Genomic DNA, 144,179 nt, shown 5'->3' with positions numbered 1-144,179 from the left:
TATGGGGTCATAAAGAGTCAGACAGGACTGAGCACACACATTTGTCATTCATCATTTGAGTTGTTAATGGGTGCTGTGTGAAAGATGTTTATAGTCGAATAAGGTTAGGGACCTATAACATGTTAATGTATTTTATGAATCTTCCAAGGGGAAGATAAGAATAAGAAGTGTTTTCCAAACTGATTTGACCACAGAGACATTTATTTTGCAAAACATCTATTAGTAACTTGAGAAACTTTATTGCTCCTTGGAAGCTAGTTTGGGAAATACTGGAGCAGACCCTTGGCTTTTGTAAGTTTATTATTAATGTTAGCTATTTGTCAGAAGACATTTCATTGCTGTAATAATTTGTGGTTCTGCTGGAGTGAGTTTCCATTCCCAGGAAGTGAGTCACTCAGCTAATGAATGAACCTGACCACTGCCCATAATCCATACCCTAATTTGCTTAGCTGCTCATCACTCAGTAGCTTTTGTAGTAATAAAAATTTGTTTGCTTTGTGAAAATGACCCTGAGAAAAAAAGTCAGCTATTGGTTTTGGTGGAAGAGAAAAAAAAAGGATTTGGTAGTGTTGGAAGTTATATTAAAAAGGGTGTCTTAGCAATGAAATAGAAGTTTGGGGATAAATTTTAAAGGCCATCTCCTAAATTTGTCAGGGACTTGGCTCTGTATGCAAATAAGCTCATCCGGTAACCTACTCGGAAACCAACAAGAATGATTCATGAATCTCTTTAGTGAGAGACAAAACCTAGCAAGATAAGATGTTACACAAGCAATTGCTGACTGAAGTATAATTCAAGAGAAAGCCAAAAAGCCTGGGCAGGTGTTTCTGTGAAGCCGCAGGAGGTGAAGACACTCATACATAATGAAGTTGGCTTCTAGATTCTAAAGAGAATTTTGTTTTGGTATATTATACTGTCAATAAGGGAGATATGACCTTAGCTGACTATATCTCAAGGAAATGGAATATGTTTCATCCTATGCTAAAGACCTTACAGAAGCCTGAGAAATAAATTTCATGCCTCAGGACATAAAGAAAGTTATAGAGGGAAAAAAATGCTGCTAATCACAATGGTTCTTTTAAAAGAACTTAAATTCATGTTCCTCTTACCCCTTTCATACTCTACTTAGGGCTTTTCTCGGTTAACTTAACGAGTGTTACCAGTATTTATTAAGGACCAGGGGTATGATAGTTATAGGAGTTCAAAGTGTAAAGAAACCAGCGCCCTGCCTACAGGGACCTCAAGGGTGAGGGATGTTTGAATTACTGCAGCCTGACTGATCCACCACAGTTGTGTTCCCACAGGGTCCCTCACTAAAATGTCAACTCTGTAAGGGCAGATATTTGATCCGTCATTGTATTTGTGGAATATACTTTAATTGATTAAATAAATATGCCTTATAATAAAGCTTAAAAACAACTTAGGTATTTCAATATAGAGAATTGAGTCAAGCAAAGAGTTAACACAATGAAATACTAGGCAGTAATAAAAATAAGAAATAGTGTCAGAGGGGAAAAACAAATAGGATAGAGTTATACCAATGAGTTATTAAAGTATCCTGCCTTGTCTAGGTTTATGCTCCAGCTCTCCCCTGCCCACATCTGTAGATGCCCTACCTCTTTAAGGCTCAGCTGAAGCACCACATCCCCTCTCAGGTAGCAAGACTCCTGCATCCCTCCACCCTCAGAATTAGCCTCCTAGAAGATGCTGGCGATCCTTACCCACACACCTAGTGTTTTACCTTCAGTGCTAACAAGTGGATTTCCGACTGCAAGTAGCAGTGTGTCTTTGGTTGAGAAACCTTCTCCAAACCTGGCGAATGCTGCTGTGTCCACTTGCTTGGCGGGCCAGAATGCTGAAGAAGTAACTGCTCCCCATCTGGGCCCCTGTGTTCCTGTATTGTAATGTGTCTCACATTATGCACTTTACTGTGAGGTTTTGTGACTGTCTTGGCTCTTGTAACCTGCAAAATTATTTGAGAACAGACACCTTTAAATACTGTATCTCCCAGAGGCTAACAAAGTATCTTGCATACAGAAAGTGTTTTTAAAAAACTAGATTAATTACATTAATCAAATTGAGTATTTCTAGAAGACAAGCACTGTAGATATCTAATACCTAAATAGTTCACAGCATTCTCTGTGGTATTTAATCAATGAAACTACTTAAGCAAGTTTTTATGAATCACGGTTATTGATTTTAAAATCTTATAATAAAAGTCTTATAATCATTGTTTCAAGTTCAAAGTTGGGCTTTGAGTTTTATATTGAGTATATTTTAACATTTCCTGATTGAAAAAACTCAGCATCCATTGAGGGAAATAGAGGGGATAAGATCTGAATTGAGTCTGTACTTTTTTTTTTTTTGGCCGTACCATACGGCTATGGGACCTTAATTCCCTGACCGGGGATATAGCCCTGAACTCCCTGCAGTGGAAGCTTGGAGTCCTAACCACTGGACAACCAGGAAATCTCTGTATTGCTTAACACAGCATCCAGAAACCCACATGGTCCAACCCCCACTGTCTTTCTCAATTTTATCTTCCATACTCTGGCCACCTTTCCTATGTATACAGCTGTGGAATCTTCATGCAAAAGATTTGTAGTTCATATTTATCTTTGCTTGTTAACCACACTGTGTCATTGTTAATGCACAGATAACAACAATGCAGTGTTCTACAACAATGCAGTGTTCTTATAAAGTGATATGTTCTTATGAAGACATCACTTCATAAGAAAAACTATCATTTGAAAAATGGCAATGAAAGATATGACACATGGCAATGAAAAATGGCAATGACAGTGTGATATGAGGACAAAAAAAAACTCCACATGATAATCCTTCTTGAGATCCCACTTTTGCTTCCCTATCATTATTATATTGTCTTTGAGTCTTTACTAACAAATGTTCAAGTATCTAGGAATTTGATAACATGACCTAAATTTGAATAATGATTTACATGCCTTTCAAAGTTATTTCCCAGGTCTAATCCAGTGGCCAGTATCCTGAAGACGCATATCTACAGGACACAAAAAGGATACCACCTCTATGTCACATATAATCAAAAGAACATAAACAATAAGCATCATTCTTTTAAGAAAAAACACAAGATATACTCATCCTTGGTAGAAATATCAGGTAATATAGAGAAATGAAAAGGCAGTAAAAACACAGTAATATTTCTGATCAAAGCAAAATACTACTAAAATTTTAGTGCATACCACTCCCAACTTTTTTGGTATGGTATTTTTAACATAGATATTTAAAGGGCTCATGGTATGTGCATGTTTTTTTCTCCTCTTTGCACTCAGTCATGTAACACGCCGAACCAGGCACCACACACAGGCTCACTTGACACCCACTCAAGTTCGAACACAGCTTTCCATCCTCCAGAGACTACTAGTAGTAGTAGTGTTAGTCACTCAGTCATGTCAGACTATGTGTGAACCCATGGACTGTAGCCCACCAGGCTCCTCTGTCCATGGGATTCTCCAGGCAAGAATACTGGAGTGGGTAGCCATTCCCTTCTCCAGAGGATCCCTACCCAAGGATCAAACCTGGGTCTCCCACATTGCAGGCAGATTCTTTACCACTGTACCACCTGAGAAGCCCAAAGGCTAGAAAGCCAAACATTTTCAAGACTCCCTTGCAGCCTGGCTTCCACAAATAATTGAGTTTCCACCAAGCCCAGATGGAAGATACATTCCCTGAGCCAGATTTGGAAGGCAAGTGAGTGACATGAAGTGATGATCATGATCAGGGATGGCAGATCTACTGGTAACCGAGACAGAATGCTTACTCTCAGTCTCTAGGATAATAGCCATTGAGAGGTGAGCATGGGCAGACATGGCGTCTCCTTTCACACTGCGCTGTACTGGGCTCAGCTATTGTTCTGGGCTCTATAGCAACACTTGCATCCCTGCTCCTCTCAGAAATTCTGTGGTCTGCAACTAAGAACCCTAATGAATACCTGTGAACGCCTTTTCATGTCAAAAAATACAAGTCAAGAAATATTATATAATTGCCACTAGTAGAATCAGAGAATTCTAGAGCTCAGTGGGAACCAAGCAATCAATTAGACTTAGGAAAATATGCTCAAAGAAGTTAAATAACTCACCCGTTTCCCCAGATGGAGACTGGTGAAGGCAAGACCACATGTAAATCTCCTTATCCCCACTCCATATAAGGAATTTACTCCATGCTTGCGTCCCAGTGAGAAGATGGACAAAATTGGCAGTGCTCCAAGTTAAACTTCAGTGTTTTGTGTTGCATAACACACTCATCCATCATTGGGGAGACGTTAGCCCAAGAAAAGCCACAGTGTGATGTCTTTTTAATGTGTTGCCTCTTCTTTCCATCCACCTCCATACCCCAGCACAGGTCCATCCCCAGAGCTGCTCCCCTGAGTGAAGACCTGCTGACTTAGTCAGGGTGCCATGACCAAACACTGTATCCTCCACTCCAGTTGGCTATGGGGTGGAGCATCTCCTCAGGCTACAGAAGTTTCTGTTTGGTTTGTATGAATGAAGACTTGCTCCCAGGGAGCTAGCGGTCTGTAATGCTCTCAAAGAGGGATACTTCTTTTCGCTCTTCTCTTATGACAGCAAAGATTCATTGTCAAAAGCCTTTGGATCCAAACTGGATCTGAATCCCAGCTCTTCCACTTACTAGCTATGTGACTGTGGGAAAAGTTATTCAATTTCCACAAGTCTCTCACTTTACTTCTTCGTAAAGTGGAAAGAAAGATAATGGCTTTTACAAGGCTGTTCTTTGGACCAGAAGACATATTTCTGTAATGTTTGACATGTAAGGGACATTTTCAGGTGGCTCAGTGGTTAAGAATCCACCTGCCAATGCAGGAGACTTGAGTTCAATCCCTGGGTTGGGAAGATCCCCTGGAGGAGGAAATGGCAAACCACTCCAGTATTCTTGCCTGAAAAATCCCAGGGACAGAGGAGCCTGGCGAGGTCACAGAGAGTTGGACACAAATACTGAGCACACACAATAAATAGTTCTTTTTATTGGGTTGCAATATATGCTGTTAACCTGAAGAGCAGCCAATGGAGTATATATTGACCCTTCCCCATTTATGATTTTATAGCTGAATTTGAGCAGAAGAGTAAGATCACTCCAGGGTAGCCCACTGCCATTTTACAAAGGGTTTAGACGGTTTCTTGAGTCCATATAAACATACATATCTGAGCTCATACCCAGCCATTAACAGGTCACAGGAGTTTGTTTCTGCTGCAGCCCTACAAGTCTTCCACCAAGTGAACATAGGGGCAAATAAATCAAAGCTTGGGTCTTTGAACATACGACATTATTTAAGAATTAGGTATGGAAATTAGGTATTCCCACAATCTCTGGAATGGTGTGAGTCAATAATATTTAAAGTAAAAGCTAAGTCAGCTTTCCCTATAGACATATAAATATACAATTTATAGGAGTTGGGGTGTTTCTAGGTATTAACCTTTTTTCTATAGCTCAACATTTTTCTTATGAGGTGAGAGCTGCAGGACATGACAATTTTTATTTTGTTTTGCAAGAAAAGGTTCATTTTACAAATGACGTTTAATCCCACATGGGAAGAAGATTACACAAAAGTCCTGGCAGGCATATGCCGTAAGTAAGTAATTAAGTGCTGGTCAATTATAGCATTGTGCATTGTTTCCAAAATCAGGTTAACTTTCCTTACATCATTTCCCAGAGAAGCATTACATATATACATATATATATATGATGTTTTAACTGGAAATTTTTATGAGGCTTTCTCTGAAGTTTTGTTCAATGATAAAAATACATATGGAAATCTTGTTTAACAATATTTGAAATGAAATATATACCCAAATGCTGATTCTTAAATCCCAAACTAGACTAATTTTCTAGTCTTTTTCCGAACAGAAGGGAAAAAGTCAAAATACTTTGATAAGCACTACTGCAGATTCTAAAATTTTTTCTTGAAATTTACTGGATAAATATACACTTTTATACAATCTGTAGCAAGGGAAAACTATATGAAAGTTAGAATATATATATATATATATATATATATACACATTTTATTTTCCTGAAATTATCTAGTGTTTCTTATCAAGCATGAGATAATTCTTTGGGGGGGGGGGGTAGAAATAGGTTTCCCAAGTGGTTGTGGCTTTGAGAATTCATTCCCATTTCTCACCAAAACAGTCTTAAGACAGAAGTTAGCATTTGTGTGAAACTTTAGAACTGTGACCTTTCTTAGAAAATTCCATTCTGTGAGTGTACACACAATCACATATTCATTCAACATTGTCTCATAACCAAGAGGTCAAGTAGGGTGAGCCTTGGAAGATGGTAACTGGTTTGGTAATCAGGGCCTCTCCGTGACCACAGGGAGAGGCTCAGGGTCTCTCGGGCGGGTGATGTCAAAGCTGCAGCAAGCACTGGAGTCATTTCGAGCTTGACAGACTATAGAATCTCCTTCCAAGCTCACTCATGTTTTTGTTGGCAACAGGCTTTGACTCCTTGGAGTCTATCAGCTGCAGGCCTCTGTTCTGCACCACGTGGGCCCTCCACGGGCTGCTTGCGTGTCCTCCTGACATGGCTGCTGGCTTCCCCAGAGCCAAGATCCATCCAACAGAGACAGAGATGCAGAGAGAGAGGGATGGGAGTGCAGGACACAGGAGGAAATCACAATGCCTTTTAGGATGTAGGCTGAGAATTATAGACTTTATGCTATTTTCTGGAAGTGAGTCACTAAAACCACCACACACTCAAGGAGAGGAAAATTAAATGCCACCTAATGAAAAATCTAGACAGCATATTAAAAAGCAGAGACATTACTTTGCCAACAAAGGTCTGTCTAGTCAAGGCTATGGTTTTTCCAGTGGTCATGTATGGATATGAGAGTTGGACTGTGAAGAAAGCTGAGCGCCGAAAGATTGATGCTTTTGAACTATGGTGTTGGAGAAGACTCTTGAGAGTCCCTTGGACTGCAAGGAGATCCAACCAGTCCATCCTAAAGGAGATCAGTCCTGGGTGTTCATTGGAAGGACTGATGCTGAAGCTGAAACTCCAATATTTTGGCCACCTCATGCAAAGAGTTGGAAAAGACCCTGATGCTGGGAGGGATTGGGGGCAGGAGGAGAAGGGGACAACAGAGGATGAGATGGCTGGATGGCATCACCGACTCGATGGGCATGAGTTTGAGTAAGCTCCGGGAGTTTGTGATGGACAGGGAGGCCTGGCGTGCTGCAATTCATGGGGTCGCAAAGAGTCGGACACGACTGAGCGACTGAACTGAACTGAACTGAATGAAAAATTAAAGAATTTGTGGACATAGTTTTAAATCACCACAATCAGTTGAGAGTCCTAACTGCAAGTTACAGAAATCCCACCTCAAAATGAAATAAACATCAATGAGAATTCATTTGTTCTTAAAATGAAAAGACCCTGCAAAGTAGACAAACTTTGTGCATCGTTTGTTCAGAGCTCTGGCTCTATTTCTCCGATTCTCTGTGTGTTGAATCATCCTCAGGCTGGTTTCCTACCAGCAAAATATGACTGTAGAAACTCTGGGCCCCATGTATGTGCATAGAGCTTTCCAGACTGAAGAGCACTGGCATCCTCTCAACATCCCAACAGAGTTCAGAGACTCCCCCTGCCGGGACGGGCTTAGGTCGCGTGACTCGCCATGCAAACCAGGGGTTGGAAGGCCTAGATTGGCTCCAGAGCACCCCAAGTCAGGGCTGTGGCAGCTGTTCCCTGAAAGCACATGGACCTCCAAACAGAAACATGGGCCTCTGGGAAAAGGGGAACGGATGCTAGTGAGACAGCCACCAAAACCTACTACAAAACTCAGGGAAGTTTCTGCCAACTTTTAAAAATATGGGGTAGAGAGCATTTTTGTAATTATTGATAGAAAGGGAAGGAAGCAGTAGAAATAGAGAAATTGAAGCGCAAAGTAATATAAGCATGCCAAAGAATGAAAAACACAGGCAGAATGGATATTCTTGGTAAGATGGGAGAAGCCCTGTTCCTCTGTAAACATGGGAGAAAATATGGTGATTCAAGGCAAAGTGGAGGAAGCTCAGGCAGTGTTGGCTGGTGAATGGGAATTAGAATGAGGGAGAAAGTGATGTCACCACCTGAAATAGAACAGTATATGGGGCATTTAAGGGGTTAAGATGGTTGAAATGGACAGACTCAAAGGCTAAAGTTAATGGTATTTTTCATACTAGAAGAGCTAGAAAAACTCTGCTGCAGTAAGAAAAGTCTAAACCAGAGGAGCCTGGTGAACTACAGTCCATGGAGTCGCAAAGAGTCAGACCTGACTGAGCGCGCACACACACACACACACACACACACACACACAAGCAGAGCTGTTATAGAAAAGAAAACCTAAATAATGCTGTAATGAAAGGTAATAGCACTGAAGGGAAATACCGTAGTATTCAATAAGGGAAAGGTTAAGAAATAACCAAATTAAAGAAAGTGGGAGTTTGAAGCAAGTTTAAAAAAAAGCAAATATGGTAAATGTCAAAAATGATATTTTAATCTACCTTTCAGATTTTAAGCATATAAAACTTACATTATTCAGTCTCTGCCAGACAGTGCCTCACAGAGTACTGGGGTAATTTTTGAGTATGGGTGATTTTTAATTCTTACCATGGCTTCTAAATCTTGGCAACAAAATGAGGTGGGAACATCTGCTTCTTTTTCATTTTTAAGCATGTAGATAAGCAAAATGAGAGAATGTATTTTTTTTTCCCCTTTATTTAACAAATACTAAAAGATTCCTTTCCACCTAGCTGGCTTCTGGGAAGGAATCCTGGCCTTAAAATAAAATAAAGAAGCTTTATGTTTATACTCATACACTCATCTGGCTCAGAGTTTTGTTAAGAAAAAGTAGCATGAAATAAAAAGAATAAAAATATTTGAAAAATCCAACCTTGAAGCACAAGGTCATGAAGAAAGGCAACCTTGGTTCAACTTGCCTTAGGACAGCGACCTTGATAAAGGACTTTGATTCAAAATTGGCTAATGGGTTCCAGAGACTGAAGGAGCTGTTATACAAGTATAATGTGCCTTTCTTGGGAAAAAGAAACACCCTTCTGGATACATTTAACCTTCAATTTTGCCTCTTATAATAAGGTGGAAGGAATCAAGCAGACTAGGACCATATGGAAATTAAGAAAGGCCTATTCTTCTCCATGAGGGCACATTTCTCCCACTAGCTCTTTCCCAGGCTGACAATTTACTTTCTACTGGCAGTCTCTTAATCGTTTTGGGAAATACTTCATACTTTCTTACTACCAAACCCTTCATGGGCAACATAAGATGAACTATCAGCAAAGCCTGGCTTCTATTTCTTTCTCAAGGCAGAAGAGGACATCAAGATATCCTTGTTTCACATAACTATCATCATTTACTGAGTGTTCACCAGGTGCCACATGCTGTACTTGGCATTTTACATACGTCATCTGATGTAACTCTCCCAACAATGCTACAAGGTGTGTGCTATCGTCATGTGACAGGTAAAGAAACGGATACAGAGAAGACAAGTATTCAGTCAAGCTCACAGGGTTAGTAGGTGTCAGAGCTGTATGTTGAAACCACATGTGTCTGAAGCTCACACTCTTTCCTTTGTGCCACTCTGTCTAAATAAATGGAGAGAATTTCCCAACATTTATATTGAAAAGAGTCAACAGTTTAAGGAAATGTTTAATTTAAGAGAAATAAAATAGTTTTTAAATGTGGATAGTTCAGTACAAATATAGATTAAAAATCAAATGTACTTTACCCCCAAACTCACTGTAAAATACACTCAGACAAATACACGGAGAGATAGCAGAAATACTTTTTAAGCTCAGAAGCAAAGTGAAAGTCGCTCAGTCATGTTCAACTCTTTGCAGCCTCATGGACTATACAGTCCGTGGAATTCTCCAGGCCAGAATACTGCAGTGGGTAGCCTTTCCCTTCTCCAGGGGAGCTTCCCAACATGGAGCCCAGGTCTCCGGCATTGCGGGTGGATTCTTTACCAGCTGAGCTATCAGAGAAGCCCCCAACTTCAAATGCTAGGAGGTAACTGACAAGTTTAGGGATGACATGAGCATATCAGAAAGCTCAGGCCTGGAGATAACAGAACCCAAAGTAACTGAGAAAGGACAACTAAATTGAAACTGAAAACCAGTGTGGCATCAAAATTCACTGATGGCTTCCTTCAGTTGGAAACACAACATAAACCAGTGCAAGAAAAAATAAATAGTGTAAGCAGCAGAGCTAAAGGGAATATAGAATCTGAAAAACAGATTTTTCATGTTGGCCCCCGGAGTCAAGTCACTCTTACATTAGATGATGTCATGAAAATAGGGGCTGACCATATTTAGCAACACTCACAGCAGGCAGGAATATTTTCAGACTCCCAAGACAATATCAGGAGATGTCAATCACCACTATGTCTTTTTGCACAGTGCTGGGTGGACAGAGAATAACGGCTGCTGTTTTAATGGGTTTATCCTGGATTGGTCCCAGCATATAAAATAAAACAATAATAATACTATAAGCCACTTCTGCACTTTGTCATGAGGATATATACCAGGGTGGTGTTCTCAACCAATGTCCTCTGCCCCCTCCCCAGGAGGGCATTTACCACTGTCTGGAGACTTTTTGATTATTACAGTGTGGAAGGAGGGGTGTTATTGGCATATCGGTGGAGACATTCTACAATGTGCAGCAAGCCCCCACAGCTAAGAACCATGCAACCCCAAATGTCTACAGTGGGGAGCTGGAGAAGCTTTGCACTAGAGGAGACTATTGCATTTGTGACCTGAGGGAAAGCCTTGGTCACTGCCTCTTGGAGTTCTCCACTTTCCCAAACGCCAACTCTCAGGGATCATCGCTGCTGGCACAGGTGACTAGCAGGCCTAGAACTGTGAACAAGGTAGAGATGCCACTGTTTATTTTTCTTTCCACCGGAAACAATAAAGCTGACTGGGGGTCAGGTATCAGGTCGCCTCGGTTGTCACTGCCGTCCCTGGGGTTCCCTGGGGTTTTCCGACACCGACACGGCAGGGTCCTTTGGCGCCCGGGGTTTCTGGCTGGATTTGCCCCCCCCCCCCCCCCCCCGCCTCTCCACCCCCGCAGCACAGTGTGCAACCGTGCCCCAACGGTGGGAAAAGCAAAACACTTGGGTAATGAGGCGTTTTCTGTAACGTCATTTATTTAGTCTAGATGAGAAATTTTGCTCTTTAAGAACAGGAAGGCTGCGCGAATTCCCAGAAGCTGGAAATCGGGCCAGAGGATACTTATCCATTGGGGAAGTTGATCACTTTGAGTTTATTTATAAGGATAAGGCAAGGGAGGCGGTGGTGGAAACCCCCGATCTGGCCGATTTCCTACTGCTGGAAACTCTTCCACCTTGGAGTGCTCCGTCCTGAAGGAGAACTGGCGCCCGCGGTAGGAAGGGCACGTCGCAGAGCTGTTTTCCCAAGGGGACCGTCCCTCCGTCCGGCCTCGCGGCAGGGTGAGGCGGTCTCCTTTCCCAGTTCCTCTAGAAACCGCGGGCTTCAGCGGCTAGGGAGAGAAGGAAACCGGCGGGAGCGGGCCCGGTACGGTGGGGGACGCCGGGCGCGCGGGAAGCAGCAGGAAGAGGCGGGATTCTGCCTTTGTCTCTCCGGCCTCACCCCGGAGCCCCGCCGCGCGCGGCGCTCCCGCCAGACGCCCCCAGTCCTAGCAGCCGGCCCGGGAGGCCGCCCGGCGCGGCGGGGCGGGGCCGGGGCGCACATAGGCCACGCCCAAGGGGCTTAAAAACGTGCCCGGCGGGGCGGGGGCGCCGCTATTGGGGGCGGGGCGTTCAGAGGCCACGCCCACGGAGCTTTAAAAGGTACCGGCGCTCCCGACCCTCCTGCCAGACTCCCGCCGCCGTTTCTGCGACCTGTTTTCGATCGCTTAGCGTGGTCCTCCTTCCGATTCGAGTGAGTAACCGGAGTGAGTAAGGCGATGGGGGTGTCCCGCCGATCCAAGGGGTGGGGGTTCCCCTCAGCCCCCCCGGATCCTCAGGCCACCCTGCGGGCGCCCCCTCCCATCTCTTCCGATGTTACCATCGCGATCCCCATTTGGTACCCCCGCCACCCTCCTCACTTATGCGCCCCGATCTCCGCCATCCCTCTCCACACACCTGCCCTGGTCCCCGCGGCCACCCGAGCCCTGCTCTCGGATCCCGGGTCCCCTGGGCAGAGAAATAATGGTGCGTGATCTCCATACCGGTTTTTCCTCGAGGGAGAGGTAGGGTCGAGAGTTTCGCGTGGCTGCTAATCCGCCTTTTAGTAGCCTTGGGCCCGCTCGTCCAGTGGCGCATTCTCTCTCCGCGGAGGGGAGGGCGGAATCCGAGTCCTGGGGTCTCCTGTGCCCCGAATGTGCTATGCGCCGAGGGCGACCTTCCCAGGGGCTGGTTCGGAGCCCTGGGGGTGAGCAGGGGGCTTCCATAGCCGGTTGAACCCAGAATGCGTCCTCTGTTGCGGTACAGAGCTCCTGGTAGCCCCGTTGTTCGGTGGCCTCTGCCCACCGAGCACCGAACCTTAAATGTTGGAGGAACGGGAGTGAAACGTCATATCGATCAGTCCCAGCTTTTTCCGGAACTTTCTACGATTCAGGTACAAACCGGGAAAGCAAGAATGCTTGGTTGTAAATTCTGCAACAGGTTCTGAAAATCACAACTGCGGTTCCAAAACTCCACGTAGGCAGCCCCCAGGGGGCAGGGGGGAGGGGGCTTTTCTGAGTCAGGAGACACCCACGTCTGCCCCACCCCCACCCGCACCGCCCAGCCTGCACATTTGTAGAACGGTATCTGTTTAAATGGTTACTCAAAATGTTTAAGCTGCTTTATTCGCGGTCCAGAGACCAGACTTATTTTTCATTTTCATTTTATAAATACTTTTTATTTTGGGTAATTTTTTAACTCGGGCAGTAAAAATGGCCTCTATAATTCTTAACTTTTCTAATTAACCTGTTTTAAAGCTCTACTTAAAAAATGCCAAGAATTCAAATAGGACAGCCCCAGAGTTGGCTATAATTTGACTCAGATTTTCAGGAAAGAGCTGGGCAATAGATTCTAAAAGGGTAAATTTCACATACTCTGTGTGTGTGTGTGAGAGAGAGAAAGAGGTTTATTGTTACTTGTAGCAAAGAAGGAGAATACTTTCCCAAAGCAGTGTCTCCCCAACAGCAAAACCGGGGAAGTTTTAACCTAAGGGCACATGCGTATTCATGAGGGGGCTTGAGCAAAGGAGAATTCAACATAGAATTGGGACAGAGGTCAACAGAGTCCAAGCCTTAGTTTATTGAAGTTGGGGGCAGGGGTGTGTCAATATCATTATTCCATCCTCTACCTGGGTGGGAGGGCCTTAGTTCCTGGTCTCAGGACTTAATGAAACCCAGGTTCTTGATGCCTCATCTCAGAATTCACTGAGAAAGTATTAGGTAAGAAGTGGAGTATTTAGAGAGAAACACACTCCACAGACTGTCTGAGAAGGTGACAGACTGACGTACTTTAAAACTGTATATATTCAAGACATACTTTAAAAACTGCATACCAAACTAGAACAAATTTTATCAAGTTCTCTGTGGTCTCCCCCCACTATCTCATTGGTCATTGCCCTCTAAAATTGATTGCCTCTGATACTTTACCAGTATTTCTCAAGGTTCTTTCTACTCTGAATTCTAGTTTCCTTTTCTCTTTCAGAGTGAAGTTAGGTAGAGACAGGGTCTGCATCTCACAAGTCTTTGAAATTCACAGAACTTTGCTTGGGTATCTTAAACACTGTTGGACCAGAACCAGTACTGGGTAACTGAACGAATGAATGAAAGTTTCAGTAAGATTGCAATTACAGAAAACAAAGATTTAATTGGACTCAAACTACGTAAGTATTAGCAGATTGGAGCCACAGTTTCTATCTTGAATTTTTTAATGGATTCCTCTAAATGTATTCACAAATACTGATTGATACTGGTATGTGCCAAATACTGAAGTGAAAAGCCATACTCTTCGGAGGTCTGTCCTGATGAAACCGCCAACTCACTTGGATTTTGAGGAAACTCTATTTTACACTAAAACAGCAAGAATGATGGCATAGAATAAAGGTTGGCAGTAATAAATGAGCTTGAGAAACCTCAATGCCACTGAATGTGGAGATCTGGGCCTCTAATTTTTCTTCTCTGTCAAAAATCAGGTAAATCAGATGAGCGGGGTCAGCACGCCCGCTGCAGGAGAGGAGGCATATAGCATGGTGAGAAGGACAGGACTGACTGGCTGGGCCCAAATGTACATCCCAGCTTCAGCACTCACTGCTTTGATGACCTTAGGCAAGTTAGTTTACTCTTGGGTCTGTTACGTCATCTTATAAAATGGGTGTAATAGCACTTACCTTGCAGGGGTTCTCGAAGGCACGCTGTTCCTTGTACTACCCTGTACTTTGTTGAACACAGGGGTAAATGGCTATCCATGAAAGCCTCCTCTGGGAGAGTGCTGCCTTGGACAGTGTTGCCTGGGCCTTGCTTGGAGGCCAGCTTTCTTCCCTTTTGCAAGTTTCTTCAACTGTGTCATTTCCTGGGCTGGTATCGCCGGGCATCCCTTGTGTTCTCTTGGATGGGGTTCCCTGCACCTGGGGTCTCGATTACTCAGGATGGCACTACCTAACTAACTTTTTCGTGTCACGGAACTGTTTGGCAGTCTGGTGAAGCCTCTGGACCCCTTCTCAAACTTTTTAAGTACATAAAGTAAAGTTCATGGTACCAAGTTCACCGATCCCCAGAATTTCAGGGAATCTGTGGACCTCAGGTTAAGAACCTTGACTTAGGGGGAGTTTTCTCAAAATGGATTGTGGAGGAGCCAGGCACAAGTTCTGATTGTTGAACATTTTAATGTAAGTCTTAGAGGAAGAACCAAAAGATGTGTATTGTAAACATTTTGCAAAGGCCATCAGGTTCCTTTGTTGCTCATCTCATTGTGCCCACACTACTACTAATTGTCCTTGACTAACAGGAAGACGACACATACCGTTGAATACATTTTGGCCGGATGTCTTCCCAGTAAGGTTTCGTCGTGGCTGCTTTTCCAGAAGAGAAAAACAGCATCGAACCCTCACCCCTCCCACAGCAGGACAGAAAATACCCAATTTAAAAAGAACTTGTTGAGAGTGTAGCATTGACATAGATATACTACCACGTATCAAACAGATAGCTAGTGGGAACCTGCCACATAGCACAGGGAGCGCAGATGGGTGCTCTGTGATGACCAAGAGAGGTGGGAGGAGGGAGGTATAGCTATATGTACACATCTGTGACTAATTCACTTTGTTCTACAGCAGAAAGTAATACAACACTGTAAGTGTCCTCTCTGCTAACCTCACACCCAGACTGCTGCTCTCAACCGAAAAGTACTGTACACTCCTCTGTGCTCCCCCAAGTCCATCCTCCTACTGAGGGAAACCTCCCTTCTGCCCAACAGGCACCCCTGTGTTCACCTCACCCTCACCATTCACTGCTAATTCTATATCCTGTTGCCACGCATGTCTTCACCTCGGAGGACAGCAAAATCCCTGACACAGCTTTGGAGACTAGCTGTCAGATCACCCATTAGAATACGACTACGCTCTCAACTCGGTCACTGACCTCCGTCTGCCAGCCACAGCAATCCAGAATCTGTGCAAATGACAAGATATTTACTCAGACAATTTAATGTTTGTATGGTTTTTACATACAGTCACACTGAGATTGATCTGCCACAACTACTGTTTATTTGCCAAAAGGTCTTAGGTTGGTTATCTGATCCGCTTATTTTCTCATTTTAAAAATGGAGATACTGCTTATTTATATCATAAGGCAGTTTTGAGATTGGATGATATTTGTAAAGCACTTAGAATAATGTCTGCCATGTGATAAGTAGCAATAATTAGAAATAGTTATGTAAAGGGGCTTCCCAGGTGGTAAAGAACCCTCCTGCCAGTGCAGAAGATGCAGGAAACACGGGTTCAGCCCCTGGGTGGGGAAGATCCCCTGGAGAAGGGAATGGCTACCCACTCCAGTATTCTTGCCTGGGAAATCCCATGGACAGAGGAGTCTAGTGGGCTACAGTCCATGGGGTCACAAAGAGTTGGACACGACTAAGAAAAATCAATCAACGGTAAAGCTTACTATACTTATGTTAAGTAGTTTACTTATATTAACTTACTTAATCCTCATGACAGCTGAGGATTATCATTATCATTACACTGTATGAGTGGGAAAGCTGAGGTGTAGATTATTAAGTGACTCATAACTGTGAAACCAAAAATTACCAATTCAACCTAAAAATACCAATGAAATTCAAATAGACTATATTGAATTTATTTGACTGATGTTTCACTAAAACTAAACCACTGCTGGCTGGATGGTTGAAGACACCAGAATGGAAGGCATTCCTGGGTGTAAGTTATAGTTCATGCTCCAGTGATCTGAATGTTCTCCACCCTTAAATCAGATACGAGAGTTTGGGGGACAGCTTGTGGTTCTGGAGTCAGACATGAGTGGTTGAACCTATATTTGCATCTCTGGAGGTCACTGATCTGAGCAGGTCAGTTAACCCCGAACGTTTGGTAACCATATTTCAGGCCCACTGGCACTCCTGAAGGAAAAGGAGGCCCACGTTTGTGGAGCACAGGCTCTCTGCCAGGAACTTTACGGATGTTATTAATACCTCGTTAGATCCTTAACAGTCGTCCTATGAGAAAGAGACCGCTCATCCAATTCCAAGTTGTAGCTGAAGACACAGAGGCTCAGGGGGTCAGGAACTTGGTTAAGGTAGCAGAGCTGATCACTGACTTACAAGCTTACAAGTGACTGATTCTGAGTCCCACACTTTATCTTACTCCAGGAATGACTTAAGAGGCGGTGTGTGCACTGCAGTTTCTATAGCAGACATTAAATAATAATCTTGAATTCAGAACCTTGACTGATCTCTGGAATCTTTTTTTGGCATAGTTGCAGGAACTCGTATCAGTGAACAAGGTGAAACTGTCCCGGCATCCCTCTGTCGATAGACTTCCCAAACCCTTTCTCCATGCGCCTGGGATTTGGGTTATGTTAATTTGCTGTTACTTGTTTACATACTTCTACCACCAAAGTAGGACTCCCTGAGAAACTGACACTCTTCCTTTACCCTTTGATCCTCAGCTCCCGACCCAGGATATGGCTTGTAAGATGCTGAGCTAATAGATTTGTAGGAGAGCTTCATAAACGGCACAGCATTACAGTGTTTATTAGCTGCTCCTATGCTGGAAGAATTACTTGAGATTCAGAAATGAAGTCAGGAGTTAACTGGATGAGTGAGGGAAGTCAGTTTTCCTGATGTTAGAGGGATTATGGGTATATTGGAGGAATGCATGGACTCTGAGATGGGTAGAAGATGAGTATTGATAACAAAGACTGAACCTGGCTAAATACCAACGGTAAAGGCTACCAATCATTCGAGGCTGACTAGAAGGACATTTTCTCATCTGATTCTCTTAACAATTCTATATGAAAGGCATTTTGCATATGAGGGAAGTGAGTTTGTTGACTCCAAAATCCGTTTTCTTAGTTCACCTTGAGTCTGAGCTCTCCTGAAGGCCAGCTTGAGGGTCTGGCTTTGGTAGAAGGAGCCCAGTGGAACATGGAGAGCATCATTCAGATTCAGTCTCACTCAGATAAGGGAAGTAGACTAATAAGAAGGTAGTTTGGGTTGAAGAAGAAAATTTTAGAATGGGCATTCATACATGAATGCTCGTGAAGCTTAATTTCCAATTATTTACAGCTCTCAAACTCTAGCCTCTTTAAAAACCACTGTAATTGGGGACAGTTACATATTCTTTAACAAGTGACCCCATCTGGATGTGGCTCAAAATGAAACTGGTTTATAGTAGATTCTCCTCTTGGGAAGTTAGGTTATAGTATAATAACAAAGATTCTTGTATAATAACAAAGACCTGCATGTAGTCGTAAAATGGCAGATCTTCTGGAAGCATTTAGAACCTAGGTGTATGAACGATTCACTCGGCATCAGAGCAATTAACTTAAATTGCAGGTGGTGACATGGAGACTTGAAATTCATGGATGTGCGTCATTCAGATCCTAAAAGAAGGCAGTTAGCGCAGCACAGGTGGGGAGGATGATCCCTGTGGCCGCTGGCCATCTAGAGAATGAGCTAGCTTTACCACACGGTGACTCAGAAGATTTAGACGACAGTAAGTTTCTTCTTGGGCTAAGTCTTATGAATTCTGGGTGTGGTGCCTTTAAACTAGCGAGAAGCAGCAAAGAGAAACTGCACATAGGTGTTTGGATGAAAATCAGGTTTTTTCATCCAGCACAGTGGATAAATCCTAGTGCTGGAACTCTTTCCGGTAAGGAGAACCAAAGAACAAGACGAAAAACCTGAATTAGCCCAAGTATGGCCTCTTCTACAAGGGATGTGTAACGTGGGGTTTTCTTACCATTCTGTAAATTAACGCCACAGGATCAGGGAAAGGTATGCAGACTGCTCAGTGCAAATCCAGTCTGCTGTGATTCATGTCAGCTGCTGTGGGGTAGTGCAGCCGGGGGCTTGTAGGAAGAATGAAGCTTTGGGCTTGTGTGTGTGTGTTTTAACATATGCATAGCAGTGCCAAGAGCGACAGAAACGGAAGATGGCCCCATTTCCCTCTGCCAAATTTAGCAAATGTGCAGAGGGGCACACCCAAACGGTGTGAATCCGAACTTCATCTCATAGTCCCCACAAGCGCCAACTGTACTTGTGGTGCATTGCAGTGTCCCAGAAGAAGGTTTATGAGTGACTGATCAGGTAACTTTTCTCTTTACGGGCTGTTGCTCTGAGCTGTGTCCTGTGGGTGCTGGTCCGGGGGTTTCCTCTAGGAAGACTACTGGCAGGGTGGACAGTATAAGACGCTCCCCCCATCCTCAAGCTGCCAGTTACTGGATATCTGCCAAGAAATTTATGTATTTGTGTTTTATCTTCACAATATCTCTGTGAGGTAGAGAGGGCTACCTTCCCCCCCTCTTTTGCAGATAAGAAAGCCAAAGATTGCACAACCATTAAAATAGTGAAATTAACCCAGGTCTGTCTAAATCAATGTTTTCCTTCATCTCTCCCGTCCTTCTTTTCCCTCCTTCTTTCCTTCCATTACAAAATATTTCAGACGAAACAGAGAATAACGTAAGAAACACCCAGCTACCCACTGTCCGGCTTAACCAATAAACATAAACCCAACTGAATCTCTCTGAGGATGCCCTATGAGCTTGGCCCACAGGGAGCGTAATTCAGAAACCTTGAGCAAAGCCTTTAAGCGGAGTGCAACTTTTAAAAAGTTAATGATTTGGAAATTGTGCTGAGAATCCAAGAACGTGACGGAGAAAAGTAGGACAGTGCCACCACTGTCTTCATAAGATCGAATTGGGAAGTGTACAAACATTGAAAATGGAAGGATTCTTTGAAAACAATAGAAATTACATATTTTAACATGTGCCAAATACTCTGGTAGATGGTGGGGAGGAGACAGAACTGTGGTCCCCACCCCCAAAGGAAGAAGTTCTTAAAATGCTAAGCTGAACAGATATTGGATAGGTATTTCCCCAAAAGATTTGACTGGCATGCTGTGTACGGTAGGAATCAGACTTGACTTACAAGAAGTGAATTTAAGTAACCCTGAACTGCATAAGAAAAGGGAGGATATTCTTCCTTTTTCTTTTTTTTTTCCTAGACAACAGCATCATCCTTTATTTTTAAGGAGAAGTCTGTATATTATAAATACAAACAGTCCTGAGTTGCTCTACAGTAGAGAGAAACATAGAGTGATGAGTTAGTTTTGATGTATTTTTAAATGCTATTCAAAGAAAATCCAGGACAGTTTTAGTCTTGATAGAAGTCTGACTCCTTACAGGTGATTGCTCCAAAGTAAATATAATACAGGTTGGCGTTTCCATGACACTTTCGAATGTGATGAAAAGTGCCTTGACGATGATGTATTTTAAAAGCCAGCTAGGCTGTTGATGTTTGGGATCCGATTTTAAGTCGCTACAGCATCGTTACCTACAAGTCTGGCTTTGGTGTTTGGATTCCTCAGAATCACGGGGTTACTTCCAACAGATGTCTGTTGTATCTGTGAGCGTTCCAGAACACAGGTAACTTTGGAGCCACGGGGCAAGGTCGTTACATTAATTCAGCTCCAAGCTCAAGCCAGGGCAGGCTGTTGGAGCCAAGTTCTGTGTCGAGTTCTGCAGCCGGGTTCAGGTTTCACTGTGGATTTAAACACTGGATTTAAGCACCTGTCTCCAGGGATGGGAATGAGAGATTTATGCCACTACTGAAGGACAGCGTGCAGATATACTTCATTGGTGCTGGGTATCGATCCTATATGACGCCTTCACAGGAGCCTGGTAACATGTGGACCCCAGGAACTACTCTGTTCCTGTCTGAACAAGGGAAATAGGCTTTCTGCAAGTTGAGGCCAACAGTATAGTGATAACTGGTCTCATCAGTCAGGCCTTGGTGTGTCTCTTTGTGTGTTGCTGTTGTTTATTTCTGGGACCAGGGGCTCTATCTCCCAAAGGGAATTTATTGGCTCATATAACTGAAGAGCAAGGGATACAACGAGGTGAAGCTGAAAAGCATCTGGTTTCTCTGTTTTCCTCTATGCTGGGTTCCTTCTCAAGTTTCCTTGCAGACAGCTGCTAGCAACTCCCCTCCTGCATTCGCCCAGTTCTAAACCAAAGACCAGGTTTCACTTCCATTGAACTGGCCTGGGGTCCTGTGCCTGGTCCTAAACCAATCACCATGGGGGATGCAGTGATCTGACTGGCGTGACGAGTTGCATGTCTGGCCTTGGAGTGGAGGGTAGAGGCAAACACCTCTAACCCAGTGCTTCTCAGACCATCTGTGGTGAAGGACTGTTCTCTTTAATTCCCAAATAGAGACTGACTGTCCGACTGGCCTCTGTCCGACAAGATGAGTCCACTGATCATGCTCTTGACCGTTGTGGCATAAAATTGGGGAAAGGTTTCTAAACACTTACCTGAATGTTGTCTTGAATTGGTAGCAAGCACTGTGAACTGTCACCAGGAAACTGCATCTTAGTAAGTCAGTCTCTTAGACCATGTGTGCCAAGAAAGAGATGGTTGCTTCCCTGGAGAGAATCTGGGGAAACTATTCCCAGAAGAGGAGCCAGGGAAGGCTGGGTACCAGCAGGGTGCCCAAAACGGTGACTAATTCTGTCAGGCTTTCCTGTGGAAAAGACCTCATCTCAGTGTTCAGGAAGCCTTACGTTCTGGATGGTCTAAACGGTGTAGGATGGTAAGTGGGATGGGCATTTTCTCCACCCTCCTTTTTATCTTAAGACTGAAGATTCTTCAGCTTTTTGCTTAGAGGCTGTCCCCTGTCCCTTCTTTTTCTAGCCAGATTTGAGTTAGTCAGGACATCCCAGCTTTCTTAGCAAGCTATGAATACTTCTATAGAGGCCAGCCGCTCATCCAAGGGGATGCAACAGACAAGGGCTGCAAACGCCCGTGACTGAAGGGAAGTCTGGAAATGATGGTGGAAGCCAAAGGGATTCTTGTACTTTGTTTTTAGATACTGTGTTGTCGCTACGGCGGGGCTGACATAACATGCTGTCTTTACAGGAGAACTCTTAACTGGCAAAGGCACTCGAGCAGGTTGGCCATTCAGAACTAGGCATTTTAAACGGTCCAGGGAGACCAACTCATTGAGAAAGAGATGAGACCACGCTGCCCTACATCATAGCAAGACAGCCGAGGATTTTGACTTCCAGCTGCTCCACCCAGCTCCCAGGGCACACTGCATGCGTGATCAGTCGCTCAGTCATGTCCGACTCTTGCGTTGCTATGGACTGTAGCCCCCAGGCTCCTCTGTCCATGGGACTGCCTAGGCAAGAATACTGGAGTGGGTTGCCATTTCCTCCTCCAGGGGATCTTCCTGACCCAGGGATCAAACCCACATCTCCTGAGTCTCTTGCTTTGGCAGGTGGATTCCTTACCACTGAGTCACCTGGGAAGCCCCATCAGGCCACACTGCTTAGGTTATTCTGACGCTCAATGAACAATTCACTTCACCAGGAAGGGACTAGGTAACATGTTTTGTATGGATGGACAGGCCCATCAGAGAGGGACAGCCAGCTGTTGGCTGGACTGGAGGACCCTGGGATTAGTGAGGCACAGAAGCTTCCGTGGTCATCTGGATGGAGGTCTCCTGTGGTTACAGCCAGGCTCCACCCACGCAGTTGTGCTTAGTCAGATAAACAACTGTTTACGCCGTGACCTCCCAGAACTTTACAGTAGATATCCAACTTAATGTTACCGGCCATCCAGCACTTCCTTCCTAGAGAGTGTGTCATAGCTTGTGTATGTTAAGTGGTTAAGAGTTTGGCGGTGTTACGATGACGTAAACGTGTAACAAAAAGCTCTCCCCTTGAGCTGAGTTTTCAGAGCTCATCACAGCCGCTGCGGCTGGCGGCAGCGTTGGCCCTTCCACTCCTACACTGCTTTCTTAAACCCTGTGGGTGCGGGGCGGTTTGGTTTGTGCCTGGCGACGAGCACGGCTGTATTGTCCTTTGTCCTGCAGCAGAAAAAAAACCTGTGCTTGACCACCCGGCTTCCTAGTGGAAGAGCTGTAATTTGGGAGGCGAGATGAGGTTATGCTGGAGGACCCGCCCGTCTTTGAAAGATGTGGTCGGGGCAGGTGATAGAGAAATGAACGCGGTCCCCGGGTCTCAGCAGCCCTCCGGAGACCCTGTGCGGCATCGCGTCGGGTGGGGGCCCGTCCTAACGAGGCTGTCTTCCGCAGGATGCCTGTCTGGGGAGGCGGCAACAAGTGCGGGGCCTGCGGGAGGACCGTGTACCACGCCGAGGAGGTGCAGTGTGACGGCCGGAGCTTCCACCGCTGCTGCTTTCTGTGCAGTGAGTCTCCTGAGATCCCCCATCCACCTGCTTCAGGCAGAAGATGCTGTTAACAAAGCCGACACCCCGGTCCCTGTGGCTTCTGCCTGCCTGTCCTCCTGGACGGTGCATGCGCCCAGCCTCCCAGCGAGGACGGCGACCCAGACACCCAGCCTTGCGTCCCCACGGCACCTCCCCTCCATTAGGCTCCAGTGCACGTTGTCATGTTGTCTCCCCCGCTGCGCCCAGAGCGCGCCGGTGTCTGTGGTTTGGCGCCCCGCACAGTCCCTGGCGCATCCCCGGGGCTTGGCTGCGATCCCCGGATGAACGGCTCACTCCCCGTCCGCCCGGGCTTTCTCGTCCTGGCTGAGCTGCTCCTCCTTGAAACCTACTGGCCGGTTTCTCAGCATGTCATTCGTTGAAATTCACATGTCTAGAAGCTCAGATCCTAACTTCTCTGACAGTGAATGTTTACAGTTCTTTCTTGTTATTGATGTCCTAAATTTGAGGGAAAGGAACTAAGGAAATGAGAATACCATAGAATTTGTGGGGAATTCCTGTTGTTTCTGGATGGAGAATGAGCAGTGTCTGATGGAGACAGGAAGTAGCCCATTAAACCGCACATGCCCGTCTGCTCCAAGGACGAGCAGTACCTGATAAGGAGAGAGAGAGGATAGGACAGAAGCCCCCTCACCCACCAGGCTGCAGACTCCTCCTGAGGACAGCCAGGTCTTCAGTCTTCAAACAGGAGAGTAGCTGCTTCAGAAAGCTCGACGTTAATCAGCTTCTGATTCAAACGACATTTTCTTTAATGAAGGATTTGTCACATGAGGAACCCAACCATCGGTGCAGCTATCTGCCATCTCTAGAGTGCCGTGCAGTGAAAACTACTGTTAGGAGTTCTGTATGTTTAAAAAAAAAATTAGTTACACTAAGGAATAATCAGAAAGAGCGTCCCTCACAAATTTTAGTCATCCTTTTCCTTCTAGGCACCAGCACTGAAGGCGTCTGGACCTTTTTATACAGCAACTGCTTTGCAGGCGATCAGAAACATGAAAGTTGCAGTTACAAAGAATACAAACACAACATAGGAATGTCTGCTCTGTAGCCTCCGTAACAGCTAGCACGTCTCAGATTTGGTTTAACCATTTCTTCTTATAAGTTAATTTTCTTTTAAAGGAATCTAATTTTTCCACAGCTTTGTACCAAGAGAGTGTAAGAACAGAGAGGAAATGCAGATACTTGAAAAATTGTTCTTAGTCTCCTCTAGGTTAAGCCATGATGTCTACACCATAATCAAGCCAGTGTTTATTCAATGTCAAGGTCATTACTGGTCATTTTTATTACTCTTTCCTAATATTTGCCTCTGCTGACTAAAGCCTTTTAATTTTTTTCTCCTAAAGCCTTTTAAGGAAATAGTTTGTAGACCTAGAATTTTACTGCATAGAATACAGATGAGGCCTTAGGGGGAGGGGGTGGTTCTGTAGTAAAAATTTCACATATTTAAACTTGTTCTGGTTCATAGATACGTGTTAACAGTTAGTTTTCTGTGCATTCTGTGAAGGGTGTTTGTTCTTTAGCAGTGTACAATTTTAGGTTAACTCTGTCTTTAGGCAGACATCCGTATGTCAGTATTTGAGCCTCAGCATCAAGGTTCAAAGATGATGATGTCATTCTGTTCTACCAGAGAGGACTTCAGTCTAAGATAACAGAAACTTCATCGAGCTCTGCTCTGAAGCAGCCTTTCCCTGCTCTTCTTTCTGTCTTTCCTCTATTCATTTCTCCCTCTTTAAGAAAAAGGGGGGCGGAAAACCCCCTCTCCTGCTGCACTAATGTGGGGTTTCCTGCAGCCCAACTGTGCCACCAGTGAGCTTTCTGACAATTCTTTTTCCCTGCAGCTTAATTGAAGTTTTAGAAAGTGAAATAATGTCTGGATAAAACTTGATGACATTTGGCAGTTTTATGAAGTGGGATACGTGGAAATGTCTTGTGGTAAGAAATCCATCAAGAAAGAATGTGTTCCCCTTTGGGACTGAAGGGAGACTTGAAACCACTTGAAATCAGACTTGAAACCACTTGACGATTTTCAGACGTACTTATCACTGCCGGAGAAGCCGCTGGTGAGATGAGGGAAGACTGTTTTTTTCCCCTTCCAGACTAGTGATGACAACTAGAATTCTGGATTTAAAACTGTGTGCATCCCAGGAGGTGCTTTTGGGGGAGGAGAAGCTGCTGCAGAGGCAGCCCCGCCCCCTGCCCAGGCTCTCCTGCCCTTTTGTTCCTTAACAATGCTTGGATGAAGGGAATGAAAAGGCTGGGTGTTTAGGGCTGGGAGCAAAAGCCTGGGCACAAAGTGCTAGCTTCCTTGCTTTGTGCAGGTTATCAGTCATCTCTGAAACTTCTCTCACTCCCGCCTGGGGGGCAGATCCTGCCACCAAGTCTGAGGCTTCAGGATGTTCACATTCTAATGTACTTTTTTTTTTCATTTATTTTTATTATTTGGAGGCTAATTACTTTACAATATTGTAGTGGTTTTTGTCATACATTGACATGAATCAGCCATGGATTTACATGTGTTCCCCATCCCGATCCCCCCTCCCACCTCCCTCTCCACCTGATCCCTCTGGGTCTTCCCAGTGCACCAGGCCCGAGCACTTGTCTCATGCATCCAACCTGGGCTGGTGATCTGTTTCACCCTAGATAATATACATGTTTCGATGCTGTTCTCTCAAAATATCCCACCCTCGCCTTCTCCCACAGAGTCCAAAAGTCTGTTCTGTACATCTGTGTCTCTTTTTCTGATTTGCACATTCTAATGCAAACCATCATATAGGTGGGGGAAGGCAGAGCGTTCGTGGGGCTTTTGGGAACCAGAGAATACAGCAGGACTGAGCGCCTCTGCCTTTCCCGTTTCTAAGTTTTGTGTCAGCGTTATCTTTGTTCTAAGGAAAAAGGCATCTTTGGCACATTCTTAAAGTCTAACTTTTTCCCCCTCAGTGGTCTGCAGGAAGAATTTAGATAGCACAACAGTGGCAATTCATGATGAAGAGATCTACTGCAAATCCTGCTACGGAAAGAAGTACGGGCCAAAAGGCTATGGGTACGGCCAGGGCGCAGGCACGCTCAACATGGACCGGGGCGAGCGGCTGGGCATCAAGCCCGAGAGGTGAGTCAGGACTCTGACCGGCAGGGAGGAGCAGTGGCGATTCACGTGGCTTGAGCAATGGGGGAATCTTGGTGTTTCCAGGTTTTTAGCTTGAAATAATCAAAGACAATGACTCAGATTTACTGCTGTTCTTTAAGCTTGAAATAATGGACAGTTTTAGACCTGGCAAAGTTCTTATTGATTATTCTAGTGATTTCCAGTCCTGGTTTATAGCATTCTGAGGTGTATCAAGGAGTCATGATATTCTCAAAAGCAAGTGCCACTTTCACAGCACTTCAAAGACGTCAGATGCAGTGTCGGAATCCAGAGATGCATTTCTCCTGTGCAGTCACGCAGTCGCCGACAATTCCTCAGTCACTCCCTCCTTGCCAGAATGCTTCCTCACCAAGACATGACTTTTCTTTAGCTTACTTAAAACTGGAAATTATTTCCTGTATTTGATTCTATGAGATGAGTTGCTATTAAAGGTGTCAGTACGCAAGTAAGCCAAATGCTAATAAATCTGCTAAATTTTAGTGATTCATGTTGACGCTAATTTCTTCACGTGAAACTTAATTTCTATTGTTGACCCAATAATTCTCTCATTAGAACTTCATATTTTTCACATCCATTTTTATACTGAAGAAGCCAAAAGTAGTATAATAATCCTGTAAGATGGCCTTTCTCTTGGATAAGGCCATTAATTGTGCCCTTACTCTAGACTAGACACCATGCAATAATATATGGTAACTCATATAGTTCTCGCAGTCCTATAAAGTAGGGTTTCCCATCTTACTCAGGAACAAAGAAAGACAGAATTAAGTGATTTGCCTAAAGTCACACTGCTAGTTAACTGTAGAGCCTGGAACAATGTAACTCCAAAGTTTATAATCTTAAATACAAAGCACTATGGTATGCCTGAAATAATGTGTGCTGAACATTTATGTTCATTCTGTGTAATCTTCATAGTAACTCTGAGTTTAGGTACTCTGTCCCTGCAGGACACTAAGGCTCAGCTCACACAGGTAAGGAGCAGAGCCAGGATGTGAACGTTTGTCCTCTTGGCCCCAAACCTGTGCTCCTTTCTGCGTCGAAGCCCACCTCTCGTTTCTTCTCCTCTCTGAGCCACAGGGCCTTGCTGGGCGTCAGTTGTACCAGGACTGACTCATTCCCTGCTGCATGCCATCACTTGCAGGAAGGCCAGCTTACCTCTGACTTGGTTAAAGTTCACTGTTCTTGTTCTGCTCTTCTTTCCCAACCTGTTAAAATCCATTCTTGTTTCCCAAGATTTTATTTCAAACACAGATCTGTCCAGCTTCCCCCCTAAACTAAGCTCATCCATGACCCCAAAAGTGTCACCAGGACCCGTGGCCCGTCCTTATCTGCTCTTCACATTCTCCAGTAACTGGCCAGTGTTCCAGGCTGGCCTGTGTTGATCTGTGCCCTCACCTCATCCTTGCGTCAGCCTGGCCCTGTGCCACGCACCCAGCAGGACCAGGTGAGGTTTCCTTTTCTGGACGCCTCTCCGTGACTGCCCCCTGGGAGCACCTGTGGTCGGGATGGCCCTCACAGTGCGTGGTCAGAGCGCCAGGCGTGGGGGGCACACAGCTCCGGGAGACTTTCTTGACGAGGCCACACTGAGGGGGCAGGAACATCTTCACTGGGGCAGACCTGCATTTTTTTAGTTCAGGCTCACCAATTTACTAAAGCTCTAGCCTTTCAGCAGGTTATTCAACACATTAGCCCATGTTTCCTCATCTGACATTCAAGGTAACTATTAACCATACCTTCTGAGGTTGTTAGTTCCCTAGTGACTCTGAGGGTAAAAACAAAACACAAAAAAACTGCCTGCCATGTGGGAGAGCCAGGTTTGATCCCTGAGTCGGGAAGATCCCCTGGAGAAGGGCATGGCAGCCCAGTCCAGTACTCTTGCCTGGAGAATCCCATGGACAGAGCTGGGTCACAGTCCATGGGTTTGCAAAGAGTCGGACACGACTAAGTGACTTTCCCTTCCGAGGTTGTTGGAAGGAAGGTGGAAGATAATCCATACGAAGTTCTTCTCAATATAACTAGCAGATCTGGAAATTTTTCTTGGAGAACACGTAACTACAAGTGTTGGATATTGTGAATAGCTTTTAAAGATCACAAAGCAGGTGCAAGTATCCTTTGGTACCTGCAGGGATTGGTTCCAGCACCCTTACAGATACCAAAACCCGAGAATGCTCAGATCTTATACAGAATGGTGTAGTATTTGCATGTCACCTACACACACTCTCCCAGGTACTTTTAAATCACCTCTGAATGACTCATAAGACCTATTACAATGTAAGTGCTATATAAATGGTTGCTGGTATGTGGTAAATTCAGGTTTTGCTTTTTGGAACTTCCTGGAATTTTTTTCTTGAATATTTTCAGTCTGAGGCTGGATCAATCTGTGGATGCACAACTTGTGGATCAAGAAGGCGAACTATATATATATATATATACAGTGGGTTGTGGAGTTTTAAAAATATGCCTATTTACGGACAGTTCAATCCTGTGAATTAGTACTGTGAATTGGTATTTGTTGCTTAGAATAAAATTTCCAGTGGCACGTCAAACATGATTCAAGAAATGCTGTGCATGAGACAATTTAGGTAGGTGGAAATGTAGGAAACTTGGAGATGAAGATATTAATGATACATGTGAAGTTTGAATAAACTGTCTTATGAAAAGGTGGTATTTCTCAGTAAACATTTCATTTAAAATATATATGTAAGTTACTTAATAAAATATAACTAGGACAAGATTGTTTTCCTAGGTGGAAAAACTGACACTTAGCTGCCCTTTGCTGAATGCTAACTGTTGCTGTCTTATCTGCTCAGCCCATGTGTAAGGTTTTAGAGGAGCCTTTCAATCTGTTCAGAGCCCAGAATGGTGTTCTGTGCAGGTGCATCTATATAATGAGTGGAGAGAAATTGCAGAACAAGGAAATAAGGTTTTATCTAGTGACAAACACAGCACTCTATACAGAGAAAAAGTAAAAGATAGGCAGATCACATAGTAATAGGAAAACTTTCTGAAATATTTTCCCATGAAGAAAGTAATTATAAATAAATTATACTTTATTTATACTTTGCCCCAATATATTGGGGAATTAAATCATCTGTAAAACATACTTTTCATAATTCTGCCTATATGCAGAAACTTAACTGTCTAAACTACCACTGGTTTTTTTCTTTTTTTTGTGGAGAAGCTAGCTGTTAATTCCAGTGTTATATGAACAATAATATGAATGTGGGATGCACATAGGTGCTGTGGTAGGTTTAGTGCTGAGGATTCCATGAATTCTGATGAGTTTAGACTCAGAGGGACAGATACTTAAGTCTGGAGCCTTGTCTGACTTGGTAACAATAATGAGCCCATAAATAGATTAAGATAATAACTGGCTAGCCCCTGAGATTTCTTTCTCCTTTGCCCTGGCCTGGCCTGTGGAGGCCTCCAGCCAAGGACAGTAGAGCAGTTACATCCCAGAGTTCTGCTGGGTCTGCCTTGTGGCTTCCGAGAGCCTTTTGGGAAGTCTTACCTAGTTCCTTTTTTCCCCTTTCCTCAAGTGTTCAACCTCACAGGCCGACAACAAACCCAAACACTTCTAAATTTGCTCAGAAATACGGAGGTGCCGAGAAGTGTTCCAGATGTGGGGATTCCGTATACGCTGCCGAGAAGATCATTGGAGCGGGAAAGGTGAGGTGCTGAGTTAGTTACCTGCTCTCTGCTCCCTCCACCCAGGTCCCTTCAGGGTCCACTCAGGCGCTGTACCTTATACGTCAATGCCTTGAATTAAACTTTTTCTTAATCAGATTTCCATCTGAATCAGTAATTTTTTGAAGTGATCCTCTTGTTTGACAGATCACATCTATACATCTATGTTTAACAGAAACTTGTTTTCATAGGGGGCACTTAGGAAGGTGTTAACGAATAAGGCCAGACTTTTTTTTTTACCAGAGTTCTAGGACTTTTAATTTGTCCCAAAATTGCTGAAGCAAAAATCATGATAAAACATTCGGCTTTCCTTTACACCCGCCAAGGCAAAAAAAAAACAACAACAACTCCGTAGTGTTACCTGATCAATGACAGAGCCTTCTGAGGACATTCCAAGACAGTATACAGCCCTGTGGTCTACTTGGAAATCCGTATAGATAACATTTCAAGGGAGATAACCCTGTTGGTGTTGACTGGATATTCGTATAAACTTTTTAAAGGCCAGACTTTTAACAAACCTGGACTCCACAGGTTTTTCAGTGTGGTGAAAGGGAAAAAAAAAAAGGAAGGAAGCAGTGACTTAGTCAGGGCCCCTGATACACTTCCCCTCTTTAAGCTGCAGTGTTCTCAACCACAGAGGAGGCAGTCTTTAAAGGGAGCACTGCGCTTGAGGCGCGCTTGTGGACAACTCCGGGAAACGGCCCTTGTGTGGCACAGCGCCTGCTCCGTGTTCTGTGGATGAAGATAGAACTGAGCACCTCTGCGGGTAGAGGGTCTGGCTTCAGCCTTCTGGTCGGGGCTCGCCCACAGCAGTCAGGAGCCCGTGGGGGCTTGATCTTTCAGCTCCTAAACTTACTCATTCTTCTCTTCCAGCCCTGGCACAAAAACTGTTTCCGATGTGCCAAGTGCGGGAAGAGTCTTGAGTCAACAACTCTGACTGAGAAAGAAGGTGAAATCTATTGTAAAGGTATAATTTAACTTCAGTTATTGCTGTCCATATGAATATCCCATATTGGCTACTAGTGAAGAAAATGTCACCAGCAGGGGGGGAAAAGACTCTGAAAATGGGGGAAAGGTGGGGGATAGTGCCACTGGGTATTTGAAAAGATCTAGATATGCTTACAGATGACAGAAGACCACAGAACATTCTTGAGGACACAGTAAGTTAAGTTCCCGGCCATTTAAAACACCCCTACATAAACAAGTCTTCTTTCAACTTAAATGTTTTAAGCAAAACATATGAATATATGAAGGTAATAGACAAATATATAACTAGTCTGCTCCCAACTTGCAACTCAGTTGGGACCATGAGCTGAACCCTAGGGAACTAGAACACTCAGACTTAAATTTGTAGCTTTAAGATAGTTACTGTAAGGCATAGCCAGCAGGTTTTTATAATTTACAGAGGTTTGTTGATACATGGGTCTTAAGCAGTGCTAGCAAAGCTTAATGGACTTGCACTAATTCTTCCCTTTTCTTTTTGTAGGATGCTACGCGAAGAACTTTGGGCCCAAGGGATTTGGCTACGGCCAAGGAGCAGGAGCCCTTGTTCATGCTCAGTAGAGGTGCAAACGCAGAACCGAGAAAGATCACACACTGAGAATCTACATAATCTAGGCACAGATAATCTAACACTAAACTACTGTGAAATTCTACAGTACTGAAGTACTGTATGTTGCCCTGTACTTGGATAGGCTGGCTGACTAGTAGGAAGACAGGACTGTATCTTTTCACTTTATTCATCAGTATTTCAAGAACTATTTCTTTTACATTTTAAATAAAACCTCAGCTTGATTTAGGTATTCCGTGTCTTTCAGTTAACCTTTGGGAAGAGTGCTGTGATGCTGGCTAGCATAAAGCTAACCAGTGGGTCCCCACCTGCATTTTTATTGGTTAAAGAGCGTCTACCTGCCCCATTACGTGGTTGACTCGCCAGGTTAATCTCTGCATTACAGCTGTTGGAAAAGATGGCTCTCTAAGCAGCAAGTGTGCCCTGAGGGAGGGTTGCTAGGCAACAGGCCCACCACGCCAGCGCCTCAGAGCTGGCATTTAGCAGCGCAGAACTCCTGTCTGTCTGCCCCCCTCAAGCGCCGTGGGTGCACTCCTGTTGTTGGGTGCCGCCTCCTAAAACAGGGCTCCTAGACAACCTGCACCAGTCACCTGAGGGCATGAGAAGGCAGGTTCCTAGGCGCCACAGAAGCAGAATCTCCAGCAGCGAGGCCACAGAAGCCCTTCTACACAAGCTTCTCAGAAAGGCACGCTGACCCAGGCTGAGCACATTGTTCAACAAAACACTTGAAAATTCTTTTGATTTATCTAGATCATTACAAATAGCTACCTGTAGACAACTACAGAATCTGAGGCTTAGTGACACCCCACTCTCCTCTGATAAGATGGTGAATTACTAATCCAGGAAATGGGTGATTATCTTGCAAGTTTCAGTTCTGCAAAATCAGCCAAGGATGTTATATTGATGTGGCACATTCAGCTGGCTCAGGTAGAAAAGGAATGTTCGACTATATGAGGTATATTTTCATTATTTCTCCAGAAACTTTTAGTTCATTATCAAAGACTCAACCCTTTATTTTTCAGGAGCAGGGTGTGAAATTGTTCTGTAATGTGTAATTATAAAATTGAACCAGCCTAGTGTGTGAATATCTCTTAATCTCACATAACCTTAGTGGGAAAAGACTAGTTGAGGGTGTACCAGGTGAAGAGAGCTCATGATTATTGACATCACAGCCTTGAACACTCTGCATGTTCCATAAGCTAGGTTTCACTGTGAGAAAGGGGACAGCAGGCTGGGGAAGTTCATCAATAAGGGACAGAGTTCCCTCGTGGTCCAGTGGTTAAGAACCTGCCTGCCAGTGTAGGGAACATGGGTTTGATCCCTGCTCTGGGAAGATTCCACATGCCTCAGACAACTAGGCCCATGCGCCACAGCTGCTGAGCCTGGACTCGAAAGCCTGCGTGCTGCGATACCAGAGCCTGTGCTCGGCCACGAGAGAAGCAGTCCCTGCCTGCCACAATTAGGGAAAGCCTGCACAGCCAAAAATAATAGTATGTAAAAATTAAAACAATAAAGGATACAGGGTTATGAAGAAGACTTACGTAATAAATGTAATTCATTCTGTGGCAGTTTCAAATGTGTACAAATACTTTTGGCAGCTCCATCAAAAGATGGGAGTCTTAATTACCGTTCCCTTGGAGTAAGGGTCAACTTTAGTGACTCATTTTTATAACAGTACATATAATGGACCAGGCTAGGCTAGAAAAGACAACAAAGCTACCTGCCTGTTTCTCGAGATGCTTACTCTTGGGTGGGGAGGCCACATGTAGGTATTACAGCCATAACCTCAGCTAAGATCTCCCTCATCAGACAGTATCAACCAACAGCTTGCAGACTATTCCAGTGCCCAGTTTTTTGAACTATCCCTGTGGATACCAACTGGTGCAAAGTGAGTTATTCCTGTTGAGTCCTGACTAAATTGCAGATCCGTGAACAAAAATGCCTTTTTAAGCCACTAAACTTTTCAGTGCTATAGATAATCAGAATTTAACTTACCACAGAGCCAACATTCCCCATCATACTAGGTTTCCCAAACTGTACTGCAGATGCTAACAGATATTCAAGAGGAAAATACATGAAGTTGTCAGGCACCTGATAATTTGAAATTTAAAGTTTAGCCACCCCCCCCATTCAGAATTAAATTTATTCTTAAATTGGGAGCCATGGCAAAACAGCTACTCCAAAGGTTCCGGTGGTTCCAGGAGTAGAAACGGAAATGTGGCTTTGAGTAGGCTCTGTTCTGAGAGGCATCGCTTTCATCATCTGGAAGTGGATCAGTAGGGTAGCCCCAAATTAATCCAAATGTGATAAGTGTTGCACCATAAATACCAATATTTTTGTTTTAAAAATGACCCACTTGGGATATTCACCCCAACAGGGGCCAAACCACTCAGGCCCCTGTGGTGGTTTGGTACATTTGTTGACAAGTCTAGTTCTGAAGGGCTTCCCTGGTGGCTCAGATTTTAAAGAATCTGCCTGCAATGCATGAGACCCGAGTTCAATCCCTAAAAAGTTTCCATGATCAATTAAGTTTAGGGAGCGTTACAGCCATCTCTGTCTATACCTATGTTCCTTTAGATTCCCAGTGCACATCAGCATACTGAAGTCTTGAGACTTGTGGTTTTAACTTGAAGAAAGCCTTGCATGGAAGTAACTGTTCATAGAACCACTAACATCTCAAGGAACAACACTGGAAAATGCCGGCCTGGACCACTGGTTCTCAAACTTTCTGACTGCAGGACCTCTTTACATTCTTCAGTTACTGAGCCCCCCACCCCCGCAAAGAGCTTTTGTTTATGACAGTTAAATCTGTCATTACTTTCCATATTAGGAAATTTTTTAAAAATTTTAAAAATATATTAGCTCAGACTTATGGTCAAGCTGAGATTGAGAGGAACCAGATTCACCTCACTTGAAACAATCAAAAATAAAGACAAATTACATGAAAAAAATAAGATTTTGAGAACTGATAATAGGCAACAAAGGATAGTTAAGGGGAAAATGAGGTCAGCCTTGAGATTAGCAAGCTTATTACTCTTTTTGGGAGCTGGGCTATAGTGCAAGGAGGGGGAATAAATGAGGGAGCTGGAAGGCACCCCAGTTGAGACAGAGCTGAGGGTCCAGAGGGACCAAGGCGGCTAGAGGTGGAGGGGCTGGAGAGAACTGCACAGAGCAAGAACCCCAGGAATTCATAGAGTCCCGCCTAACCCCCGACGTGAAGTCTTCAGCTATGTTCTGGACTGAACATGCGTGTGAGGTGAATGCTCAAGAGTATGGAAAAAACCATCTGAAAGATTTAGACAGAACAGTGTCTGGTGCCCATACAGAGCTGGGAATAGTGCCTACTCTCATCAGTGAGATCGGGAAGCATGACTCATGGAACTCTGGATGGAATACACAGGTCTTGCTTCAGTAATGGCGAACAATTAACCCTAAACTGAACACTGCTCTGGTTCTGTCTTAAAAAACCCTGCTTATCAGCAAACCTGAAAGGATCAAAGTTTCCGAATAATTGCATCCCAGAGCAATGCTCTGGAGTTTCTATAGGAATTAAAAAATACCCAATACTCAGTTGCTAGTGTCTGGTATCCAATCAAAAATTACCAGGCATTTGCAGCAACATGGATGCATCTAGAGATTGCCTTACTGAGTAGAGTAAGTCAGAGAAGGAAAAATATGGTACGACATCCCTTATATGCAGAATCTAAAGTGGCTCAAATTTACAAAACAGAAACAGACACATAGATTTAGAGAAAGAACTTATAGTTGCCGGGGGTAGGGGGAAGGGATAGTTAGGGAGTTCAGGATCACCATGTACACACTGCTATATTTAAAATGGATAACCAGCAAGGAGGTCCTACTGTATAGTACAGCAGAGAGAACTCTGCTCAATGTTATGTGACAGCATGGATGAGGGGGAAGTTTGGGGGAGAATGGATACTTATACTATATGTATGGATGAGTCCCTTTGCTGTCCACCTGAAACCATCACAACATTGTTAACTGGCTATACTCCAACACAAAAGTTCCAAAATAATAGTAATAAAAAAAGTTAAATTTACCAAGCATGCAAAGAAGCAGGAAAATAGTCCATAATGATGAAAAATAAAATCTATCAGGACCAACTGAGACCTGATATACATTGTGATAATGAGCAGGTAACAATATTAAAACAGCTAATTTTAACAGTAGTCTATTTTGAAAGTGTTAAGTAGCAATCAGAAGATGTAAAAATGGCTCAAATAAAGCACTGGAGGTGAAAACTATAATGTAGCAGATAAAAAATACACCAAATAGTACTGATGACAGACTAGGCAGTGCAGTAAAGAACTTAAGTGAACTTAAGAGAATTTTAATAATGAGTTATCACTGAGCTTCAGGACAATCTCAAACGGCCTAATATGTGTGTAACTGGAGTCTGCTGAAAGGGGGCAGAAAAATATTGGAAATGATGACTGAAAAATTTCCAAATTTGATGAAAACTGTAAAACTAGAGATCCAAGAAACAGCATTAGTAGCAGTGAGGCTTCCTGATGCTTTGGATGGCAACAGTCCCTCTCTCTTACTCAGTACCAGAAACACTGCTGTGTATTAAAAAGCATTTACCAAGACGAGGGTGGGACGATATGAGAGAACAGCAATGAAACATGCATATTACCATATGTGAAATAGATGACCAGTGCAAGTCAATGCATGAAGCAGGACACCCAAAGCTAGTGCTCTGGGACAACCCAGAGGGATGGGGTGGGGAGGGAGGTGGGAGGGGGCTTCAGGATAGGGGACACTGTACGCCCATGGCTGATTCATGTCAATGTATGGTAAAAACCACCACAATACTGTAAAGTAATTAGCCTTCAATTAAAATAAATATATTATTTTCTTTAATGTATTTCCCAATACCAGTCTGTTATCTGATGACAGAGATATTCTGGTAAAATTTATCTAAGCAAAACACTCATACTTCAATTCAAAGGCAAAAACTTTTCTAAGAGACACATATGATTTCCTTGAGTTGGTGACTTAGCTGACCTAGATCAAGGGACATTTTGAATTTTCCACTTGGAATTACAGATTTTTCTATTTTAAAAGCCACATAAAGATATTTAAAACTCATATACCAAAAGTTTGATAAGATTTAAGGTTTACTTTCTGACTTGAAGCTAAGATTTCTTGCCCTGGTATGTACTTGTTTCCAATTATCTCCATAAACTCTTAGAACCAGGCATCCACATCACAGTGCAAGCTGCCAACCTGGGGAGGACTAGGGGATCCACTGCAGAAGATAACAAAGAGAAAAGGACCTAGCCAGAGGGAAAGGGGAGGGCTTACTGTATGATTTCCTTCTGTATTTGTACTTGTTTAAAACATTGTTACTTGAGTTCTAATAGCTCTGGAGGCATTACTTTCAATATAGCACAATAATTATGAAATGAGTATTGGGTCAATCTATTTTTTTAATACCACTGGGTTCTCAGTTAAACCATAAACAATCATGTGATCAACAGGAAAGGATTCCTCCATAATTTTTCCTTTGTAAATTCCCAAATAAAGCTTTCCTTGTCACACAGTTTCTCAAGTAACTGAGAGCAATGTTTCATAGGTTTCCAATTTACTAGAGTCTTTAGACACACTTAAGGTTTAAATCTTGGGGGTTCATACAGTTCCTGAGAATCCTAATTAACTCTATGGAATCCAAAATTCTTAAAGAAAAATATACTTTCTTATTTTAAAATTATTAATTACAAACATGCACACATACACAGAATGAAAGTTTTGTTTGTCTTTTAACAATACTTCTCACCTTCTACTTTTGCCAATTTGTAGTTTTGCCACTTGATTCCTTGTTGACCCAGATATAAACATATAGAATAACCTTTTCATATCACAGGTACCAATATTAGCAGTTCATCAATCTCGTGAAGTGAACTGAGCAAAATAACAAACACACACCACACTTAAGAGTCAATATTTATTCTGATTAATATTTTACAAAATTTTGACAGATTTAATTTATGTAAGGAGAGCTAATTTATTAAACACTTTACAGGTTTTTCTTTCCACAGAATAACACGTTAAGTAGCAAAATAATACTTGGCACAGTTATAAATAAAATATAAAATAAAAATATCCATAGCTTAAGTATAATAATGATGCTGTTTTATGCCTATTAATATTTCAAACAAATTCCTGGGAACAACAAAAATAAGGAAAAAATTCCAAAGAAGTAATTCATGTTTAGAGCTGAGAAGTAAGTTCCTATTTGCTAAAAGTATCCAATTAAGCTGACATGAACTATTCCTCAAAGGGTCACCCTTATACACAACTTCAGAATGGGGTTAAACTGGTTCCACGCGTAAGACCTGTAAAATCATTAGAAGATACACTGCTGCATAGTTGGCTCCTGACCATCTGACCATTTCTGAGTTAGAGATTTCAGTGGTGCTATGAGATAGCTTAGTGCTAAAGCATTAACATTGCTAATATTTTCCATGTATACATCTAGAGGTTTTTTTTTTTCTATTTAACTGAAAGACATTTCTTTCACACTTAAAAGAATATTGTACCATAAAGAAAGAACATGGTAACAACACTCTCATTCAAACTCTGAGAAAACCACCATTGTATTTGACTGTTAATAAAAAATGTTTCGATAAAAATTGCAACTGAGTCTTCATGTGAAGTGGCTCAAAATACAAAAAATTAAAACAAATTCTAGCCTTTTATAAATAACTTTGAATTTAAAAATTATCTAAAATTTCCCCCAATTAGTAGTCAAAACTAGCAGAGACATTTGTAAAGTTAACCAATTTTGTACATTCTATGACAAAATGGCACGATGCTATTGCCACCCCACACCCATCTCTTCCCTTTTCAAAAATAAAGTAGGTATGCCAATTTTCTAATATTAAAACACTCACATACACTAAGTAATCTTTTTGATGTATGACTTATGGTCAAAGAAACTACTATATAAAAATGGTACTTGGAAATACTGAACATCAACTATATACATTTTCGCTGCTCCTCCTACTAAGGCAAGGGGCGGGTTTACCACTAGATTGCTTTAATACCTGTAATCTGCATTTTACAGAGAATACTAATTTTACCAAGCATCAGACATGCAGTGAACTTGCAGGGTATAATGCCTATTAACAGCAATATTGAACATCACGAGAAGCTCATTAGTTATCTCCCTTTTCTTTTTGGTTGGATAAAATGAAACGAGCAGCTTTAAACACACTAACACATGGAGACACAGAGAGAAAACTATTTGATAAATTATTATATACAGATACACAATCTTTACACTGGGCTAGGGTCTGTCATCAGTCTGGCCACCCTCGTCCCACTCTCCCCGGCCTGTTCCCTCTCACACGTTTCCCACAGGTCGCTCGAACCACAGTCTGCTACAGCACTTAAAGAGGACCACACCAACCCTCACTCTGTAAACAATACTCGTGGAAGCAGTGACTAACAGTTCACCGTGAGACTATGGAAATGCTGCAACGAAAATTGATCAGTGCATCATGTTTAACAATTAGAAAATCTTTCTGAGATTGTTTCAGACAGCATTAACAAATTTCAAAACATTCAACAATGGGAAAACTGAAACAATCTTAAAGATAAAATCCTTTCTGATAGGTCATTTTTTAAAAACCAGAATATACCATTAGCTTTTCTTTTATTCACATGTCCATTATGTACAGAAATCATGCTCCATCTTTAGCTAGACTCCCATTATTTTGTCTATAATTTATTTTTGCTGTATATCCATTTATCTCTATTACTGAGAATTTTGCATTAACTTGAAAATAGCTCAACTCTTAAAAATTGGACTATTTGCACATCAAATTAAATTCTAATTTATGCTTTACTGGATAGTGTGTGCTAGTATACATTCTATGAGGTGCATCATGCACTTAGTAGGGCTTTTAAGTTGAACAAAATAACATGACTTACTATACTCATGCAAGTGCTTTATTATCAGACCATAAAACCTTAAGAGCAAAGTTACTACAAATTATTTCACTGAACCAGAAATATATCAGCACTTCAACAGCTGATAGCAATAAAATATTGTTAGCACATTTTTTTGGTGAACATTATTTTCCTGTGCCTCTGAAGACACATTACAGTAGATCCCTAATAAAACCACATGATTTTCATCACAGTATTTACATGTACATTCTAACACGTACATAATACTAGTCTGAATCAATTTAAGACAACTCTCTTGGAATTAAATGCAATACTAATAGTAGATTGCATTATAAAATTTAGCTGTATACCATAAATTTAGTTTTAGCTAGACTCAAACATTTCTGATCAGTAAACCATGTCTGTCAACAGAATAAGTTCCCTCTTTCCTCATGAAAAATGTTATGAGAACAAAACCAAAAAGCTGCGTATGTTGTGAATTCCCACATTAAGAACCATTAAAATTCTTTTTAAGATCTTTATTCTTCCCAGAAGTGGCAGTGTGTTCTGTCCATGTTTACCTTTGTTAATAAAAGTGTTGGAAAAAAGACTGTAAAGTTCACTGTTAGCCCTACATATAGCATGCTATTTGTTCAAAGGATGTGGATTCGAGTGTGAGAGAGACACGGACAGACACAATTTTCAGGCACCACTCAGCAATATGCTTCAAAGGATAAAGATGTTGCTACACGAGCTGGTACCCAGATCCTGATATTTGGTCATATTCTATCGTATACTGCCTGGTCCAGTCCACGATAACAGGACGAAAGAGGCCACAGCATCGAAATTCAAAGAAGTCTATAACATTCCTTACACATCCATGGCTAAACAACCCCCCGCAAAAAAAAAAAAAAAACAGAAACAAACAGAAACAGAAAAAGAAAAAAATAGTCTATTAGTATAATAACTTTGAGTTTAACATAACTTTTTAACATTTTAATGTTAAATATATTTTTTCCAAACTTAAATACTCAGATTTTTTGTCAGAAAGAATCTGCTTATAACTCTACAAGTTATGCATTCATGTTTCTTCAGAGCTCTGACAACACTGATTTTTCTCTTGTGCTTATACCATGGGTTACACTATTATATTTTAAAGTTATTCAAACATCCATCTCTCATTCCTATGTAAAATGCAATTTTTGATAAAACCTTTCCTTGACTGGTAGCTCTTTGGCAAGGAGACAAACTATATTCAAAACTGAGAAAGTAAAAGAGAAAATAAACATAAATAGCACAAATGTGACAGTGTACCTAAGAGTAACAATTTAAAACAAGAAATGTCAAGGGAAGTTCCTGGAATTTTGGAATTCAAGAATTTCAGAAACTTCAAGAATACCTTTGGAAAAACAGTCAGTTTTACACCTTATGTAATTATTGTGCCAATGGGAGAATTCTCAAAACTGTTCAACTGACTGTTGTTATTTTTTTCTTTTAAAGATCTGCGTGCTTTCTAGAAGCATGCAACAATTAATAGCACCACAAAAGCTTGAAGGTAGTAGAAAATTTGTTTGAGTAAAACTCAAAGTTTTAAATATTTCATATTATTAGGAAACTACTGTTTAACCAAACTGAATGCAAATTTCAAAATATATACATATATAAATAAAAGAATAGTACAATCTCTTCAATAAATGGTGTTGGGAAAACTGAACCACTATCTTACACTATATACAGAAATTAACTCAAAATGGATTAGACTTGAATTTATGAATTGAAACCAGAAAACAGAGATGGTAAGCTCCTTGACATTAGTCTTGGTGATGAATTTCTGAATCTGACACCAACAGCAAAGGTAACAAAGCAAAAATAAATGAGACAACATTAAACTAAAAAGGTTCTGCCCAGCAAAGGAAACCATCAGCAAAATGAAAAGGCAACCTACTGAATGGGAGAAAATGTCTGCAAATCATATATCTGATAAAAGGTTGACATCCAAACTATATAAAGAACTCACACAACTCAATAGAAAAAAAGCAAATAATCCAACTAAAAATAGATGATCTGAATAGACTGATGGCCAACAGACATGAAAAGACGTTCAACATTACACTAATCGTTAGGGAAACACAAATCAAAACCACCATGAGACAGATATGCGTCATTCAAACAGCAAATAAAATAAGTAATCAGTGGCTAAGAATACACACTCTCAATGCAGGGGACCTGGGTTCGATCCTTGGGCAGGGAACTACATCCCACATGCTGCAACTAAGAGTTTACATGGTGCAACTAAAGATCCTGAGTACTGCAACTAAGATCCAGTACAGGCAAATAAACAAATAAATATTAAAATAATAATAAGTAATCTGAAGCAAAAAGTAGCTGCCCAAGAGTCTAAGAAATTGCCCTAAATAATGAATTTCAAGCAATTGTATTTTTAAAATATTATTTCAATTTTTTCATTTTTGAATGAAAACTTATAAATTGATGGAAATGTTAAAGAACAAATACTAAATGTTAGTAGGTCAATAAAGTTTGAATTATATAATTAAAGGAAAAAGTGAAATCTTGGTATTTATGTTTTACAAGCTATTTTATACATGGCTAAGTAAAGAAATATTCCCTATTTCATATCTTATTGCCACTTTAAAAGAAAGTACTTCTCTTTGAGGTACTCATTACCTATTTGCTTAGTGTAGTTAGTAAGGAACTTCGTGAAGGAACTTCAAGAGAAAATATTAAATCCACAGAAATGTACGTACTTGAATGGACTTTCAATAGATGTTGTTGTGACTTTAAAGTGCTTGTATCTCCTGGCATTCATTCTTTCATTTGTAGTAATACCTAAACATGATATCTAAGAGGCAAAAGAAAGCAAACCATTAAATCTCTGAATATTTAATATAAAATAAATTTAAAATTAATTCTCAAGAGGATTAGGATGGAGAAAACAATGATGAAGTCTGTCTTTGCTTTTCCATCAGGAGACATCAAGCTGGTGTACATGAGATCATCTGTTCTATGAAAAGTAGCTAGCTAAACAGGGAAATAATTTTTAAACAGGCATTGTGTATGTGGAGAGACAGACATTATGTACATACTACTACTCCATCGGCTCCTTTAAGCAGGAGATTTTAAAACTCTAATTAAAAGGAAAGGGCTTCCCAGGTGGCTCAGTGGTAAAGAACCCGCCTGCCAATGCAGGAGATGCAAGAGATGCAGGTTCGAACCCTGGTCAGGAAGATCCCCTGAAGAAGGAAATGGCTACCCATTCCAGTATTCTTGCCTGAAAAATTCCATGGATACAGTAACCTGGTGGGCTACAGTCCATGGGTTGCAAAGAGTTGGATACAACTGAGTACACACAGCACACACAGAGAAAATCCACGTGTATCAGTTTTCTTAATTAAGAAAAAATTCTTAACTTAAAAAATTAAGTTAAAAAAAAAACGCTTGAATAAATACTGATATTTGCAGGTAATAAAATATTACCATTCAAACACATACAAAATTAATGGCACCATCAATTTAAGCTCACAGTTATATCCAATTGGATGTATGTAAATCAGCAAAGACAGAAATCATAAGCTTCGTCAAGAGTAGCACTGCAAGTCAAAAGTCCCTAATATAAGAAGAGGGGGGAGAGGTGGAAAGACAGAGGAAGAAGAAAGGAACAGCAAATTGAAAATTTTAACTCTTGAAAAAATTTTAATTATTGAAAAGTAGGAGTGGTTATAAAGAGGATACGCTATTATCTTTTAAGCAAGGAGTGAATTTTTAAGAGTTCTCAGCACACTAAAGAACAACGCATGTGCACATACCTGATACATTTGACACATGAGTAATACAGCCACCCACATGAAGTGAAAAACACTGTTCAGAAACATCCAGAACATCCAAGGTGAACAGGTGGCAATTTGAGTAATATACGTCCAAAATCCATCCTTGGTGTAACTGGTCTCACAGTGGAGTCCCCAGTCTAAAATCAGAGCAGACGTACTCAGATTTACTCGATCATCATCCAGGCCCCTTGTGGATGATTTTGTGGTAGGTACCACTAAGAAAACATGACCTAAGAATTTAACTGATGACTTTCAATGCAAATATTTTTGTACTCATAAATAATCCCCTTATCCATTAGTGAAAAAACATAAAGAACAGAAAGGAGCAGCCAATCTTAAAAACAAACAAATCTGTACTGTAACAACAGCTTTTATCTGATTGGTACTGCATACATAGAATACTTTAGAAACATTTCCTTTATACAAAGATAAGATGATATATACATGTGAGACTTCTTTGGAGGGAAGGCATATAATATATGATCACCTCGGGGAGGAGAGCTTTTTCCAAAACAAAATTTACTCAGAGAGCTGCTGCCATAAAGAACTGGTGTTATTGCTGGACTGTGCTCTTTCTTAGGGGTGCTGGACTGCCAGAAATTAGGTAAAGATCTCTAGCCAAAACTTTCTCTCTGTTCATCTCTATTTGAGGAACTAGCCTCCTTTTTCATTACGGTATTAATAATAATAGAGATTATTCTTAATATCTGTGGGAGTAGGAAGACTAGGAAATCATCCAAGACTTATTTTCAAGTCAGTATCTAATATGTCTTCATGCTAAATACCAACAAGGCCTGAAGGACAGTAACTAATATTTTCATTCAAATTCTTTCCAAATTATGTTCTCAGTGCAATAAAAGCCTATTATTTCTTCTAAAATACTAAACCATATGACCAGTGAATGACACCTTATTTTTAACCTTTTAAATATTCTCTAGTAGACAATAATTATACCTTACTCTTCAAAATATTTCAAGTTCTGTGAAAACTGAACTTCAACTGTATTTTCCCAGCTGTTTTATAAGAAAGAGCAACTGGCATAATCCCAAAATTTACAAACTACTAAAGTAAAGCAAGCATGCAACGTGAAAAATCTTGGTGTATTTTACCCAGCTATTCAAAGCCTATTAAAAGATAATTAACTGATAACTCTGTTGCTTATACTCTACTGAATGTTTGATAGTTCTATATCTATTTTTTCATTGTAGTGAAGTGCCCCAGTTAAAAGACATTTGTCATTACAGTGTTTTTTGTTAATATGGTAAAGCGTGAGGTTGCAAACATTTGCTTTAAGAAGATAAAAAGTACTAACTGTACTCACAAGAAATACAACCATAAATCATCCAGCAGATCATAAAAAGCAAGAAGAACAGGTAGCCCATAAAGTATCTGTGGTTGCCTGCACCTAAAATACAAAACAGAAGCAATTTTTTTCCAGCTAAGAAAAAACAACCAGACACATACCTAGAGATGATGCTGGGGTGGGGAAATGCCATGAATAGTGAGATACACACTGGACAATAATCACATATGTTATTCATTTCATAAAATGATTGTCAAGAAAACAGTTGTTTTAATCAAAGTCTTTAAATAAAAGAATGCTTACAATTACACACAGATATAGTGACTGCAATGAAATGCATTCTGAAGTCAAAAGTCTTAATGAACCAAATAAATCACAATTTTGAGCTTTCACTGTGTGCTTTGAGGTTTAAACAACCCTATTTTATCTTTACTTTTATAAATTTTATAATCCAACTTTTTAAAGGTTTCTCCCCAAGAGTCATACAATCTTTGTAACATTTCCCTGCTGTCCCCTCATAAAATCTCCATGGTCATCTCTCAGGCCACTGAGTCCACTTCCTTAGACTGTACTATTCTGAATATTGACGAATGTAGAGTTCTTTTTTTTTTTTTTTTTGAATGTAGAGTTCTTATCTGTCATTCTTCTTTGCCTCTGTACGTAACAATCTTGTAGCAAATTTTAATCATCTTACTTTCTCTAGTTTAACTAAAAGACAACACAACATGCGTCTTTACTGATTTCACTGCTGTCCAATGGAGAAAACAGGAAAGAGGAGGTACCAGAGAGAACTGATTAAGAAATTATATCAGTCTTTCCTAGACACTGATTTTTTTTTCCATTTATTTTTATCAGTTGGAGGCTAATTACTTTACAATATTGTAGTGGCTCTTGCCATACATTGACCTGAATCAGCCATGGATTTACATGTGTTCCCCATCCCAATCCCCCCTCCCACCTCCCTCTCCACCCGATCCCTCTGGGTCTTCCAGTGCACCAGGCCCAAGCACTTGTCTCATGCATCCAACCTGGGCTGATGATCTGTTTCACCCTAGATAACATACATGTTTTGATGCTGTTCTCTCGAAACGTCCCACCCTCGCCTTCTCCCTAGACACTGATTTTATGATGTCTTTTCCCCTCTCTCACAACTGAGCTGATGTACTGCGAACAAGAAAATAATTAGGGGAACGAGGGGGTGTTGCATGTTGCAAGAACAAAGCTTCTGTGTCTACTTGAATGTTGTACTTCATTAGTTACCTAGAGCAATATAAATGAACAATACATTTAGAAATTACTTACCTAGAAATAAAACTTTAGAAATAAAACCTTTAGATGTTTTAAATGTTTAAAACTTTTAAATGTTTTAGAAATAAAACATTTAGAAATAAAACTTACCCACACAGTTACCCACCCACGGGCAATGATGGTCGAACTTTGCTATACAGCGGTTACACACACCACAGTGTTTGGACCTTACTGGTTTCCGTATCTGTTAACAGGCATGTGAAAAGATTACAAAGGCACTGGACCTAAGACAGAAAAGCTGAACATTTTCTCAAAATACAATTATGAAAAAAACTATTTTTTGAAAAGGATTACACCAAGGTTTCCAAAGGAATAGATCCAATCAAAAACCATTCTTGTTTAATAAAATTTCAACTGTAACAACAAAGATGAAAAAGAAGGCTACACTAAAATACAAATTCCTTGCTGTGTGGACAGTCAAATAAACAAACAAATAAATAAAAACTCCTAAGGTGGGGCAGAACTATCAATTTACAAAAATAAGAATCAAATACCAATCTACTATTGCAGTGAATGGTACTATATTTAATTCATAACCCTTAAATTCCTCAAATATCACTCTTCTGGCTTCTTAATGAAAATCTATCACAGTGAATGATACTGGTTGCTGTTTAATAAAATGAAACTGTTCCTTAGTAATAGGAAAGTCCTTAGAAGTGAATAAAAGCAGCTTTTAAAATTCAAATCATTAATAAAATGTCTTCTCAGAGTTAACAAATCTAGCAACAACAACAACAAAAACCCAGTAAGTGCACGTGTCTTTCAGAGCCTCTTCAGATCTCATTAAGGCACAGCACTTTACCCTGCTGAAGTGCAAGACCACTACCTAAGAAAATACAACATGCTTGTGAAGTTTAGGCAGTCCCTGTGTGTTCTAAAAACAGAACATATATTATACAGCTCTTGACAGGCAATAAAGAGTTAATTTTCATAATGCCTTCTGTTTTAAATGTTGTGAAATGCCTTTCTCTCCACGACTCTAAAGCAATCAAGTGAATACAAGAACTCATTAGTGACCTTCAAAGAGCTGTTAGCCCCAATGCTGGATGCGTGACAAGAGCTAGAGTTATAACACTTGCTAGAAGCAAATTTTATAATGCCCTTCACTGGTGCTTCAACAAAAGCACTGTCGTCTCCCCAACACTTTACATAAGCATGCATGATTCTGAGGGTACTAAGAAAAAGGCATCGGTGCATTATGTGGCTCTTACCTGTACTAAAATTATCTGTGGACCCAAGAAAAGGCTAAGTTATTCTTCATCACAGATATGAGACTAAATCCATCAGCAGAAAGAAGTAGGATATACCAAACAACTTCTACCCTAACTTGCAACTCTCAGCTAAGTCTCCTCTTTGGGCAACAGCTATGAAGGAATTCTGCACAAAAACTGACGCAAGGCTCCTGAACACAACAGCTGCCTTAGTTCACTTCCAGAGCAGTTCATTTTCAGGAAATTCTGATTTATGTATGTCTTCTTACCTATTTGTCAAACTGAAGAATACCCAAATAATTACAAATACCTCTGTCAGTTTGAATCATTTTATAATACGACATGCTCTTGAAAGATATAATATATGCTCTTCATATAATACGACATGCTCTTTTACAATGCCAAATTATCTATCCAGAACTACAACTTACTGTAACATAACACATAATGAAAACATTTATGCTATAATGACAATAGTCTTGTTCTTGCCATCAGATATTTACTTAATAATGAAACTGTATTGAGCAACTTTATATAAAAGAATCTGTTTGCCATATGGCAAAAACATCAGCAATGTATACTTGACTTTATGGAACAGGATAATATGTTCATAGAACAGTAGAACATAAAAATGTTCTAAACGTTAAGAATACAATTCTGAAAAAAAGAAGAATACAATTCTGCAAATTACCCATTGTAAAGCACAGAAATAAAAATATTTTTAAAGCATTCTTTAAAATACAAAAGAATCAGTACTCTAAAGTTGTTACCAAAAATAAAACAGTATATACAGTGAAAATCCAGAATCATAACTGTCTAAGAATGTTAAGTGAAACAAAAGAATCTGTAGAATTAGAGCTTAATTTCAAAAACTCAATCCAGAATTCTCAACTAAGTCAATTATTCATTATTATTGTTAAGATGTTAATTCAGTTGCAGTGTATAACTTAAAGGTATAAAAGAACATTTAGTTTCAAGCATGATTTGGGGATATTTCCATTTCCATACAGAGAAACATGGTTTATACAGGAATGCTATATGCCACAGAAAAGACTGTGGCAGTCCATACATTTTCCACAAGAACTGATTACAAAAACCAAGCAGAAAATCCCTAAACCACAAAACTGTTTTATTATCTATGACCTGGCTGAATATGGTAACTTTTACTGTCAATGATGAAAGAGTGCTCTAATTTGCATAAACACTCTAACACAGATGGATAACTGCTCTAATGTTGTCTTAAAGGTTACCTAATTTCCCATCATGGCCTTTAAATATAAGAAACAAGTTTCTTAAAATATGATTAGGATAACAGCATATTAGGGAATCATGGTAAACTTTTGATTTTAAATACTTTATTAGTTTTTTGTTGAATTACATTCTGAGAAAAAAAGAATGAATATAAATGAATGAACGATACTGAATCGGAAATGCAGTTAAGGTGTAACATCAGTGGGAAGGAGAACACTGGGAAGAAGATATCCTTTCACCATCTTTCCTCCTGTCCCATGATCCAAAAGCCTTCTGGCTGGGGGATCATGGAACGTGCTCAGTGAAAGACACTGTCCTGGTTTCCCAAACTCTCTATGCTACGCCACTGCTAAGGGAAAAGGAGAAAGGGAAGAATAAAGAAAAAAATACTACCAAACAGGTACTGCAGAATATACTGAGGTCCAGACTTCCTGTCTCTGCAAGTTCAACTATTGTCTGTGAATTAAAAAAAAAACTTCATTCAAAACAGAACAATATTCATCAGCTATTATTCCATCAATATGAGTGTCAACAGGCACTACTAAATATAGATAACCAACAAGGACCTACTGCATAGCACAGGGAACTATACTCAATATTTTGGAATAAACTGTAAGGGAAAAGAATCTGAAAGAGAATCTATTATTTCTCGGATTACACATATAAAACTCAGTGACTCAGTGAACACAGCTGAGTCACTGTGATGTACACCTGAAACAAACACAACACTGAAAATCAACTACACTCAGTAACAGTATTCATGTAAGTGTCAACAGACACATTTATTTTTAATTAACCAAGGTTTTCAGCTGAAAGTAATAAATTTCTTCACTTACTTCTGTTATTTTACTATAATCTGGATACAGAAATTTTATTTCTTGGATATATGAAAAAGCAACCCTAAACCTAAGTTACGGGAATAAAACTAAATTACCTAAGAACTAGTCTGAATGGGTTTTGATGATTAAGAGATAAATGTAAACCTGAATCCAAAAAGACTCGAATCTTCGGAGCTAGATGATGACTTAAGAAACCTGGCAAATCAATTAGCAGTGAAGCCTGCGGCCCCCTGGGACACAGAGCAGCGCTCTGGATGCAGACAGAGAGGGGCAGACTGTAAGGGACCGCTAGTGCCTTACTCACTGTGGGCAGAGTCACTCATCAGGGTCTGCTCTGCGCTCTGGATGTAGACAGAGAGGGGCAGACTGTAAGGGACCGCTAGCGCCTTACTCACTGTGGGCAGAGTCGCTCATCAGGGTCTGCTCTGCGCTCTGGATGCAGACAGAGAGGGGCAGACTGTAAGGGACCGCTAGTGCCTTACTCACTGTGGGCAGAGTCGCTCATCAGGGTCTGCTCTGCTTTCAGCGACTGGGTAAACAGCTCTTAAAATAATTTAACTGCCTCTGGTCTAATTCTCTACTTAACATGACCTCTTTGGATTACAAATTCGGCTTCCTAAGTACCTGGGCTATAGATGAGGGGTGCCCTGGATCATATATACAAATATGTTTGTTATTAGAACAATTTATCTATACTATCAACCAGTTTTCTGGCCTTCTAGTTTACATGGTCTTTTAACAAACATTTACTTAATGGATGCAAATTTATGTGCTGAAGGTTTACAGAGTTGTTTAAAATACTTTATTAGTCCCTTAAAACAATCATAATCCTTAGAGAGGAGAGAAACATGAAAATTTTAAATGTCATTTTAAAATATCAAGGAAGTATAAGGACAGGCATCTCAAGAGCATCAACTATATACATAATCTCAGTTTGGTTTGAAATTCTGTTTCTTTGTATTCTCATATCTGCTAAAAATACTGATAATCTGGCAATAAAACACATGTAACTAGTTAGATTGTATCTTGCTACCTTTTTCTTTTGTTCTTCTGTGGCTTTAATAATCCCTGGATCTGATTTCCAAGATTTTCCAAAATTGTAGAAAAGTGCAATACTATTGGCAAGGAATGGAAGATGGATAAATAGAAAATTGAGATGTGCCTAAAGTTAAGGAATCTAAAGAAGCAATGAAAACTAGTTATTACTATAGATAAACTTATACTCTGCAAGATTTTATCACACATACAAAAAAATCTAGAAAAAAGTACAAGATGGTTTATTAAATCAAAATGAATTCCATCTATACATGCTAGTCTATTACATCGCAACAAACACATTTTCCATTGTGCTCATAAGTAAATGTAAAAAACAAAAATGTCAATTGTTTACAAATTTTAAACCATGTAGGGTAAGCTTATCTGACACTTTTTTTAAAGTCAGTGAATACATTATTTTAAATGATCATTACTTCTTTCGACAAAAACGAGGGGCTTCTCATGTCCAAAGTAATTAGCATATTACTTTATCTATATTCATTAAAATCTATGAAACACTTAGATATCATACCCATATATCTAAAAGATTGTTTTTACATTCTCTTCATTGCCATTTTTGCCCACATTCAAGTTGACTTTAATTTTAGAAAAAGTATTTATAAACTTGCTTAAAACAGAAATACTTTCTTTGGTTACATTTTCCTTCCTAATAAAAACATGATAAATGTACCAGGCACTTATAAATGTTAAGTGAAGCATCAAAGACTATTTTCAATAACACTGGGGAAAATAACACAACGTTGCTAGAGCAACACATTCTTGAGGCACGGAACACACCGTTCCCAAGATGTGACCCAGGTACCAAAGCTGCCCACGACGTTTCCGGGAGAGTGGGGCCGCCGCGGTGCCAGGGGAGAGAGGAAAGGCCTCTCGCAGAGGTCTGGGATGGACGTGACGGCCGGGATCTCCGTTCACACACTGACTGCACAACCGTGCACCCCCACACACCTGCTGGCCACACCCCACCAACGACTGCCTCAGCCACATCCTTGTCTTGTTACTGCTTCACAAATGCATTATTGGTCTAAAAGGCATGAAGAGTCCTACTCCGCTCATCTGTTAGGTCTTCATTATTTATGAAGGCCCCTAAGTACACGTTAAAAAAAAGAAAAGATTTAGTAAAACATGTAAGCTAGGAATTCCCTGGTAGTCCAGTGGTTAGGACACCACACGCTCTTTGCCAAAGGCCTGGGTTCAATCCCTGGTGGGGGAACTAATCCCACAGACTGCAGGATGCAACCAAAAAGAAGAAAAGTGTATGCTTTTCTCCTGGTTTTTTTTTTTTTTTTAAAAAAAACCAAACAATTTTATGTAGTACAAGTATCATACAAATATTCTGTAAGATTTTTAGGTATTATCATGTATACACACTCTTTACATTTCTCATGGAAGCACAGGTTAAGAAAGAACCATTTCGTAAATGAAACAAACCTGTATTTGTTTGGTAAATACCAAAACACTACCCAACCACTTAAAATACAGGAGGAAAAAAAGGAAGAAAAAGAGTAGTTAATATCAGCTGCCACATATAAAAGTGATTTTCTTGCCCAGTCCCATTTATTCCCACCTTTCACCATCCTCATTCTCCAAAATCCATGGGTACAGCCAGCACAGGATACACAGAAAGCCAAATTTCCACCTCTTTCAACAGCCAAAAAATAAATAAAATAATAAATAAAGCTTAAGAATAAAGCTGGATAAATGTTATGTGCAAAAAATGCCGAATGGTGGCATTTTTCAGTGCAGAATCTTTATTATAACAGTTTCAGAAAGTGCTAACATATGTAACAAATATACACAGCAGGTTCTTGCTGTCCTTCAGTTACTCAGTCCTGTCTGACGCTTTGCGACCACATGAACTGAAGCCTGCCAGGCTCCTCGGCTCATGGGATTTCCCAGGCAAGAACACTGGAGTGGGTTCCCATCTCCTTCTCCAGAGGATCTTCCCGACACAGGGATTAGACCCATGTCTCCTGCATGGGCAGGCAGACTCCTTACTAACTGACTCACCTAGGCAGCCCACATGCCATTTAGACTGCACAAAAACCCATGATAAAGCTTGCTGCCATCCCCAAGACAAAACTGAGGTGGAGGTTAATCAAGCAGTCTAAGATTAAAGAATGGATTAGAGATGGAGCTGGTATTAAAACCTAGGCTCTTACTACATATGCTATCCTGCCTCTCCAAAGTACTCTGCAGAATATTCTGAGTCATTAAATGTTATGGGAACAATGATCACATCCACCTCTGATTTAAGAAGCTTAAGACCTGACTGAAAAATAATTTATTTTTAGATACAGAATTCCTAATAACCTATTTCGAAAATTTTGTCAACACACTAAACAGTAGACTATATTATTTACGAGAGCGAATTTCAGGGCTGTATGATAATTATAGAAGTATGAACAAAATTTTCAAACAAAAGTGCAAGCAAATCACTCACAAATCTCACAACCAGAAATAACCACAGCTAAAACTACATGTGCTCACTTCCAGCTCTTATCATTCTAGAATCTCTCTGTAAATACAATTTAGTATTTTTTCATTTGTTACAAGTATGAGCCCACATCACTAAGTCTCAAAAAAGCATTTTAGTGGATATTTTATTGTATACCACATGTCAGATAACTGATAAATCTATCCTCCTATTCAGGTTATTTCCATTTTTTCCCTATTATAAATGGTACAATGATAAACTTCATTGTAAATAAACCTTTGATCGGATCTCTTATTATTTCCTTGTACAAATTATGGTCAGTGTATAATACAGGGCATTTGAAGATATACTGCAGCAGATCAAAGAACTGGGTTCTATACCAGACTCTCAATAATTACCTGGCTATGAAACTTTGAGAAAGGCATACTACTTCTATGAACCTCAATTTTTCTATCAGTTAGAAAACAGCATTATGATTTGTGTGGTTTTTTTTTTAATCTCAAAGAATTGTTCTGAGAACCAAGTAAAATAATATACCTGAAGAACTATAAATCAAATAGTAGAATTTATTTATTATAACAAATGGTTTATATCAATACAAGACTCATTATCACCACAAAAACACTGAAGCTGAGTAACATATGAGAAACTAAAATAACTTATATAGTTATGTTTACTAGCTAAAATTTATTTGTAACCCCAAAACCAATATTTAGAACGCTTCTGCAGTCATTTGTGAATATGTGCAAAGTAACAATAAACATGAGTTGCCTTATGCACACATTTCCAGTTGAGCTAAACAAGGCAATACTTTGCCTTCTTGTTTAGCATTTGTGTGCTTTATGTTGGTGATTTTGCTGTTTAAAATGGTCTCCAAGTATAGTGCTTAAGTGCCATCTGAAGTTTCTAAGCAAAAGTTGATATATGGACTATATAAAACTCTCTGGCATAAAGTTTTCATTATTTGTAATTTACTAATTATCCTGCTTTTCTCTATTTAAATGCAAACAGATTAACAGTACAGCAACAGTCTAAAACATTCTGAGATGTGAATTGGATTTTTTTTTTAAAACATAAAATTTACCGTCCGATTTAGGAAGCCAAGCTAGAAAACATGTCTGAAATACTAGTCATTTCAGAGGTCAGTGCTTTTTATAAATTTAAAACAGATGAGGCACTGAAAATGAGCAGATATGTTTTACTCATTAAATAATCCAATAAGACAATTCTAATGCTTAATAAATCTCTGAAGAACAATTTTTATATCAAAGTATAATACAAGCCCAGAATGAGCTAGTGAAAACTGCAAGTGAAAAAATTTCAATAGACACTATGATAAGAAGGTATTTTAAAAAGTAATCCTATAATGCTGTGAAAATTAAGAATTAGAAGCACAGTTATAATTCTGTCGCTCAGTTTCACAATGAAACATATTTTGTTCTTGTCTAATACACGGAACAACTTAACAAAAAGAACATAATATTATAATATGCAAGACTGTGAAGTGAAGCCAGGTATCAGTAATAATTAATATTGTTCAGCACAGTTAAAAGTCACTGAATACTGCATACCATTTAAAATATCATATACTTTTCATATTGATAGTAATGTTTTGAAGAATGATCTAAGACATCAATCATGTACCTTTATTATAATAAAACAGACTGTCTTACTGATTTTTTCTATTAAAATATCAAATGCAGACACTGTCCTTATTTCTTAAGATGTACACACATGCACACACAAATTTACAATGTCTAATTATACTATGTTTTAAAAGTACATTGAAACAAAAAACAAAAAAAGTACATCAAAATAATTTGCAAACATCTGAAGATAACAGCACTAAAGGCTTTTCATAAGCAAAAGAGAAGATTAACTGTTACCTATCGCAACAGAACAGTAGTAAGCGTGACAGTAAGAAAACGTGCAGAGAAAATGCTGACAGTAAAACATGAAAATCACAATTCAGTGGAAAGGTGCAGAACGCGTCACAGAGTCAGACAAATACGTGTTTCTACTCTCCTCTATTAGAGAGGGGCTGTGTGATCTTGGGATCACAACAAATTAACCTATTTAAACCTAAGTTTTCTCAACGATAAAATGGAGACAACAATATAAACATATATATAATAGGATGTGTAGTAAATGGAACACAAAGTATTTAGGAAAATGCCCTTTAAAAACTCAATTAATGGTCACTATTATTGATATTATTATTACTACTGATGTTATTAAAAGCAGCTTTGAAAAGCAATTTATTAAATATGAAACATTTAAAAATACATTAGTTCATACTTATGTTTCTAATAAAACTGTTTTATTCTAGCATATAGTGAGTAGCTCATCTATGTTAAATATTAAACATTTGTTTAAATAGCAAACAAAAATTGTTTTAGATAAAACCTTTATAACCAAAGGATATCATTCCAAAACCAGAAGAACCACGTCACATACATCCAAAATTTGGTTGCCAAATATATTCCAAGGGGCAATGCACTATGCATTGAATGATCAAAAAAGGATCTGTAAAACACAAGTTTTATAAAACGTGAACTCCATATTTCATTGTAAAAATGAAGATTTATTTATTTAAATGAAAATTACATCTATTCCGCATAGTAAACTTTTAACAAAATCCAGAAATTCAGGATGCTTAAATATGAAGGCTGTTTTCCACAGTAATCAGTAAGACATGAATGCACAGCTGAATGACTCAAGTCTGAAGCTACTTTTAATTCATCAAGAATTAGAATTATATTCTATATACTTTCCAACTTTAGAATTTCATTGTATTCCCATTCTTTTAAATAAAAAACTCACTTTAGCATATACAGTAACTCCATCATCCAGCTTACTACACACCAAAGGCATGTTATAATTTTAACAAATGAATGCAAAGTGATACCCGAGTTTTTCTCTATGCTGCATCATTATTTCTCCTTACCTACACATTCCCACTAAGCTTTCAGCACATCTTTTCAAAGAGAATGAACCAGCTAGTTTGGAGGAATTAAAGGTCATTATTTACAGCATTTAGAATTCAGGAAAAAATAAACACTGATAAATCTTATTAAACACTAAGTAGGATCAACCATCCAGGTATGCTAAGAAGGCAGAATTGGTGAATTCTTTCTTACACCTCTTGGTGAAAGTAAACACTAAAATAAGATTAAGTTTCTTCCTGAGAGTTACCACACTGGTGCATTACCATTCACTCTCATCTCTGTGAATTATTTTCAGAACTCTCTTTTGAAATTCTAGTGAAAACCAAGTACTAAAGGAATGGAAATTAGGTGGGAAATTCTGGATCATAAATAACTTCCTAGTTTGCTGGATGGGCAACTTTAGGGCAATAGGATTTAAGGATAAGAATAAAGCAGAATGAACACAATGCTTAGAGAACAAAGGAGAAAATTTTAAAAAACAACTGAGCCCACTTCATATGCTTAGACTCCTCATGTGTTTAGGTGTTCCCTCATTCTTGCATGCTGCCTATGGCCAAAGAAAATTTAATTTCTATGGAAAGGTAAGCTCAAGCATTACAGTTAACCAGAAATAAGCAATATATTACATTCAGAGTTCAACAAACTCACATTCATGTCTATTGAAATGTTTTAAAACTGTATTTTAGCCTTAAAATGTTAGACTTAGTCACTATTAAGTACCCTTACAGTCATTTTTCACAATGATGTTAAAAATGTTAACGATTTCAGATATAAATTTGCCCAAAATTCTTTAACATTACATTAAGATCAAACATGTTACATAAAGGCAGTGTTCTAAATATAATTAATTTTACATAGCCAGGTGCAAATTATGATTTTTACCTGTCTGGTTAAAAACACAGTTAAAAACAACACTTACTTTGAAAGAAACTGCACTGTAGCCCAGACGCCACCATACATTAGCCCTTTAATGAGCCAAGAGTCAATGTTTAGGTCTGCTATAAACCCAACCAGCCAAATGACTAGGAAAGGAGTTCCCAGCATCACTTTCTGCCGAAATTCCTGGACAGGAAAAAAAAAACACACACAAAGTTTTTCATGTTTCAAGTAACCTCAATGTGAATCGCTGTTACCTTTGTGAAAACACACAACCGGGGTGAAATTATCAAATATACCTACTACGTGCAGAAAGTATTCAAGGTGCTAGTCTGATTTCTAGAAAGAGGTATTAAATAATTTAAAAGTACCTGGTTAAAGTCGTGGAAAACGAAAACAGAAGTTATAAAAGTGGGTTTAGATAGTCAGATACAGACAACAGCAGGTACCCCCTGCTAACACATGGATGGGCTGAAAAACAGTTCGTGAAAATACTACCCAATTTTAACAAATGCACGGACATCTAAGGAGACAAGGGCAACCAGAATGACTGAAGGTCTCACAGCTGTATCAGATAAGGAAAACAGTACGTTTAGCCTGGAGAAGATGTTTTGAATGATACATGTAAATAGTATATACCAAAGTAAGAGAATAAAATCAATTTTATTTACAGAGCCCCAGAGATCACAGAATGGAGATGATGTGCCTCTGAACACGTATCAAAGGACAGTGCTTCAAAGCCCAGCTGTAGCACCACTGCGCTTCCGTACCGGTCTAACTGCAGAGACACTCCAAGTATGAAACTGCCTGCCTCCCTCCAGCAGCTACTACAACCGTGTCTCTGGAGCAACACACACATGGCCTCTCCTACCTAACAGCCCTTCACAGACTTAAAGGCAGCTATTACGTCTCTCGAGTTACCTTAGGGGACAAAATTATATGAGATACTCCAGTTGTGATCTAACAAAGCTCAGAGTGTAAACATTACTCTCCTCATTGAATATTTACCTATCTGAAGGACAAGATTACATCAGACCTTTTTTAGCACCCCTTTCATACCATTGGCTTCTAATGAAATAAACACTTTTTTCATATAAATGACTGTTTTCCCCAATTCAGTCACTGTAATTCATATCCTGAACTAATTGTGTAATTTTAACTTAGACTAATAATTAAACATATCAACTTCAGAGTTTAATTTTATGCTGTTGTGAAATGTCACCCTTCCAATTTGTTTTTTATCTCTATTATGTGTGAATTTTGTATCAAGACATTAGAGAACGTGTAATTGGGAAGAGTATGTGAGTAGGGTGGATATTGGTGGGAGAGAAGGCGAACGTGTGGCATTTGAAAAAGTATTTTCTAAAATTATCTTTAATCTGGCTTGTTTTTAGTCAAGACATTTTTCCCCCCAGCAATGGCCACATTTTTTTCCTTATTAAAAATTAAGACACAATTTACATACAGTGAAATTCACCCTCTTTTGTGTATACTTCTCTGAGTTTTGATGAATATACACAGTTGTGTAATAAGCATAAATATCAAGACACAGCACAGCCCCATCAAGCCCTGAGACGCCCTGAGCCACGAGGCACAGCCCTGGCGGCCACTAGTCTGGGGTCTGACCTTTGACTTTTTCCTTGGCATGCATGTCACGAAAAATGGGTCATACTGAATGCAGTCTTTTACATCTGGTTTCATTCACTTAGGTAATGCATTTGACATTCATCCATTTGTTTCATGTATTAGTCGTAAGTTCCTTTTGAATGCTGAGTAGTATTCCATTACAGAATTTAACACAGTCTGCTTATCCATTCCCCAGCTGAGAGACTATGCTTGTTCCCAGTTTCTGATTGTAAATAAAGCCATCATAAACACTTACATATAATTTTTTGTGTGAACACTGGCTCATTTCACCTGGTTAAAAGCCTACATGTGTGATTCCTGCATGTTTTCCAAGCTGTCATTTAATATACATATTACAATATTGTAAAGATGTAACAGTGATATGTTGCTTTTATAGATACAGAAAAAATTTATATTTCATTACAGAATTTTTCAAATATATAATAAATTTGAAGGGATTTTGAAGTGAATCTACCACCCAGATTCAATTTAGTTCTTTAATTCCACTTTTTGTTTTTAAATAATTGCAATTTTTAATCTATTTTAAAAACTGATGTACAGTTAAGTACAATGTTGCATTAGCTTCAGGTATATAGGTATACAGCAAAGTAATTTCAGTCATACATATAAAGGGATATTTATATATATTCCTTTTCAGATTCTTTACCATTATAAATTATTACAAGACACTGAACATATTTCCCCGTGCTATATAGTAGGTACTTGTTGTTTATCTATTTTATACATAGTAGTGTGTAGATGTTAATGCCAAACTCCTAACTAATTTATCTCCCCCCACCCCCTATTATCCTTTCTGGTCACTGTAAGTTTTTCTATGTCTGTGAGTATCCTTCTATTTGGAAAAGACATTCATTTATATCATTTATTAAGATTCCATGCATAAGTGATACTGTGTATTTGTCTTTCTCTGACTTAACATGGTTTCTAGGTTCATCCACGTTGCAGCAAATGGCATTAGTTTATTTTTTATGGCTGAATAATATTCCACTGTGTACATATACCATCCTTATCTTATTTAGGCTGCTTCCATGTCTTGGCTATTATAAATAGTGCTGCTATGAAAATTGGGGTGTATGTATCTTTTTGAAATAGAGTTTCATCTGAATACATGCCCAGGAGTGGGATTGCTGGATCATATGGTAACTATTTTCAGTTTCTTAAGGAACCTCCATATTGTTCTCCATAATGACTGCACCAATTTGCATTCCCATCAAAAGCATAGGAGAGTTCCCTTTTCTCCACACCCTCTCCAGCATATATTATTTGTAGACATTTTAATGATTGGTGGGCCTCCTGGGTGGGACTAGTGGTGGCAAAGAATCCACTTGCCAGTGCAGGAGTTATAAGAGAGAGGGGTTCAATCCCTGGGGTGGGAAGATCCCCTGGAGGAGAAAATGGCAACCTGTTTCATAATCTTGCCTGGAAAATTTCATGGACAGAAGAACCTGGTGGGCTACATGTTCCATGGGATCACGAAGAATTGGACATGACTGAGCACACAGGAGAAAGAGCAACATTGGTGGGAGTGGGATTAGGCGGCAGGGTGCTCTGTTGCCAACCTGTGAATATGTAAATATATACTGACTGGTGTGAAGTGGCACCTCATCGTAGTTTTGATTTACATTTCTCTAACAATAAGTGATAATGAGCATCTTTTCATGGCCGTCTGTATGTCTTCTTTGGAAGGAATGTCTATTTAGGTCTTTCACTCATTTTTTTGATTGGTTTTTTTTTTTATATTAAGCAATATGAGCTTTTTATTTTAGAAATTAATCCCTTGTTGGTAGCATCATTTACAAATATTTTCTCCCATCCCACAGGCTGTCTGTTTTGTTTATGTTTTCCTTTGCAAAAGCTTTTAAATTTAATTAGGCCCCATTTGTTTCTTTTTGTTTTTATTTCCATTACTCTTTAGAGGTGGATCTGAAAAATACTACCATGATTTATGTCAAAGAGTGTTCTGCTTATGTTTTCCTCTAGGAGTTTCATAGTATCCAGTTTTATGTTTAGGTCTTTAATCTATTTTGAGCTTATTTTTACACATGGTGTTAGAGAAAGTTCTAATTTCATTCTTTCACATGAAGCTGTCCAGTTTTCCCAGCACCCACTTCTCGAAGAGACTGTCTTTTTTCCATTGTATACTTCTGCCTCCTTTGTTGTAGATAATTGACCCTAACTGTGTGGGTCTCTTCCTGGGCTTTCTATCCTATTCCACTGATCCACATACATATGCTTCTGTACCAGTACTATACTGTTTTGATTACCATAGCTTTGTAGTACAGTCTGAAGTCAGGGAGCATGATTCTCCCAGTTCCCCTTTTCCTTTCTCAAGATTGTTTTTGCTATTCCAGGTCTTTTGTGCTTCCAAACAAATTGTAAAATTTTTTGTTCTAGGTCAAGAAAAATGCCATTGGTAATTTGATAGTGATTGTGCTGAATCTGCAGGTTGCCTTGGGTAGTATGGTCATTTTAACAATATTGATTCTTTCAATTCAAGAACATCATATACCTTTCCATCCGTTTATGTCATCTTCAATTTCTCTCATTAGTAGCTTATAGTTTTTTTTTAAGAGTACAGGTGTTTTATCTCCTTAGGTAGGTTTATTCCTAGGTATTTTATTCTTTTTGATGTAATGGTAAATGAGAGTGTTTCCTTAATTTCCCATTTTGATATTTCATTGATAGTGTATAGCAATGCAACAGGTTTCTGTATATTAGATTTGCATTCAGTAACCTTATCAAATTAACTGATGAGCACTAGCAGTTTTCCACTAGCATCGTTAGGATTTTCTATGTATAGCATAATGTCAGCTGCAAACAGTGACAGTTTCACTTCTTTTCCAATTTGGATTCTTTTAATTTCTTTTTCTTCTCTAAACTGCTGTGTCCAGGAATAAAATGTTGAATAAAAGTGGTGAGAGTGGGCATCCTTGTATTATTCCCAATCTTAAAAGGAATACTTCCAGCTTTTCATCACTAAGTATGATGTGAGCTGTGGGTCAGGCAGTTTTAATGAAAAATGCAGGCAGATCCCAAGTACTCGATACCCAGAGTTCCCATCTTGCAAAACAGTACTATAATATCACAACCAGGATACTGACACTGACAAAATTAAGATACAGAGTATTTCCCTCACTACAATGAGTATTTCCATCCTTTAAAGCAACTTCCCTCATCCCTTACCCCTCATCCCCGTATAAACCTCTGCCAATCACTACATTTCCATAATTTTGTCATTTCAAGAATTTTCTATAAGTGGAATTATATAGTATGTAATCTTATAGGATTGGCTTTTCATTCACCATAATTTTCTGGGTATTCATTGGGTTACTGCATATACCATTAGTTCATTCCTTTTTATTGCTGAGGAATATTTCACAGAATGAATGTGTTAGTTTGTTTAATCATTCACCCACTGAAGGACTTGGGGTTGCTTCCGTTTGGGGTCTATTATGAATATATGAATGAATATTATGAATATATGAGTATGGATGCTATAAACAGTCACATACAAATTTTCGTGTGAATGTCAGTTTTCATTTTTCTGGGATAAATGCTTAAGAGTATAATTTCTGGGTTGTATGGTACTGCATGTTAAGTTTTTTAAAAGAAAATGCCAAAGTGTTCTCCAGGGTACTGTACTGCTTTACATGTCTACCAGCAATGTGTGAGTCTCTCAGCATCCTCATCAGCATGTGGTGTAACTTTTTACTGCAGTTATTCTGATAGGTATATAACAGTAAGTCACTGCAGTTTCAATTTGAATTTCCCAAATGACTAAAATGATGTTAAAGATTTTTTTCATGTGCCTGTCAATTTTATACCTCTCTTGGTAAAAACTGTCTCTTCTTTACACTATTTTCTAATTGGATTCTTTGATTTTACACTTCTGAGTTTTGAAAGCTCTTAATATATCTTGGAAACTAATCCCTTTGTTGGATATGTGGCTTGCAAATTCTTTACCCCAGTCTCTAGTCTTCTTTTTCATTTTAATAACAGGGTCTTTCACAGAACATAAGTTTTTAATTTTGATTCAAATCTGAATGATCAATTTTTACCTTTATGGATCATGCTTTTTACGTCAAATCTCTGTGTAGCGCTAGATTTTTATAGTTTTACATTTTACATTTAAGTCTTGAACAGTTTTGAGTTAATTTATTAATAAAGTATGAGGTCTGATGGAGAAGGCAAAGGCAACCCACTCCAGTACTCTTGTCTGGAAAATCACATGGACGGAGGAGCCTGGTAGGCTATAGTCCATGGGGTCGCGAAGAGTTGGACACGACTGAGCAACTTCACTTTCATGTTTCACTTTCCTGCACTGGAGAAGAAAATGGCAACCCACTCCAGTGTTCTTGCCTGGAGAATCATCTATGGGGTCGCACAGTCGGACATGACTGAAGCGACTTAGCAGCAGCAGCAGCATGAGATCTGAGTAGAGGTTTATTTTTTTGCCTATGCATGTCTAGATGCTCCAATATCAATTGTTGAAAAGGCTATGTTTCCTCCACCAAATCGCTTTTATACATCTGTCAAACATCTGTGGGCACATCTCTGTGGTTGTAATTCTAGGCTCTCTATTCTGTTTCACTGATTATTTTATTCCTCCAGCAACACTACAGAGTTTTGACTACTGAAGCTATATAGCAGGTGTTAAAACTGCAGACAGTGATTCTTCCTTTTCAAAATTGTTTTAGATATTCTAAGTCTACTGGTTATACAAATAAAAAAAAAAAATCTTGCCAGGATTTGAGACCAACTGCAGACAACACCACCCTTATGGCAAAAGTGAAGAGGAGCTAAAAAGCCTCTTGATGAAAGTGAAAGAGGAGAGTGAAAAAGTTGGCTTAAAGCTTAACATTCAGAAAACTAAGATCATGGCATCTGGTCCCATCACTTCATGGGAAATGGATGGGGAAACAGTGGCTGACTTTATTTTTTTGGGTCCAAAATCACTGCAGATGGTGACTGCAGCCATGAAATTAAAAGATGCTTACTCCTTGGAAGGAAAGTTATGACCAACCTAGACAGTATATTAAAAAGCAAAGACATTACTTTGCTACACAGGTCTGTGTAGTCAAAGCTATGGTTTTCCCAGTAGTCATGCATGGATGTGAGCGCTGGACTATAAAGAAGGCTGAGTGCTGAAGAATTGATGCTTTTGAACTGTGGTGTTGGAGAGGACTCTTGAGAGTCCCTTGGACAGCAAAGAGATCCAACCAGTCCATCCTAAAGGAGATCAGTCCTGGGTGTTCATTGGAAGGACTGATGCTGAAGCTGAAACTCCAATACTTTGGCCACCTCATGAGAACAGTTGACTCACTAGAAAAGACCCTGATGCTGGGAAGGATTGAGGGCAGGAGGAGGAGGGGACGACAGAGGATGAGATGGTTGGATGGCATCATTGACTTGATGGACATGGGTTTGGGTGGACTCCGGGAGTTGGTGATGGACAGGGAGGCCTGGCGTGCTGCGGTCATGGGGTCGCAAAGAGTCAGACACGACTGAGCGACTGGACTGAACTGATATATTTACTATATTTATTGTATATATTATATATACATATAATATAATATATATATATATACATATAATATATATATTGTAAATATATATATTTACATGAATCTTCCAATTCATGAACACAGTAAGTCTCCCTACTTACTTGGATCATCCTTGATTTCTTTCATTGGCATTTAAAATTTTTCAGCATACAAGTACTTTAAAACTATTTACAGAGAAACTCTCTAGGAAAATAACCTGAAGACTAGCAGAAAAGGTTTTCCATAACTGAAGAAATAAAGATGGAACCACAATGAGACGGCAGGAAGGGGTGAACACAGTATAACCAGGGCTCACATCTCCAGGATCAGTGGACTTACAAATGGAAGGAGTATCACAATCCTGGAGGTCTTCCCCAAGGAAGAAGTGGTTTAAGCCCTATGTGGGGCTCCCCAGCCACGGGGTCCTCCTACACTAGGAAGAAAAGCTCCCACACATCTGGCTTTGAAAAGCAGCAGGACCCATTTCAGGAAAGCTGCAGGTCCACAGGAGACAGAGATTCTGCTTTTCAAAGACAATGGCAAAATTTCAGACACTCCAAAGTACCAGCACAAAGAGGCAATAGTTAGAAGCCTGGAACAGATCTACTAGCTGAGCTTAAAGAGTCCTCTGGAGTGGCAGAAAGCAAATAAAAGACCCCTACATATATAAAAATTGGTGGCAGCTATTTTGGGGAACTTCTTTTACCCTAATAACCCTAGGTTTTCTTGGTGGCTCAGCTGGTAAAGAATCCACCTGCAATGCAGGAGACCTGGGTTCGATCCCTGGGTTGGGAGGATCCCCTGGAGAAGGGAACAGCTACCCACCCCAGTATTCTGGCCTGGAGAATTCCATGGACTGTAAAGTCCACGGGGTCGCAAAAAGTCAGACACGACTGAGCAACTTTCACTTTCACTAACACTAGGGCTGGAAAGCGGCATTTTAGAATCCTCCCTCTAGCCTATTGGTCCCCAGAACCTGGCCCCACCCTCCATCCAGGCAGCACACCCTAAGCACTGCCCCTGCCACCTGCTGCTGCTAATGCTAAGTCGCGTCAGTCGTGTCTGACTCTGTGTGACCCCATAGATGGCAGCCACCAGGCTCCCCTGTCCCTGGGATTCTCCAGGCAAGAACACTGGAGTGGGTTGCCATTTCCTTCTCCAATGCATGCATGCATGCTAAGTCACTTCAGCTGTGTCCGACTCTGTGTGACCCTATGGACAGCAGCCCACCAGGCTCCCCCGTCCACGGGACTCTCCAGGCAAGAATACTGGAGTGGGCTGCCATTTCCTTCTCCACCCAAACAGCCAACCAATCAGCATGATATACTACACTAGCAAACTGAAGCATAAATATCATACGATTACCTCAGTAGATACATAAAAATTTTTTAACAAAATTCAACATTCATTTATGATAAAAATCTCAACAAAAGGGGTATAGAGGAAACATATCTCAATATTAAAAAAGGCCATATATGAAAAACCCACAGGTAACATCATACTCAATAGTAAAAAGTTGAAAGCATTTCCTCTAAGATCAGGAACAAGACAAGGACGCACACTCCTCCACTTCAACACAGTATTAGAAGTCCTAGCCACAGCAATGAGACAAGAAAAAGAAAAAAAGAATCCAAATTGGAAAGGAAGAAGTAAAACTGTCACTGTTTGCAGACGACATGACACTATATATAAGACATCACCAAAAATCTATTAGAACTAATAAGTGAATTGAGTAGTTGCAAGATATAAAATTAATAAACTAAACTCTGTTGGTTACATACTAATAACAAACCATCAGAAAAAGAAATTAAGAAAACAATCCCATTTACAAGTGCATCAAAAAGAATACAACACATAGTAATAAATCTAACCAAAGAGGTAGAAGATTTGTACTCTGAAAACTATTAAGACATTGATAAAAGAACTGAAGATGACACAACAAATGGAAAAACACACCATTCTCACAGACTGGAAGAGCTAACATTGTAAATGATGGTATTACCCCAGGCAATTTACAGATTCAATGTAGTCCTTATCAAAATGCCAACGGCACTTTGCACAGAACTAAAACAGGAAATTCTACATTTGTATGGAAACACAAATGACCTGAATAGCCAAAGCAATCTTGAGAAAGAAGAACAAAGCCAAAATACCACATTCCCTGATTTCACACTATACTGCAAAGGTACAATAATCAAAACAGTACAGCCCTGGCAGAAAAACAGACACACAGGTCACTAATCCGTGAAATGCAAATCAAAACCAAAACAGGATGCCACCTCAGACCTGTAAGAATGGATATCATCCCAAAAGACAAAAAAACAAATGCTGGTGAGGAGCTGGAGAAAAGGAAATCCTTGCACACTACTGGTATAATTGTTAAGTTGGTACAGGCTCTATGGAGGGTCCTCAAAAAATTAAAAACAGAACTGTCGCGTGTCCCAGAAATACCACTTCTGGGTATTTACCCAAAGAAAACAAAAAGACTAAATAGAAAACATATTTACACCTCAGTGTTCACTGCAGTATTATTTACTGTAGCCATGATATGTAAGCAACTTAAGTGCTCATCAGTGTATGAACGGACACAGAAGATGTGATCTATATATTTAATGGAATATTACCCGGCCATTAAAGAGAATGAAGCCTTGCTATTTGTGAGAACATGGATGGATTGAGAGGTATTATGCTAGGGGAACACATCAGAGGAACACAAATATCACTACCATGTGGTCTCATTTACACGGGGAATCTAAAAAAACAAACAAAACAAAAACAGACTCGGAGATATCAGAGGGGAAGGGGCTGGGGCTGAAAGAGATTAAGAGGTACAAACCTCCAGTTATAAAATAAATAAGCCATGGGATGTAATACACAGCATAAAGAATATGGTCAATAATATTATAACAAATTTATATAGGAACAAATGGTTACTAGACAATGTGGTGATCATTTCATAATGTATACAAATGTCAAATCACTATGCAGTACATCTAAAACTGACATAATATTGGAAATCAACTATATTTCGATTTTAAAAAGTTATATTTACACTATAGTCCATTAATAGCCTTATGTCTTAAAAAAACATATCTTTTCATTTAAAAATATTGCTAAAAAATTGCTAGAAAGTGCTAGCCATCACCTGAGCCTTCATCAAGTCATAATCTTTTTGCTGGTGGAGGGTTTGAAATACTGCAAGCATTACCAAAACGTGACATGCAGACATGAAATAAGCAAATGCTGCTGAAAATGGCATCAACAAGACTTACTTGATGTAGCTTGCCACAAAACTAAACTTGTTAAAAAAAGAGAGAGCGAAGAAATACCTGTGAAATGCAATAAAATGAGATATGCCTGGAGTTTTCCTTTTTGTACTGTCTTTGCCTGTTTTTGGAATCATACGTCATTTCTATTCTGCTACTTGCCCATACAAGCAACTTTCCAATATTCTTGTAGGTGAAGTGAGTTTCAGACAGTATATAGTTGAGTCATGCTTTATAATCCACACTGCTGATATCTGTCTTTTAATTTGTATATTTAGACCATTTATGGTTATTCTGGGCTTTCTGGGTGGCAGTAGTGGTAAAGAACCTGCCTGCCAATACAGAAGACTTAAGAAATATAGGTTCGATCCCTGGGTCAGAAATATCCCCCGCAGGACATGGCAACCCACTCCAGTATTCTTGCCCGGAGAATCCCACGGGCAGAGGAGAGCTACAGTCCAGAGGGTCGCAGAGAGTCGGACGTGACTGAAGCGACTTCGCACACAAACAGTTACTCTAATTACTGATATGTCAGGATATAAATTTATAATTTAATCTTTTGTTTTCTATTTGTTCTGTTCCTATCTTCTTGTGAGTTACTGAAAAACTTCTCGTAACTCTATCTATAAGAGCTTTTCAGAATTTATGAGTATATCTCTTTGAATAGCTATTTTAGTGGTTACTCTAAGTGCAATATAAATATAACTTATCACAGTATACTGGTGTCATCATTTTACCAATTTAAGTGAAGTGTGGAAACCTTACCTCCGTTACTATCCCTCTGTCCTCACCTGTTTACAATACAAGTTGTCTCAAATCCATTCTCTACCTGCATTTAGATCCACAGCACACAATATTGTGATGTTTGTTTCAACTGTCAAACATAGTTTGGAAGATGCAGAATAAGAAGGAAAGTCTACTGTATTTACCTGTAATTTTGCTTACATGATATTATGTTCCAAGAATCTCTTTTATCACTTCCCGTCTGTCTAAAGAACGTCTCTTAGCCACTTTTAGGGCAGGACTGCTGTCTACAAATTCTGACTTTTCCTTTATCTAAAACTGTGCTCTTCCCCTTCACTCCTGAAACATATCTTCACTGGACATGGGATTCTGAATCGATAGTTCTAACCATCCAGCATTTGGAAAACACAGCAGCCCCTTCTGCCTCCACAGAGTCTGAATAGAAACCCACTGTTACTGAACGGTTTATCCCTACTGGTAAGGGGTGTTTAAGATTTTTATTTCTTGGTCTTTAGTTTCCAGAAGTTTCACTATGATACATTTATTTGGTTTGGATTTCACTGAGTTTACTCTGTTCAGAGTTTGTTCTACTTCTTAAACTACAAGTCTGTCTTTTGCCAAATTTGGGGAATTTTTGGCCATTCTATCTTTGAGCACGTTTTCAGCCCCACCCTCTTTTCTTCTGGACCTCCAACCATACCAATGTTAGATATTCTGTTATAACCACAGGCCCCTAAGGTTCTCCTTTGTTTGTTTTCCTCAGTTTATTTCCTTTTGTCATCTTCAACGTCATTGATTCTTTCCTCTGTCACTTCTCTTCTGCTGTTGAACTTATCCACTGACTTTTTAAAAAAATTTTTGGTTATTTTAATTTTCAGTTTTACAATTTCCATTTGGTTCTTTACAGTCTATTTCTAGGTCTTCACTAAGCCTCTATTTTTCACTTGTTTCAAGTGTGTTCAGAGTACTCACTGAAGGCTTTTCACGAGGGTTGCTTTAAAATCTTCTGCCACACAATTCTAACAGCTTTGGCAGGACACTGGCATCCACCGATTCTCTTTTCATTCAGTCAGACCTTCTTGATTCTTGTTTTGATGAACAACTTCTGTTTGAAACCTAGACATCTGGGGTATTATGAGATGCTGGATCTTATTTAAACCTTTCGTGTGGATTCCTCTGATGCAGGCAGGGGGACTGAAGTAAGACACCTTCTCATTATTGGCAGGGGAGGTGAAAGTCCAGGATCCCAAGCGGGCCTTCACTGACACCTGAGGAGGGGTTTCCTCATTACTGATGGGCAGAAGTGGGGCTTCCAAGTCTCCAGTATCTTTCTACCGGCACACGCCCTAGCTGAGAGTGCCTCATGCCTGCGTGCTACGTGATCATCACTAACACAGCAGGGAATGGGCCCTCACTAACAGCCAGTGGGGACGCAAATCCCGACTCTTCCACTCCACCTTCCCTGACACCACCCCAGGAGAGAAGCTGGGGCGCATCACTATAGTGTGGTAAGGTTGGAAAGCTAGGTCTTTGCTGGTATGAGTCAGGGTGGGTCCACAGCTTTTGCTGTTGTTTCTGGCTGTAGCAGAAATTTATTTTCTAAAAATTTCTACCTTGCCAAATACGCTGTCTCTTTTGTGGTCTTTGGCTTAAGGGCAAACTTTTGGGGGAGCTGTTTTTGTCTGTACCCATTCATGATTCTGGGTTGTTGGCTTTGTCAGTTCCTCTTCTGGAAAATATGAAGCAAAAAAAGAAAAAGGAGGGAACTCACCACCACGTTATTCTTTGGATCCTTAGCTCCCTAACTCTCTGCCTTCTTCTCTCCATCTTCAGCCTTCCTATATGTGTTTTGTACATAGTATCCAGGTTTTTTAGTTGTACTTGGCAAGAAGGAATAGGGAAAAATACATCTACTCCATCTTCCCAGATTTATTTTCACATAATTAATAAAAAAACATTAGAGAGTAATACTTGTGAGATTTTCACTGCTAACAGAATGGATCCTGGGTTTTTAAATGTTGAGAAACACTAATTTAGAGATTTCCTTATAACTCATCAAGATTCCTTTCATATCTGTCTACTATCAGTGTCCAAAAATAATTTTTTTCCTTTTGGGCTGCTTATTTTTAGTAAAAAGCTATTGAGTCTTGGGCGGTTTCTTGTTTAGTTTTAAATACAGAACATACTTCACAGACTAGCAAATCAAGTCATGTTCATAATTTAAATTTTTCTAATGTGAGATGGAAAGAGCATAGTCTATACAAATACAAATACTTAATTTCACAGAGCCCCACTTAATGAAATCATGAACTTTCATCTAGTGATCGCTTTAGATTACATAATATTTTTAAAGCTACTAATGCAAAAAGCTAAAACAAAAAAGCCAGGAATATACAACTTCTGAACTGATCACAATAATATATACAAATGTTAATAAAATTGTGCAGAACTTTTTAATGCAGCTCTCTTCTTAAAAGAAACCGCATTCAAACATATAACCCTGATATATAGTTCACTACTGCTGTAATAAATAATTTTATAAACATCTACAACTTCACTAAGCAAATGAAAGCATAAAGACAATGAGACGTTCCAGAGTAACAAGAGACAGCTTTATCAGTGGCCTGGTTATTACGAGAAATTAGCCACTTTTCACTCTGCTGAGCAAAACTGCTCCAAAGCCTGGAGGACAGAGCGACATCCAAGTATTGGGGTGGCCAAAAAATTTGTTGTGGTTTTTCCATAACACTGCATGGAAAAACTGGAAGAAACTTTTGGGCCCACTCAATAAATAATTAACTATTTTTAATAGTACACGTAAACAGTAAAATGAAAAGATGACATGACATGCAAAAACCGCTCCTCAGCCTCAAATATGGGGCTGAAAATGGCCAAGTTTATAAACTACAAATCTAATTCTTCTGATGTCTAAGTAATGGACCAATGGACTTTTCAGCTCATTACGACATTAAGGAAGTCTAAATCCTACATATCAATGAGGCATGCTTTTAAATAAATCTGTTTCTCTTTACCCAAAACTTGTTGTTTTGTTTTGGTAACAGATAGATCAGTGTTAACTTTATATAAAAGTATTACCATTAGAACCGACTGAATAAGACATATATGATACCCAAGGCTTAATGCCATTCAAATTGTGATTACTAACAAGTTAGCAAATATCTCATCAATTATTTAGATATACAAAAAAACTATCAGTCAACTAATTTTTCCTTTTAAGGAAATAAATTTTTAAGAAATACAGATCCTTCTTTTGGGGAAAAATGTTCTTAGTTTTGAAATCATACAATTAGGCAACTAAGGCAAAAATCATACAGTTTAAAACTGAAGAATTTATGGAAGATTTAAAATGAACTTTCTATAGAGAACTGAATAATAAGTTTCTCTCTCTCAATGAAAGTTACAACATATTACAAAAGAATGGAAAGCTTAAATTAACTATAGAGTTGTAAGTAGTTTCAAAATATATAAGGACTAAGATTTTTCACAATTTATTACTATACTAACAAATACACTTAAAAGGAAAAGTTTTATTACCTCTCTATAAAAACTTAACAAAGGCCAGATGAATTAAAGTTTATGTTAGTAGTGAATTTCAGATATACCCATCCTTCTTAAACTTTGGTATCTACCTTTATTTAGCTGGGTGAAATAATATTTTAAAAACTACACTGGCCAATGCCAAGACTAAAGCATGTAAATACACATGCTAAGAAAATATGCTTATGAATTTTACTTAAAAAGACTATCTGCTGAAAATCTTCAGTCATGGATTTACCTTATCAGCTTTCAGCTTTCTAAGGAAAGATGGATTGTCATATCCCTTTGCTTGCCGTGCCTCTTGCAAATGGTTGATCATCCACACATTTTTTCTCTGCTTTGCCAAATCAAGTGCTGATTCACCCTGATGATATAAGCAGAAGAAATTCACATTAAAAAAAAAAGAAAACAAAGAAAAAACAGAATATTTTAGTTACAAGCTTTTAAAGCACTTCCACAAACGGACAGCACTATTACTTCATTAACATTGCTTTTACATTTGGCAAAGTCAATCACTAAAGACTCTAAATGATATATTACTTATGCTTTTCCACTTAAGGTACAGTCAGAGAATATATTTACACATCCTATTCTATAGACTATTTCTGGCTTGCATTTTAACTTATTTTAGAGAGTAATCAAAAAGTAGGTATTTTAGCACCTGCTGGATCAGAGGCTATCACTAAGTTTATGCAGTTATTCCAAATTCTTTAAGGGTTTCATTAGTAATAGTTATTGCTACAAACCATTCTGCTATAATACCAAACTGCCAGAAATCTGCCTGTTTAATTTTAGTGATGAAAGAAGTCTAAAGAAGACAAGAGAGAAGAAAAAGAAAAAACTTCCACTTCTACGACTATTATATCGATATTCTTGATCATGTTAAATTCATTCACTCATCCAGAAACTTCCAAAGAGAACTAGGGCAGTAACAAAAAAGTTAAACTCATTTTAGAGACTTGAAGCTCCCTTTAATTGCAAGAAAAAGAACACCAGGAAGTATAAAAACAGAACTAAAACATTTTAAAGGAAGTAAGAAACAAGAAATGAGCGTCCCCAATTCTAGATTTATGCTTCTTTATGCCTTTATTAATTTAAAATCTTATTTCTCCTTTTGGTAGTTAGATACCTACATTTTTATTCGATTTCATAGTTTACACTTTTATCTACTTCCTCAAAAGGAAAAAATAATTTTGTTTGCCAAAATTTCAAGAATTAAGGATGAATATTCAAAATTACTTTAAAAATGGAAGAAAAATACTGAAATTTTATTTTTAAAAACTGGATAAAAATAAAGAAATAAGGAGGCCTGGGTGCCTTACTTATGAGGGATAATTATTAATCAAATATGGAATATGGTTTATTCAACTTAAAAAAAAACACTGAAAAATAATCAAACAACAAAATAAACACACCACTACCACCAAGAGCAACAACAATAACAACACAACAATAAAAACAAAAAGCCTAACCAATCCTTCAATAAAAAGATCAATAGTATTTAATAAGAAATGGGCTAACTTAGGTGAATCTTCCACAAATAGGGATATTTACCTTAAAATGTCTCCTTACCTATTCCAAAATTCTATCACCTAGGTTGTCAGAATCAGCTAGTTAATCCAAACTGAAAGATTACCTGAATAAAAGCAATCCCTTGGGTAACAACTCCCAGAGAATATTCTGCAGTTGCCTCGGTCCAGCTGAGCATCCCTTCCACTAGAGGGCCATGTGACACCTAGGGATTGCCTAGACAAAAAGATGGAGGGAGCTTTAAGAAATCTTTCAACTACTCCTCTAGTCATCTGACTACTTTTGTACAGTTCTTTCATTCAGCTGGCAAAATAAACAAGCAATTAATTTTAAAAATTCTACTAAAACCAAGGATCCAAGTCAAGTCTATATTTAACACTCCATGTGTTAGCCAAAATAGCAAGTGATAATAACAAGAGCAGTAACAAGAATCATGGAGTATTACAGAGTATGTAACTAACTAGTAATGAAAGATATTCTTCAGGGGTTTTGGTGAGATAAACACTATGGAAGGTGGAAGATCACTTTTTGCCTAAGTGAGGTAGAATTTCATTATTAAAACTAAGGGAAGTTTTTCCTTGGAGACCATCAAGGTCGGGTACCTAAGGGGTAATGAAAACTATTTTCTGAATATAGTTTCTTAGCTCTTTTCAAGAAACCATACAAAAGTCTTTCAATGTATTAATTAACAAAGCTCAGTAATTTTACATTTTGCACAAGCTAAAAATTATGTCCTTTGATAATTTTAGAAAGAATAAATTATAAATGTATAGGCAGCACTCAAGATTAACTGCCCTCTCCAAACTCATCGGAATTTATCAACCAAAAACATGTGTAAGGAGGTGAAATATATTTTTTAAATCCACAAATGAGATGCTACCATGAAAAGGGATTACTGCATAGGTCATTTTTCTTAAAGTCTGTTTCCCAAATCACTCTCTCCCACTATTGTTACTACCTCAGAAGATTTAAATTTATTCTCTGTAACCATTAATTAGGGACATGGTTTTTAAACTCTTTTAAGGCATGTCTGATGAAAGTTTGGTGACTTCCTCGCCAGAAAAATGCTGATACTTTTTCATGAACAATTTTAGAGCTCATGGACCTACCCCTTAACCAAAATCCACTGGTGGGCCCCAGATTAAGACCCTCTAATTGAGGATATATGGTCATTCCTAATCCTTCTAAGGATAAAATTAGTCATTTTAAAGTTACCTATCATTTAATAATGTCTCCAAAATAAGTTATTATTTTGATAAAAGAATCATTTACTTATATATTATAAGAACTGAAACACTCAAATAACTAATTTACAAGGCTATAAAGACAGATTCCTAAGAAACTTATGCTTAATTTTATTTAGGAAATAGCTTTCACAAGGAATAGAGTTAATCAATAGTTAAATACTATAACATATACTTTTTCATATTCTTTGAAGAATGTAACTTCTATTAGCTATTAAAGCCATATCCAGATTTACAGGCTCCATCTTGGTAAAATTCATGTTTACCAACCAGACCTTCTTAAGACTTAAAATGAAAAAAGGAAAAATACACAGCTATAAATCAACTTAATCTGTCAAATTCCAGGACAAACAATCTAGGTTGGGTTTTTTTTAATTAACAAATTTTTCACATAGCTATGTGACATTCCACATAGCTAAAAGGCACCACCTCAAATTATATATGACTAAAACAGAACCAAGTCCTATTGCCCCCAAAAAGCTTATTTCCTTCCGTTTTCACAACTTCAACATATATCACAAGACACTCAGTTATTCAAAACAAAACTAAATCAGTAATGTTTTTTCTTTCATCTTTATTTTCATTCTACCTTTTCTTTTCTACTCTAAATTAACATTTCCAAAACCATTCATTTTTCTCCATCACTTCAATCTTAGGCAAAAGTAACATTGTCACTTGCCTGATTTATTATAAGAACCAAACTGATCTTAATACATCCCCTTTCATTTTCTCAATTCTTCAATATATTCTCCAAATAAAGTAATGTTTAAAATATATTTTAAACACAAAGATTACATAACAGTTCTACAGACATCTCCCCAGTCTGACTGAACACAGTCAGAGCACTTTCTCACGGCCTGGCACCTGTCTCTCGGGGGCTCTTGCTCGGTCAGCACTGTCGTGCCCACACCGCTAACACGACAAGCTTGCTCCTGGCCTTGGCCTCACACTTGCGGGTTCCTCCACATGAAAAGTGTTCTCTCATGTATCTAACTGGTCCCTGTCTCAGAGGCACGCACAAATCACTCTCACCTGATACAGCCCCCTTAGCCCTCATCACGACCGCATTTGCCTGTGTGTATGTGTTTGCTATTTATTTATTGTCTATTTCCTCAATACGGTGCAATTTTCTGAGAGAACAGGGACTTTGTCTATCTAAAGCATTGACTGCCCAGCATTAAACAAACATTTGCTGGATGAATGAACACGCTCCACTAGAAGGTGACCAGGCTTCAGCATATCAGGAATGCCAGATTCCAGTAGAAAAGGTACTTGATACTTATTTCACTCTTGTAATCACATTAAAATTACAGTTTTAAACAAAAATCTACTTTTTCACCAGTGCGGTTAAAAAGATTGTTTTTACTCTGAAAGTATAAATGCTCCCTGAGCAACTGAAGCAACTCCTTAGACTTTCTTTCCTTTAAAAACAGTGTCACTTCAAATAAGTCAGAAGAAAGACAAATACCTTATGCTACCACTTACATGTGGAATCTAAAAACAAAACATCAACAAAACGCAAGCTCACAGATACAGACTGCTGAGTGCCAGAGGCAGACAGTGTGGGAAGTTGGGGAGATTAGCGAAGGGAGTCAAAGGTATAAACTGCCAGTTCTAAAAAAAAAGAAATCACGAGGATATAATACATGACAACTATAGTTAACAATTGTTGTTATTTAGCTGCTAAATCAGGTCCAACTCGTTTGTAGCTGCATGGACTGCAGCTTGCCAGGCTCCTCTGTCCGTGGGATTTTCCAGGCAAGAATACTGGCGGGGTTACCATTTCCTCCTCCAGAGGGATCTTCCCAACCCAGGGATGGAAGTTGCATCTCCGGCATTGGCAGGCAGGTTCTTTACAACTGAGCCACCAGCAAGCCCACAGTTAACAATACTGTAGTGCATATTCAGAAGTCACTAAGAGTAAATATCTTGAGGGTTTGCATCATGTGCGCGCTAAGTCACTTTAGTTGTGTCCAACTCTTTGCAACCCTTTGGACTGTAGCCCACCAGGCTCCTCTGTCCATGGGATTCTCTAGGCAAGAATACTGGAGTGGGTTGCCATGCCCCCCTCCAAGGGATCTTCCTGACCCAGGGATCAAACCCATGTCTCTTAGGTCCACTGCACTGACAGGCAGGTTCTTTACTACTATGTCCATCTGGGAAGCCCAAATCTTGAGGGGTTTGCATCACAGGAAAAAAGAAATTTGTAACTGTGATGGTGATAGATGTTTACTGAACATGCTAGTCATTTTGCAAGGTGTGCAAATGTCAAATCATCATGTTGTACACCTGGGAGTTGTATGAAAGTGAAAGCATTAGTCACTCAGTCATGTCTGACTCTTTGTGACCCCATGGATGGTAGCCCACCAGTCTCCTGCATTGGCAGTCAGATTCTTAATCATTGAGCTGCCTGGGAAGCCAAAAGCTTATCAAAAGTTTATACAATGGTTAATTTGGAGTACAAGATGAAAAGACATTAAACTTACAAACCACATCTCAAATACATAGAAGTTCATGACTAAAGAGAAGTTATCTAAACTTTTATATGCTAAGAAAAGATAATTTTAAATGCTATGAAAATACTAACTACTAGTTTCAAATTATAAAACTGTGCCGTCACTTTGTCATAATTCTTTGGTACTACTGTAATTTCAACATATCTATACGATTCTTGGCAAAGTCTATGGGCATACACTATTTGCCACACTGAAACTGGTTCTATTAAAATATAACACTAAATACTGGAAATGTATTCCTGAGGCATGACTCACTTTAGGAATGGCTATTCAGTAGCTAAGAGAAGAAAAATAACACTCTAAAGCAATTCAGATCATAAAATATAAGGTCATCTAGTTAAATTTTTTCTCACAGGGATACTGATTAGGTTTAGTCAAACTCCTCCTTTCTTTTTCTTCAGGCCTTGGGATCAGCCTAATTTACTAATTACGATATTACGAACTTTTCAGAACTTCCTACTTTAAAATGTTTGGAAAAGCAAAAATTTCTATGATTTCGGAAGTGGCAGAGAGGTATGCCAGCACAGTCATGAAGACCAGCCTGGGGTGAAGCTCAAGACAAGAATCTTCATTCGGTCAACAAAACTAAAGAGTGTTCATCACATGTCAGACACGAGGGTAAGCTGACTGTACTCTTTCCATAAATTTACCAGCAGGTAACTAGACCATTCTGATCACTTTGGGTAGACAAAAAGACTTGAACTTGAAAAAAGGTAAAAGAAAATACATGTTCTTCTCAACTTCTTAGTGTTTCCAATAAGATATTTGATAGTAACTTTTAACTAAGTACTTTTAGTTAGAGACTCACTTCTAAAAATTGGTTGTAATTATAAATAAATTAGTCTAAGCTATTTTAGTAGTTTAATCTTCTCAGAGTAATCAAACAGAGAAAGAACTATTCACTGCTACATAAAAAGATGCCCTGATCCAGCAGGAGATAACCAACTTTTTGATTGCCATTTTAGATTATTATGCAACTCAAATTCCTTTCATATTTAAATAGCATATACTCCTTAGAAATTTAAGAGGCATGACTGAGAAAATACTATGGCTTACAGTAAAAATTAAACAACATTTGTTAATGAGTACAAAGTTATTTAAGAAGGCACATTATTATAAGATGTTTAAAATTTTCAAGTCATTTCACAGAAGAAGTCTGTTGCTAAAAGACAAGCTTTAAAACTGAGAATGGTTAACCAAAATTTAAGATTACCAATAGAATTTTCTTGCAGGTATTCATAAAAATGTCTATAAATTTCTAAGTGCTCAGAGTGTAAATGTTAACATTGTGTATACTTCTTGGGTACATTTTTCTTGGATTACTCCAGCATAGAGAGAAATTCTCCTATAAATATCATAAAGGTGATTATCAAATTTAAAGGTCTTGACCTTTATAAAAATAAGACAATTAATGACCAAGTCAAAAAATTACTGAAAGTTATTATGCATACTTGGGATAAAAATCTGTGATTCTCTGTAATGATATTATTTATTTATTTATTTAGGTTGCATGGTGCCGCATGTGGGATCTTAGTGCAATAATCTTAAAGAAACCATAAAACTATCTATTCAGTTATAAATAGATAAAAGACAGTAAGAATTTACTAATGAAAAGGTCACCAAAATCTGAAAAATACTTCAATACTAAAAGACAAAAATAAATAAATTAGTTTTTCAAAACAAATTCTTGCATGGAAACAAAGGGTTGAGAGTAAGTTAGTTACTTCCACCTCTGACAGTCTATTAAAAAACCTAAGTTTTATTAAAGAATTCCAACCTTGGTAATCACATTTCACAAAGCACAATCAATAAAGGCTATTTTTACCTTGATATTCTGGGCATCGACATTAGCTCCAGCTTCCAGAAGAAGACTAATGACTGTGGTATTCCCTGCTAGTACTGCCCAGTGCAGAGCAGTGTTTTTGTGATACTTGTCACCAAGGTTAACTGAAACATTGAATGTTAAAAGCAATCTAGTTGGATCCACACTGAAAAGGAAAAAAAACACAACAACAACAACAACCCTAATTTCAATTATAGAAATCATTACAGATACTAAACTGATTGTGGTTATATTCCATCGTGGAACACTTCTATTCTAACCTATTTTTGACAGCTTTAGAATGAGTAATGAGACAACATTTTTAATGTGAAGTATTAAGTATGTTCTACATCAAAGAATGTAAACTAGTTCCAAGAGAGCGCACAATTGGTCCTGATGTTTATATTCTACATCATGGAATTAATGTCATTAATATTTAAATACTTAAACAATTAAAATTTTAAATTTAAATCTAGACTGTTCCAAAAATGATTTAAGGCAACTTATTAATGTTAAACTTGCCAACACACAAGTCATATAAAAAATGAGTTATACTTTTAGTAAGAAGGTGCTTAAGACTACCTTAAGGATGCTACATTTACAAACATAAAAGTAAACATAAAGACTCAAAATATCCAAAAAGATAATCTGTGTTAAATACTATGTATTCATTGTAAGAATTTTAAATGTTAATAAGTGTAACATTGATTGCTTTTCCTCACCACCTGTTACATTTCATCATGCTGAAATGACCTGAGTAAGTGTTCTGTAATGGTTACATACCTGTGTGTCCTATAAGCTGCCCACATTAAAGGCGTCATCCCATTCTGATCCATCATATCTACATCCTGATAGAGTAAAAAGCCAGACAGTAAAAATTTCTAAGTCCCTACCAAATTTACTCAGAAAAACATAATTTACACATCACAAAAGAAACCAGAATGATAACACCACTCAATCAAGGTTGATTTATGAAACTTTTTCTTTCTTAATTTTAAAATAAAACTATTTGTTAAATATTTAAATTAATATGGATATAAGTATCTACATAAATATACTTATTTATAAATATATGTTTAATATTTAATTACCTTCTATTTATAGTTTTCTCTTTTAAGATGCTTCACTCAGCCTTTTAATGTCTTCATTTAAAGATCCTGACCTTCTCTTGATCTTTCACCCACAACGAATAGATTAAATAAATGATATATGTTTCTGAAAAACTTATTTATACTAATTCATGATATGAGGGAATAATAAAACCCTGTTTATTTCTAGCCATTTTAAAACAAAGAATAAATTCAATAAATTTTAAAAGAGTCAAATGTTCTGAATCTATTAAAATTTATTGAATTTGTTCTTTGTTTTAAAATGCTTTGCATCACTATGTCACTACACATAAATATTTTTAGAATTAACTAACTCTACAAAGTCTGTGGTGAAAAAGCAAAATAATAAAGCAATCCTCTGTCTTACTCCCTACCATTTTCATTTTTTTAAAACTCATTATTGTGCTTTTTACTCCCACATACTTAAAATGAAAAACCTGAATTGGTACTTATTGATTTTTCAGTTTCAGGCATTATCCTCAATATCCATGTCTCACATATTAACCTCAATACGAAAAACGGCACATTCTCTCTGTCTTCTCACTGCCCCGTCACAGACATGCACCTTTCCTATTCCTTCCTCTGAACAGATAATAATTCAGGTTCTATAAATATTTGATACTTACATTATTGTAAATATGTATGAATACTATTCCCAATAAAGTTATGTAGAAACCATGATTACTTTTCCTCTCCTACCCAGCTTTTTGCTTTCCTTGGTACTGTATTTTTTCTCCCTTATGCTTAGCTCTTTTTTTTTTTCTTTTTAGAAAATTAGAACTAAAACTACTACCTATTCAACCCAAACTCTTCTCAAGTTATCTAAATCTTCTTTCAAGACATGCTAATATATCAGGGATTCTGTTAGTTTCAGTTCCCTACAATTCTTTCTCTTGACCCACTCCAGCAATCAATTTGGATTGATTCTGCTATGTACCTGAGGTATCTGTCTCATTAACTAGAACAACACTTCTTTAAAGATCAAAATTGTTTTAAAGTCATCTTTGTATCTACTTTTCTGGGCATGGAGAATAATAAAAAGCCATCTGTTAAATGAAAAGACAAGTTTACCTATCTACTCTTCTAGACTTGGGAAAGGCATGGGCGTTAGAACAAGACAGACATGATTTTGAATTCCTAGCTCCATCACTTAACTGTAAAATTGGCAAAATTACTTTAATTCCCTGAACCTCAGCTTTCCCATCTACAAATGTGAATACAATAATGGCTTCGTAAGATCCCAGTGATGATTAAATGGAATGATGTGTGTAAGGCAACCTAATTCTATAGCCTGGAACATAACAGACATTCAATAAAAATTGTTTCCTCTTCATCCCATCCCCATCTCCCATTCCTGGACTACATCAAACCCACAGATGTTATCCAACTTATGTTATCTAATCTACCACCCAGCGGAGAGAGCACAGTTATAGTGAGTGCACTGTAAAACACTTCATAACTCTATGTACAGTTCTCTGTAAGTCACTCTTACTGATGCGAGTATGTCTCAAATGTCCAAATACATTGAGGTAAAGAGAAAAAAAGCCGAGAACCACTATCTTGACAAGAGGTAACATATATCCTTGGACATCACTAATTTCAGTCTGTCTCATGAAAACTATAGTTAGGTATCGTGCCTTACCACTACAAATCCATTTCTAAATTTATTCTATGTGTTGTTGGGAATATCTCATGTAACCTCACTCAATATTTACATTATACTTTTTCTTCTTTCCAATAAAAATCTTTTAAAAAAGCTGCTCTGAAGAAATGACAGACTTCCTGGCTTCTCACATGAGAGCTGAGTACTGTCACTTATTTTACTTCCTTCACTGCCCTGGTTTCAAGAAAGCTCAACTAAATTTGATGTCCAATTAAAACAAACATGTAAATTCTTATGTTTAAGTTTCTTCTTCCTTCTTAGTCATAAGTCTCTGCATTATTATTTTTTAAAAGTGACAGTATTAAAAATATTAATAAATAAAAAATGTAAAACTATGCCACACCTCTAGAGTACTAAAAGAAAAATGAAAATCAACCTTTTCTCTCTTTGGGTCAGGATTTAAAACTTGGTACTTCTTTTCCAAGTTCAGCCTGGACGTATGAGTATTCTCTATTAGGAAGAATTAACAAGCCCAGATCAAAAGGTTATGGGAATTCCATGATCAACAGGGCTCCATTACTTAGCATTTTCCCCTGAAAATCATTCAAAAGAATTGGTAGTGAGCACTGAATATATTTAACAGTATAACTGACATGAAACAACTGTGATGAATAGAATGACAAACTGAGTGGAAATGTTATTTGTTCTAAGAATGTAAATTTGGCACAATTAATAAAAAAGGGGGGTGGGGTGGGAAAAGGCTGAAAAGAAAGTATAATGAGTGTCTACCCTGCAATAGCTATGAGTCAAAGAATATTATTTAGAGCTGAAAAATCAAGTAACAGAAATGTAAGTTATATTTATCAGAAAAAAGTTAACACTAAGAAAAACAGTATTACTGACTAATGACAAAATAAGATGGAGAATAAATAGGAACTAGAAATACACTAATTTTATTACTGCTTATAATTGGGAACTAATCAGAACTAATCAAAATTGAGCAAACATCTGATTAAAGTGAGAGAAAAGGAGAGAGAACTGTGTGACTGAGAAAAGAATTACCAAGCAGAAGAAGAGCAGGCACAAAGGCCCTATGAAAAAACTTATCAAAGCTGCTGAGCGAACTGCAAGACAGGTGTGGTAAAAGCAGTGAGTGAGGCAGAGACGACAGAAGATGAGATGACAGGTTTCCAGGGCTAGACCACACGTAGTTCAGTAGGCCAGAGAAGGACTTTGGAACCCATTTAAAGTACAATGGAATGCACGTTAGAGGGGTTTTCTTTCTATGATATTTTAGCATGTACACTGACAAATTCTGGAAAAATACATAGTAAACATTAGAGGAAGAGATCTCAGTGGGGGTGAGGAGGTAAACAAAGAGGTGAGATTTCATTCTCTAAGCCATACTTTTCTGTTATGTTTGAATACAGTAAGTACTGTTACTTTTGTAAGCAGGAAAAAACAATTACTCATGAAAAAGAAAACTAATTATCTGTCAGACATTCATTAACATCATCATGTATTTACTGCACGAAAAGTACTATGACAAAAAAGTCTACCCTAGACTTTTACAGCCTCTACACTATGCGAGAGTTAAACTGACTGAAACATCCAAACTCAAAAACCAATAGGTTAGCAAAGAGAGCCAGAACTTTATTCCACTATTCCTACCCAGTGAAAAACTGGAAGAGAAAAGGTGAACAAGTATTGTAAACTTATATCTGTAATATAGAAGGCCAGTAAAGACAATGTCATGTGCAACAGCGCCATCTACTGCTTTTATCCCCAGTCTAGAAGGAACTGTAGGAGAACAAAGATGGTCCCTCCTGGTAGCTGGTCTCCAAAGACAGCCTCCAATAAACCACCTCTCCGGGTGTGCAAACCTTTGTGTTCCTACAATGAACATAGGTTGGCCCTGTTACTTGGTTTAATTGACAGAATGGAGCAGAAATGTTGCCATGCTGGTTCAAAACCTTTAAAAAAGTCCGACAGCTTCTGCTTTTGCTCTTTGGGGAGCTCTGAGCCACCATGCTTCCCTGCTAGAGAGAGCGCATGGAGGGGTGGTGTGGAGAAGGAGAAATTCTGGGACTGCATGGAGAAAAAGAGATAGGTATCCCAAGTGAGCCCAGCCTTTTGGCCATTCCTATCAAGATACAAGGTATGCAAGTGAGACATTCTCCAGCCCAGCGGAGCGCCTATATATGTCTCCCCTGCCATCATCACAGGAAGAACCACCTAGCCAAGCCCAGTCAACCCAGAGAACTGTGAAATATAACGGTGGGTACTGTTCTAAAACCATCAGATTTAGGGGGCAGTCTTTAACACAACGATAGATGATAAAGCTCCCCCTTTCAACAATGAACTTAACCAGCTTCCACCTCCTTTTCTTAGCAATAGCGTACAGCACACAGTCATCACTGACTGGCACTGCCAACAGCAAACACCTCCAAGGAGTCACAAAATGGCATTCAAGTCCTAAATCTAATGTTTCACATTAAAATAACAAATATATCTTAACAACACTGAATTAAAACCATTTATCTTACTTTTATGATGAGATCCTTAACTATAAAACTAATGTGTAAGTACAACTAGAAAAAACTCATGAAAGAAAAATTAAGTGATATAACTTTTAACAAAATACATTTGCTATTAGAAAATCATGGTACACATAAACTGATAATATTTAATGTGATTATAGTCACTACATATTCAGGAGTAATTAGGAAGAACCACTTATATCATGAGAATTCTTCTGACATGTAAGAAGCAGTATTTTAGACATCGGAAACAGAAAATGAGTGAAGAATGTATCCCCCTTGAGAGGGACTTAATATAGAAAATAACCAGTATTATGTTCAAAACAGTTTAAATGAATTCAGATAATATATTCAAAGGGTGTAATTAAGGGGGAAAAACAGACAACCTAAATTTTCTCCTTACTTTCTGAAATTCATGTCTATCACTACTGGAAATAAAAACCCAACTTAATGGGTCATTATCTGGGTCATAACTGGTTTTTGTACTTTTAGGTTAACTACAATAAACAGCTCATTTATTTACTCTCTTCACTCATCAGAAAGTACTATTTTAATATCACTAGACTGTTACACTTGTTAACACCAATGATATTAGGTATTCAAACCATGAAGAAAGTTTGATTAAAATCTACCCCACTGTGATTTTTTTTACCTGTCCTTTTGCTATGAGATAAGCAACAATTGAGGTATGTCCAAACTGAGCAGCCAAATGAATACAGCTACATCCTTCTCCATCAATTAATGAAGGGTCTGCACCGTATTTCATTAGTTGCACAACCATAGATAGATGGCCTTGTCTAAAACATAAAAGAATAAACACTTAAATATATAAAGTTATTTCAAACAAGAAACTCTGGAAAGATCTTTTAAAAACAAATAGGGTAATGGTAGAAAAGATTAGAAAAACCTTACTTTATAGATATATGTCAAGACACATTTAGGATTTTATGTTCTTAAGTCTTAACTGGTATAAAAGTCTTTGAAAATTTATACTCATAACTTCTTGAAACATGTATTAAATAGTTACTATATTCTATTAATCCTATTCCAGTATGACCTTAATTGTCCCATGAACTAGACGCTTCTTTCAGTGTAAACATATATAGACTGCAAAAGTATTCCAAAGTTGAACCCCAACTTATAATTAACTGGATTGATATCAGCATGGTTAACTCCTAAAGGACACTTTAGACAACAAACTTTGCTTTCAATGCAAGTAACCCTGGACAGCAATAAATGAGTTCATCACTGACATTAACTATCAGCATAACAAGTTCTCCCATGCATTTCAGCACATCATTCTTTTAAAAAGTCGATTATAGACTGCTAAAAGAGGAAAACAATCCAGAAGTAAATTTAAACCTTGTGGCCCAGTGCAATGGAGTTGAATTTAGGTCTCCTCCAAGTTGATCCACAATAGCACCTTTCGAAATATAGTATCTATAAAACAAAATTTTAAATAATTAAGACAATTTCCAAGTTCAACTTTAAGAAATTATATGAAAAACAAAGAAATAAATGTTCTTTATTTTAGATCTCATGCTAGTTTATGCCTCTGGCAATAAACAGTCTTTTGTGAGTTTTTAAAATACATTAGAATTTTATATGAAACATATCTGTCCTGTTTGTTCCACAAGTAAAAGGAAAACAATGTTTTTAATTACAGAAAAGAATAGCAAAGCCAAACAACCATCATATAAAGAAGAAAGCAGTCCAAGAGCCACAAGATTTGGTTCCTATAGTAGGATCAGGTAGAATTTTGGGAAGAGGAACAGTTGTAGAGTAGGCCAGACCTACTCCACATGGGTAGAAGCTGTTTTACCTTCCTCACAAGATTACTGTAGATTAAATCAAACAATGTATGTGAAGGAGTTTTCTAAGCTGTAAAGTGTAATACAGAGGTTCTTTATGATTCCTTATTTGTGATGCTTTTAAAGTTATGTTGCTTTAAAAAGAAAGAGCAACCTCATTGCTTACTAAATTAAATGTCATAACATCTTGACATCCTCTGAAATGAACAGGACCTAGCTGTTTATATAATGCTTGCTTTCAAACTGATTAATGCAATGAATCTTGAATACAAATGATTTCAAGGCATTTGATGGCAAATATTTGACATATGTATTTTACTGAGGTTCTTTAAACTGTCCTAAGCAATTACTGCTCTAGACCACTAGTGCATTCTCTCTTAATGCTCAGTTCTACACATTTAATACATTCATACTTATGAGCTTGATTCAGAAATTTTCTTCTATGTATGCCTAAGCTGGTGCTTTTAAGGCATTATGCAATGATGGGCCCAATTCCACTCTATCATATAGAACAGTTTGAAGTAACTTAAAGTATTTCCAGACTAACATATTTTCAGTCCAAAATAATTTTCAGTTCAGACAGTCTGAACACAAACATTCAAATACTCCTAAACTGCTTCTTGAGATACTCAGCAGACATCAATGTAGTAAGAAAAATGGTTTAGTTGAGCCCAAAGAGAAGTACAGCACTGCCAAAGAACTGCTTTGACAGGAAATATTTTCTTAAAAATTCCAACTAGAAAGAAATTTTTTAAAAGCAAGTTTATTGCCTTCTCTATAGTTAATATAGCTGTATCCCTGAGAGGTACTTTTACTCACATTTCAAATTCATGCTAGGACTATGGCAAAGAGTCATTTTCAAAGTTCTAAAGTACAACTTTGTTTTCACAAGGATAGGGGAACTTTTTTCCTGCATTCTAAAGAATAACTTCTTTTTCATTGTAAAGTTTTAGAAGAAAGACACCAGCTTTTTATAATCTGTTATTCTTTGCAGCTTGAATATTTTAGTTCAAAACTCCAAAATTCTGAAATCTTATAATTCTTACTTTTAAACCTAAGCCTCCTTGCAATACTATAAGAAGGTTATTATCAAAAAATATACTTGCAGGTACTAATGATCCCTAGGTTTGAGAAGAGAGTATCAGTGAACAAGAGATAGCAACACATCTCTGAAAGAGGAAAAGCAAAGAGCTAAAACCCAAATGTCTTCAGAAACAACAATGAGAAGCAAGCCAGAATATGTTTTAAAATCCTAGAAAGGTTAAGGGATTAAAGGTAAGAGTTACAACAAAAGGAAAAGGTAAGAATCTGGACTGTAAACAGAAACAGTGGTTCAAAGTCAATATAAGTTGCTAAAAATTGTTGTTTTCCAACTTATATTCTCACTGAAAATAATTATTTATTTAGCACCACCACAGGCATTTTGGGCTTTCCTGGTGGCTCAGACAGTAAAGAATCTGTCTGCAATGCAGAAGATCCAGATTTGATCCCTGGGTCAGGAAGATCTCCTGGAGGAGGAAATGGCAACCCACTCCAGAAGTCTTGTCTAGAGAATCCCATGGACAGAGAAGCCTGGCGAGCTACAGTCCATGGAGCTGCGAAGCTTGGGACATGACTGAGTGACTAACACACACGCACACAGGCATTTTAGTGACGTGGACTCAATCAAGCTGCCAACCAGACTACACTCGTTTTCTCTGTGCAATGTGTTCTTAAAATGTGACTGTTCAAATTTTTAATAATATGACGGTATTTCAGGTATGATACCCGAAAGTCTATTAAAATCAGACTGACTCTAGTGCCCTGACACTTCTCACGCTCCTGCTGATTTTAACACTCAGCCACTCAGTACTTGCCAAAAGGTGATTCAGTGCGTCTTTACCAGAGAAGTACTCAGGGAATTACACCACAGAAACACAGGAGCCACTGAAAATGTAGCCATGAGAGTTTACAAGCTGAAGGGACATTTGGGAGGTTCCTGTTGTGAACTCTATACGTTCCACAACTTCTAATCAGCTTTGTTACATCTCCTAAGTATGAATGGTCAAACACGATCAGATAATTGAAAAAAACTTCAAATATGGAAGGAGACCAAAATAAACAGAAGCTCCAAATCAATAACATACAGAGAAGAAAACCTTAAAAGAGAGACTAACACTGAGAAAGACTGAAGGCAGGAGGAGAAGGGGCCGACAGAGGATGAGATGGTTGAATGGCATCACTGACTCGATGGACATGAGTTTGAGCAAACTCCGGGAGCTGGTGAAGGACAGGGAAGCCTGGCGTGCTGCAGCCCACAGAGAGTTGGGGTCACAGAGAGCTGGACACGACTGAGTGACTGAGCAACAAATAATTAATATCCTCCAAAATATTATATCCTCCAAATATGACATAAGAATAAAACATTTTTTCAAAGTGGGGAGAGAGGTAGAGATCAACAAAGAATGCTTCAAATTGAAAGTGCAATAGATAAAATTAGAAATTCAAAAGAAGGATTAAAAGATAAACTAAAAAATCTCCCTGAAGTACAACAGCTATAAAAGGACCATATCAATGTACAATGATGTGAACTTTCACAAAGTGAAGGATAAAGAATAAAAACTTACATGTTTTTAAGAGAAGAAGAGTAAGCCACACACACAGAGTGTTCTCAGAATTTATAAGCTCCATGTTTTTTTTAACAAATCCCCATGCTCATTAGTTACACCTTGACTTGAAATCAAACTGAAATCAGAGACTATAAGCATTATTATCTGTTGTTAATGAAGAATCCTGAGATAACAGGAGACTGCTAAAGCCAAAAACCTGCACTAAACCTTTCTAGTTCATTCTATCTGGATAAAATATCAGGAACAGTTCAAAGACTTCCACTTGAAAACATGAGAAATATGAGAAATCCGAGTTAGGTGAAGGTCTATACTTACTTTAATCTTTATCATCATGAAAGTGACCCAACTACTTTGCTTGCAGTAAGTTTCTTTAACACGTCCTGATGGAACTTAAGACACTTCTCCATTGGTCTCTGGGGCTCCCCTATGTCTTGCTGAGCACATGAGAACACTGCAAGGTCCTAACCACTCTTCACATAAGACGTTTCTCAGAGCTGTGTGTGCATCAAGCAACCTTGAGGATGAGGTAATGTCTCCCTCTGGAACAAAAAGCAACCTTGCTTCCTACATACCATAAAAGCAATGAGAAGAGGAGGGAGTGGAGCAGACAGGAGACCGCGCGGCAAGCAGAGCAGCGGCGGGATCCACAACTCCAACACTGGTGCGCATGCCCTGGCTGCCAGGCGGTCACCCCCGCAGGCACCGCCCGGCGCTCCCAGACCGTCCCCAGGTGGGGCCCGCGGCCACACTGGGCACGCCTAGCCAGGCCTGGGGGCACTGATCAGGTGGGCGCAGCCGAGGAGCCACGGACTGCAGCCTGGTGCGGACACTGCTGCATGGATGCTGTAATGGGGAGGAGGGTTGGGTAGACAGCTGGACCGTTCACGGGGGCCATCGGGAGCCTCCCTGCCAGGCGCGGAGGCCTACATCCTGCGGAAGTACCGGGACAACAGGATCGTCTCCAAGCACACACTGTGGAACTGCATGCCCAAGTACTGATTTGAGCAATTCAGAATAGCCAACTTTTATTTCCTTGTATTTCCCGTATAGCTGATTACTGATACGCTCAGGAGTCTGGTGAGGAGTGGTCTCTCCTTGTTCTTCCTCATCACTGTCACACCCAACTCGGGTGAGCTTCACAGACAGAGAAGAGGAAGGTTCTAAAGAGTCTGTTCCCGCCTATCACCTTTCATCCAAACCAGTCATCTGGCTTGTTTGAGCCACTTCATGGGAAATGTGACTCACTTCTAGAAGGTCGCTTTTGTAACTGCTTTAGACGGATTCTCGAGTTGAGACTGTTGTTCTTTGTCCAGTCACTAAGCTGTATCTGAGTCTTGACCATGCCATGACTCCAGCGCACCAGGCTTCCCTGTCCTTCACTCTGAGTTAAAATAAGAGATTCTACAATTTGGTGCCAGTCTGGTGCCCTGCGAGTTTGAAGAAGAACCTATTGTTCTCACACGGCATCACAGGGAGACGGCACCTACGACGTCGCTTCACCCGCTGTGTCACCAGCGGCCCTAACTGCTAGGACCTGCTCCTGCAGGGCGTCTGAGATGTGACCCCATCGCTCAGCCCACTGACTCCTGACTCGCTCAGTGGGGAGCCTGATGTCCTCTGCTGTCCTGACGAAGGAAGACGACAGTGACTCACGGGAGGAGCGGTCCACCTTTTATTTCCATAATCTGATCACTGAAGTTCAGTACTTACCCACCAGCTCTAGTCAGTTCCAGAAAATTCCCATCATCCTGAGCATCTCTCTCTACCTTCCTCGCCACCCCCAGCCCCTGGCAGTCACCAGTCCCCCTTCAGTAGCTTTTGTTTGCTTATTCTGGATTTTTATGAACAGAAGCACACACTAACAACCTCTGCGTTGGGCTTATTTCACTGAGCGTGCTCTCGAGGTTTATCCATGTGGTAGTGTGTGTCCGTGCTTCAGTCACAGATGAATAATATTCCATCATGTGGGCAGACAACACGTTTTGTTTATCCACCATTCACTGATGAACATTTGCGGTGCTTCCACTTTTTGGCTATTATGGAGAACACTGTTATGAATATTTGCATAAAAACTTTGTGTGGACATAGCTTTTCAGTTCTCCTGCATACATATAAAGTAAAACAATTGCTCTAAAGTTGTATTTTCCAAACTGACTGCCCTCTTTACATTCTCATCAGCCATGTTTGAGATTCCAGTTTTTCTACATTCCTGCTGAGGCTTGTTGTCCATCTTTTTTATTATACTCATCCTAGTGGGTGTGAAGTGGTACCCACCATGGTTTTAGTTTTACATTTCCTTGGTAACTAATGATGCTGAGCAACTTTTCATGAGTTTACTGACCTTTTGTAAATTGTCTTTTGAGAAACACCTTCAAAATCATTGGCCCATTTTTAAATGGGGTTGTCTCTTATCCATGAGTTGTGAAAATTCTGTGTGTGTTCCAGATACAAGTCCTTTATCTGCTGCCAACATTTGAACAAAATGATATTTGCATTTGAAATTATTTCCAAAAGGAAGCATCTAAATTCTTGGTAATCACATTGTTGCTGACAAAGTCATGCTTTCTGTGTTAGTCTCTAAATTAAAAATAAAAACACTAGGGGAAAAAAGGGGGGGATGAGAGAGAAGATGGTGGAGGAGTAGGTGGACATGGGAGTACATCTCTCTCCACAGGTGCACCAGGAATACATCTTCTGATGCACAAGATCTCACAGAATACCAGTTGACAGTCGACAGGAGTCCCTGACCATTGTAAAGAAATATATAGATCCACACAAAGTTCAGTAAGATGAAGGAAGGAAGGGGAAAAAAGGAGAGTGAGCAGGACTGGACCTCCATCCAAGGGTTGGGGTCAGATCCCCACGTAAGACCAACTGTTTCAGACAGAGGGGAGGCATTTGAGGCTGATGGGACAGTGCAGCAGCTGATTTGTAACAGTGAATGGAGTAATAACCACACAGACAATCCTTCAGCAGCCCCACATGCCCCAGACAAGGATGCAAGTCTCCTGGAATGGGTGGCAGCTGAGACTGGAGTATGGGGAATGGAGAGCAATCCTAGGATGAGGTCTGCTGCCGACTGCACTGAGACGGCTGGAGGGGGCATAAGGGAGATCACAGAGTGGAATACCTTTGGAGGAAAGCAGGGCAGTCGTGGAAGCAAGGCAGTACTGCTGAGTCATGCGCAGGCTGTGGGGCCATCATTGTAGCCTCTCTTTCCCCACACGCCTGTGCTGGCGGCTGACCAACAGGGAAAGACCCCAGAGAGGGTGGATCTTTGAATGCCTGATCTGTGGAGCAAACAAAAGGATCCCAGCCAGGGGGGCACTCTGAGCACATGCTGTGCTGAGCAACACAGAAGGACCCCAGCTAGGGGGGGTCTTTCGAGCACCAGCTGTGCCAAGCAACAGAGAAGGAAGAGCCAGTGAAACTCTTTGAACAACAGCTGTCAGAAGCCACAAAAAAGACTAATGGGGCCTTCCTGGTGATTCAGATGGTAAAGAATCTGCCTGCAGTGCAGGAGGCCTGGGTTCAGTCTCTTGGCTGGGATGATCCCCGGGAGAAGGGAATGGGTACCCACTCCAGTATTCTCGCCTGGAGAATCCCATGGACAGAAGAGCCTGGCGGGCTATAGTCCACGAGGTCGCAGAGTCAGACACGACTGAGCTACTGACACCACTACCAGCAAGTACCACAGCCCCCGTGCCTGAGGACACCAGTGTCCCTGCCTCCTGGGGCTGCCAGGGTTCCCACTGCCCACGCAGCCGCCCCGCCTCCTCGCCCGGTCCCTGCGCAGCAGAGCTGCCCGAGGCTAGAAAACCCCCAACAGTGCCCTGTCTCCTGTGCTCAAGGCCGCCAGCTCCCCTCATGCCTGGCGCTGCAATCCAAGCAGCTGCCCCGCCTCCACGCCCGGTCCTCACGGAGCAGACCCAAGTCCCAGAGGGCAGTCTCAGGAGCAAACGTCTGTGGATGGCCCACAGGCAGAGCGGGGCTGGAGGCACAACTGAACTCCAGAGGCAGTGCAGCTAAGGAAGACTAACAAAAACATTTCACCAGCTATACAAGCTGCGGATTAAATCCACAGGATCAACAAGGCCGACTCTGTGTCCATGGAATACATAAACGGATAATGAGAGTCCCCACAGAAGAAAACCACCCAGCTCTGGCAGCTGGGGGCAGTGGAGGCAACAACACGCAGAAGTAGGGCCAATGAGAGTCTGAGCTGTCCCACGGCAGGTACAGCGATAGCCTAGTGTTGGAAAGCAACCTAAGGAGGTGGATGTGGACTGTGACTCACAGCAAGGGAAAGGACGCTGACAGCTGAGATCAGAAAAAACACTATTCTTCTTATATTTTGATGCGTTTGGTAGTTCTGGATTTTTTTTTTCTCTGTTGCTATGATTGTTGATTTATTATTAAATCTATTTAAGCTTTTGAGAACTTTTTTATTTTAATCATACTTTTATTTCCTTTATAAACTTCTACCTCTACTGTGGCTCGGATCATGAACTTATTGCCAAATTGAGACTTAATTGAAGAAGGTAGGGAAAACCACTAGACCATTCAGGTATGACCTAAATTAAATCCCTTATGATTATACAGTGGAAGTGACAAATAGATTCAAAGGATTAGATCTGATAGAGTGCCTGAAGAACTACGGATGGAGGTTTCTGACACTGTGCAGGAGGTAGGGATCAAGACCATCCCCAAGAAAAAGAAATGCAAAAAGGCAAAGTGGTTGCCTGAGGAGGCCTTACAAATAGCTCTGAAAAGAAGAGAAGGGAAAAGCAAAGGAGAAAAGGAAAGATATTCCCATTGGAATGCAGAGTTCCAAAGAATAGCCAGGAGAGATAAAGCCTTCCTCAGCGATCAATGTAAAGAAATAGAGGAAAACAATAGAATGGGAAAGACTAGAGATCTCTTCAAGAAAATTAGAGATACCAAGGGAACATTTCATGCAAGGATGGACTCAATAAAGGACAGAAATGGTATGGAGCTGACAGAGCAGAAGATACTAAGAAAAGGTGGCAAGAATACACAGAAGAACTAAGCAAAAAAGATCTTCACGACCCAGATGACTACAATGGTGTGAGGACTCACCAGAGCCAGACATCCTGGAGTCCGAAGTCAAGTGGGCCTTAGGAAGCATCACTATGAGCAAAGCTAGCGGAGATGATGGAATTCCAGTTGAGCTATTTCAAATCCTAAAAGACGATGCTGTGAAAGTGCTGAACTCAATATGCCAATAAATTTGGAAAACTCAGCAGTGGCCACAGGACTGGAAAAGGTCAGTTTTCATTCCAATCCCAAAGAAAGGCAATGCCAAAGAATGCTCAAACTACTGCACAATTGCACTCATCTCACACGCTAGCAAAGTAATGCTCAAAATTCTCCAAGTCAGGCTTCAACAGTATGTGAACTGTGAACTTCCAGATGTTCAAGCTGGATTTAGAAAAGGCAGAGGAACCAGAGATCAAATTGCCAACATCCACTGGATCATCGAAAAAGCAAGAGGAAAAACCTCTACTCCTGCTTTATTGACTATGCCAAAGCCTCTGACTGTGTGGGTCACAATAAACTGTGGAAAATTCTTCAAGAGACGGGAATACCAGATTACCTGACCTGCCTCCTGAGAAATCTGTATGCAGGTCAAGAAGCAACAGTTAGAACTGGACATGGAACAACAGACTGGTTCCAAATCCGGAAAGGAGTACATCAAGGCTGTATATTGTCACCATGCTTATTTAACTTATATGCAGAGTACATCATGAGAAACACTGGGATGGAAGAAGCACAAGCTGGAATCAAGATTGCTGGGAGAAATATCAATAACCTCAGAATAGAGATGACTCCACCCTTATGGCAGAAAGCAAAGAAGAACTAAAGAGCCTCTTGATGAAAGTGAAAGATGAGAGTGAAAAAGTTGGCTTAAAACTCAACATTCAGAAAAGTAAGATTATGGCATCTGGTCCCATCACTTCATGGCAAATAGATGGGGAAACAGGGAAAGTGACAGACTTTATTTTCTTGGGCTCCAAAATCACTGCAGATGGTGACTGCACCCATGAAATTAAAGGACGCTTACTCCTTGGAAGAAAAGTTATGGCCAACCGAGACAGCATGTTAAAAATGAGAGATATTACTTTGCCAACTAAGGTCTGTCTAGTCTAAGCTATGGTTTTTCCAGTAGTCATGTATGGATGTGAGAGCTGGACTATAAAGAAAGCTGAGCACCAAAGAATTGATGCTTTTAAACTGTGGTGTTGGAGAAGACTCTTGTGGGTCCCTTGGAGAGCAAGGAGATCCAACCAGTACATCCTACAGGAAATCAGTCCTGAATATTCATTGGAAGGACTGATGCTGGAGCTGAATCTTAAATATTTTGGCCACCTGATAGGAAGAACTAACTCATGTGAAAAGACCCTGAAGCTGGGAATGACTGAAGGCGGGAGGAGAAGGGGATGACAGAGGATGAGATGCCTGGATGGCATCACCAACTCAATGGACACGAGTTTGAGTAAACTCTGGGAGTTGGTGATGGACAGGGAAGCCAGGGGTACTGCAGTTCATGGGGTCGCAAAGTCAGCCAGGACTGAGTGACTGGACTGAACTGAACCTACTCATCGGCCGTTTCTGGCTCTGTGGGTGTTTTCTTTTCCTCCTTTCTTTATTTCACCATGTTTGTTAGTTTGCTTTGTTTTCTTTGTTTATCCCCCAGCTGGCACTCTGCTTTGGTCTTGTTTTCTGGTGTGTTTTAGTTGTTCGTAACTGGTCAATATCATTTTTTATTTTCTTTGCTCAGCAGGTTACTCTCTTCTACTTCCTTTTCCTCGGGCTGTTTTAATTGTATGTGTGTGTATGTTCCTTGTCTTTGCTTTTATTTGTCTGATTTTGTGTTTACCTTTGCCTGGGGTTTTCCCTTTGTTTCTTGTTTTGTCTTTTGTTTTAATCCCCTTTCATGCCATAACAAACAACTTGTGCAATCTTGGTTCCCAAACCAGGATCAGGCTTGAGCCTCTGGAATGGGACCTCTGAGTCCAAGACCCTAGACTGCCAGAGAGCTCCTAGCCCCAAGAGTGCTAATTTGTGAGAACTCCCACAAAGGTCTCCACCTGTATCCCAGGTCCAGCAGCACCCAGCACAGGACATCTGCCCCAAACCACAAACAAGACAAAAACACAAACTCCATCATCAGCAGACAGGCTTCCCACAGACCCCCAAAACATACCACCTCACACAGCCCTGCTCATCAGAGGGAGAAAAGCTGACCTCCTCCGACCAGAATGCAGAGACCAGGCCTCCTAACCCACAGCCTACACAAACAACTGGACCACCCTAACCCACCATGGGCAGAAACCAAAAGGAAGAAGGAAGACAACCCTAAAGCCTGTGAAAAGGAGACCTCAAACACAGTAAGTTAGAAAAAAATGAAAAGAGAAATACTGCACAAGGGAAGCAACAAGTTAAAAAGAAGCAACAAGTTACAGACTTACAATACCAAACAAAGGAAGAGGAAATAGGCAAACTACCTGAAAAAGAATTCAGAGTAATAGTCAAGATCGTCCAAAACCTTGAAAACAGAATGGAGAAAATCCAAGAATCAATTAACACATTTAACAAAGACCTAGAGGAAATAGAGAATAAGCAGAAAGAAACAACACAGTTAATGCCATTAAAAACATTCTAAAAGGAATCAATAGCAGAGTAACAGGCAGAAGAACAGATAAATGAGCTGGAAGGCAGAATACTGGAAATAATGACTGAAGAGCAGAATAAAGAAAAAAGGATGAAAAGGATTGAGGACAGTCTCCAAAACCTCTGTGATAATATTAAACACACCAACATTCACATTATAGGGGTCCCAGAAGAAGAAGGAAAAAGAAAGGATCTGAGAAAACTGAAGAGATTATAGTTAAAAACTTCCCTAGCATGGAAAAGAAAATAGTTGATCAAATCCAAGAAGCAGAGTCCCCCCAAAACAGAATAAACCCAAAGAGAAACATGCCAAGACACATACTAATCAATCTAACAAAGATTAAACACAAAGAAAGAAATCTAAAAGCAGCAAGGGAAAAGTAACACATGAAGGAAATACGATTTCATTTTCATATGATTTACAGCTGATCTTTGCAGAAACTCTGCAGGTCAAGGGAAGGGCAGGATATATTTCAAGTACTGAAAGGGAAAAATCTACAACCAAGATCACTCTACCTAGCAAGGATCTCATTCTAAACTGATGGAGAAGTCAAAGGCTTTACACAAAAGCAAGAGCTGAGGATTTAGCAACACCAAACCAGCTTTACAGCAAATGTTAAAGGAACTTCTGCAGGCAGGAAACACAAGAGAAGGAAAAGGCCACAAAAACAAATCGAAAACAAGAAAATGTCAAAAGGAAGACATATCGATAATTACTTTGAATGTAAATGGATTAAATGCTCCAACCAAAAGACATAGACTGGCTGAGTGGATACAAAAACAAGATCCATATATATGCTGCTTTTAAGAGACCCACTTCAGAGCTAGAGATACATATAGGCTGAAAGTAAGAAGATGGAAAAAGATATTCCATGCAAATGGAAATCAAAAGAAAGCCAGAGCAGCAATCCTCATATCTGACAAAACAGACAAATAAAAATATAACAAGACAACAAAGGACACTACATAACGATCAAGGGATCAATCCAAGAGGAAGACGTAACAATTGTAAATATGTATGCACACAACATCAGAGCACCTCAATACGTGAAGCAAACACTAACAGACATAAAAGGGGAAACTGACAGTAATATAGTAATAGTAGGAGACTTTAACACCCACTTACACCAATGGACAGATCATCAAAACAGCAAATTAATAAGGAAACACAAATCTTAAATGACACATTAGACCAGAGAGACCTTATTGATATCTTCAGGACATTCCATCCAAATGTAGAAGAATACCACTTTCTTCTCAAGCGTACATGGAACATTCTCTAGGATAAACCACATCTTGGGTCACAAGTCAAGCCTAAGTAAATTTAAGACAACTGAAATTGTACCAAGCATCTTCTCTGACCACAACACTATGTGACTAGATATCAATTACAGGAAAAAAAACTTAAAAAAACACAAACACATGGAGGTTAAACAATATGTTTCTAAATAACCAACAGATTACTGAAGAAATCAAAAGGGAAATCAAAAAATTCCTAGGGAAAAAAAAATTCCTAGAAACAAATGACAATGAAAACACAACTCAAAACCTATGGGATGCAGCAAAACCAGTTCTAAGAGGTAAGTTTATAGCAATACAATCCCACCTCAGGAAACAAAAATACCCAATAGACAACCTCACTTTATAGATAAAACAACTAGGAAAGGAAGAACAAAAACCCTAAAAGTTAGCAGAAGAAAAGAAACCACAAAGATCAGAGCAGAAATAAATGAAAAAGAAGTGAAGGAAACAATAGTAAAAACCAAAACAACTGAAAGCTGGTTCTTTGAGAAGATAAACAAAACTGACAAGCCATTAGCCCTACTCATCAAGAAAAAAAGGGAGAAGAATCAAATCAACAAAATTAAAAATGAAGGAGGAGAGGTTACAACAGACAATGCAGAAATACAAAAGATCATAAGAGCAACATGCCAATAAAATGGACAACCTAGAAGAAATGCACAGATTCTTAGAAAAGTTCAATCTTCCAAGACTGAACCAGGAAGAAATTGAAACTATGAACAAGCTAATCAAAAGGAAATAAAAATCAAAACTGTGGTAAAAAATCTCTAAAAAAAAAAAACAAAAGTCTAGGGCCAGATGGTTTCAAAGGCAAATTCTATCAAACATTTAGAGAAGACCTAATGCCTATGCTTCTCAAGCTCTTCCAAAAAACTGCAGAGGCAGGAACACTTCCAAATTTACTCTACAAGGCCACCATCACCCTGATATCAAAACAGATAAAGATATGACAAACAAAGAAAATTACAGGCCAATATCACTGATGAACACAAATGCAAAAATCCTCAGTGAAATTCTAGCAAACAGAATCCAACAACACATTAAAAAGATCATACACCATGACCAAAATGGGTTTATCCAAGGGATGCAAGGATTCAATATACACAAATCAATCAATGTGATACACCATATCAATAAACTGAAAGACAAAAACCATATGATAATCTCAATAGATGCAGAAAAAGCTTTTGACAAAATTCAGCGCCCATTTATGATAAAAACTTTCTCTATCTAAGATAAGGAAGAAAAAGAGTGCCCACTCTTGCCACTATGATTCAACATAGTTTTGGAAGTCCAAGCCATGGCCATCGGAAAAGAAATAAAAGGAATCCAGATTGGAAAAGAAGAAGCAAAATTCTCACTGTTCGCAGATGACATGATACTATACACAGAAAACCCTAAAGATACTATCAGAAAACTAATAGAGCTAATCAGCTGTAGTAAAGTCACATGATACAAAATCAATACACAGAAATCACTAGCATTCCTATACATTAACAACTAAAAATCAGAAAGAGCAATCAAGGAATCAATCCCATTTACCACTGCAACAACAGTAACAACAATAACAAAAAAAACCCTAAGAATAAACCTACCTGATGAAAGAAATCAAAGACAACATAAACAGATGGAGAGAGATTCCATGTTCCTGGGTTGAAAGAATCAATACTGTGAAAATGATTACACTACCAAAAGCAATCTACAGATTCAATGAAATCCCTATCAAATTACGAAAGGCATTTTTCACAGAACTAGAACAAAAAATTTCACAGTTCGTATGGAAACACAAAAGACCCCAAATAGCCAAAGCAATCTTGAAAAAGAAGAACGGAGCTGGAGGAATCAACTGTTCCGACTGAAGACTACACGACAAAGCTACAGTCATCAAAACAGTATGGTACTGGCGCAAAAATAGAAACATAGACCAATGGAACAAAATAGGATGCCCAGAGATAATCTACACAACTACAGGCACCTTATCTTTGACCAAAGAGGCAAGAATATACAATGGAGAAAACTATCTTCAGTGAGTGGCGATGGGAAAACTGGACAGCTACGTGTAAAAGAATGAAATCAGAACACTTCCTAACAACACACACAAAGATACACTCAAAATGGATTAAAGACCTGAATGTAAGACCAGAAACTATAAAACTCTTAGAGGAAAACACAGGCAGAACACTGTATGACATAAATCACAGCAAGATCCTCTATGACCCACCTCCTAGAGTAACGGAAATAAAAACAAAAATAAACAAGTATAATCTAATTACATTTAAAAGCTTTTGCACAGCAAAGGAAAGTATAAACAAGGTGAAAAAACAACCCTCAGAATGGGAGAAAATAACAGTAAAATGAAACAACTGACAAAGGATTAATTTCCAAAATACACAAGCAGCTCATGCAACTCAATACCAGAAAAACAAACGTTCCAATCAAAAAGTGGGAAAGAGACCTCAACAGACATTTCTCCAAAGAGGAAATACAAATGGCTAATAAACACATGAAAAGATGCACAACACTGCTCATTATTAGAGAAATGAAAATCAAAACTATAATGAGGTATCGCCTATCAGTCAAAATGGCCATCATCAAAAAATCTGCAAACAATAAATGCTGGAGGGAGTGTGGAGAAAAGGGAACCTTCTTGCACTGCCGGTGAAAATGTACATTGATATCTCCACTATGGAAGACATTATGGTGTTTCTTTAAAAAAGCTAGGAATAAAACTAGTTATTCCTAGTTTTATTGCTGGGATTGACCCAACAATCCCACTACTGGGCATTTACCCTGAAGAAACCATACCTGAAAAAGACACATGTATCCCATTGTCCACTGCAGCACTATGTACAATAGCTAGGACATGGAAGCAACCTAGATGTCTACTGACAGATGAATGGATACAGAAGCTGTGGTACACACACACAATGGAATATATCACTCAGCCATAAAAGGAACACATTTGAGTCAGTGCTAATGAGGTGGATGAACTGAGAGTCTATTATACATAGTGAAGTCAGTCAGAAAGAAAAAAACAAACATCATATATTAACGCACATATATCGGATCTAGAAATATTGTACTGCTGAACCTATCTGCAGGGCAGCAGTGGACACACACAGAGGCAGACTTGTGGACGTGGGGCGGGGGGGAGGACGGTGGGACAAAGAGAGCACATGGAGACATGTACACTGCCATATGCACACAGATGGCCAGTGGGTCTGCTGTGTGACTCAGGGAGCTCAGTGACAACCCAGAGGGGCGGGATGGGGCGTGAGGCGGGATGCAGGCTCAAGAGGGAGGGGACGTATGTATACCTATGGCTGATTCATGCTGATACATGGCAGAAACCAACACAGTACTGTAATTATCCTTCAATTAAAAACAAATAAATTTAAATAAATAAATACAATTTATATCTAAAAAAATTAAGTTATTAGAATATTTTTCTAATATCCTGACTCAAGCTTTCTAACAGCTGGCTTATCTTTGTCTTTTTGTCATATTTAGTTGCATTTCATTTGTTTTGTTACAGACCCTGTAGTCACACCTAGACTTTCCAAACTGAAAACATTACATCTATATATGATCTACAAAGTCAATATATGATCAATGATCAAACTGGAATATCTGAAAGAAATGCAATTTTGAATTAGTGTCAATGTTTCATATTTCTATTTTCTGAGTAAAGAAGAAATAAATATACTTTCTTGTTATACAGCAAAATAAATCTTAAATACTGCTTAAAAAAAAAAAAAAGCAATGAATATCCACTGTGTGTGCTACATCCATATGGACCATATCAAGCTGCTCCCACAGAACCTATGGAGCAAGAGGGAGCTATGAAAATAAGATGCTCATGCTATTTGCTATACTGTGAATAATAAAGGCCTTTGTCTCTACCAGAATCATGTATCTTCTGCTAGCATCCATGAAACAGTAATATGCTTTAGCTTTAAAGTAGGGTGTAATTCTAGACTCAAAAGTAAAAATCTTGAGGCTATGAATACTATTTGCTATTGAAAATAGTATTTACTCACAATTATGTTTGTTTTAGGAAAGTAACTTGCTAGACTATGTATTGTAAGAAATTAAGCTTACCCCCCTGAAGGTATAATATACACAGACACTATAATTATTAACCCACTCTATAATTACTGACTTTATTTTGTAACCTCACTTGTCCATAAGTGGCGGACAATCCATAAGGCAGGCAACATCAAGACTTTCTGTCTGCATTTTATCATTTTAGAGTTTCTTATTTATTTTTACACAAGACAAATGTGACTTTTTGATCAACAGAATGAGATCAAACAAATCTCAACTGCAACACTTGAGCAAAAACATAATCAAGTAATGCTTCAAAATTCTGAGAAAATTAAGTTCAACCTAGAAGTCTATGCTCAGCCAACCAACCAATAAGGTTTAAGGGCATAAGAGATAGTCCCTTCAAAACATTTTCCTCCCAAGCACTCTCTTTCTCTCAGAAAGTTATCAGAAAGTTCATTTATCTCCTAAGAGCAGAGAGTAAACCAACAGATAGAAGCATCTGAGATGCAGGAAACCAACAATGCAGCAAAGGGATTTCGCAGAAGGCATGCAAAGGTATGTCTCAAGATGATGGCTGTATGCAGCTCTCAAGGGCAAACAGTCTTTGCTAGAACAGAAAGGCAGAGAAATTCAGAAATGATTTCATCCTCTCCACTCCACCGAAAAAGGAACCAATAAATTATCTGATACTATTACACAGACGGTTTTTAAGTTCTTTATGGAACAATCAGTTATGATATACAGAAAGTTAAACAAATGAGGGGAAAAAAGCAACTATTACTTCAGACAAAAATAAAAATTCTACAAGAAAAAAACCAGATCACCGAACACTTCTGGGCTTATCAGTGAGAATTTACATACACACAGCAGTTTAAACTTTACACAGTAATTTAACTAAAACTGTAACAGCAGATAGAGGAAGAAGTATTAGCAGTGAGGTGTTCTAGGACATCTGGCTATCCCCAAAAGGAAAGTCAAAATAAAATAACTAATAAGCCAAGAATAAAAATATAAAATACAATAATGAAAGAAACATCTGAAGTACTGAAAATAGTTACCTCTGGGGTATAGAACCCAAAGGGTAGGGAGGGGCTGCTGTTTTTACTGTAAGACTTTAAGTACTATTTAATTTTTTTAATTGCTTATGTACTATTGTGACTAAAATAACAGTAATTTAAAAAAATACAGAGCCTACAGAAGGCTAGATAATTTGAACCAACTCAATGAAAAAAAACTTTAAAAAGCTCAACAAAATATAAGAAATATTTCCTAAAAATAAAACCTAAGAAGGTTAAGAGCATTCACTTTCATCAGGAGATTAAGATTCAGGAGAAGGTTAAAACTGGGAAAAGTCAGAAAACTGCTTGGGCTCCATCTGCCCAGAGACACTCTGCTGAGGCAGGAGAGCTGGCCCAGAGACAGCCTCAGCAGACAAAGGAAAAGAAGGGCTGGGACCCCGAGAGCTTAACTGCAGAAGTAATTAAGGACCAGAATTAAACCTTGCTCTAACACAGTCTTCAGCTACCTGAGTGACCCAGAAAATCTAAAGCTTAAAAGTTGGGCTTAATGAAAACAAATGGTATCTTCTCACCTTAGGCCTCAAATTATTCAACAACTAAGTTTTCAAACATAATATCTAGTATACATTCAAAGATAAAACAGGCACACAAAAGAATAATACAACAGATACAGACCCACATGGGCTCCCAATGCTGTCTTCTCAGACAGATTATATAATAACTATATTTAAGTATGTAACACAAGATGGAAAATTTCAGCAACAAAAGAATCAAATACAAGCTAAAAGAAAATAAAAATTCTAGAACTGAAAAACAAAATTAGGAACTCAATGAATAGATTTAACAGCAGATAACACATAGAGTACAAAAGAACTGGAAGGTAAGTCAGAAGAAGTTTCCAGAATGAAGCAGAGGAAGAAAGGACGGCGCACACAGAAGAGAGGTTAAGAGACATGGTATACAATGAAAAGGTCAGACACACATGTAACTGGCATTCCAGGAAGAGACAAAGAGAGAATGGGGCAGAAATATCTGAAGAAATGCATGCGTGCTAAGTCACATCAGTCATGTCCAACTCCTTGCGACCCTATGGACTGTAGCCCATCAGACTCCTCCATCCATGGAATTCTCTAGGCAAGGATACTGGAGTGGGTTGCCATTTCCTTCTCCAGGGGATCTTCCCAACCCAGGGATCAAACCCGTGTCTCTTGTGTCTGCTGCACTTGCAAGTGGGTTCTTTACCACTAGGGCCACCTGGGAAGCCCTATTTGAAGAAATAATGGCTGAGATTTTCCAGAACTGATGAAAACATCAATCCACAGAATCAAGAATTTCTTGCAATCTCAGAGTAAATAAAAGAAATCCACACTCAGAAACGTCATCATGAAACTACAGAAAACCAGAAAGAAAACAAACTTAAAAGCAGTCAGAAAAAAAGAAAGGAAAAAAAAAGCAAAGCCTTTAAAAGTGTAATACTTAGACTGACTTATCAATAACAGAAGCCAGAAAACAGTGGAACGATACTCTCAATGAGTAAACAACAAAAATAAAAACAAAATGGCCAACCTAAATTTCTATGCCATCTGAAAATATCCTTCACAAATGAAGATGAAATAAAAAAATTTTCTGACAAACAATAACAGAATTTAGACATCAAGAGATTCTGTGCAGGCAGAGGAAAAGTTAGAGGTGTAAGAAGGGGGAAAAGAGCAAATAAGATGGAAACACACTCTCCAGATGAAAGGGATTCACGGAGTTCAATGCTTTAATTATTACTTGCTTAATCTTTTTTTAGTACTCTAAGGGCTAATTCTTTTACTTGTTATTAACATCCTATTTATCTCTAGACTCTGCATGCTGTACTTCAAAGGCACATCTGCAAGTAGTTCATTTCAGATTCATGTCTCTATCTAAAGATCTTAGGCCCAAATTGCCAGAGACTATTAAGCCAGATTTACTAAGACTTTGTCATCATTCTGACTCCTGCTTATCTAACTTATTATTACTGAATAAGCAGAAAGTAATAAAAATAATTTATACTGAGTATATAAGGTATTCTTCATTTATGCTGATATGAAGTTAGGTTACTACCTACTATCTTTGTGACACCTCTTTCCTTTTCCTCTTTCCTTTTCTCCATAGAATTCATATTTAGACTGTGAGCTACCAGTTAGACTGCCTGAGTTAAAAGTCCAGACACCAACCTTTAACAGCCAAATGTCACTGGTAGTATATTTAACCTCTTTATGCATCAGTTTCCAAATCATTAGGGCAGTAGCAAAAATTGTTATTTTCACATAGGTTATTTCAAGAATTAAGATCTAAAATATACATGGAAAAGCTCTCAGCAAAGTATCTATCACATAATAAACATTCAATATACATTAAAAACAATTTTTTCTCGGAAAAAAGTACATAGAAACTACATTTTTAAAGCTATGAATTTTAGAAATTATATGTTTTAAAATTATTCTCAATAATTTTGTAGTAACAACTAATTCCTTAAAAATAAGGGACTACTCACTTGACTAGATCTGTTCTGTTGTTGATAGCAGCCCAATGCAGGAGTGTAACGTTTTCTTTGTCTGGTTGCCTCACGTCATAACCTGCTTCCACCAACTCTCGGCAGCGTTCATATATTCCGTATCTTAAGAAGAAGGAAAATGAGGCAGTTACCATTATTTGACAAGAAGTTTAAAGCTGAAAATAACATTTCTAGAAGAAACTGATGCTCCATTTTGATACCTGGAAACTAAAAAGCCTTTCTCAATATAAAGTGTTACTTTAGAAATATCAATACTCCAACAGCTTTTACTAACCCATATTATAATTTTAAACTTCTCTTCTCTAACAATGCAATACCTCGTAAAGTAGAAGAGAACAGGACACTATAGATTAAAATATCTATCAGTTTGTTTTTATTAATATCACCACTTATTCCACAAAGCACTGAAGGCAGCTTATTAAAAATACATATAATTATGTTAAAATATTGTCATAAATAAGCAATAACAAAGTTTGTCATTGATTTACAACATCAAAAAAAAGGATGTCTTACAACTTTAAGATGCTTTATTTAGAAACTTAGCTTTGGTATTCCTAAAGGCAAATAAAAAAGGAGGTGTGGAGGTGGGAAATAGCGTGGGTGGGGAAGTCAATGAGACATAAGAGTTTAAGTAAATGTGACATAAGAGAAAGACATTGTGAGTTTAAGTCAATGAGACATAAGAGAAAGTTTACTGGAAAAGCGTGAGAAAAGATGTTAATGTAATAAAGAAGAAAGATGTGTACAAAGAGCTTAACCTTTTCCTCCCTTTCTGTTTAGGTCATTGTGTGGCTGCATATATATTTCTCAAAATGCTGTAACATGGAAATTTTTATGCACAAGCAAAAATGCAAAGAATACAACAAATCACCAAGAATCCATCATGGAGTCTCAAAAACCATCAACTTTATCCAAAACAAAATACTGGATCCTTGGAAATATGAGAAACAATAACAAATTTAAACGAGCTTTGACCATATTAATCAGAATGGTCTCCAAAATAGGGAAGGCATACCACAGGGTGAGGCTGGGGAAGAGGTGACATAACAATGGGACATTTGGAGCAAATATTAAAACTACATTCGTATCACAGTTTACAGGGAAAAGAGATTAATCTTCACTAATGTTCAACAGCCTTCACTGCTTTAATGCTCACCTACACTGGCTCCGAACTGCGTATGTTCACACATACACACACACACACGTGCGCGCGCGCACGCACACACACGCACGCACACATGTGCGCACGTGCACACACACACACAAACACACAAGGTCACTCAACCTAAGCGAAGAGCAGGAGTTCCACAATTCACAAGTAATGAAAGTAGCACCTTCAGTTCTCTGTTCTTTTTCAGAAAACTGTTTACATGTGCCCAGTTAAGTGAACTATGACTAAGCAACTGCACACACACACACAGAGGAATGCTCATGAGAATGATTCATAGTAATTTCATGAGACGTTTCCTTGGGGAGATAAGGAAAAAGGATGCTGAGCAACCTGCAGCAATTATAGCAAAATGTTAGCATCTGCTTAATCTGACAGTTATATTCTTCTCTATATTTATCTGGAGGATTGAAACATTTCAAAATTTAAATAAATGTTTTAAAAGGTAGAAATCATAGACCGCACATATAGTTAAGAGGGTATTTGAGGAATAAAGAAAGGTGTTTTTTTTTTCTTAAGATGAAAGATGCTAGAGTATATCTGCTGATGGAAATCATGCATTAGAGTGCGAGATTAATGACAAAGGAGAGAAAGAATATATTAATAGAAGCCAGGTTTGAAAAGGAAAAATTAATGTAGAGCAGTATAATTTGCTTGGTAAATGGAGCTGGCGGGGTGTGCTGTGAGTTCTGACTTCGTGGACACAGTGTAAATTAGGGTGACAGCGGACTAAGAGCTTCAGAAAGTTTGCCTCTCCACAAAAGTAATGAAAAACTGGCAGTATCAACGTTTTCAGATTTTCCAAAAAGTTCTTCTCACTGGTAAAGAATCCACCTGGAATGCAGAGGATGCGGGTTTAATCCCTGGGTCGGGAAGATCCCCTGGAGAAGGAGCTGGCAATCCACTTCAGTATTTTTGCCTGAGAAATCCTGTGGATAGAGGAGCCTGATGGGCTACAATCTATGGGGTCACAAAAGAGTCAGAAATGACTCAGCAACTAAACAACATCAAATTTTTCAGAATCTAGGGGGAAAAAAAGTTAACAAGACTTCCAGCTACCAAAGGTATCTGGTCAAGAAAAACAGGAAGACTTTCAGGAAGAACAGAGGACTCTGGTATTTTAAAATACAACACTCCCAGACTTCCCTGGTGGTCCAACGGCAAGAAACGGCCTGCCAATGCAGGGGACATGGGTTCAATCCCTGGCCTGGGAAGATTCCACATGCTGCAGGGCAACGAAGCCCATGGCCCACAACTACTGAAGCCTGCAGGCTACAGTGCCCGTGCTCCACAACAAGAGGAGCCACTGTGATGAGAAGCCTGAGCACCAAGCTGTCACAGATAGAGGACCCCACTGTCCCAGCTAGAGAGGACCCCACTGTCACAGCTAGAGAGCACCCCACTGTCACAGCTAGAGAGCACCCCACTGTCACAGCTAGAGAGCACCCCACTGTCACAGATAGAGGACCCCACTGTCCCAGCTAGAGAGACCCCACTGTCACAGCTAGAGAGCACCCCACTGTCACAGCTAGAGAGCACCCCACTGTCACAGCTAGAGAGGACCCCACTGTCACAGCTAGAGAGGACCCCCCACTGTCACAGCTAGAGAGGACCCCCCACTGTCACAGCTAGAGAGGACCCCCCCACTGTCCCAGATAGAGGACCCCACTGTCACAGATAGAGGACCCCACTGTCACAGCTAGAGAGACCCCACTGTCACAGATAGAGGACCCCACTGTCACAGACAGAGAGACCCCACTGTCACAGATAGAGAGCACCCCACTGTCACAGAGAGCACCCCACTGTCACAGCTAGAGAGACCCCACTGTCACAGCTAGAGAGGACCCCCCACTGTCACAGCTAGAGAGCACCCCACTGTCACAGCTAGAGAGCACCCCACTGTCACAGCTAGAGAGCACCCCACTGTCACAGCTAGAGAGCACCCCACTGTCACAGCTAGAGAGGATCCCCACTGTCCCAGATAGAGGACCCCACTGTCACAGATAGAGGACCCCACTGTCACAGCTAGAGAGGACCCCATGTCACAGCTAGAGAGCACCCCACTGTCCCAGCTAGAGAGCACCCCACTGTCCCAGCTAGAGAGCACCCCACTGTCACAGCTAGAGAGACCCCACTGTCACAGATAGAGGACCCCACTGTCACAGACAGAGAGCACCCCACTGTCACAGCTAGAGAGACCCCACTGTCACAGATAGAGAGCACCCCACTGTCACAGCTAGAAAGCACCCCACTGTCACAGCTAGAGAGACCCCACTGTCACAGCTAGAGAGGACCCCCCACTGTCACAGCTAGAGAGCACCCCACTGTCACAGCTAAAGAGGATCCCCACTGTCCCAGATAGAGGACCCCACTGTCCCAGATAGAGGACCCCACTGTCCCAGCTAGAGAGCACCCCACTGTCCCAGCTAGAGAGGACCCCCACTGTCACAGCTAGAGAGACCACACTGTCACAGCTAGAGAGGACCCTATTTGTCACAGATAGAGGACCCCACTGCCACAGCTAAAGAGGACCCCATGTCACAGCTAGAGAGCGCCCCACTGTCCCAGCTAGAGAGCACCCCACTGTCACAGCTAGAGAGACCCCACTGTCACAGATAGAGGACCCCACTGTCACAGACAGAGAGACCCCACTGTCACAGATAGAGGACCCCACTGTCACAGACAGAGAGACCCCACTGTCACAGACAGAGAGCACCCCACTGTCACAGATAGAGAGCACCCCACTGTCACAGATAGAGGACCCCACTGCCACAGCTAAAGAGGACCCCATGTCACAGCTAGAGAGCGCCCCACTGTCCCAGCTAGAGAGCACCCCACTGTCACAGCTAGAGAGCACCCCACTGTCCCAGCTAGAGAGGACCCCCCACTGTCACAGATAGAGAGACCCCACTGTCACAGCTAGAGAGGACCCCCCACTGTCACAGCTAGAGAGCACCCCATGTCACAGCTAGAGAGCGCCCCACTGTCACAACTAGAGAGGACCCCCCACTGTCCCAGCTAGAGAGCACCCCACTGTCCCAGCTAGAGAGGACCCCATGTCACAGCTAGAGAGCACCCCACTGTCACAGCTAGAGAGTACCCCACTGTCACAGCTAGAGAGCACCCCACTGTCACAGCTAGAGAGGACCCCCCACTGTCACAGCTAGAGAGCACCCCACTGTCACAGCTAGAGAGGACCCCACTGTCACAGCTAGAGAGGACCCCACTGTCACAGCTAAAGAGCACCCCATGTCACAGCTAGAGAGCACCCCACTGTCCCAGCTAGAGAGGACCCCCCACTGTCACAGCTAGAGAGACCCCACTGTCACAGCTAGAGAGGACCCCCCACTGTCACAGCTAGAGAGCACCCCATGTCACAGCTAGAGAGCGCCCCACTGTCACAGCTAGAGAGGACCCCCCACTGTCCCAGCTAGAGAGCACCCCACTGTCACAGCTAGAGAGCACCCCACTGTCACAGCTAGAGAGCACCCCACTGTCACAGCTAGAGAGGACCCTACTGTCCCAGCTAGAGAGCAGCCCATGTCACAGCTAGAGAGCACCCCACTGTCACAGCTAGAGAGCACCCCACTGTCACAGCTAGAGAGCACCCCACTGTCACAGCTAGAGAGGACCCCCCACTGTCACAGCTAGAGAGCACCCCACTGTCACAGCTAGAGAGGACCCCACTGTCACAGCTAGAGAGCACCCCACTGTCACAGCTAGAGAGCACCCCATGTCACAGCTAGAGAGCACCCCACTGTCCCAGCTAGAGAGCACCCCACTGTCACAGCTAGAGAGGACCCCACTGTCCCAGATAGAGCACCCCATGTCACAGCTAGAGAGCACCCCACTGTCACAGCTAAAGAGCACCCCATGTCACAGCTAGGGAGGACTCTCCACTGTCGCGCAACTAGAGAAAGCCTGAACACAGCAACAAAGACCTGGCAAGGCTAGACTAATAAACAAACAAAAATCTTTTGAAAATACCGCCATCCCATCCTCTGCTCCCCAGCAGCCTTGAAAAAGATGTAATATTCCTGGTACTGGTATCAAGAGTGAACAGAACAGGAAAGGAGTTCTTTCAAAGCCTCATTCCCAATGAGGGGTCATTATCTCACCTACATGGCAGTTCCCTGGAAGAGTCTACTTGAAAGGCTTATCAACGGGACCTCACCCAGTTGATGACTTCAAAACAGATGTCAAAGAAGAAGACAACTCCAACAAGAAACTTACTGTGTAGCCTTAACTATGTCCCATGTGCTATAATCATCAATGTGAGTTTTCCGTCCCAGGGGTTCACCATATCCATGGTTATAATGGCTTTGAGGTTTGATTTCCTGTTAAAGAAAAAAAAATTACACAGAAGAAATGAGAAAAGTACAGAAAATATTTCAGTGTTTTACTATTGCTTCTGTGCTGTTTGAAGAATGTTTATTATTTAAAATATTAACTTTAACCTTATGCTGAAGTCCGTACTCTTTGGAGAAAAAGCATATTCAAACAGATATACTCCTTATACAAACTGTCAAAATAAACAGCTGTAAGACCTTAAATTAGTGACAAATTAGTCACTGAAATTTATCTTTAGCTCCAAAGAACTCTACTTCTTCATCAAATCAACTCTCATTCTCTCTGACCAATTTTTCTATTATTCCATCATCACCTCTAGTACTACATCAAAACTTTCATCACCTGCCAAATATGCAAAACAGAAAAAGAGACACAGAAATACAGAACAGACTTTTGAACTCTGTGGGAGAATGTGAGGGTGGGATATTTCAAAAGAACAGCATGTATACTATCTATGGTGAAACAGATCACCAGCCCAGGTGGGATGCATGAGACAAGTGCTTGGGCCTGGTGCACTGGGAAGACCCAGAGGAATCGGGTGGAGAGGGAGGTGGGAGGGGGGGGGGGGATCGGGATGGGGAATACGTATAAATCTATGGCTGATTCATATCAATGTATGACAAAACCCACTGAAATGTTGTGAAGTAATTAGCCTCCAACTAATTTAAAAAAAAAAAAAAAAAAACTAAGGTCCTAGAAAAGGAACCCAGGATACTACTTTATCAGTCTCAGATGTCACCTTTTCCTACACTCTGTCATGCTGAGAGCACATTACGCATCTCTTAGGTGAAAAAGGAAAATGGGGGCACTCTGTGTGTGTTCAGCGGCTCAGTCGTGTCTGACTCTTTGTGACCCCGTAGACTGTGGCCCACTAGGCTCCTCTTTCATGGGATTTTCCAGGCAAGAATGCTGGAGTGGGTTGCCATTTCCTACTCCAGGGGATCCTTCTGTTCCAGGGACTGAACCCTTGTCTCCTGCACCTCCTGCTTTGGCAGGCAGATTCTTCACCACTGCACCACCTATAAATTCGCTTAAGTAATCCTAAAAATTCAACATCCTTAAAGAAACTAATTTTTAAATAAAAATTTAAACAGCCTTATAGAATATTATCAATATATCCACTTAAAGCTTGTATACTATGTGCAACTTTCTATTTAAAATACAAAATTTGCTATGCATAGTCAATTTCTTCAATATATAGCACTAAGATCCAATTACTTCTTCTATATGAAAACAGAAAAATTGAGCATGCTTGGCTCTACTATCATCCATTCAAATCTCTATGATTCTGATATTTTTCTCTTATAGGTGCACACACTTGCAAATGAAAAGATAAGGCATAACAAGATATTTGGAAAGAATTAAATCCTTAGAATAATTCATTTTTTCTTGGTCACTGAAATTTAGTAATACAAATTTAATGGTAGTTCACTGGAGGAAAAAAGGCTATTATCTTCAGCTCACTCTAGCCATTCAACCTGTGAAAAATTCCAAACTGATTTGTCTGGGCCATACATTTAGAAGACTATCAACAATACTGCTGAATATTTTCAACAACAAAATATTTAGAAGTTTCACAAAAATAAATTCTGCCTAATATAACCTTTCAACAAAGAAAGCTTAGTTCCTTATGAAAACACTATCGCCAATATTAAAATACCACCACAACAATCACAAATACACATTTGCAGAAGAAAGAAGATAGACGTCAGTCTTAAGCCAAGATTCACAACATACATACTGCATACAGTTTATTAAGTGATTTTTTTTTGAGAGAGATTGTTCTTGGACTCCATTAAAGTACAATTGGTTAAATGTGAACACAAGCAGGTACACTATATTGGGTGTAGGCAACACTGAATAATTGATGGAGCGAACCAATACATGACTTGCTGCTGCTGCTGCTGCTGCTAAGTCGCTTCAGTCGTGTCCGACTCTGTGCGACCCCACAGACAGCAGCCCACCAGGCTCCTCCATCCATGGGATTCTCCAGGCAAGAGTACTGGAGTGGGGTGCCATTGCCTTCTCCAAATACATGACTTACCCAATTTAATTTTTTTAGAACTTTCCTGTTAAATTTCTCCACTGAATTCCAGTTCTCAACTTCTCAATGCTCTATATTCAGTGGCATAAGATAAGAGAAAGACACTTCTCAGATCGGTAACACTGATCTTCCTTTTTTCTAAATATTTTTATATTATTCTCCCCTACCATAGGGAAAATAACTTTTTAAGAGGGTGTCAAAAAACTCCATAATCAAAATCTTAAAAATAAAAATGAATTATCTTTTAAAAATCAAACCCCTCCCAAAAAAAGACTACCCAAACATCAAAATTTTAAATATAGATATCACTAGTAGTATTGCTCACTGCTGTTCCTTTGCACCAGGCTCCACTGTGGCTTTTTCATACTATCCACGGGGTTCTGCTGTTACAGTGCTGTGTTCAAATTGGTCACCAAATTAGGAAAAATCAGCTGCGGCCACAGGACTGGAAAAGATCAGTTTTCATTCCAATCCCAAGGAAGGGCAATGCCAAAGAACATTCAAACTACCATAAAATTGCACTCATTGCACAAGATAGCAAGGTTATGCTCAAAATCCTTCAAGCTAAGCTTCAGCAGTATGTGAACCAAGAATATCAAGATGTATCACAAGCTAGATGACTCTCAAGCTGGAATCAAGACTTGCCAGGAGAAGTATCAACAACCTCAAATATGCAGATGATACCACTCTAATGTCAGAAAGCAAAGAGCAACTAAAGAGCCTCCTGATGAGGGTGAAAGAAGAGTGTGAGAAAGCTGGCTTGAAACTCAACATGCAAAAATCTAAGATCAAGCCATCCAGTCCCATCACTTCATGGCAAACAGATGGGGGAAAAGTGGTAGCATTTTATTTTCTTGGGCTCTAAAATCACTGCACACGGTGACTGCAGCCATGAAATTAAAAGACACTTGCTGCCTGAAAGGAAAGCTATGACAAACCTAGACAGCATATTAAAAAGCAGAGATATCACTTTGCTGACAGAGGTTGGTATAGTCAAAGCTATGGCTTTTCCAGCAATCACGTAGGCATATGAGACTTGGACCATTAAGAAGGCCGAGTGCTGCACTGATGCTTTCAAACTGTGGTGCTGGAAAAGACTCTTGAGAGTCCCTTGGACTGCAAGGAGACAGAACCAGTCTCCTTTCCTAAAGGAAATCTACCCTGAATATTCATTGGAAGGACTGTTGCTGAAGTTGAAGCTCCAATACTTTGGCCACTTGATATGAAGAGCCGACTCACTGGAAAAGCCCCTGAAGCTGGGAAAGATAGAAGGCAAAAGGAAAAGGGGGTGGCAGTGGGTAAATGGGTTAGACAGCATCAGTAACTGAAAGGACGTGAATCTGAGCAAACTCCAGGAGAGAGTGGAGGACAGAGGAGCCCGGCGCGCCATGCAGTTCATCGTTCAGTCACTAGGCTGTGTCGCTTACGGTCACTTAAGGTCACCAAGAGCGGGACACCACTTAGCGACTGGGCAACAAACCACTGTGCTTGGATCAACTGCAAACCAAGATGCAAACACCCAGTGTGGTCTCTTGCTCCCAAGGCCTTTACAAACCAGAGTGGAAGGACAAAGTAGATAAGAAGCAAGGGCAAAGATTAGAAGCCCAGAGCTAAGCTAAAACCTAAATGATGGCAACATAAGGACCAAAAAGTAATACTATAACTTCAAAACCTATGTCAACATGAAAATCTGCTAGGGCAAACTGCTGTTCTTTTTCTTCCTAAGGACAAACATGTTCTTTTACAGGCAAATAACAAATATTCATTAAATAAAATAAATATCTTTTTAAGGCTTACTACTATAATACTTTCATGTGATTTTAATTTCATTTTTATAAAAACCCCAGAGACCTGTTATTATATATGATTAAACTGTATTCTCAGTTTATCTTCTATCCATTTTATCCCACTGACAGTGCCAAATGTGATATTCCAATATACTAGAAATCAGACTTTTTTCCAGTAACATTTAAAAGTTAAACCTATAACCAGTATTTGTTTTATCATAATTATCTGATTTTTATTTAATTTCCTACTTTTTAGTAAAGGAAATAAGATTTTTTGAAAGATGGTTTTACATATATCCCTAGAGTAATTCTTAAGAGGTAGTTATTCCCACTAAAAAGGTAGAAGAAATGGTGTTTAAGCAACTCTCCAACCTGTTTTACTTAAAAAAAAAAAGAAAAGTAATAATATAGAATTCAAATTATTTTTCTCATTTTAAATCACACTGGAAACTGACTCATCTCTGGAACTAGTACCCTGCCAATCTGACATGACAACATTCTCTATCAAGATAAACACCACTATCACTAGGTCCAGGAGCAACAGCTGTGATTTTTAAACTTTAAAAATATAAAATAAAAAATAATGTGCTAATGTAAATAAATATCACCTATAAATGTAGAGATAATATTAATTTTAAATTATAAATTTGCTACCATACATCAGATGAATTTTCAACATACAAATATTTAATAATAATTTAATTTTTTTTCCATTTATTTTTATTAGTTGGAGGCTAATTACTTTACAATATTGTAGTGGTTTTTGCCATACATTAACATGAATCATAGCACTTTAAAATCTTATAATTTTTCCTTGATTTGAATGAAAACCAAGAAGCAATTTAATTGGTTTCTCTGCCAAGGAAAGTAATACTGATTTCAAAATACATATGTAGGTCATCACAACTTTTAAGAATACAGTTATTCTGTTAAAAGCAGCACAGAATAACAGAAAAAGTCCTTGACTGGGAGACTATTGAATTGAAAGTCTGCCACTCTCTTATCTAGGCTACAACCCAGCAAGGCAATTAACTACGGCAGGATTCAGGTCCCTTATTTGCAGAAAGAGGAAGATGAATAAGATGAGCTGAGAGTTTCACTGAGGTGCCTCAAGGACCACACCAGGGCACCAAAGAGCATGATGGTTTCAGCTCCACTCAACTCACTCCCTTCTTAAACAAAGCACTTTATTATTTAGCCTCTTCTTACATACATGGCAATTTACATAGTATATCTTTAATTTTAAAAAAAGATTCAGCTGTGTTTTAAAAAACTTGAAAAACTACTAGATCAGAAGTCCTCCAAGATCCCGTCTAAGGCTAACACACAATGAAATTATCTTACATACTGGAGCAACACAATTACAGTCACCAAAGAGTCTTAAAGGCTCCTAAAGTGACAGAAAAGGTTTTTATAGCCCTAGGATTGCTGAACAGAACTGGCAGGAAAGCATCTCCAAACCTTGCTGCTGAAACAGCTGACAGGAATGAGAACTGTGACAAGCTCAGCTGTCATACACTGCCGCTAAAAGAAATCAATAAGATAAAACTCAAACTTACATGCAGGTACAGGCAAACACTGGCTTGCACATCAAGATGGTAAGACTCCATGTGTGCATGCTCAGTTGTGTCTGACTCTTTGCAACCCCATGGATTATAATCCACCAGGCTCCTCTGTCCATGGGATTATCCAGGCAAGAATACTGGAATGGGTTGCCATTTCCTCCTCCAAGGGATCTTCCTGACCCAGGGATTGAACAGGAGTCCCCTGCAGTGGCAGATGAATTCTTTACCATTGAGCCACCTGGGAAGCCCCAATAGGCTCCATCTGTTCAGTTCAGTTCAGTTCAGTCACTCAGTCGTGTTCAGCTCTTTGCAACCCCATGGACTGCAGCACACCAGGCTTCCCTGTCCATCACCAACTCCTGGAGCTTACTCAAACTCATATCCATTGAGTCGGTGATGCCATCCAACCATCTCATCCTCTGTCATCATCCCCTTCTCCTCCTGCTTTCTATCTTTCCCACCACCAGGGTCTTTTCCAAGGAGTCAGTTCTTCGCATGAGGTGGCCAAAGTATTGGGGTTTCAGCTTCAGCATCAGTCCTTCCAATGAATATTCAGGACTGATTTCCTTTAGGATTGACTGGTTTGATCTCCTTGCTGTCCAAGGGACTCTCAAGAGTCTTCTCCAACACCACAGTTCAAAAACATCAGTTCTTTGGCACTCAGCTTTCTTTATGGTCCAACTCTCCCATTCATACATGACTACTGGAAAAACCATAACCTTGACTAGATGGACCTTTGTTGGCAAAGTAATGTCTCTGCTTTTTAATATGCTGTCTAGGTTGGTCAATAGCTTTTCTCCCAAGGAGCACCTTTTAATTTCATGGGTACAGTCACCATCTGCAGTGATTTTGGAGTCCAAAAAAATAACATCTGTCACTGTTTCCATTGTTTCCCCAATCCCCATCTATCTGCCATGAAGTGATGGGACCAGATGCCATGACATTAGTTTTCTAGATGTTGAGTTTTAAGCCAACTTTCTCACTCTCCTCTATCACTTTCATCAAGAGGCTCTTTAGTTCTTCTTCACTTTCTGCCATAAAGGTGGTGTCATCTGCATACCTGAGGTTATTGATATTTCTCCCGCCAATCTTGATTCCAGCTTGTGCTTCATCCAGCCCAGTGTTTCTCATGATGTACTCTGCATGTAAGTTAAATAAGCATGGTGACAATATACAGCCTTGATGTACTCCTTTCCCAATCTGGAACCAGTCTGTTCTTCCATGTCCAGTTCTTCATAGTCAACAAAAGAGTCCAAAATGCAGAACTTGGACGCAATCTCAAAAATGACAGAATGATCTCTGTTCATTTCCAAGGCAAACCATTCAATATCACAGCAACCCAAGTCTATGCCCCAATCAGTAATGCTGAAGAAGCTGAAACTGAACAGTTCTATGAAGACCTACAAGTTCTTCTAGAAGTAACACCCCAAAAAGATTTCCTTTTCATTATAGGGGACTGGAATGCACAAGTAGGAAATCAAGAGATACCTGGAGTAACAGGCAAATTTGGCCTTGGAGTACAAAACAAAGCAGGTCAAAGGCTAACAGAGTTGTGCCAAGAGAACGGACTCATCATAGCAAACACCCTCTTCCAACAGCACATGGACAAACAAAAGACTACACAAGGACATCATCAGATGGTCAACACCGAAATCAGATTGATTATATTCTTTGCAGCCAAAGATGGAGAGGCTCTATACAGTCAGCAAAAACAAGACTGGGAGCTGACTGTGGCTCAGATCATGAACTCCTCATTGCCAAATTCAGACGTAAATTGAACAAAGTAGGGAAAACCACCAGACCATTCAGGTATGACCTAAATCAAATCCCTTAACGATTATACAATGGAAGTGACAAACAGATTCAAGGGATCAGATCTGATAGAGTGCCTGAAGAACTATGGATGGAGGTTTGTGACGTTGTACAACAGACTCCATAATATGTGTTTATTCACATGCCTGGGTGGATAGCTAACAAACTAGTTACCAAGTGTCTGTGTGCAATCTAGTTAACTTTTAAAAAATGCTAGACCTATTAAATTCATTTAAGACAAAGAGGGAGGCAGCACTGACCAAAGAATCCTCTATGGCACAGGACTTTATCACCCACCAAATACAGATGTTTTTATTAGTGCTCTATAAGAAAAGGTGCTCCAAGAATTGGTTCTATGGTAGAGTATATCTGAAAGAACAAACATGCAAAGAGTAAGTTCAGGAATGCTCAGAAAGAACAATAAGGGCAGGGACTTGTCCTAGCATTAATTACAATATATTAGAAAGCAAGCTAATGAAAAACTAGGAGTGCTGCAGTAATAGGGCAGAGGATAAAGCTTGAAGAATGAGAACTGGGATCAAGAGGGAAAGGCATGTTACTCAGTAAATGGCTGTGCATGTGTGCTCAGTCATGTCCAACTCTTTGCGATCCCATTAGGCTCCTCTGTCCATGGAATTTTCTGGGCAAGATTACTGGAGTGGGTTGCTATTTCCTTCTCAAGGGGATCTTCCCAACCCAGGGACCCATGTCTCTTGTGTCTCCTGCAACGGCAGGCAGATTCCTTACTACTGCGCCACCTGGGATCCCCTAGAATACCTGACTGAGTAAATGGTACAAGCGGACAACCAGCCATTTAGGATTTTTAAAAAAGAAATTAAACAAGCTCCAACACAGAAGGGTGATGTGTATGACAGAAAAGCGCCAACAAATACAGCCAAGGATGTATTTTCTTTAATGGCAGATGCTGCTGAAACTTGTCTGAAAAGGCAGTACCACACAAAGCAGAATTCAGAGCAGCATACTCCCAGGTGGAAGCTTCCCAGGTCAGCAACATATTCCATGAGAACATACAGGGAGACAGCTATCCCACTTTCCAAGCGAGAGAAGCATGCAGCCCCCTGTTCTTAGGGGGTCTCTGTGCCATTCTGGACGCTCCTATTCTGGAGACACAACCATATGTTTGCTGCTGACCAGGTCTAAGCAATAACTTGTTCAAAAGAGCTCTAGGACTTTCCAGAATGACTAATGCAAGACCAGGTAAGCTGCAGATCAATTTCCCAGGCTTCCTAGATAAGTGACTATCAGGTCTCAGGACCAGGCCTCAGTCTGCCTAAGGACTCTTCCTCTAAGATTCCCATCTCATTCCTTACATTAGATAACTTCCAATCAGATTAAAGATTTAAATATAAGAATATCAGTAATAATAATTCTAATGTTTAAAAAAAAAAAGCTCTGAGAAAAGCATGAGTAACAACACATTTGAAAAATGGGCAAAGAATATGAAGATAATTCAAAAGAGGGCAAAACACAATGGCAAATATAGGTAGGAAGACACCATAATTCTCAATTAATATAAATGTATTTCCAAAATAAGAGGGAGAAAGAGAGAGAGAGAACTGGAGCACAAAATCAATTCAATGAAATCCTAGGGCACATACATGCTGCCTACAAGACGCGTGTTCCCTGCCTGCCTTTGGGGCACTCACTCATAGGCACGGGTGCATCAGAAACCCAGCAGGGCTTAACTGCATGCTTATGTCAGGGCTTACCTGTACGCTGAGGAGCTGCACCGTGCAGATGTCTGCCGTCAGGTCACTGTAACAGGGTGAACTCTGAATCAAGGCGCTAACTGTGTTTAATTATATAATTTTGAGCTGCTCAAATTTAGTTCTATAAAATGTATAGAACAATACCAAGGGTGACTGACAGGAAGCAAGGAAAGAACACCTCTATTCATAACTGACTTATTCTTAGTCCTAACCACAACTGATGAGCCAAATGTGAGACCTTCTTAAAACCCAGGTAGTGATGAACGAAATTCTAGGACTATCATAAGGGTTTTTTTTCAAAGAATAAATAACGAAACGACCCACACAAGCATAAAAACATACAACCAAGTGAACAATGAAGGATAAAGAAAAGTAATAGCCACCACAAAATTATAAAATAACTTTCTTTTTAAATATATCTGATTAACAATGCCAGCAAATGGCATTACACTCAAGACAGAATTTCTCACTAATCTATCTGATGCACCCTCTTTAAGGGAAGATTGGACAAAAAAGATTTGGTAGTACAATGGAAAGATTTCACATCAATTTTTCAGTTAGAGGCCTCTTACATAGTATGTGATCCGCTGTGGTCCCTGATCCCTGGTTAAGAGTATATGACTTTTACTTTTAAAACAGACCAACTTGAGGCATAAGTTCTCTTCATGCTGCAGAACCACCACTGTCTCAAATTCACTTTGCTTGCTTCCAACAAATTTTACACTAGGAAAATATTTATCACCTTCTATTAAAAGCTGATTTTCACTTCATTTCCTTCTAGCATTAATCTATATGTATACACATGTATATAACAATGTACATAAATCTGGCATACTTTTTTTCCTTCCACAGACATTTGATAAACAAATTCCTATATGTGTATTTTTATCCCTCTCTTAGAAAAAACAAATAACTTTATTTTAGGATTTTTATTTAGGATAGTTTAAGATTTACAAAACCAAGGAAGAGTCCCCATAATTTTTTCACACACCCAGTTTCCACTATTATTAACATCTAACATTCAGTTCAGTTCAGTCGCTCAGTGGCGTCCGACTCTGCAACCCCCATGAATCGCAGCACGCCAGGCCTCCCTGTCCATCACGAACTCCCAGAGTTTCCTCAAACTCATGTCCATATGGTACAATTGTTCTAATTCAATCAACATTACTATTAACTGAGGTCTATACTTTATTCAGACTGCATTAATTTTTAGGTATCCTTTTTAGGTGTCCTTTTTCTGTTCCAAGATTCCATCTAGGGTGTCACATTAAAGTTGTCACGGCTCCCTAGGCTGTTAGTGGGTATGACAATTTCTCAAACTTTACTTATTCTTGATGACCTTGACGAGTGTTTTGTTTTATTTTAGGGCTTCCCTCATAGTTCAGCTGGTAGAGAATCCACCTGCAATGCAGGAGATCTGGGTTCGATTCCTGGGTTGGGAAGATCTCCTGGAGAAGGGAAAGGCTACCCACTCCAGTATTCTGGCCTGGAGAATTCCATAGACTGTAGAGTCCATGGGGTCACAAAGAGTTGGACACAACTGAGCGACTTTCACTTTCTTTCACTTTCATGGGTTTTTAAAATGTGTGAGCTTTTAATGTAACCTAGTTTTGTAAGTTCCCTTCAGTAGTGCTATATAATCTTTATCTGCCCAAACATTTATATATCTTTGTGTAGTCTGTAATCACAGTATTCATGTATTTTATACTCTTCCCTTTACATTTCCTCTTAGAATGACTACCAATAAAAAGACAAGATATAACAAATGTTGGAGAGGATATGAAAAAAAGGAAACCCTTGTACACTGTTGGTGGGACTGTAAACTGGAACAGTCACTATGGAAAATAGTATGGAGATTCCTCAAAAAATTAAGAATAGAATTACCGTACGACCATACTATAGTTACACTGACCAGGTTAATTTTGGAGGAATCTGATGGGTACTAAATTGTTATCTTGTTTTCATCTGCATTTCCCTGAAGCAAACTGAAAAAGATTTATCTAGAATATGGATCCTGCTGAAAAGTCACCAAGTCAACCACTGGATGCAGCAACACAGACGTCCTGTTGCTTTGACAAGGGGGGTGGAGGGGGACACGCCAGACTACAACTGATTAAGGAAAAGACGGAAGGAGAGAAATGAGGAACAGCAAGTACAGGCAAACCTTCTGAGTTTTGATACAAGGAAGAGCAAAGGACTAGGGCAGTAGGCAGAAAAGTGGAATCAAAGGAAAACAGTTTGGGTTTTCAGAGTTTTTAGGATGGGAGAAATGACTGCTAGTAGAAATGACCTGGTCAAGTCAAACACTGATGAGGCAGAGGTATGAACAGAGAACTGATGGAGAGACTCCTTGAGTGCGCATGAGAGGACAGACATTACCATAAGCAAACACATGCAGTACTTCTAAACTAAAAACACAGAACACTGATGAAAGAAATCAAAGAAGATCTAAATAAATAGGCAGACATACCATATTTACAGACTGGAAGACCAAAAATGGTTAAGATGTCAATTTTCCCCACACGGGATGTAAGGCAAGTCCTATTAAAATCCCAGCAAGATGTTCTGTATGTATAGATAACACTATTCTATTAATAAAACTTATATGCAGGGTTTCCCAGGTAGTTCAGTGGTAAAGTGGAGACACAGGAGACGCAGGTTCAGTCTCTGAGTTGGGAAGATACCCTGGAGGAGGGAATGGCAACCCACTCCAGTATTCTTGCCAGGAAAATCCCATGGACAGAGGAGCCTGGTGGGCTACAGTCTATGGAGTCGCAGTGAGTCGGATACAACTAAGCGCAAACACAAAATTTATATAGAAAGGCAACTAAAACAGCTAAAATAATTTCAAAAACAAAAAAAGAAATTGTACAAAGCAACAGTCTATTCAATTCAAGACCTAGTACATAGCTCCAACAATCAAGACTGTGTAGTACTGGGTGAGAGATAGATACATAGATCAATGAAATAGAACCCAGAAACCAGAAATGAAAACATACAAATATGCTCTCCTGATTTCTGACAATAATATAAAAGCAATTCAATGGAGGGATGATAAACTTTTCAATAAATGGGGCTAGAGCAGCTGGACATTTATGGGGGGGGGGGGGACGTTCAACCTAATTTTCACATGTCATGCAAAAAAACCCTCAAAATTTATCCTGAACTTAAATATAAATGTTACAAGTAAAACCATAAACTGTTTAAACAAGAAAAAAAACCTATTGGATCTATCGCTAGGCAAAGAGATCTCAAACTTGACATCAAAACTACAATCCATAGAACGAAAAATTTATAAACTGAAGTTAATCAAAATTTAAATATATATATGCTTTGAGAAAGACCCAGTTATGAGAATGAATAGACAACCTACCCTGGTGGTTCAGATGGTAAAGGGTTTGCCTGCAACGCAGGAGAACCGGGTTCAATCCCTAGGTCAGGAAGATCCCCTGCAGAAGGGACTGGCAACCCACTCCAGGATTCTTGTCTGGAGAATCCCTGGTGGGCTACAGTCCACGGGGTCACAAAGAGTTGGACACGACTGAGCGACTTCCACTTTCAAGTTAATCAAACTTTCACAAACAAGCTACAGGCTGAGAGAAAATATTTGCAAACTATAACAAAAGACTATTGCCTAGGAAATTAAAAACAAACAAAAAAAATCTTCTCAAAACTCAAGAGTAAAACAATTCTTTAAAAACCGGAAAAAGACACTGTCATGGGCTGAACTGTGTCCCCCCCACATCCATCTGCTGAAGCCCTAACTGGGCAAGTTAAAATGACGTCATCAAGGAGGGCCCTAATCCAGTGTGACTGGCGTCCTTGGCGCTAGTCGCTCGGTCTACCCGACTCTTTGCGACACCATGGACTGTAGGCTCCTCTGTCCATGATCCCATGGACATGCCAGGCTCCTCTGCCCATGAGATGCTCCAGGGAGGATACCAGAATGGGTTGTCATTTCCTGCTCCAGGGAGAAAATCTGGACATGCCGACACCAGAGATGCATATACACAGAGAAACAGACGCGCTGCGGACACAGCAAGAGGGCTGCCATCTGCTAAGCAGAGGGACACCTCAGGAGAAACCACACCTGCCGACCTCACTCTTGGACTCCGTGCTTCCAGAACTAATAAATGAGAAAATAAATTTCCATTATTTAAGACATTTCATATGTGATATTTTGTCACGGCGGCTCCAGCAAACTAACACAGACATGAAGAAACATTTAACCCAGGAAGGTACAGATGGCAAGTGAGCACATGAAAACAAAGTCAGCATCGTCGGCGGTTAGGGAAATGTAAATTAATGACATCAAGACTTAACACCACATACCTATTAAAATGGGCTAAAATTAAGAAGTGACAACACCAAATGCTGGAAAGGAGGCAGAGAGATCAGATTACTCATACACCACTGAGTTGGTTGGAATGTAAAACGTACAGCCACTCCAGAAAACAGTCTGGCAGTCTCTTAAAAATTTTAACAAACAACTATCATATGGCCCATTAACAGTACTCTTAGGTATTTATCCTAGAGAAATGAAAAACTTACGTTTACACAGGAACTTTACACAAATACTTAAAGCAGCTTTATTTATAATAACCCCAAACTGGAAACAATGTGGATGTATATCCACATAAGTGAAGTGAAGTGAAGTCGCTCAGTCGTGTCTGACTCTTTGCGACCCCTCATGGACTGCAGCCTATCAGGCTCCTCCGTCCATAGGATTTTTCGGGCCAGAGTACTGGAGTGGGTTGCCATTTCCTTCTCCAGGGGATCTTCCCGACCCAGGGATCAAACCTGGGTCTCGGATCGACCCGGGTCTCCTGCGTTGCAGGCAGATGCTTTGCCCTCTAAGCCACCAGGGATTTAGTAATAAGAAGGAATGAACTACTGATATATGCTAAAACCTGGATGAATCTCCAAACTGTTATGCTAAATGAAAAAAGCCAGTCTCACATGGATACACACATGATTTCATTTAAAAAACATTCTTAAAATTACAAAATTATAGAAATGGGATAATAGATTGGTATGGGTATACAAAGGCAGTATGAAAGATATGGCAGTATGGTGATAAAATATCCTGTAACTTCACTGATTCAATATCAGTCTCTTGGATGTGGTATTATAATTTTGCAAAGTGTTACCGTTTGAAAAACCTGGATAAAAGGGTACACAGGATCTCTCTGCATTTTTTCTTGCAACAATATGTGAATCTATAATTATGTCCATATAAGAATGTTTTAATTCAAAGAAAATTAACTTAAACATTTAAAATGTGTAATTCATAAATAAAATATGCCTCAATAAAAATAGCTATGTGGTAAAAAAAAAAAATAGCTTTAAAAGATAAAATTAAAACAAAAACTATACAGACCAGTGTTGTCCCATAGAACTTTTTGCAATTACTGTTATATTCTATATTTCTGTGCTATCTGTAATAGTAGTCACTAGCCACACATGTCTAATAAAATACTGAAAATGTGGCTAATATAACTGAAAAGCTCAAATTTTTAATCAGTTTAAATAGTCACAAGCCATTGGTGGCTACCAGACTGGATAAGGCAGATCTAGATATTATAAAGAATGGGAAAGATCATTATGTGCTAAGATGAAACTACGGCAAAAGTGTATTCAGAAAAAGTGTAAATTTTATAACACTGTATGATACCAATAGGGTTTCCCAGGTAGCACAGTGGTAAAGAATTCATCTGCCGATGCAGGAGATGTTAAGAGTCACAGGTACAGAGTCAGGAAGATCCCCTGGAGGAGGAAATGGCAATCCACTTCAGTATTCTTGCCTGGGAAATCCTATGGTTAAAGGAGCCGGGTGGGCTACAGTCCATGGGGCTGTAGAATTGGACCCCACTTAGCAAGTAAACAACAACATTCAATTATCCACAGGAAAAAGGAGACAAGTAAGGAAAAAACAAGTATTATAGCAAGTGTTAAATCAGAAAGCAAAACTTCCTCAGAAAATGATGCCTACATTTTATTCATATTATAAAAATTACAAAATTATGAATGAAGATTAATGCATATTTATAATTACAGTGAAGGGAGATAAAATCTCCAAGGTAGAAACAAATTCAACAACGGTGAGCAATCTCTCTCTCATAATCTTGAACAGCAGAAAGGGAAGACTATAAAACAAGTAACAGCTAACTCTGTGCCAACTGCTATTCTAAACTTTACAGGTAGGATTCCTCAGAATCAAAGATGCTGTTGACTGTAAGATGCACATTGTTGTTCGTTGTTCAGTCATTAAATCATGTCTGACTCTGCCACCCAATGGACTGCAACATACCAGGCTGCCCTGTGCTTCACCATCTCCCTGACTTTGCTCAAACTCATGTCCATTGAGTTGATGATGCCATCCAACCATCTCAATTCTCTGCTACCCCTTTCTCCTGCCCTCAATCTTTCCTAGCATCAGGGTCTTTTCCAATGGGTTGGCTATTCGATCAGGGTTGGGGCCAAAGTACTGGAGCTTCAGCTTCAGCATCAGTCCTTCCAATGAATATTCAGGGTTGATTTCCTTTAGAACTGACTGGTTTGATCTCCTTGTTGTCCAAGGGACTCTCAAGAGTCTTCTCCAATACCACAGTTCGAAAGCATCAGTTCTTCGGCGTTCAACCTTCTTCATGGCCCAACTCTCACATCCATACATGACTACTGGAAAAACCACAGTTTTGACTAGACGGACATTTGTCGGCCAAGTAATGTCTCTGCTTTTTAATACACTGTCTAGTTTTGTCATAATTTTTCTTCCAAGGAGCAAGCGTCTTTTAACATCATAGATGTGGTCACCATCCGCAGTGATTTTGGAGACCAAGAAAATAATATCTACCACTGTTTCCATTGTTTCCCCAATCTATTTGCCATGAAGTGAAGGCACGGGATGCCATGATCTTAAGTCTCTGAATGTTGAGTTTTAAGCCAGTTTTTTCACTCTCTTCTTTCACCTTAATCAAGAAGCTCTTTAATCCCTCCTTGCTTTTTTGCCGTTAGGGTAGCATTATCTGCATATCTGAGGTTGATATTTCTCCCAGCAATCTTGATTCCAGCTTGTGATGCAAACACAAGATGCACATAATACTGTAGTATTTAATACTGAAAAAAAATCCATGTGTAAGTAGATCCACATAGTTCAAGCCCATGTGTTCAAGGATCAACTGTACATGACATTATGATAAAGGGATAACTATGGAAACAGCAAAAAGATCAGAGGTTGCCAGAGTTAGCAGAGAGGGAGGGATGAGTAGTCAGAACACAGAGCATTTTTAGGGTAATGGAACTCTTCTCTATGATACTTTAATAGTAGGTACATGTCATTACTCATTTGTCAAAACCCATATTAAAACCCAGAAGAGAACCCAAAGTGAAGTACAGATTTCGGATGATAACAATGTGTCAGTGCAGGTTCACTGACTGTAACAAACATGCCACCTCTGGTGCACGTTGTTGACACCTGGTATGTGGGAATTCTCTGTACTTTCTGCTCAGTGTTGCTGCGAACCTCAAGCTGTCTAAAAATTAATCTATTAAAAATATTTCTTATAATATCAGGGACATTCACCGTCACAGCCAGCTATTCAATCAACTCTATCATCACTATCACACGCTGCTGCACAATACTAAAGGGGCAACTGGATTTAAGCAGCTTGAACCCGAATTCAAATTCAGTTCTGCTACTTACCACCCAGTTACCCTCTTTATGCCTCAATCCTCTCCTTTGTAAAAGATGTATTTCAAAAGGTATGGGAATTAAATGAATGAACATATATGCAAAACTGCTTAGGACAGTGGCTAGCTCATAGTTATAATTTGATAACTGTTAGCAATTACATTTGTGATTATCAGAAGACTGAGGATCTTAGTCTTGAAAAGCACACAATACAATGCTTTATACCTTAAATCTCAAATTAGCGTCCTTCTTCCTTCTTGTGCAAAAAAAAAAAAAGTAATAAAATTTTCCCACATATCAAGTGTGTATCAGAGAGGGCAGGAGAAAGTATGGGACTGTTTACAGCATCACCTCTGAAAGTTTTTCAAAACATACATACCACAAACCCAAATACTAAATTAGAAACTTTGAAATGTGTATACGGAAGCATGTGTATTCTAACAAAGTCCTCCATAATACACACGCACAGACACACACATTCTTATTTTACCCAACCCATCTCCCAAGCTGATGGGAGATGAAGTTATTGCATACCAGCAGTGAATGGAACTTAATGCACTGAAATAGCAAAGATTTTAACATAAATTTCTTGGAGTTCTTACACATTATCTAGGTTGGGGCTGGCAAATAGAGCCTATAATTCAAATCTGGCCCAGCATTTAATTTTATATATAAAGTTTTATTGAAACACACTCATTCATTCCCATACTGCCTACAACTGTTTCCATACAATCACCACTGAGCTGAGTCACTGCTCCAGAGACTACACAGTCCACAAACTTGAAAATGCTTTCTATCTGGCCTTTACAGAGAACGTTGCCCAACCGTAGTCTGGATTATTCATGCAGAATGCTATTCAGTAGCTCAACTAGAACATTTACTGTTAACAATGAGTGCAGTGTAATTACAGAGTCCCAAAGTACGTAAAAAACTAGAAGACCGGAACAAAGCAAATAAACGGTCTTCACATTAAGAGCAGAGAGCACAGAAACAGTCTCCCTGGAGCATTCCTTCTTTAAGGAAACTGTTTCTCCTCCGCTTCCAAGCAGGAAATCTTGGCCAAGTTTAGGCTCTCTCCCATGGTCACAGGAGTGGGCACATAAACTAAATCAGGACGACCTGATTCCACTTCCCAGTGTGGCATGAGGAAAAGACACGCAGTCCCTCTCTAATAGTTGAGATTTTAGATATAATGCTGGCATCCATGTCCCCTCTGCAGAGAACACAGAAGCTACTCTGCATAAGGAGAAAATGAAGCTGAAAGGCAGAGATGAGACGAGAGAGAAGACTGTCTTGGTGACATTCTCGGCTCAGGTTCCAGGTATCCTTGAGCCCAGCTGCACCGCTGGCATGCCAAGTGTGGGCTATGTGAACGAGTAAATTCCCTTTTATGCCCAAGGAGATTTTTAAAAGGCTGGGGACATTTGCAGTTCAAGGACTCTAACTAACATGACAAGCAACTTCTTCATTCACAGAATGGTTTGTTCATTCAATCATTCATTCATTTATTTTAACAAGAATGAGAATAGTTCTGGTCACCAATTTTGTTCATCCTTCATCAAATCTTTCATAAATTAATAGATATTCATAATTAGAAAGTTATTCTAAAAAACTGAACTAGGGTACAGTAACTTCTCAACCATTAGTTATTATTTCTCAGTTGATTGTTCCTAGTATAAAACAACTGAGAAAAAAAAATAAGTTATCTGACATAGGTACAAAAAACCCTTCAGATATACTTAGCCCTACTGTTTCGATCTCCTCAACAATAACTGTCGATAATCAGAAAGATGAGCCTAAGACACTATAATATTCTGATTTATCAAAGAAAGATTCTATCATATTTAATATGTATTAACCCTAGAAAGTCAAAGTAATTCATTTGGCAAATCTTCAACAACTGAGGCAAAAACAAAAAATATTTTGTTAACCCTCTATAATTCAGGAAATTAAGCTTTTCATAATATCTCACAGAAAGCTCAAGTTTCACTCCACTTTTAAATTAGCTGCCTATAGCTCCATTTTAAGGAGAATTTAACAGAAGACATCATCCTACAAATGTATAATTATTGCATGGGGTGAGAATTTTACCTGCATATTTTGTAAATACAACACTGCCTTCAATCAATTTTTTAAACTTCACAGTTTAAACTATTTGATATCTTATTCTTAAATTACCTATCTGTAATAGAATCTAATCATAAAATAATATTAGAAATAGATGATGCTTTGAAAGCACATTTCACATAACCTTGATATTGAAACATCTTTTAGGATTACGTGCCTGTTGGGAGTTCTGTTAAAAGCACACCACATCAAGACACCGTAAATGACTAACCAACCCTCAGACACCCTTAAAGACACTCTTCAGAGGAAAGGCGGTCCACAATGCATTTAAAGATTTTAAAAAAATACACACACACACAGGTGCACCTTCATCTATCCAGAGGGACCTGAAGGCTGCCAATTCATCTTTTGTTATTTTAGAATGACTTACTCTGTGGCCTATCAAAGCATGAAGACCATACTGAGCTTTTCAATAAACACTCCTAGATCAAAGCACACATCTTTAAGAAAACTGTTGTTGTTTAGTCACTAAGTCATGTCCAGCTCTTTTGTGACCCCATGGACTATAGTGCACCACGCTCCTCTGTCCATGGGATTTCCCAGCAAGAATACTGGAGTGGGTTGCCATTTCCTTTTACAGGGGATCTTCCCAATCCAGGGATTGAAGCCCATGTCTCCTGCTTGCCAGGCGGATTCTTTACCAACTGAGCCACCTGGGAAGCCCTTGGTGTTGGTTTAGTTGCTAAGTCATGTCCAACTCTTTGTGAGCCCATTGACTATATAGCCCGCCAGGCTCCTCTGTCCATGGGATTCTCCAGGCAAGAATATTGGAACAGGTTGCCATTTCCTTCTCCAGGGGATCTTCCCAACTCAGGGATCAAATCCGGGACCCCTGTATTGTAGGCAGATTTTTAACCAACTGAGCTATGAGAGAATGGGAAGCCCTTAAGAAAATTAAATACTGCAAAAAAAAGTTTATAATAAAAAGCTGCCTGCCCATCTGCTCTTCAAACCCCAGACAACCAATTTTCGTTCTTAGCTACTTACTCAGCTGTCTCAATATCTAATACATGTATACTACTCTTGCCTGAGATGTTACTACCTTATCACAGCATTATCAGCTAACATGCATTGTGTTATTAAGTGCCAGACACAGAACTTCATATATGTTTTCTCATTTAATCTTCACAGCAGCTCCATGATGTAGGGGCTATTATATCCCCATTTTAGTCTGGGAAACTGGAACACAGTACTCTGGAACTTGCCCAGAGTCACATGGGTAGTAAGTGGAAAACTAGGATTTGAACTGAAGCACTTGCAACCTATACACTCCTACATTTACCTACTGAACAGCCCACTCTTAATAAAAATTTTTGGGATAAGTCTCACAAATTAAATAAAAACAGTGATCAAAACAGTAAAATGGCACTTCTCACAATCGAATGTAATTTTTTTGTTCCGCACATCAGTAATTTTCAACTTTGGCTTTGCCACAGTTCATGAGTGACCAATTGGTTGCATTTTCATTTTATATATATTGACTCAGTGGTTACTATGCTTAAGGTATAGTATTTTAAAATATAAATTACAAGTATATGGCCTACAGCTGAATTTTTGCTGAATAAAAAAAGGGATTAGATTCTTAAGACTGACAGAAAGACCTGTTTTGAAGGGAAAGAGTGTGCCAGTAACCTATTAGAAAAAGAAAAGCAATTTTCAGTACTTCAGTTTAATACTCTAAATAAACAAAGAAAAAATGAGACATGCATATACACAAGTGTAATGTGAAGCAAAAAAAAGTTAGCATTAAAAAAAAAGGAGACACTAGAAAAAAGGCAGTAACAGAAGGTTTGAAATTGAGGGGGGTTGGAAAGGAAGCAATCAAGAGATGAAAGTTCTACGTAATCTAGGCAATCCAGTTCAAAGCTCTAAGTCAGCTCTTGCTGAAACAGAGAGCCCTTATAATAATGCTCTGACTGAAGGAGATATCATGGCCTCATTATACGAAAGAGCAGAGATGGCTTACTGAAGATATACTGGCAAGTGAAATGGAAGGCTGGTGACAGACAGCAAGTCAGCTGGATCTGGAGACCAACATACGGTATCCATCTCTCCGCTCTAGATGACAGGAGTCCAAACTTACTAACTGGCTACACTTCTCCTTTCAGCACTTGGTTTCGGCGATCTTCCCAACTAGGCCATTAACCTCTGGACAGCTGAAGCTATTTATTTCATTTTCACCCATAAAACCTAGCAGAGGTTGATCTGCAGAGGATCATCTAGCAGAGAGATGATCAAGCCTATCAACCTTGAAAAAATCACAACTTACGTCAGAACACTAAAGTTTGACGAAATCTGAAGACAGCACCTAGTCTAGCCTCTTTATCTTAAAAGCAAAGAAACAAAGTATAGTTTAAATGTCCACTAGCCTAAAGTAGGAGAGCTGGGATTAGCACCCTAATCCCCTGATCATCAGTTTATCTTTTTCCAAATAGCCTCTAATTTTTTCCACTACAATAAAAGTCTATCTCATCAGAAAACAAAAGTCAACAGCATCAGTACTCTCTTTACATCAGGGACCAGCGCCCTTTAGATTTGGTTGGCAATCTATGTGCCTAGATCTGCCATGACTGCTTTATAAATGTTATTCTACTTAATACTCACAAGGACTCTAAGAGGTAGGTATTATTAACCTAATTTCACAAAACCATAAAATGTAATTTGACCATGATGATAGTAAGAGGCAGAATCTAGATTTTCCATTTGTCACTAGTCTTGGCTCTTAACCAGTATCCTATACTGTTTCACATTGACTTTATCACAAATATCCTGAAGTCTCAAGATAATGAAATGACTTACTAAATGAATGGATTATTTAATTAACTGAAAAGTAAGGTTCTCTCACAGCAAATACTTCCAAAACGGAGGGTTCATTGTTCATCTAGTTACATAATCCCCTAAGAAAGGTTTTAACAGTGAGCATCTGCATACTAACAGATTTAAGGAATAGATAATGTCTTTACCTCACAAATGATCTATTCAACAAATAGAAACAATTTTTGTGACACAGTGCTAAATTTGAACATAAAAAGTAAAATAAACTTGTTCCTGCAAGATCTTATTCCATTAAATTAAAATCCAAACAAGTTTTTTTTTTTTTTTTTCCAAACAAGTTTCTAAACCATTATCAAAATCAAAATAAATGTATAACACCACTCTCCTGGTTGGAGAAAGGAGAAACATTAGCTGAGCACCTACAATGTGCCAGTTCTTAAAGCTCAACAAAACCTGATCCCTTAAAGCCAAGTGAACTAGGCAGCATTTCCATTTTCTGATGAACAAACTGAGGTTTTAAGAGGTTAAGAACCTGTCTCAGGTCACTTGGCTAATTACTACAAATCCAGAATTGGAACCCAAGTTTGTCTAGCCAAAAGTCTATGTTAACCAAGTTAAAGGTACTATTATCTTATTTGCTCACCAAAGCAAATAAAGGTTTGCTCAGTTTCTTTCCAAAGAAGAATGAAGACGCTGCTTACTTTAACAACAAAAAAGGATACATTATCTCGCTTAATCCTTATTATAGCTTATTAAAATTATTACTTCATCCCATTATTAAAAATCATGAAGCTAAAACTCAGAGAAGTAGCTTGCCCAAGAACACACACAGAATTACCCCAGGTCTATTGTTTAGTTCCTAAGTCATGTCCAGCTCTTTATAACCCCATGAACTGCAGCATGCCAAGCTTCCCTGTCCTTCACCATCTCACAGAGTTTGCTCAGACTCATGTCCACTGAGTGGGTGATGCCATTCAACCACCTCTGTCGCCCCCTTCTTCTTTTGCCTTCAATCTTTATCAATGTGTCGGCTCTTCGCATACCAGGTGTGAATGCAAAACTAACCACAGGAAAAATGCAGAAAGACCATAGCTCTGGTATTAACAGTTATGAGCTTAAGACTCAAAATATCTAAACTAAGCAAACCCCATGTTTGTCAAGTAAAAAGGAATGGTAGCTATCCTGCATTTCAACTTTCACTTTCACTGATGAGGAAGTTGATTTTCCAGTTAAGAGTCTATTAAATGGCAACCTGAAGCCTGGTCTCTGAATTTCAAGCCTACAGGCCATTCCATCACACCAAGCAATCTCTGGATTTGTCGCCTGTTGAAATTATTCCTTAAGTACCAAACAATGAACTACTTCACAAAGCAAAAGTTTGAGAGAAGAGTTATGTTAAAATACACAGAATCAATATTTATGTATTTAAAAATACTTTCAGAGGAATAGGTCATTAGAAATATTTCTTAGCAACATTTTCAGTGCATCTTCTGAAAGCTTCGTCTATTTCTTGATATAATTTTAGGGCCTGAAGCCTGAACTAAAAGAGAGATGTCTCCAATGCCAATTCTGAGAATTTTTTTTTACCATCTGGTCAAAAAAGAACGTTTAGTTTTATTGTACAGCTCTGTTAGAAATCCAGAGTAGCCTTTTCACTGACAGTGGCCCAGGTATACACCTAAGGAACTGTCCCACTGTTTTTGATAAGTCAAAGTGACAAATGAGAAGGTAACGAGTATTAGTATATAACACGGGTAAGTGCTTATATTTATATTCTACTAAGTAATATAAGCATGCTATGGGCTTCCCTCCTGGCTCAGTGGTAAGGAATCCACCTGCCAATGCAGGAGAGGTGGGTCCGATCTCTGGGTGGGGAAGATCCCCTGGAGAAGGGAATGGCAACCCACTTCAGTATTCTTGCCTGGAGAATCCCACGGTCAGAGAAGCCTGGCGGTCTACAGTACAAAGGGTTGCAAAAAAGTTTGTACCAGACTGAACCACTAAACAACAAACAATAAACAGGGTATAATCTCAAGTGCAGAAATAAACAATTATTCTAATGCATGATAACCAGTTAAGAGACTTCCATGTTTGTTCATCCTACAACACAGAGACTGTCTTCATCCCTTAAGTTCATAAAAACTATACGAGTTTTTCAGGAAGCTTTGCTGCTGCCCTCCGCACATCACTGTGGGTCATTTAAAACCGAATGCATCAAGAATCGCGTCCAGGCCTGAATGAGCACTACCTCAGCTATAAAACTAATAGTAAACACGTACAGAATGCTCCTGATCCTGGAGCGGAGCACTGTTTACTGTTTACCGGGAAGACACTCATGTGATGGGAAAACGTGTTGCACTATCCTCTTCTGGCTCCTGCCCCCCGAAAAAACAAGATACTCTGACAAGCTAATGTGAGCGTGGGTTTATTCCCTAAACTTTCGACCTCTCTTTTTAATCGCTTAAGGATAAACGCTAAAATACGGAGATCCGACACAAGGTGCCCGAGGTGCTGCCCATGGCATAACAGGAAGGACATCACTTTGGCCAAGAAACTGTGTTCGTACCCTACACACCTCCAGAGAGCCAAACGCGAAGAACAGACACGACGTTCACTCTGGTGAAGGGAAACAAGAAATCAAAAGCAGACGCGCTTCCTTCTCCCCCCACCCCCGCGGGGAGGCTTGAGAGAACTAGGAGCTCAAGGTGCGGTCCCAAACCAGCACCAGGCCCCCGCGTCCACCGGACCGGCGAGCAGCGCAGCGACAGAGGAGACCCGTCAACACCTCCACCTCTGTCCTCCAGGCACAGCCGGGGCCGGCGTCCCAGAGCCCGCCCCGGCCGGGCCCGCCCCGCTATCTCCTCCCCCGTTATCCGCTCACAGCCCGCTCGGGCCTGGATCTGCCTGCCCGCCCTCCCCAACTCCGGCACGCTCCACTGCCCCACACACGCAGGCCACCGCCCAGCCGCGCGTCCCGGGGGCGAAGGGCCGGGGGGACCGGGGGCGAGGACTGCGCTCGGTGCCGTTCCTCACCTCTGGATGGAGAAGGGGCACGCAGCCCGCTTCGCTCTCGTACTCATCCGGGCCGTCCGCCATCTTGGTGTTAAATCCCTCCTCCCGCTGCATGCCGGGAGAAAGCGTTTCACCCTCGCGGGGCTCGGGCGAGGCGGAGGGCGAGCGCGAGGGCGAGCGCGAGCCCCGCCGGAGGCGACGCGGTCGCCGCCGCCTCCTCCCCTTCCCCCCGGGCCGCCCCCTCTGCCCCCTCCCCCTCGGAGCGCGCGGGTCCCTGCGCGCGTGCGCGCGTGTCGGCCGGCCCGCGCGGGAGCGCGCTCTGCTGCACTGCGCCTGGGCCGGCGGGCCTGAGGCTCTGGGCGTGGGCGCCGCCGCGCGGGGGCGGGCCCTGGCCTCCGGCAGCTGTGGGCCACTGGCTGCCGGGGGGCTTCGGCCGCCCCACAAGCCGGTAACCCGGTCCTTCACGTGGGAAAAAAACCTTGCGGCGGCGCAGCCACAAGGGCAGGGCTCCGGAGCCGCGCAGCCGGGACTCGGGGCCCCTGACAGTCGGGATAGCCCACGCCAGCAAATCCCACTGTCCCGATCCGAGCCCCCCGGGACCCGTGCCCAGCGACCTGGGGTGCAGCCATCACCCTGCTCCAGGTACTAGCTTTGGGACGCTCAGGCTTGAATCCAGATGTGCATCGCTCCTGGAAAAAGAAAGACGCACCCCTTCCTCCGCCCTCACAAAGATCGCCCCGCAGTTTATGCCTCCGGGGGGACACGCCGGAAAACACGGGTAAAGCTTGGGATTTCTTCCTGAAGAAGCCTTTTTAAAATGATCCCAATCTGCCCTCACTGGTCTTGAATTAAAAATAACCACATTTAAAATGAACGCCCTCAAAACCCGCACGCCCCCATCTGCTACATTTTAATGTAATCCAGCAATTCAGAACTGAAAATTGAAACGGAATTCGCCTAAATGCGAACCAGAGAAAATGACTAAAGACATTTTTAAACTGATATTAGGACTCCATGGGAGGTAGCGGGGATTGGGTTTTAGAAATGTGCTGATGGCACTGTTACAGAAAGTCTTATTTATTAGCTATTAAAAATAGAAAATCTAAACTGCTCAGAGAACTGTTTAGCAAGAAGCATAATTTCTTAGGGACCCTGATACTAACCTGTCTCGTGTTAAAGCCAAATCAGGAAGAAGCCTGCAATCCGACAGTATCAGATTTATTTGTAATCAGGAGGGAGGGCACTCCAGAGGAAGCTTGGATACCGCTCAGAAAGGTAGGAGAAAGCATCTTCTGTAAGGTTTAGGTTCCCGCCAGAGGAGGTCTGTAGGGTCTGGGTGAGCGGGGATCGGTTCTGGATTGGACGTTGTTTCTGAGGCGGGATTTGGAAAAGAGGGGTAACCGGGGATTGGATGCTGTCAGTGGGAGAGGGCGGCTCAGTAATTGGGTAGTCTAGTAATAAAAGAAAAAAGCAAAGTGTGTCTGGGCATCATTGGCAAGAAAAAAGTATCGCTCGGAGCGGAGTGAATATGGCATCTTACAGACGCTGCATGGCTGGGCGGGGGGAGGGCTGGGGGAAATAGCGTCTCTGTTAACTTGGTGGCTGGTTTTATCAGTGTCTCTTCTTCCAGCACAGTTGCTTTTTCTTATTTTGGTCTGAGCTTATTTTCATTCTTTTGGTCCTGGCCCAAACCAAGAATTTTGGTTCTGACTCCTACACCCGTTATGCAGAATTAAATAATTAGGGTTCTGCTTTTGGTGCTCCAGACTGCTTTCAGACACATTTTAACATGGACAGAAATAATTTTCGCTACAATTCAGTTTTCATCTTGTCCCATTGGTGTAGATAAGATCGAATTAGAGAACTAAAGGGAGTATGTGGAATTGACATGTGTTTAACTTGGGGAGGAGGTGCAGTTAGTGACCAGAGTCCTTGGACCCTTTAATCAATAGAAATTGATAAGAGGCCAGGCTTCAGGCAAAGCTTTATTGGGACCCACAGCAGGAGGAAGTGAACTCAAGCAACAAGTGCCCTTGCTTGCTCTCCCAGGAGGTCAGGCTGGTTCCTTAAATGGAGTAAGTGTTGGGCTGATTGGTGGGATGGGCTGGGGGGCAGGGGATTTAGGTGGTCTGCTCACCCCCTTGGTGGTACTGTGTGTAGGGATTATACGAAATACTCTGCTCCCCACACCATCAAAATGGCAGTTGGTTTGCAGCCTGTTTGTGTCTTATTTTTGACAATTGCCCTAGCTGCACGCGTAGTTAATTTTAGTCCCTTAGTTTCGCTGTATTCTGCTCCAGGAAACTTGTCCGGGTACACATGCATGCAGTCTGGTAGAGTCCCAGGTCCCAGTTAGGTTGGTGCTAATGGTGCTCTGGTTCGCTATGCTGGACCCCTGCCCGGTTTCCTGTTCAGGAGGAAATTAAAACAGCGAACTTATAAGAGGGCCTCCCTGGGTGGCTCAAACGGTAAAGAATCTGCCTGCCACACAGGAGATGTGAGTTCGATCCCTGGGTCTGGGAGATCCCCTGGAGAAGGAAATGACAACCCGCTCCAGTATTCTTGCCTGGGGAATTCACGGACAGAGGAGCCTGGTGGCCTGCAGTCCATGTGGTCCCAAAGAGTCGGCCACAACTAAGCAACTAACACACAGACACGAGGACTTTCATTAGGACAGTCTGGACGTGCGGCAACTTACAGGCCTAGACTGTGATCGGCTGCTTTCATAATGCTCCCTGGCGGTGCTGTCCCTGACCTCTTCCCCGAGCCCCTGGCCCATCACTGCAGGGACGGATCCTGATTAGTTTATGTCCCCTAAGGTATCAGATCAGGCTTCCAGGGTGGCTCAGCGGTAAAGAATCCGCTTGCAATGCAGGAGCCTCAGGAGATGCGGGTTCGATCCCTGGGTAGCAAAGATCCCCTGGAGGAGGGCATGGCAACCCTCTCCAGTATTCTTGCCTGGAGAATTCCATGTAGAGAAGCCTGGTGGGCTACAGTCCATGGGGTCACCAAAGAGTCAGACACAACTGAAGAAGCTTAACACACGTGCAAAGTATTAGATCAGCAACCAGGGGCTCCTCTCTCATTGACTTATTTATACCTAAGAATCAAATTGAGAGTTGGAAATTGAACTAAAGTTGGCTCAGCTGATTTATATTATTTAGGAAGCATTCTTCTATCCAGATTTCCCAGGCTAGTCAGACCACCTGGGTTTGAATCCTGTTTCTGTCGTCTTTACTTTCTTCCCTGCATATCTGAGTCCAGTTTCATTTCTACTCTTAGTTTCTGTGTGAGGACAGAGTAATTCTTCTTCTGTTTACTTTTCCTTTCCTTGAGGAAATGGTGATGGAGACAAAAGCCCAGCTGAGGCAAGATACAGCCTGCGTGAGAAAACCTGGGTTATGTTATCTTTGCTGAAAGTTTATTCTAGCTCATATCTCTTATCTCTTTCCCACAAGGAAATGCCCTGAGACTTCAGATTGTCTCCCCATCTTAGTGAAAGCCCTGGAACTTTCGCTTTCATTGTAAACCTCAGCTCCATGGTTCATGTTCTCTACCTCACCAGACTTTCTTGCAGCTATTTCTAGTAATGTACAGTCCCAAAATGAAACACGAAACCAAACTAGGTTGGTTTCTCTGCCAATTAGTGTGAATCTCAGATATTTGCTATCTTTATCAGTATAGCTTGGGTTAGGTAGGTGGATGAAAGGGCACAATTATGAAGTAAGCTCATTCATTCTTCTCTGCTTTGTTTCAGAATATTATGTTCCTTTGTGTCCCTGTCTATTTTTTATTTCTCTTTTTTTTTTAACTTGAGGATATACCACTTTCATTTTTTGATTGCTAAATTGGTGAATTTTCTAGACCTTTTTTTTTTAATCAGGTATTAAGGGAGAAAATCTGTAGTGCAGTTTTAATTGACTATCTGGATATTTCAAAAATCCCTCACAGCTGAAAGCTTTCCTCCATCCTCACTCAGCTTTTGATCTGCTAATATAATCAGGTACTCTAGAGCAGGGGTCCCCAATCTCTAATCTAATGCCTGATGATCTGAGGTGGAGCTGATGTAATAATAATAGAAGTAAAGTACACAATAAATGTCATGTGCTTGAATCATCCCCCTTACCCCGGTCGGTGGAAAAATTGTCTTCCATGAAACTGGACCCTGGTGCCAAAAAGATTGGGAACCACTATTCTAGAGACTGTTCTCAGATTTCTGAACCTGAGAGTTCCCTGACACCTCCGCCCCTCATTGCTAAGTCTGGGCTCTTTCTACAATTGGTTACCTCATTCATTGCAAAACTTTTTTCTTAATTGCATCCCCTGAGATTGAGCTCAAATTCAACTTTTGGGATACTTGCCGTTAGATTGGTCCATTATGAGAAGACAGTGGGAGCTACAGGTTTCTAAACATACGTACACACAATTTTGTATAAATATTAGAGAGTTCAGGACTTTCTCAGTCAATGGATCCCAGGTTGGAAAAAAAAAGAAAAGAAAAATCCTGATTGTGTTAAATGATGACTCTAGTTCTTGACTAATAACTTTAACCTTTGAAGGACTTTGAGAAGTCATCTAGTTTATCTTAGGTTAAAATAAGATTAAAATAATTCTCAGTAAGTATATGGGCTTCCTTGGCAGCTCAGCAGTAGAGAATCTGCCTGCCAATGCAGGAGACACAGGTTCCATTCCTGGGCTGGGAAGGTCCCCGACAGTAGGAAATGTTAACCAGCTGTTGACTTTTTTTGTGATTATACATACAGTTCAAGTAACACTCCAGTGGATGCTCATTTAACTTGATTTGAGACTCACTGTGGTCTGTTAGTCATCATTACGGAGCTCTGTGGGTGAAGATATTCCGGTTGTCATTCTGGCCTTGCAGCCCATTATCCCAATCATGTCCACTTTCCTTCTGTCGCTTTGGTGCTGCCATCTGGCCCCCACTGTTTTGGGTTCCTATCAGTCCAGATAAGGTTAAGGAGCCCAGTCCCATAACAGCATCTCTTCACTGTGACCCATGATGGATAACTACCACTGAGCTTCTTGGAGATGTCAATGGTACCCTCACCACTGACCTTCTTACTGCCTTGGAGATGGATGCATCCACTGGGCTCTTACAAAGAACACAGTCAGATGGTGAGTTCTCAGGTATAAAATTATCCATTTTTTCTTACATTCTAACCTCTCTGAGCCTTCGGACACCTTCCTCAAGGCAGTTAAGGCACTTCTAGAGTCTATCCTTCGTTTTCTATAGGTCTTTACTCTATCCAAGGTCTAAGGAGCCAACCTAGCAATATATTAGACTTAGCTCATGTGTCCTGCCATGAAATGAAACTCCAGATGGTTTTCAATGTCAGTGAATTCTCTTCTGTCCTTCTTTGCCTTCCCTGGTCTGGCACTTTCAGGATTCACTCCTCCGTTCCTTTAGGTAAATACATATTAACCAGCTCTTACGGGTCTTTGTTTCTATGTCTGTTGCTTCATAGGGGTTTATTGTAGGGTCTCCAGAAAAGGGAGGCTATTCTTAAGCAAAGCAGAAGAAGCTACTTGTATGGACACAGATTCCACAAGACATTTTGACAATTTCTCAGACTTGTTCACCTAAGTGCTACTGTTGCAAGTCTCAGGATTGTATTTTTTCCCCTTTTAGGGCCCTGCCTTTAACATAGAAGACTTGTCAAGAAGTATATGCAGTCTTCTGTGTAGCTCTGTGACCTTCCAGCTCAGTCCTGGATCTGGTTATCAGCACAGTTTGCTCTGTGGATACAAAAAATAAGCATACCTTTAAGTACTGCCTTGGAGGCTTTCTGATTTTCATAGCCTGCCTGGAGTTAAGTATTGGCAGCATGAGTCTATCCTTTCTTTAAGTCTTTTCTTTTTTTTAAATTAATTTATTTATTTTACTTTACATTGTATTGGTTTTGCCATACATTGACTTGAATCCGCCATGAGTGTACATGTGTTCCCCATCCTGAACCCACCTCCCACCTCCTTCCCCATCCCATCCCTCTGGGTCTTCCCAGTACACCAGCCCCGAGCATCCTGTATCATGCATCGAACCTGGACTGATGATTCATTTCACATATGATATTTTACATGTTTCAATGCCATTCTCCCTTATCATCCTGCCCTCGCCCTCTCCCATAGAGTCCAAAAGACTTCAATACATCTGTGTCTCTTTTGCTGTCTCACATACAGGGTTATCGTTACCTTCTTTCTAAATTCCATATATATGCTTTAGTATACTGTATTGGCATTTTTCTTTCTGGCTTACTTCACTCTGTATAATAGGCTCCAGTTTCATACACCTCATTAGAATGGATTCAACTGTATTCTTTTTAATGGCTGAGTAATATTCCATGGTGTATATGTACCACAGCTTCCTTACCCATTCGTCTGCTGATGGGCATCTAGGTTGCTTCCATGTCCTGGCTATTATAAACAGTGCTGCGATGAACATTGGGGTGCACGTGTCTCTTTCAGATCTGGTTTCCTTGGTGTGTATGCCCAGGAGTGGGATTGCTGGGTCATATGGCAGTTCTATTTCCAGTTTTTTAAGGAATCTCCACATTGTTCTCCATAGTGGCTGTACTAGTTTGCATTCCCACCAACAGTGTTAGAGGGTTCCCTTTTCTCCACACCCTCTCCAGCATTGATTGCTTGTAGACTTTTGGATAGCAGCCATTCTGACTGGCGTGAAATGGTACCTCATTGAGGTTTTGATTTACATTTCTCTGATAATGAGTGATGTTGAGCATCTTTTCATGTGTTTGTTAGCCATCTATATGTCTTCTTTGCAGAAATGTCTGTTTATTTCTTTGGCCCATTTTTTGATTGGGTCTTTTATTTTTCTGGAATTGAACTGCAGGAGTTGCTTGTATATTTTTGAGATTAATTCTTTGTCCATTGCTTCGTTTGCTTTTATTTTCTCCCATTCTGAAGGCTGTCTTTTCACCTTGCTTATAGTTTCCTTTGTTGTGCAGAAGCTTTTAATTTTAATTAGGCTCCATTTGTTTATTTTTGCTTTTATTTCCAATATTCTGGGAGGTGGGTCATAGAGGATCCTACTGTGGTTTATGTCAGAGAGTGTTTTGCCTATGTTCTCCTCTAGGAGTTTAATAGTTTCTGGTCTTACATTTAGATCTTTAATCCATTTTGAGTTTATTTTTGTGTATGGTGTTAGAAAGTGTTCTAGTTTCATTCTTTTACAAGTGGTTGACCAGTTTTCCCAGCACCACTTGTTAAAGAGGTTGTCTTTTCTCCATTGTATATTCTTGCCTCCTTTGTCAAAGATAAGGTGTCCATAGGTGCATGGATTTATCTCTGGGCTTTCTATTCTGTTCCATTGATCTATATTTCTGTCTTTGTGCCAGTACCATACTGTCTTGATGACTGTGGCCTTGTAGTAGAGCCTGAAGTCAGGCAGGTTGATTCCTCCAGTTCCACTCTTCTTTCTCAAGATGGCTTTGGATATTCAGGGGTTTTTGTATTTCCTTCTTTAAGTCTTCATGCCCTGCCATGCACTCGTGCTCACGTAGCCCGCTAGGCTCCCCTGTCCATGGAATTTTCCAGGCACGAATAATACTGGAGCTGGTTCTCCATTTCCTTCTCCAGGGGATCTTCCCAACACAGGGCTCAAACCTATGACTCTTGAGTCTCTTGCACTGGCAGGCAGATTCTTTACCACTGTACCACCTGGGAAGAACGTCTTTGTGAGTCCTTAACAAAAATGAATCAATCTACAGGTCTTATAACTCCCATTGTCTTCAAACTATTCAAGGACCATCCTTAAAACTGTTCAAGGGTTCATAAACAAATGCTTGACTTTCTACCTGTAATTCATCACAGTCATCTACCAGTGAGTCTTAGTGATGCTGATTCAGGCCCAGGGTTATCACCACCCACGCTTCTCACCAAAAGTGCAGCTGTCTGACTGGTGAAGGAGTCAGTTCCAGAATACTCTTCTGGGTGCCTGCTTTCTAGGTCTACTCTCGAGATCACATGTCTTTCTTGGGTTCCCTCAAAAGGGTAGAGTCTGAGACAAAGATTTAGATGCAGTTAGTTTACTTTGGGCGGAGAAGGCAATGGCACCCCACTCCAGTACTCTTGCCTGGAAAATCCCATGGATGGAGGAGCCTGGTAGGCTGTGGTCCATGGGGTCACTAAGAGTTGGACACGACTGAGTGACTTCACTTTCACTCATTGGAGAAGGAAATGGCAACCCACTCCAGTGTTCTTGCCTGGAGAATCCCAGGGACGGGGGAGCCTGGTGGGCTGCTGTCTATGGGGTCGCACAGAGTCGGACACGACTGAAGTGACTTAGCAGCAGCAGCAGCAGTTTACTTTGGGAGTAATCCTAGAGGACAGGAGTGTAATTGCAGATTAAAATCATAAAGACAAGAAAAGAAGGCCAGTCCACGCATATGTATTTGGTTGGTTGGTTGTTTGGTTGGTTGGTTTTTTGTGTATTCACTGTCTTTTAAAATTTTTTTTCGATTGGAGTATAGTTGCTTTACAGTGGGGCTTCCCTGGTAGTCCAGTTGGTAAAGAACTCACCTGCCAGTGCAGGAGACAGAACAGATGCTGTCTGATCCCTGGATTAGGAAGATCCCCTGGAGAAGGGAGTGGCAACCCGCTCCAGTATGCCTGCCTGGAAAATCCCATGAGTTGTATTAGTTTCTGCCGTACAACAACGTGAATCAGCTGTAAGCCTCCATGTATCCCCTTCCTCCAGCCCGCCCCTCTACGTCATCACAGAGCGCCGGAAGGAGCTCCTCGCGCTGCGCAGCGGCTCCCCACGTGACGTCTCTTGCACATGGTGCTGGGTATTTGTCAGTGCTGCTCTCTCAGTTCATCCAACCCTCTCCTGCCCCCACCCCACCCCCAGCCTCCATGTCCTTCTGTTCTCTACAAGCATAGGTTTTTGAGCTGGTCATCACTCTGGGTACCGGGAGCTTTGTCCTGATGAGAGCCTTTGGAGAGCTGTGTAAATTGTCCCTCGGAATTGTCAGAACTGTCTGACATGGAGGAGTTGATGATTGATTCTCTGGCTCTACCGTTCAGCGTCAGCCCCCTCCACTTCCCAGTCTGTGCCTGTGCTAAAATAGCTGGTTGGGCTTCTGTAGGTATCCCAGGTGGCGGCAGAGGATTCCTACTGCAGTAGCAAGAGATGCCCCAACCACTTGACACAGACCGTGGCAGAGCATAGTTGGCTCCAGCAGAAATGGATGGAGCGAAATGGTAAGCCAAGAAAATATGAAGAACGAATAAATATGTCTACACACAGGTTCATCTGACTTATTGTGATGATCAGACTATACCAGAATTACTTCTCTGTGTGCTGTCACAAATCCTAGATGCTAAGTACTTTAAAAATAGGAACATGGGATAAATTGGCATTATGTGTCTCCTGAAATGATGCACTGAGAAAAAGCCAATGTCACTTCTGTGATATTCCTACCAAAATCATATCCTGAATCTAATCATTAAGCAGAAACATCTGACAAACCCAAAGTGAGGGACATTCTACAAAATATACTGCATGTACTCCTTAAAAATGTCAGTGTCATGAAAGACAAAGGAAGAGA

At 40.0% G+C, this 144,179-nt stretch overlaps 2 protein-coding genes across 3 annotated transcripts; one reads left to right on the top strand and one right to left on the bottom strand.

Annotated features, from left to right (window-relative positions):
- The first annotated feature begins 11,803 nt into the window (after positions 1–11,803).
- On the top strand, positions 11,804–31,612 carry CSRP2 (cysteine and glycine rich protein 2). 2 transcript variants are annotated; one of them, XM_043880028.1, is made up of 6 exons: positions 11,804–11,954; positions 22,841–22,953; positions 25,930–26,098; positions 29,671–29,800; positions 30,692–30,785; positions 31,305–31,612. In XM_043880028.1, the coding sequence occupies exons 2-6, from the start codon at positions 22,842–22,844 to the stop codon at positions 31,379–31,381; spliced, it is 582 nt and encodes a 193-aa protein (XP_043735963.1). In that variant the 5' UTR covers positions 11,804–11,954; position 22,841; the 3' UTR covers positions 31,382–31,612. The 2 variants fall into 2 exon arrangements, with proteins under 2 accessions (XP_043735963.1, XP_043735973.1); XM_043880038.1 differs by having other exon boundaries at positions 11,949–11,967.
- Positions 31,613–37,342: 5,730 nt separating this feature from the next.
- Positions 37,343–134,836, bottom strand: ZDHHC17 (zinc finger DHHC-type palmitoyltransferase 17). The gene is made up of 17 exons (XM_043879995.1): positions 134,614–134,836; positions 109,934–110,037; positions 104,512–104,634; positions 84,864–84,941; positions 84,154–84,298; positions 79,033–79,097; positions 78,253–78,415; positions 71,376–71,501; positions 56,423–56,565; positions 54,981–55,081; positions 50,096–50,220; positions 48,617–48,679; positions 45,852–45,945; positions 44,472–44,555; positions 43,130–43,287; positions 42,071–42,165; positions 37,343–40,189 (listed from the first exon to the last, which is right to left on the bottom strand). Exons 1-17 carry the CDS (start codon positions 134,704–134,706, stop codon positions 40,051–40,053), a joined length of 1,899 nt encoding a protein of 632 aa, XP_043735930.1. The 5' UTR covers positions 134,707–134,836; the 3' UTR covers positions 37,343–40,050.
- Between the last annotated feature and the right edge of the window lie 9,343 nt (positions 134,837–144,179).

The sequence above is a fragment of the Cervus elaphus genome, chromosome 3 (assembly GCF_910594005.1).
Source record: "Cervus elaphus chromosome 3, mCerEla1.1, whole genome shotgun sequence".
Classification (NCBI taxonomy): domain Eukaryota; kingdom Metazoa; phylum Chordata; class Mammalia; order Artiodactyla; family Cervidae; genus Cervus; species Cervus elaphus.
The sequence above is the reverse complement of the archived record's forward strand: the minus strand, read 5'-3'. Positions and strand labels throughout refer to the sequence as shown.

Bases quoted from the DNA above. Each gene is read 5' to 3' on its own strand.
- CSRP2 (XM_043880028.1), top strand. From the start codon at position 22,842: ATGCCTGTCTGGGGAGGCGGCAACAAGTGCGGGGCCTGCGGGAGGACC. The intron at 22,954-25,929 runs GTGAGTCTCCTG...TTTCCCCCTCAG, and splicing joins CCGCTGCTGCTTTCTGTGCA to TGGTCTGCAGGAAGAATTTA. The intron at 29,801-30,691 runs GTGAGGTGCTGA...CTTCTCTTCCAG, and splicing joins AGATCATTGGAGCGGGAAAG to CCCTGGCACAAAAACTGTTT.
- ZDHHC17 (XM_043879995.1), bottom strand. From the start codon at position 134,706: ATGCAGCGGGAGGAGGGATTTAACACCAAGATGGCGGACGGCCCGGAT. The intron at 78,416-79,032 runs GTATGTAACCAT...TTTCCTTTTCAG, and splicing joins GCAGCTTATAGGACACACAG to TGTGGATCCAACTAGATTGC. The intron at 50,221-54,980 runs ATATCCTTTGGT...AACTTTAGGCAC, and splicing joins GTTCTTCTGGTTTTGGAATG to ATCTCAATTTTCTATTTATC.